This window comes from Epinephelus lanceolatus, chromosome 2 (genome assembly GCF_041903045.1).
Source record: "Epinephelus lanceolatus isolate andai-2023 chromosome 2, ASM4190304v1, whole genome shotgun sequence".
Lineage (NCBI taxonomy): Eukaryota > Metazoa > Chordata > Actinopteri > Perciformes > Serranidae > Epinephelus > Epinephelus lanceolatus.
Genome location: NC_135735.1, coordinates 48,090,328 through 48,209,141, shown reverse-complemented (window position 1 = coordinate 48,209,141; position 118,814 = coordinate 48,090,328). Strand labels below are relative to the sequence as shown.

Here is a 118,814-nt window from a genome sequence, read left to right as displayed (position 1 = left end):
TCTAATGTAAATGTATTTTATTGAATGTAATTCAGTACTGAAAGTAAAAGTACAAGTCAAGGCTGATAATAAAAAAGTTAGCAGTCAGAATTCTGAGGTTTATGAAGTTTAATTCTTTGTTACAGGTATACCACCTTAAAAATGGACTGTACATTACACTGCAAGAAAAACAACTTCTTTTTCACAACTGAAAGGATTTAAAGAAACCCTTGACCATCCAGAGCTGACACCAGGCCCTCTGTCTGGAGGGGTCAAAGGGTACAGATTACTCAAGCCCAAAGCCAAGGGGGAGCCCATGAAAAGATCTATAGTTGACCTTTAAATGGGATCAAGTACAAAAATGTACTTACTGACTCATATCACTGACAATACAAGTTATATTAAAGATAAATGTATTTTATCATTAAAACACATTTCAGTGTGCCATCTGATACTCACAGCCCCCATAGGTATTGTGAAATGTGTGGTCCCTCTGACAACAGGGATCAGATGCCCAATGTGGAGAACTCATAAGCACTGCTAATGTAAACACATAAGGCAGACTTATTAATCAACTCACAATGCCTCACCAAATATCAGGGCCTCCTAAAAGAAAAGTCAGGGTACAGAGGGACAATGGTCAAATGTCCAGCAAAAAAAATATGAAGAAGCACCAGTATGGAGTTCTATGTACATAATTATGTTTGAATGTCATGTTAGGAGAATATATACAAAGATGTGATTCTGGAGAGAATCTAACAGGTCTAGACAATGCTGAACTGAGCCAGGTCACTGAGCTCCATGTCATCAAAAGCACTGCAGAGTCTACAGGAATGAAAAAGATTCATTTAATAAGGTAAGTCACAGAAAATAAAAAAAAAATACCAACACAACTTCAGGATTTAGAGCCAGAATGAAGTAACCTCTACAGGGGACCTCTACAGCAGGGCCAAACCAAAAACCATAGCCAAAAAAAGATAAGAACCTCCTAAAGATTTTTGTTTTACTCTGCATTTTTATGTGTATCTTGGGCTCAAAATTCTTTAACTATCAAAATAAAATAAAAAACATAGAAAAAAAACATACCTCCAAGACCCTCCATGCCTGGTACATGATTGTTAAACCTGTGAAATAAATGGACATTCAGTGCATTAATGTGTTTGTGTTTAAAGTGCACTGCCATGTTTGTCATTTCTTTGTCTGTTTTCTCCAAAAACCTTTAGTAGAGTAACCAATAGTAATCAAACCAAAAGTAACCCCTATGGACATCTACCATAAGTTAATCACACACTTATAAAAAACAACTCAATATGATCTAAAAACTGCATGTCTCTAACACAGAAAACATGTCAATATGGATAAAATACAAAGACTCAACCATAACTGTGAGTTGTTGACTTGTCTAGGGAAGAGTGTAAAAGTTATCTGTCACTAAGTCTTGTATGTAATCCAGTCATTTATAATGACTGCCCTTAAGCCCCTTAGTGTTTGTGTATTTTAAGACAGCCTAAAGGATAAGTCTGCTGAGGTGAGAGCAGACATGTTTGTTGTCACAGTTATTAAATTATAAAATAAAATAGGCACCCAACTGTTAAAAAAAATACAGATAACACCAGATTGTTGCTGCAGGTTATACTGCATGCTGTAATAATATAATAGGTAACCATTAGTTAAAAATACCTTCAGTATAAATTATTCAAAGTAGACTTTAACAGGCAGTGTTACCAAATAAAATGTAGTTTTTCCATTTTTCTTTCTACAGCTTGAGTTGTACTGACTGACCCATGGATAATGTTGAAAGCAAAGGGGTTGGATTGCACATAAAAAGTTTATTTTTTTATTTAAATCATTATTGTAAATCAATTTACAATGTGAATTGACAAAACACATACAGTAGTATAAAAATGACATATGTAACATATAATGTATATCCTGGTAGAGATATTCCATTATCCTCCTGGTGCCAAACTTAAGCTATTTATGGATTTATTTTCTCACATTTCTCAGAGTGTTTAAAAATCTTCCATCATCCCTGAATGATTTGCTGTGTTCAGTAAAGAACAGCTAAATTGCCTTTGGAGACTACAGGGGGTTTATATCCTCTGCTGGTGCCAAAATTAGCCTTTTTCCAGATTTGTTTATCTATTGTACAGTAACAAGATTATTAACACTTTAAAATGTCTATTGTAGAAATGTGCACTACACATATCCTTTACTGGCCACAGCCATTTTTGAATAATAATAAAAAAAAAACGTGTTTTTCTATGGACACAGGATGTTGTTTTGAGATGATGGCTGTTTTGTCTTGTTCTGATCTTGTAATTGTAAGTAGAGGTATTTTTGTCTTTTTACATACCGTAGCCTGCTTTTTGTTCACGTGGGTGTTTGTCTCAACCTTAAGGGCTGAGACATCTCTGATGCTGTTAATTGGATCCTGTAAAGCCCAACTCAGTTCACACAGTTTAGTACATGTTCCTTGTTATGCAAAGGTCTCATAATCCCCCTGACTTTACAGTATGAGAGAGATTATTACCTTTAATCCTTTATTCTCTCACCATGCTGTCCCTGTCCAAGGCTAAGCCATACTGCCTTTACTAATTGATAAACATTGAGTGTCCTGTATTTATTAAAATAAATTTGATCATCAGTTTCAACAAGTGAGTAAAACTGCTGTGAAACCATTGTAGATTTACCTAAACCCTTTTTATGGAAGTTGTGAAATCACCAGATAAGCTTTAGGATATCACTTGTGTTTTTGAAGATTTTTATGGGAAACACTGCAAGAAAAAAAGCAGTTGGACACTTGAATCTCAGTATTTTAAATGTTTAAATAACAACATTTTCAAATGTCTGACCCTTTAATGTCCCTGTGATTATCTCTGACTTATTATAAGCCGACACTCAAAATACTCCTCAGCCCTCGTGGTTTCATTACCACCATGTTTCAACAGACAGTAGGTGGGCGGTGGTTAAACCAAGGCTATAAAGGCAGGCTGATGGCATGATGATGAGACAGAATAGACAGACTGTGAGAAGAAAGAAGACTCTCTCTTTGTCTCGCAGCTGCTTTTTTGCTTCTTCTCTGCAAAAAAAAACATTTTTTGGCATCCACTCCTTCAGCAAACCAAGTAAGTGCATTTTTCTTAGAGATGTAGTTCGGTAAGCTTAAATGTGCACTTGTAGTTTGTTTTCTCATTTAACAGCAGGCCAAGAATGAAAACACATAAGAAAGCATAAAAAGGTGTGCTTCTTTTAATTTATCTTTTTGTTTACTAGTGATACATTTGTAATATTTTTATGGCTCAAATTCAGTATTCAAATAACTTCTATACCTTTCTGCAGAGTTTTAACCTCTAATGGATGGTGATGGTGAAAGTAATGCTGCCATTGGTTTATAATATGAAATGTATCAATGTTTTAACCCTTGATATAACTTTAAAACATTGTTTTACTCCTTTTTATCACTCTAGTCTAGTACATGGTTTTATTTGTTTATCTGCTACTATGTGACCTCCTTAAATTTATAATGCTTTAAAAGTCTTCAAATTTGGCACAATATGATCTTTCTTAAATGTCATAAATATTAATTGAAATAAAGGTTTTTAGTCTTAGTACTGACCCACATCAACTCATATTCAGAGGCTCTGTGAAGAAGTCCTCTAAAGTTTGGTCTTCCTGTTTTGTCTATTTTGAGACATGTCCCCTTTTTGTGTCTCAATTTCTGAAAAGTATATATCATTAATTTATTTATTTAAATATCTGTTTTACTTTATTAACATTTATGTATACATACCTTATCTGTAACTATCTCATTCATACTTGGAATACCCCCTCTGTTACTATACTACTGTACAACACTTGTTCCCAACCTGAGGTCCCAATCCACACTTACCCAAACTTCAAAATATAATATTCACAGGAAGGAATATTCACTCCTGTTATTACTAGTTTTGCTTCACTAACTGCACTGTAATCTTTTACTTATTACTCCAGAAATCAAAAGTTGAAGATGAGTTCATCAATGACTGATTAATTTATTTATCAACAGCCATAAAATTAATCAATGAATTAACTAATTTAACAAGTTAATATGTTTCCTTATTATATTGTTCGTCTTCTTTTAAAGTTTGAATGGTATTTTTTGTCTGCTTTGTTAAACTTAACTTGTTGTCTAAATTGTGTTTTGATTTTGGTAACTATAGCTACAGATATTTGTCATTATTTATGACATTTTATTAATAGTGTATCTTCTGTGTGAAGATTCATGTCTTGATATTTAGCAGTTGTAATGCAGATCCACTTGAGGTGGCCAGGATTAGGGGTGTTCAGATTTGTCAAATATGATCTGTTAACAAACAGATTATAATCCTTGTCATAATCTGCCCTCATCCCAGAACATAATGAGATCTTGTTTGGGGGCAGATTTTGCTACTCAGGTGTTGCACGCTGATCCTCACCAACGTGTTGTGATTCTGACCTCTGGCTTTGGGACTGACAAAAATAGGATGAGCACTGTAAATATGGACGGCATTTATGACATGTAAGCACATAAGAAGAGCATTTAGTTCAAGACAGGTTATGAATAGAATCACATAGAGAGAAGTTGGAAAACATAAGGGGATAAAGTATGAGTCATAGGAGCGCATGGAAATATGTTTTGTGGGGGAGCAGCAGTTTTCCTCCAGCATTTATGATCAGTAAAGAAACATTTTTCCTTATTTATGATCAAGATCCAAGATGAACGCAGCAGCAGCTGAAGGCTCCAAGGCTGCTCCCCCCAAGTTCAAGCAGAAGGAGACCAGGCAGTTCAAGAGCAAGGCTCCCAAAGCTGGACAGAAGGGGTGAGAGTAATGATGTTCAGACATCATGCTTTTCATCCGACAACTCTGATATTTGCAAATTTTTTTTACTTTGGTTTCCATGTTTTGTTTTGCGTTTTTCAAATAGGTTTGACAACGACGTCCCAGGGATGGAGGGTCTTGGAGGTGAGGGTGAATTTCATGTTTAGTCTGGAACTATTCAATGTTTAGTCTGGACTCACCTTTTGTTTTTCTGTCCTGCAGACTCTGCAGTGGTCTGCCCCTGGGAGGCGTTTGGTGACATGGAGCTGAGCGACCTAGCTCAGTTTGGCATCGTCTAGACCTGTAAGATAGGAGCTCCTACCCTGGCCCTGGACAGATGTGATACCACCGTGTTTCCAAACTGTACAAGTGCTGAGGATGAGGAGCAGCTCTAAGCTGGAGGAGTGTTTTTACCAAATGGTGCAGGAATCACTGTGGGACACATCTCTGCAGTCCCAGGGTTATATGGAGTCTCTCCTAACCAGACCCAGAAGATAAATATTCTTCGATTATATATATATTTTTTTAGGTGCTGTTTAAATGTATCAATATTATTTTTGCTATAAACATAAATGTAAAAAATCATAAATGAGTAAGTCTATAACTTGCATTTCACCATAGCTATAACCAGATTACCTGTAATGCACACAGTCATAGTGTACAAGAAATGTATTCATAATTATGCTGGTTTGTATAAGTTATTTTCCTCAGCACATTTCATCTCTTGTGATTTTTTGATAGTCTAACAGAGAAGGTGTGTCGCTGTGCTTTTGGTTAATTGTGAATGAGCTGTTAGAACAGCTGATGTCTCAATTCACAGCCCCAGACAATGACAGCTGAAAATAATGACTGAGCATTTATGTGAGGAGTTAATGGCAAAAGGTATGAGAGATAAATCATAGGCCTAAGCATGAAAAAGTATAGTCTTCCTGACTGAACTTTCACTAGAGCTTCATATGGCATACCAGGCACTTTCCTGGTGGGCTCACACAACTGTGTTTTTGTTCATATTGTTGTCTGACCCACCCATGAAAAAGGTAAATCTAACCATTTGTTTATTTTGTTAATTGACACTGGACTGGTCCAATCACGTCTTTAAAGCAGCTGTCATTGTTCTTTGGACGACATGGGGAAGTTCAGATGACTGGTTAATTGTCCAAATATGTAGAAATCTTTGGTAATTCCAGTAATAACTGAAAGTCATAAAAAAATCTGATGTTATCACATTTTTATACTTTTTAGCTCATAGCCAAATTTTTCAGTCCCAATTTGGTCAACTATCATTCTGCAGAGGAAGTTCATTGGCTCACAGTTTTGAGATGACTGTAGGGAATGCAGTGTGACTGCTGTGCAGTCAGTGGTGCCATATGGGGGAGAAACATTAGGATAATTATGAGGGTCCGTGATTGACAGGAGCCCTTAAACTATTAGAATATTAAGATTGTTTTTCTCAATAGAAAATTATAAACCTATCATCATTAACAGAAGATTTTAATCAGAATGGGCTAACTAATACTTAGTTTTGTTTTGTTTTCTTCTTTTTGGCAAAAAAAAAAAAGTAAACATCAAGAGAGCCTCTGTTTTGCCCCCTTCCCTGCTGTATTTTTATTCAAATGGTTCGACCTGCCCTTAAACCTGGCACAAATGACACGCTAGCAGTCCAAAGGAAAAGTCTGGGTAGCAAAAAAAGAAAAAAAAGAAGAAACACAGGAGAAAAAAAAAGGGCAACAGTATGGGTGAGTCAATCAATCAATCAATCAATTTTATTTATAAAGCCCAATATCACAAATCACAATTTGCCTCACAGGGCTTTACAGCATACGACATCCCTCTGTCCTTAGGACCCTCGCAGCGGATAAGGAAAAACTCCCCAAAAAAACCCTTTAACGGGGAAAAAAAAAAAACGGTAGAAACCTCAGGAAGAGCAACTGAGGAGGGATCCCTCTTCCAGGACGGACAGACGTGCAATAGATGACGTACAGAACAGATCAGCATAATAAATTAACAGTAATCCGCATGACACAATGAGACAGAAAGAGAGACAGAGAGAGAGAGAGACAGAGAGAGAGAGAGAGAGATGCAGGTAATAACAGTAGCTTACAACAACATTATTGAAAGTAATAATATTATAGTTATAGTTCTGGCTACTGTGGTACAATATGTTGAAAGTATGTATTAATATCTGGCAGTATACTTGTGTGACAATAGTCATATGTGTATAATAACAGTAGAAGTATGACTAATGACTAATGATGGCAGCAGCAGCAGGAGGCATCTGGCAGGACCACGGCAGCAGCACAACCACACATGTCACGCTGTCCAGGCACCGCTGCGATATGAGTTAATCTGAGAGACAGTGGAGCACAAAGGCTCCGGAGAAGAAGCCGAGTTAGAGACATCCAGAATGGCCGAGTTAGCAAGATGCAGTAATAGAATACGAGAGAGAGAGAGAGAAGGAGAGAAGGTGCCCGGTGTATTATGGGGGAGGGTCCTCCGGCAGACTAGGCTTAAGTCAGCCTAACTAGGGGCTGGTACAGGGCAAGCCTGAGCCAGCCCTAACTATAAGCTTTATCAAAGAGGAAAGTCTTAAGTCTAGTCTTAAATGTGGAGACGGTGTCTGCCTCCCGGACAGTAGCAGGAAGATGATTCCACAGGAGAGGAGCCTGATAGCTGAAGGCTCTGGCTCCTGATCTACTTTTGGAGACTTTAGGGACCACGAGTAACCCTGTGTTCTCAGAGCGCAGTGTTCTGGTGGGATAATATGGCACTATGAGCTCTCTAAGATATGACGGAGCTTGACCATTTAGAGCTTTATAAGTTAACAGTAGGATTTTAAATTCAATTCTGGATTTTACAGGGAGCCAGTGCAGAGAAGCTAAAACAGGAGAAATATGATCTTGTTTCTTAGTTCCTGTTAGTACATGTGCTGCTGCATTCTGAATTAGCTGGAGAGTTTTTAAGGACTTACTAGAGCTTCCTGATAATAGAGAGTTACAGTAATCCAGCCTAGAGGTAACAAAAGCGTGGACCAATTTTTCTGCATCTTTTCGGGTCAGGATAGGCCTAATTTTCGCAATATTACGCAGATGAAAAAATGCAGTCCGTGAGGTTTGTTTTAAATGAGTGGATATGATGTTGCTATCAGTGGTGGAAGAAACAGAAATAGAGTAGTAGTAGAAAGTAGAAATACTACACTCTAAAAATACGCCATTATAAGAAAAAGTCCTGATTCAAATGTGACTTAAGTATAACCTCAGAATTATTATCAGCAAAATGAACTCAAAGTATCAGAAGTAAGAAGTCATCATTATGCAGAATGGCTCCTTTTAAAGTATGATAACCATAGAAATGTTACTTCTGTGATCATTATATGAGCTCCTGAGGTTATGATAGAATTTACGATTCTGTTTGCATGTAAGAGTATATATATTTAAATATTCTATTAGCATTTCAGGAACTGTCACAAATCCATTTAGGGACATGAGTTTTTCCAACAATGAACCAGCACAGACCCCCTCCCACTCCCCTCATCCAAGGCTGAAGAATGCCAATAAGAACAGCAACAGTCAGTTAATAAGAAAAATGACTGAGGTACATAAATGTAAAGCAAAGGGGAGAAAGAACACATTAACCAATGCGCAATCATCAGACTTGACAATTATCACAGGAAAACAATCTTTGTTATATCGAGATAACAAGATAATTAATTTATCACGAGAAAACAATCTTTGTTATATCGAGATAACGAAATAATAAGTCGTTATCACGAGATAACAGTGCACAAAAAAAAAAACATGGCTGTTCTCGTCTTCCGTAAGATATGAACCTGAACTCTACTAGAGACACTAAAAAACAGATTTAACCGCAGCTTTTTTATTGTACAGTTCGTGTATGTTATTTTCTTTATTTTATTTTTTTTTATCTTTGGTTCTGAGGAACATTTCACTTCATCCCTCCCTCCTGTATCACTTTGTTCTGTAGACCAACAAAGGAGCACTGTGTAAGATGTAGGAAGATTTAGTGACATCCAGTGGTGAGGATTGCAGATTGCAACCAGCTGAAGCTTCTCCAGGGTAGGATTCCTTCAGTGTTCACTGTTCAGGAGGTTTTTACCAGGGGCCTATTGCACAAAACTAGGATAAGGGATTAAGCCGGGATATCTTGGTAATCCTGACTCAACTTATCCGTGATCCGGTTGCACAAAAGTGGGATAGTGGAAAGCAGGATATGTTATGACATAAGTTGCCATGGAGATTTATTCTGTGGAGCTAGCCTGCTCCAGACCAGGCTAAGTTCCAGGATCTATTTAATCTCATCCCTTATCTCAGTCTGCAGTCACCACAAACGGAAACCAATAGTTATTCCACTGCCCACTGCACATTGTTATCACATTCAACCAGACCCACTGTCATTATTTAAACATTTGTGATCATTAATTGCAATCATTTTAGATAAATGATGATTTTGCGATCATTAGATAATTTAGTTTCCCATAGACTATATATAAAATACACATCCCATATAAATATAAATACACATCAAAGAGTAACATGATGTTCCTTTACTGAATAAGGATAAATCAAAGCAAGTAAACCATCAGCTCCTTTCAAAACTGAAGTCACACAGTGACTCTACAAGATAGAAAGCACAGAATCAAAGCATATTATACAACACAAGAATAAATACACATTCAAAGGTCTGTATATGATACACCCCGCATGTCTGCACACTGAAATAAATGCAGGACAAATCCATACACAACAAATGAACAGACAAATGAATGGATGCAGTCGCCTCCCTGCAAGCTTGTATACACACAGTATACAGGACAAACAACATAAGAGGCCAAATCAATTTAAATTGAATTTAAAAAAAACAAACAAAAAAAACACAAATTCCTCCGCCACTGCAGGTCATATTTAACTTAAATTTAAAGCATGCATGTTAACTAAAATAATTTAACACATACTGGTCCCTGACCAGCTGACCACTGTCGTCATCAGGGAAGATGGCAGGATTGTCCCAGTCCATGTGTGATGGGGGCCCTCTCCTTCCTCAGGCAGGCCACATTGTGGAGGACAGCACAGGCCACAGTGATGTCACATGCCCTCAAAGGGCTGACCCTTAAGTGGTTAAGATAGTGAAAGCGTGCCTTCAGGAAGGTCATTTCGATCCTGGCCCTTGTCCTGGCATGGGCATGATTATAGGCCTGCTGTGCTTCCTGAGGGTCTGTGTATGGTGTGAGGAGAAAAGGCCCCCAGCAACACACCAGAGAATTCACTTGTCAATACAAAATCTCATCATCACAACCTCATAAATAGAGTGACATTCTTGACACAGCCATGATGTAAAAAGTGGTTATTAACAGAGGTTGTGTAGCTCACCTTGTGATAGGCGCTGATAGATTCCAGAGGTCCTAAAGACTCGGGAATCATGGACCGAGCCGGGCCACTTTGCCACAACATTGCTGATCAGATAGTCAGCATTGCAGACCATCTGAAATTATAAGACGAAGACTATTAAACCAATCAATGCACACCACAAGCAATGCACAGCGTTCATTAATGGACAATATCAAAAAGTCATGTTCACCTGAACATTAATGCTGTGAAAGGATTTCCTATTCACAAAATCCCCCTCATGGGCACCTGAGGGGAATTTTATATATATATATATATATATATATATATATGATCAATCAGCATGCACACGCATGCACACACACAAACACACGCACACAAAATTGCATACATATAATGAAACAGTGGAGGAGCATGGAGCATGAGGAGCAAAGATAAGATAAGATAAGATAAGATAAGATGAACTTCATTTATCCCAAAGGGAAATTCAATTAAGTCAGTGAGTTCATCTATTTATCAAAGAGTTATACTGTCCGATGGAGTTACATTTACACAATTTCACTCACATCTGCAGTCAATTTCACTTACAATTTCAATTGATTCATAATCAGAGTACAACTACGTTTTCGGAGATGTTAGCTATTTGGATTGTAGGCTGATGGTTTCAGCGGAGCAGTGAGTGTGTATTTGTGCACTACTTACGCATTCAGGCGGTCTGCAATACTTTGCCACGCTTTCTCTCGTTGTTTCATAACTGTGGCGGTGTTGCCTTTCTTTATGATTTGATCCTTTACCTCTTCGTAAGCCTCCATGAGGATTTCTGCCTCCGACGGGGTACGCCGCTCTTGTTGCCATGGTGAATCGGTGAATCTGTGATCGATGGCGGGGTCTATTTGAGGAAGCCGCGTGCGCGCACTGATGCAGGATTGGTTTCACCTGGCTTGATGAATCCGTGTCTGCTCATCCTGGCTTGGTCTTTGTGCAACCAATTACGCCTGGACGCTCTTGTTTTGGATTCGTTGAACCCAGCTCAGTCATTTATCTTGGATGTCTGAATCCTACTTTTGTGCCCCTGGAGCTTAATTATCAGCAGAGGTCTCTTCCTCTCCAAAACAGACAGAAATAAACCGATAGAAACACTGAATAAAGCCGTTTCACGTTATCAGTCGGGGTTTCTCCGACACTGTGACATGCCAAACAGAAACTTAACAGCTGAACAAACCATTTTAGAGCATTTTTAAAAACAAAAGTCTCACATCAGGGCATAGACGTCATTTAGGTATGGCGATGTAGCCTATGTACGGCAGCTGCCATACCTTGGAATCGGGAGAAAAAAAGAGAGAGGTTCTGTAGTCATTACTTGAGGCGCACTGGCTGGTTGTTTTCATTGTATTGCACTTAAATATGTCAATAACATGCTCATCAGTGAATATGAGTGTTATTAAATCAAACTGTTCGCCACTTCGCTCCTCCGCGAGTTATGTGAGTTATGTATATTTCCAAATAGTCGCCCGGTGGCAAATAGCCGCCGGGCACCTAATAGCCGCCGGGGTTTGACCCCATTTTGCGTATTAAACACCGGTCCGATGAAACGCCCGGGCGATTATTTCCTCATTCATTGCCTCACGGCTGTCCCGGGACTGTTTGCGCTTTTATGCACGGGTCGGTGGTGAAGTGGTGCACACGACTCGTGCTACAGACGGACAGACAGACAGACAGCCACGTATCTAAAACAGGTAATACATCTGGCTACATCTTTCCCACATCAAATATCCGTGATCACCTACACCTGCGTGCGTAAAAGCGCACACAATTCCGTGTCCTCTCACCACAGATGCTGTGATTTGATGGCCCGGTACTCATTGTAGCCCACTCTTATAAGACCCAATAATAATAATAATAATAATAATAATAACAATAATAATAATAATAATAATAATAATAATAATAATAAGTTACTGCGGACCTATATGCCATGCTTTTTAACAAAATTACCAGAAGAGTTCGCTGAAAAACAGGTAATGTCAGCCTGAATTACTCACGTGCGTCCCCGGTGAAAATTGCTGACATGCATGGGGAATACAGCTTCTACAGGCTCGCCATAGTTTACTGTCAGGACTCAGGGACCAGAATTCGGGATGGCGGACTGTCGGGATGGCGATATTTCGGTGTGGCGGCCTGTAACTGTTGGTTAAATGGCCCGTTCGGTTGGTATTCGGGTAACTGGGGCTTTACTGGTATAATGCAATAGCACCACCCAGCGGTGAAACCCGTGTACATGTGTACACGAAAAAAATGACCCACCCTAAATGTTTAGAGATTTTTGTACACGAACTCACCCCTACATTATACGGTATTTTTGCACTAAAAAACATACTGGACAGGAACTGTAACCAAATAACGGCCTGGTGCAGGTCGGTGCAAAAAAAAAAAAAAAAAGCCTTGAGCAAATAGCCCCTGGTTCTTTTAAACGCCTGGGGTCAAAATCGATTTTGTGAAATAAACGCCCGGGCTGCTATTTGGAAAAATACGATATCTTTGTGTTGTAAAAGCATTTTGCTCTGCTGCTGTAGACAGCCTGTCTAAATGATGTCTTGAAGCCTGTCTGATTGTATGTGGGATTTTTTTCTTCATGTTGGCATGTTGAGCTTGTATTTTCGGTCTCTGGAGACACTCCAATAAATTCGCCTATACAGTATTGCACCAAATTGGCCTTTGTTTTACTGTGTTTCATACACCGGGCCCCTTGGTTATCTTCTAGAAATGAGCTTGTAGTTAATTTATTTTCTTTATTTTCTGTGAAGTTAAACACATGACTAATGATAATTAAACGTCCGCTCGCTGTCCGTGGTGCTGAAATATGCTCCGAAATAGGTCCGATGTTTTCACTGTTCTCACCAAGTCGCGCATTACATGCAGACGTGAGGTATTATGAATGTGAGAAACAGCTTCATGTCCTTTGAAACAGTTTTCAACAGCATAGTATGTACTTCTGACAGGTCAAAGACCAACGTGAAGTTTTATATAAGTTCATATTTTTGAAACTCCATCATCAGTAGCTCTGTGACGTCATGTCATATTGCCATACCTTAGCTTTTGCTGAAACGACGCCACTGCATCAGGGGTTCTCAAAGTTTTGATGACTGAATGCCATTTTAGGGAGCCAGCATATGATTAAGGACCACAGAGGAAAAGAGCACACACTATGACTTTTAAATGACAGACCACGTTTTTTAATGACAGTGATGACATTTTAATTACTTATTATACTAAAACATTTTTTAAGATACTATATAATGACTTTTCATGACATTTTTAAGGCATATTATACACTTTTTATAAGGCTATGATTCTATGACTTTTATCTCATTTTTATTACATACTATCAACATCAACTGTGATATAGCCTACATTCATATGACATTCTAGTTTTTAACAAATTAGCCTGACACATTTGAAAATAATGAAATCGAGAGACAGAGCAGTGTTTGACACTGATTCTACCCACTGCAGTCAAGCAATGGCTTCTGCTGGTGTGCAGCAACACCACTTGCACAAACCACATGCTGAACTTCAGTGCATCATAATACTACAACTGGTATTAATACCAATAATGGCAATTTGTTGAATTTATTCATGACAGCATCTCCATATTTGGACATTTTAGGCTTTTGTTTGATTTTAAATCAACAAAGTCATGGTTGCATTGCGGTACCTACGTTTTCTACTGCAGACGGTGCCACTCAGCCATGTTTCATGAAAACTGTTGGACCCATAATAAACCTCATCACCTCACCTCTTCCGTGCATTGTGTACAGATTTACAGTGCTGGCTCACAGTTTTTTTGTGTGGAATATGCATCATGTCAGCACAAAGCTCAAGTAAAGAAGGCCTTAAATCTGTATTTTGATAAAGGGTCCCTCTTATAAAGCAGCACCCAGCTTTTCGGGGCCCCTGAGCTCCTCAGTACCATCCCAGTGGAAAATAAAATCATCACATTGATTGTGCCGCTTAATCAGTCACTACTAATGAAGGAAGTGCTCATTGTGATAGATTCACAGATATTCAATCAATCAATCAATTTTATTTATAAAGCCCAATATCACAAATCACAATTTATCTCACAGGGCTTTACAGCATACAACATCCCTCCGTCCTTTGGACCCTCACAGCGGATAAGGAAAAACTCCCCCAAAAAACCCTTTAACGGGGAAAAAAAGTGGTAGAAACCTCAGGAAGAGCAACTGAGGAGGGATCCCTCTTCCAGGACGGACAGACGTGCAATAGATGTCGTACAGAACAGATCAGCATAATAAATTAACAGTAATCCGCATGACACAATGAGACAGAAAGAGAGACAGAGAGAGAGAGAGAGAGAGAGAGAGAGAGAGAGATGCAGGTAATGACAGTAGCTTACAACAACATTAATGAAAGTAATAATATTAGGCTATAGTTAATAATTCTGGCTATTGTGGTGCAATATGTTGAAAGTATATATTACTGTATGATAGTATACATATGTGACAATCAGACGTTGCGCTAGACTTTTTCGTCGCCGGTCATTTTCACCGACAGGGTTGTAAAAATCCGGTTATAATCTATTTTTACCGGTCATTTTAATTTTCGTTTTTAAATGATAATAGAGATATTCAAAGACATTTAGTTTTCATTTGTTCGTTTTTAATAAATCCAACAAGCAATTTATAAAGTGTGTATTAATAAGGACATGAACGAAAAGATGAACAGACATCCACACACCGCAGCGCTTCAGTTCGGCGTCTGGTCTATTTTTCACGCGAGCCGCGAGCGCTTCTGTCAAGCTGGATAGAGCGGATCGTACCAAACAGGAAGTCGGACACAGAAAAGACGAGAGAATCCGGCCAATTTTCAAAATAAAATAACAACAGCATGCACTGAGGAACGTGAGGAGAAAATACCATGTTTATAATTTAAAATAACACAACAGTGCATAACGAACACATTTTTCAATACCATAATCACTTCATTACAATTTTAATTTTGTGTCATCGAGCCTACAGACATAACTACATAAATAAAATGGTCAGAACAATATGCCCTATTCATTCAGTGTTAATCCAACACGCTCAATAGGCTACATGCACATGCAATGACAAATTGTCATTAACTTATTACGTTATAAAAAGCGATGAAAATATGTACTTACCCATGTTTAAAATGACCTGTTGATGTGAAAAAACGAGTACTGACGGGAACAGACGAGTGGAGTCGATGTTTAACCGGCGCGGAGAGCGCAGGAGAAATGCGCTGCCTGTGTGGACAGTCAAGCGCTGTGGATATCCTTTGGATAAAGGAGATACCCCACCGTAGGCTTATCCAATGTTAATAAAACGGTTACTCTTCCTGTCTCCTAAGTGGGCGTGGTTAGCTCTCCCTCCAATGGACAGTGGAGACAAAGGCTCTGGAGAAGAAGCCGAGTTAGTGACATGCAGTACGGCCGACATGAGAAAGAGAGAGAGCGAGAGAGAGAGAGAGAGAGAGAGAGAGAGAGAGAGAGAGAGAGAGAGAGAGAGAGAAGGTGCCCGGTGTATTAGGAGGTCCCCCGGTAGACTAGGCCTAAGTCAGCCTAACTAGGGGCTGGTACAAGGCAAGCCTGAGCCAGTCCTAACTATAAGCTTTATCAAAGAGGAAAATCTTAAGTCTAGTCTTAAATGTGGAGACAGTGTCTGCCTCCCGGACCGTAACAGGAAGATGATTCCACAGGAGAGGAGCCTGATAGCTGAATGCTCTGGCTCCTGATCTACTTTTGGAGACTTTAGGGACCACGAGTAACCCTGCGTTCTCAGAGCGCAGTGTTCTGGTGGGATAATATGACACTATGAGCTCTCTAAGATATGACGGAGCTTGACCATTTAGAGCTTTATAAGTTAACAGTAGGATTTTAAATTCAATTCTGGATTTTACAGGGAGCCAGTGCAGAGAAGCTAAAACAGGAGAAATATGATCTTGTTTCTTAGTTCCTGTTAGTACACGTGCCGCTGCATTCTGAATTAGCTGGAGAGTTTTTAAAGACATACTTAGGGCTACCTGATAATAGGGAGTTACAGTAATCCAGCCTAACGAACTAATCATTATGTAATGATGTCTTGATATTGGATCTCTAACTCTGTTCTCTCTGTAACTTATCAGTATCTATATAGCCCTCCATTAGGAATCATTAGGAAAGTAGCCTGCCATTAAAGGATTAACAAGTAGGCTTTCAGGTCATTTCTCATTTGTTCCCTCACTCGTTTCATTAATCATATACCACTGATTAGACACTCTATGACATTTGATGGGTAGTTGCTCAAGAACTGACCATTAACTATTTGTTCCTCATTAGTTTCTTCTACTCTTTTTCTGTGTACCTTATTGTAAAGTGTAACAGCTTAAATATTTATTTATTTTTTTCAGTACCCATACAGTCATGCAGACAGGGCGTCATTTCATTCCAGCATAGTGGGGACACATATTGAGCAAGGGTCTGGGGGTCCTCCTCCAGGAAATTTTGAACATTAAACACTTAATTGCTTATATTCTGGTGTAATTATTATTTTAATTTATGGTGGAAATGTCTTAATTTATGTAAAGGAAAACACAAAATTCAGGTGACAGGTGACAATTCAAAATAATTTAAAAAAGGAACATAATGCACAAGGCTCTCAGGCATTCTGTATTGCTATCAAATATCCATTCTCCTGTAACTTTTCTCTTAAATGTTATCTCTTCTGAGTCAACACACATTTGTTATTGTGTATAAATAAGGGGCCGTGTTGTGCAGTGAGGTTTAAATGGCTCTGGATGCACAGAGTACATGTAGATGCTGCTCTGACACACTCTGAGGTTGCCTCAAAGTTCTTAAATTAGATATGAAATCCACTGATGAGTGCTGATAAAAAAAGAGTCTTTTGGGGGGGAAGTTCATTTACATTAAATTCAGCCTCCTAAAACCATGTTGTTTTGCTACATGCCTTGTTGCAGGGCTCTTTAATTTAACTTGTGATCCAGTTAAATGATGCTTTATTTCCTGTCGATTGAATAAAATCAAATTCTCGTTTTTTGACTGTGGTGGCTTTTCCAACAAGGAAAGTTGAGGAGGGAGGGGCAGGGGCTCTTGTGGTCTTGAATTAAAACTCAAATATAAGACGCTTTTTGGTTGAGAATTGATACCATTATCCAAATTTCAAAACTAAAATATAGAATTATTTAAAGAAAAATAAAACTAAAACAACAGCAAAAAAAGTCGTGCAAACATGGTACTATTCTAGTCAAAGGCCAAAGAGGTAGGTACTTGAGCTCCACCTTGGGTCTATCTCTGCACATGTAGGGCTCTAGTTTCCCGGCGCAGCGCAGGGTGGCTCAGGGTGGTGAACCCCACACAGAGCTAGTTTCGAGCAGCGCAACCCGGGGCGCCCTCAGTTTGGTAGTTTGGCAGACTGAGGTGCGCTGAGATGGGTGTGGCGGCGCAGCAGGGGGAGGTGTCGACAGATCCAGCTTGGTGCAGTGACAGTTTCGTGCCAAAAGGCTTCGCTGAAGGTGCGCTAAAAGCTCGCCAACTGAAACCAGGTCTACTGTCAGCGCAGGGGGAGCGCAGCCGGTTTAAGCTGAAGTTTGGCTGACGGGCGGACAGTGCGCACACGTCACCAAAACCTCACAGGCAGGTTTCCAGAATATCAGGCACATTAACGATGCAATAAATAGCCACAAAACCACTATTCAATGCAACTATCTGCAATCAGCACATAAATGTATCTCTATATCGACTGTCCCGTCACATCTGATGTCAGATCAAAGGGGATTGATCCGTTTGACCGTTTGGCACGTTTGGCACGCGTAATGGAAACCCAACCTGATTTGATTAACAGCCTGCAAACTAATGAGTTCACATCCCTCTCAGCCAACCACAAACAGCCACAGCATCAGATAGGGAGTATATATTCAGCATCTGTCATCTTAGAAAAGTCAAAAGAAAAGAAACAGAGTGAGACTGCGAGAGACAAAGAGAGAGCGTGCGCACGCACGAGAGAAACACAACATTGATTTACAATTGTGGTGACCTCCTCCCAGGCTACCTTTGCATCATCAGCCCGTGGAGGTCTGCTCGCAGTTCCGTATATTCAGACACTGCGACCTCCCGGACCAAAACATCAGTTTCCTCCTGGGAGAAGTTTGGCTGTCTGACGCAGCTGCTCTCTTCTGCCATGGCGAATTGAGTAAACTCTCATTACGCCTTCGCGCGGCACATTTACGGGTGAGGAGAGGGGCTCGTTTGATTGGTGTGATGTGTGTAAAACCCACTCCACGCCTTCTCTCCTCCCTCTTTCCGACTTGCGCCGGTAGGAGGGATGGAGGTGGGATAGAGGAGTAACTGCGCCAGGGCGCACGGTGTGCCAAACTTCGGTCTGCGAAACTAGAGCCCGTAGGGTACACAGGGATCAGTAGAGACAAATTCACTCAATAAAATAAATAAATAAATAAATAAATAAATACATGTTTTATTATTAAAATTAATTTATATTAATTAAAGTACATTAATTTTTTTTAAAGATGCCAGATGGGACGCAGTAATAAAATGCCACGATGTAAAACTCAATGTAATCGAGAATCAAAGTACAATGACTCACATTTACTGTCTGCAGACATTTCTATTCATTATGTTGTATCTACAAATAAATTAAATTAAATTAAATTAAATTAAATAATATTTGCATAGTTCATTCTTGGTTTGACCTCTGGCCCAAGATGGTATGACCTGCAGTGACCAAAGGCCGAAACAGATATTTACGGTTATCAGTCATAAATACAACTGAAAAATTAATTAAATATTTAAAATAGAGTGTAAAACAAACATATAGCATTATATTTATTATCTAACCTCCAACAAGTTGCTAAAAGGGGAGAGAAGCTTTTGTTATATTTGTTCTGTTAATCACCAGCCGGTTGATAAAAATAACTGCCACACAAATGTGTGCGCGCACACACACACACACACACACACACACTTCGACCCTGGACCAATCCCTGCATGGACATACAAGAAAAGTCCCACCTCGTTACCATATAAGCATCAGTGAAATTGGAAATGTTGCTTGGGAAATGAATGAATGAATGAATAAATATATTATGCCAACAGAAAATAAAGTGCAAAATTAAGTACTGTGTTTCTACAAACCAGGGGTGTTTGTAAAATTTGAGGAATTTGAGGATGATTTTGATGAACAAGCTCTATTTTGATGCTTTTTTTATGCACTCACACTTTTTTTTAAATCATCGTATTTTCTGTCTTACAAACATAAAAACTTTATTTCAACTTTTTTAACTTTACACACCTTTTTAAACTTTTTTTTAGTAATTATGATGTTAAAATATTAGCAATCGTTATTTATTAGTATTGAGTGAAAAAGTGAGTGAAAAAATTTAATTGAATTTCCCCTCAGGATTTATTTTAGTATATTAAATTCAGGGCTATTTATTAAGGGTGGGGAGAAAAATCAATATGGCATAGTATGGTGATATTTTGTGTGGCAATATTGTTTCGAAGCATGGACAGCAAGTACTGGTGTTTTAAATTTTAGAAATTATTAATATTCTAAATACAAATACAACTTTTGGTCGCCTACTAGAATAATGAAATCAATTAGTTATTCCTTTCAGCAGATACATTTTTTTATTTTTTTTAAGATATTTTTTGGGGCATTTTGGCCTTTAATTGACAGGACAGACAAGTGTGAAAGGGGGGAGAGAGAGAGAGGGGATGACATGCCGCAAAGGGCCACAGACTGGAGTCAAACCCGGGCTGCTGCGGCAACAGCCTTGTACATGGGGCGCCTGCTCTACCACTAAGCCACCGACGCCCCTGCAGATACATTTTTTTACAATAAAAATGACTGAAGTGAGATGAGCAGACTGAAAACTTTACCTTATAAAATTAAAAAAGATGTTGACAAAGTCTGACATCATTAGCAGTTGAAAAAAAGTAATAATTTGCAGTGTATCCCAATCTATGTTATCGCAGTATTCAGCATATTGCAAAGAGTTTAAGGGGCTCTAGTGATTCACACCCCTACTATTTATAAAATGTTCGGGGCTGAAGCCTCAGACGTGTGGGCCACTACAGACTCACACACAGGCAGACAGCTGATATCAAAGCCAGCTGGTTTAACTGACTCTGCTGGTTCTATAATTAAGTAGATACCACTTAATTAATTACCTGTGTTTTTGGCGCATGGTAACAAGAGTATTGCCAGATTGATAGGCCTTCTTGGTCACCAACTTGCTGGCTAAAGATCATGTGATTAACAAGTTAATAGGATTGACCACCATCCCTCTGCCTGCTCAGAGAGCGGCTGGACGGCAGTGCAAAGCTCTTTAGTTTGACTGGAGTGTGAGCAGATGCCTTAGTGACCTGCAGAGTGTCACATCCAAACTTTCACTCCAATAAACTGTCACATCTACTATTGAGGCAATAAAGGAGGCCATGGGACAAGGAGAGAGCCACAGTGAGGAGATGGATTTGGCACAGATCCAGGACCTGTGCATCATTTTCATGAAGGAGTGTCCGAGTGGTGCCCTGCACTTACATGAGTTCAAGAGGATCTTCGGGGTACAGAGCAGCTCTGCAGAGGAGTCCCTCTACATTGAGACAATATTTCGCTCCTTTGACACAAACCGGGTAAAAGAGGCAGAAAATTCTCTATACAGAATTGGAATTTTAGTTCAATTGTGAATGCAACTCTGCATTGTTTGCTTACAGGATAACACACTTGATTTCCTCGAGTATGTAGCAGCACTTCACTTAATCTTACGGGGGAATATTGAAGATCGACTCAAGTGGTCCTTCAAGATGTACGACAAGGATGGAAACGGCAAGTTGGACAGGCAGGAGGTGAAACGGATCATAAGGGTAGGAAAGACCTTTTCACATTTTATTCCCATACTTTCTGTAAATTGCTTTTGCGATTTATGCAAATATTACGAGTTAAAGTTTTGTAGAACCTAAGGCTATTTTGAGCAAAGTGGGTGCACCCAGTAAGTCAGTGGGTAAAGCAGGTGTCCCATGTACAAAGGCAATGTCTTTGCCACAGTGGTCGCAGGCTTGATTACAACACATGGACCTTTGCTACACGCTATCCCCTCTCTAACCCCATTTCACACTTAATCTGTCCCATCAAATAAAGGCAATAAAGCCAAAAAATAAACTTTGAACAGTGTGATCAAATTGTTTCAAAGTGAAATCAAAGTGAATTGGGATATGCTCGGCTGATGTGTCAAACTGTCCGAATTTCCAAGTTTCATAACACAGATCCTCTTAAAGCAGATTATGGTACCAGCCCAGTGACAAGGCTTAGGGTCAGGGTCATGTACTGTAGGTTCACAGGGTATTAGATAAGGAATGGATGGTCTTTGTGAGGGCTATTCTTGAACTGAACATCTTTGGTGCACTTTACGGTAAGCCTCTAAATTCAGACACTTAAAATTAGCCCACAGCCCATGTGATTTGTTTTGTTCTACGGGAATAAATTAATATTTATAACAGTAATCCCAAGGCAAAATGTTTATATTGTTACTATATTATGCTAGATTTAGAATATTGATATTCTATATTTATAGAAACCTTCAGAGAAATGAACATTTGAATTTGTGTTTGCACAGTCTTATTTTTTTTCCCACTAGAGTCTGAGTCACATCATTTAACTTTAGAGTGTGTTTGTTCTAACAATTTTAACACCTTTCCATGAAAGCCTATATGTGCCTGCAGTCAATGAAAGTGCTGCACAGTTAGTAGTAACTACTTTAGTAAATAAAGTGACAATTAATGCACTTGACCACAGACACATTTCATGTATCTCACACAGATTCTCTACAAAATCAAGCTCCAGACGAGTGACGTCAATATGACGCCATCTGAAATCTGTGACAGAATCTTTGAGCTAGTTGACCAGAATAATGACGGTAAGTAAGATCACAGTGTACATTAGAAAGCATGAAAACTGAATATAACAATTGTCACATTTATACAGGGGCATGCAAAAGTTTGGGCACCCCAGTCAAAATTTCTCCAAAAGGCATGAAGTTAAAGATGAAACATGCTTTTCAACATTTTAAGCAAGATATGTGTATCATTTTTGTTTTGTACAAATTTAGAGTGAAAAAGGAAAGAAGCAACCTGCAAAAGTTTGGGCACTCCAAGATATTTGAGCTGGCAGAAATCTTTAACCAGGGTCTCAGACCATAATAAGCTTGTTGGGGCTCTGGCTTGTTCACAATCATCATAAGAAAGGGACAGGTGATGCAAATTTCAGAGCAAAGGAGGTGAAGTCGATGTCTGGAAGACCAAGAAAACTATTCAAGAGGGCTGCTGGTAGGATTGAAAGGTTAGAAAGGCAAAACAAAACCCTGGTCTGGCTGCAAAAGACCTACAGGAAGATTTAGCAGACTCTGGAGTGGTGGTGCACTGTTCTACTGTGTAGTGACACCTGTGCAAATATGACCTTCATGGAAGAGTCATCAGAAGAAAACCTTTCCTGTGTCCTCACCACAAAATTCAGCAACAGAAGTTTGCAAAGATACATCTTAACAAACCTGATGTTTTTTAGAAACAAGTCCTGTGGACTGATTAAGCTAAATAAAACTTTTTGGACTCAATGAGGTATGACTGGAGAAAAAAAGTGTGCAGCATTTCATGAAAAGAACACCTGTCCAACTGTTAAACACGGAGGTGGATCAATCATGCTTTGGACTTGTGTTGCAGCCAGTGGCATGGGGAACATTTCACAGGTAGAGGGAAGAATGGATTCAGTTAAATTCCAGCACATTTGGGAGGCAAACATCACACCATCTGTAAAAACACTGAAGATGAAGAGACGACAACTTCTACAACAGGACAATGATCCTAAACACACCTCAAAATCCACAATGGACTACCTCAAGAGGCACAAGCTGAAGGTTTTGCCATGGCTCTCACAGTCCCCCGACCTAAACATCATTAAAAATCTGTGGATAGACCTCAAAAGAGCAGTGCATGCAAGACGGCCCAAGAATCTCACAGATCTAGAAGCCTTTTGCAGGAAGAATGGGTGAAAATCCCCCAAACCAAAATTGAAAGACTCTTAGCTGGATACAAAAAGTATTAAGAAGCTGTGACACTTGCCACAGGGGATGCCACTAAGTACTGACCATACAGGGTGCCCAAACTTTTGCTTCAGGCCCTTTTCCCTTTTTGTTATTTTGAAACTGCAAAAGATTGAAATTAAAAAGTAATCTTGCATACAAATATTGAAGAAATGTGTGATCTTTAACATTTTGCCTTTTGAAAATCAGTTCATCTTCTTCTTACTTAACTACTCACAGGCTTGTATAAGATCAGCAAAAGTAACCAGCATTACTACTTTTTTTTGGACAAAACTTTTGCCATTTTAAATTTCATACCAGAAATGGTTAACAGTTACCAAGAGACGTTTATGTAGCTTTAGGTAAAATGCTCTCTCAGACACCATTTTGATCACATAAAATATGTTGATCATTTTACTGCTGATATTCTATGACTTTTTGTGAAATGTGAATTCATCCATGTGGATTGTGTTTTTTGTGTCGCACAGGTCAGATAACCTTGTCTGAGTTCATGAAGGGAGCTCAGAAGGACGAATGGGTCATGAACCTACTGAAGCTGGATATCAACGCCACTGGCTGGGTCATCCAGAACTGTGGGAAATTACCATGATTTCACTCTTAGTGGGTTCACTGCCAACAGTTTTTTGTTTCAGGCTGGCTGACACAGAGGTGCTGTCTGGAGTTTTGCCTGTGTCTCCATGTTGAGCTTTCTGTCACATGGAGCTGGAGCTCAGTGCGCTTTTTCACGACTGCAGTTCTACCCTGATTTTGACTGCTGATCCAAAGGTCTGAGTCCTTGTTGCATGGCTGTGGTTTGTTCTGGAAGTGAGCTTATGTCTCTCATCTACAGGCACCCAGTGCTTACAGAGAACATTCACAGTGAAATGCAGTACAGTTAATTACTTTGCATTTACATTCATCATTATTGCATGCGTTATTTTTAGTTTAGTTGATAGTATACTTATGTAATACTTACTATATACAAATATATTGATTTGATAGTATACGTTTTACACATGTACATAATTATGATGGTTCTACTAAAGCAGTATTTTTATTTATTTATTTTTTCAGTTACTTGGGGGCAGCGGAACAATCTAAAAACATATACTGACATATTTATTTGTTAGTTTATTTAAAGGGGCTCTATTATGCTTTTCATTATTTTCTGTCATATATAATGTTACAATGGCTGTGTTTGAAATCACTCACTACACACTATATAGTGACCTTGCCTTTTTGTAGTGCTGTCCTAATGTATAATGAGAATTATTATACCCTATTTAGTGAACTCAAAGTATCCTACAATGCATTGCGGAACGTATTAGAAAATCAGTGGTCACTAACCTAGCAATATATCCCATCATGCATTGAGCTGAAGGAACAGACGGACTATTTGAAACAGACACAAGAGACAGACAAGAAGAAAGAGAGTAGCTTGATTGCAACGTTTAACTTTTTATGTTATGTTGAAATTTGTTTTACCATTTTTTTAGCCATGTAATAAATTGTTAATCTAATGTGTAGTCAATCAATCAATCAATCAATCAATCAATTTTATTTATAAAGCCCAATATCACAAATCACAATTTGCCTCACAGGACTTTGCAGCATACGACATCCCTCTGTCCTTTGAACCCCATAGTCATCTGTCAATGAAGAGATTAAAATAAATCAGATGCACAGAGGAGGGCTAAGACTAGCTAACATTAGCGAGCTGGGCTGCTGCTAGCTGGGATTTGTGCCGTATGGGGTAATGCATACCGCTATACATTAAATCCACAAGTTATTACACGACTAACTGGTAAAACGAACTTTAACATATCAAATGTGAAATGAAAAATTACTTACATTAGTAGGACAGGTTGCAATCGCCTTGCTCTTTCTCCTCCTGTCATTAATAAGTTTAATGTGAGCAGAGCATCACAACACAAATAGCCACAAAGTACTTAGTAATGTTCTTCATTAATCTTGGGAAAATATGCTGAGTATAATGTATTTATCACAAATATGCATGTCAGTATTTGTTCTGACTTGTTCACAAGCCAACGTTGATCTGACATGCTTTGATTGTGCGACAGCAATGTTGTCATCAGTGGCGCCGACAGTATGACCCAAGTAGGGTCCAGAAGTGTTTTTTTCATGTTCCAAATGAGCTCACTACACAGTCCCCTACATTGAGTAAATGAGTGAATTATTTTGAACACATAATGTCAGATGTTCATATTGAATGTGGCCAAAGTTTCAGACAATAAGGTAAACATATGTAAAAGTAATTGGGTTTGAAAGGGTGACGTAGCGGAAGTGGGAAAACCGCAATGCATTGTGGGCTTAGCAGGCAATTGGAAAGTCTGTTTACGTTGCGCAACGCTACGGTTGTGTTTTGTTGTTGTTCTTTTAGCAAATTACCATTAACGTTTGCGATATAAATGGTGCAGACGTGCTGTGTAGTTAACTGCCACAATCATTCTCATGATCGCTACAGAAAAAGGATCGATGAGCTGAGTTTTTTCTCCTTTTCCACTTGGAAACAAAGCCAGGGACCTCGGATCTCTGAGCTAACCAAGATGTCCAGTTGTGTTTAAAAACTTTAACTGGTTATTTTTCCAACTTACCCTCATACAGGGCTTCACATGATATCCTACGAAAACACACAATGGCTCGTATGACATTCTATGAATTAACATTCCGCAAATGACTATGTACTTAACGCAAAGTTACAAAGGTTAGGTTTAGGCAAGTAAAGTTACCGTGGTAGGGTTTAGGAAAAGAAACTCAGTGAGGATACAATGACTCAAAGTTCATATGGTTATGAACATCAGTTTTCTGGGGAAAGTGCTGAGTTTTGTTATACATAAACCACCCCAACCAACCTGGATTTTTCCCAGTAGAAAGTGCAGCTATTCTCCATTACAGTCACTCCCCAGCTGCAATAAAGGTGCAAACACACTGAGATACAGATTGGCCTGCAGGAAGTGCACTGGGCTTTGAAACTAATTTTTGTAGTGGCCAAACAGTGATACTGCAATTTCCAAGGTCCATCACATGATGCCATTGGGCCCAAAAACACTTTCCCATAGACTTGTATTGGGAAAGAGACATCTGTAAATCAGACATTTGGAAAGTCTGAAAGAGCCACAAGACTAAATTACTTATTCAAGTTAGCGGAGCACTAAACCTGAAGTCAGATGCTTGGCCACTCTAGGTCGTGTTTGGGGTTGTGAGTCTGTAGTATGCCTGCTCTGTGAGCTCAATGATGCAGAAGCGGTGCTGATCTTCCAGGTAATTTCATACTGAGGAAATAGAGCGATTCTGGCTTCATGCGCCGCTGAGTTATGAATGGAGCCCTGCTGCCACTGCGGTATCTAGGTCTCTTAATACTAGACCAATCAGAGCAGACAGGGTTTTTTCAAGAGGGGGTCTTTAAGAGACAGACACAAAAATGGAGCATTTCAGACAAAGACTGAAAACATGCATGCTCAAGAGATGTTCTGACTAACGTTTGAAATATTTAATCAACCCATATATTTCTGCAATGTTGCCCTTTTCATATGGTGAAACTAAGAACCCTAAAAGAATATGGCAGAGGATCATGCAGTTTTTTTTTGTTGTTGTTGTTTTGTACAAGTCTGAAAAAAAAGTTGTGAAAATTCATGCTGTATCTGTTTCAGATGAGCTTTTATTTTGTTATTAAAAACAATTTTACACACATTTCATGCTTGATTTTCTTGAATTGATAATAGACTGAGTGTCTTGATGATTGACTCGTGATTTCACCACTTGGCCCAATCCCCATTCCTATCTTAACCCTCAATCTTAACCCTCAGTCTCAAAAATCCGCGCTCCCGCGAAGTGCTAGTGCTGTCCCGATTCTCAGTGTGTTGAGTTAAAGGGATAGTGCACCCAAAAATTAAAATTCAGCCATTATCTACTCACCCAGATGAGGGTGGCCCTGGTGAAGTTTTAGGGTCTTCACATCCCTTGCGGAGATCGGCGGGGGGAGCGGCTAGTGCACCTATTGGCTGACGGTGCCCCAGACTAACGTCCAAGAACACAAAATTGAAACCACAAAGTATCTCCAACATGCTCATCCTTAGTACAACATAAAAAGTTGTTTCGAAAAACATCATTTGAACTCTGTTTTTAGCCTCACTGTAGCCTGTAGCTCTGACTGCTTCTCTGTGCTCCGTGTTCACGTGTGCGCGCCTGCGCGAGACCAGCGAAAGCATGAGCTTTGCTTACCCGTGTTTACATCACGTGACACGTGCACCGCAGGGGGAGACAACAGTAACCACAGTAGCTAAAAGATAATTTGCACTAGGGTCTTTTAGCAAAGTACAGCCCAACATGTCTGAAGACTCTGAAATTGAGGAGGAACAGCATTTCTTTGTTGAGCCGTATTTGTTTGAGCCCGAGTATACGGACGCGGAACTCAGGCTACTGGACGAAGCAGCCGCTGCAGCTCATGAGCCTCAGCCAGCCGCAGAATACCGGAGTTGAGCACTGGAAACCTGGTGGTGTAGTTGTTTCAAATGCAAAGCAATGCCAACGGATGAGGAAAGTCTTTGCTGCTCAGACTGGGAATTGGCGATGCATGCACTTGAGAATCTGGACATCAGTACTGACGACACTGCTGCTCTTCAGAGACCGTGCTTCACTGATCACCCTGAGTTTCCAGCACTACTGACCCGTGGTGTTCTGGAGACATTTTTTTACTTCCCCAAGATCAACTGGAAGAAAAGGCAGAGGCCCACAGGACCAGATGGCAGGCTTTCAGACGAGTAAGTCATTCATTTCTACCGTAGTTCAGGCGGACAATGGCGTTGGTCTGGGATATGTGGTTACTGTTGTCTCTCCCTGCGGTGCACGTGTTACATAATGTAAACACGGGTGAGCAAAACTCGTGCTTTTGCTGGTGTTGTGCAAGCGTGCACACGTGAGTGCGGAGCACAGAGAAGCAGTCAGAGCTACAGGCTACAGTGAGGCTAAAAACAGAGTTCAAATTCATTGTATATTGTATATATTTCAGATTGTCTACTTTACTATTTTATTATTTATCTTACTTTATTGTCAACTTTAATATTTTATTTTATTTTATTTTAATGTCTACTTTAATATTTTATTTTATTTATTTCATTGTCTATTTTAGTATCTTATTTATATCTTCATCTTTATCTCTTGTTTCCATTCATGCTGTATTTCTATTTCTACTTTGCACGGAGCATTTGAACAAAAACAATTTCCCCCCGGGGATTAATAAAGTATTCTGAATCTGAATCTGAATCTGAATCAAATGACATTTTTCAAAACAACTTTTTATGTTGGGGCTGCAGCACACTTGGATCACTACGGATGAGCATGTTGGAGATATTTTATGGATTCAATTTTGTGTTCTTGGACGTTAGTCTGGGGCGCCGTCAGCCATTAGGTGTGCTAGCCGCTCCCTCCGCCGATCTCCGCAAGGGATGTGAGGAGTCTAAACTTCACCAGGGCCTCCCTCAGCATGAGGGTGAGTAGATAATGGCTGAATTTTCATTTTTGGGTGCACTATCCCTTTAAGGGTGAAGCTTAAGCACTGTATGTCCCTTACTTTTGAGATTTCCCAGCACCACACTAACACTTGGTTTTTAAGGGCTAGTGAGATTGAGGGTTGAGCTTGAAAGTTAAGATTGAGGGTTAAGATTGGTATCACCAAAGTCAGACATGTTTCAAATTCTCCACCCCGGGGCTTTAAGCGTAATCCTTAGAGGCTTAAATATGGTTAAGTCTTGGCTAAAGATCAGTTTGCTTGCAGGTCTTAAGGAGTGATTAAGAGTGATCACAGTGATAAGTTAAAAAAAATAGCAAATACTGAATATCTGTGCAGTTGCAGCAGATACTGGGCATCCAAAGGGTTGACCTGCTTCACTCAGTCACTCAGATGAACCAGACACACCTACAGGCCCTTTATATATCTTGTATTCTTCATAAGCGTGATACCAGTGGTTGCAAACAACTTGTTTCAAAATTGCACCTGCCAGGACCACACCACAACAGTGTATGAGTAAAGGTTTAATGATATAAGGAAAGTTGTCTGTGCACATTTTGCAGAGCAAGTGCTCAAGTAAAAAAAGGGCGTACCTTCCACTTTTTTTTTTTGTGTATGCAGAAAACAACATGCACAGTCCACCCTGCCCAACACTAGAGGGTTTCCTGAGCTTGAGGCTCACAAATGTTCAGTGTGTACAGAACATTTGTGTACAGGGTAATAAGCAGGGAAATGTCTGTCTAGCTTACATAAGAGGTGTCGAAATATCTATACTATATATACCTAGCAGCTGCTACACATTCACTCTTACTTTCTACATTTATCATTTATTCATAACAGGCAACAACAAAGAAAACAATGCCACATTGTACACAATTTAAATGCTTTCTGAAGTAAATAACCATCAAAATCAACACATCTTTACAAAAAACTGAAAAACACTGTTCTCCGAAAAATAAAATAATAAATCAATAGAGACGCAACGTGGGGGACGTAAACTTTATTTCAAGTTGAGTTTTGGTTTTAAAAGATGTGTGTAAGTGGGAAAGTAATTAGCCTAGTAATTTGGCGTCTGTTTCCGCTCGCAGCGGGCAGTTGGTGAACCTGAATCTGGAGGGAGATGGTGTGATTTTATGCCAGTCTAGTTTAGATTAAATTAAACTAGACTGGCTGTACTGAGATGTTTTAATAGTGGTTTAATTTCACAACAAACAATGCTGAGGCTTAGGACAAACACTATCGTTACCTGGCTGTCAATGACGGCAGATGAGGGAGGTGTGATGCTGCTCTGTGGGGCGCTTGATTTGTGTGTGGCTGCCAGAAGTGAAATTAAAGAGGGAGGGGCAGGGGCTCGACCCAAAGGCGGTTGTCGAGCATACAACACACTTTTAACTGGGAATTGATGCCATGGGCCAAATTTAAAGCCATCTATCCACAAGAGTAATAAACAAAGAAAACATGGACCATTCATGTAGCTTCTGGAGTCTGTCTCAAGTTAACTGTGTCCAGAATGACCTCAGGAGCCCAGTCTCACTCCAGAGTCGTCGAAATCCGGCGCTTGGCAGTGACTTGCGGTGTCAGACACCAACAAAAAAAGGCGTCCTTTAATGTCGGCATGATGTGCGGACAGTTTAGTTTAACAGCACCCTGTGTTCAATCTAGTTCAATCTCTGTCATCCTGGGTACTGTTACACTGTTAAATATTTGGTCAGTTGTGATCTTATTTGCATATATTTAAAAAGTCTTTATTTGCAACCCCACATACAGCTTTAAGCTCACCAAAAGTTCTTAATTTTCTGTCATGTGGATTTATCATAGCGTGATATCTTCAGATATCAATGAAATAGCCATCTTCAGTTGAGCTGACTTTGTTGCTGAACATCACAACATTACCATGATGCAGTTGCAGCCTCCTCTAGTTCCACTATGCTACTGTGCACAGGACTAACATGTAATATATAGTTCTGCCATTTGCGGAGCCTGGGCTGCCTACAGAGACCAGACTTTTTCACAGCATATTCAGAGGACATGTAGCTAGCGGATCGTGAGGAGATGTTTGCTGTATGTGACTTAGCCTGGTCTTTAGTTTACAGGGGCTCAAACACAACTTAACCACAACAAACAAATTTCTGCATGACTATACGTCTTAGTAAGCCTACTCCCTGTTTCATTCACCTATTCTTTTATTGTATACTTACTAACACAAACAGAGATAAAAAAAAAATGTAAATCAAAATAACAGATATCAATTTTAACGCTGTTCTCTTTTCTTTTCTTTTGAACAAAAAATTAATATAAATCTGAACACTATTAACAGTTCAATCTCATTTTTAAGTCTCTGACATGTCCTTTACTTCACCAAGTCTTTCATATAAGCTGGTGGTCTCCTGGTTCTTTGAGATCTTAAGAACTCCTTAGTTGGTGAATCACTGGGATCTCTGTTCTCCATGTCTCACAACAGGCAAAGGTTTTTCATCCACTTGTGTAGTTACCTGTGTTCTGTGGCCCAAAGCTGTTTACTGGTGAAGGAACCCCATATTCTTCCTCATGTGTCAAATTTGGTATCAGAACTGGCAGATCTATGCTGAACAGTTAATCCATGTGCTGCCATTTCCCAGCAAAACTCTGTACAAAGCTAGACCAGTGATCTCCTGTATCAGTCCTGGTATCCGTTTAGGTTCACATCCACAGTTTTTGGTATAGACAGGATTACCTGCTTTAAAGTTGCATTCTTTGGCACGTTGTTGTGGTAGGCCTTTTGGCTGGCTTGTTTTGCTGCCACCTTCTGTCTTAAGTCTGTGCATGAGATCAAGCATACAGCTCAACTTCCTACCCATCACCATCTCAGCAGGTGACAGTCAAAATGTTGACTGTGGAGTGATGTGATAGCTAAACAGAGCCCTGTTTAGCTTTGTCTCCAGTGTACAGTCAGGTCCATAATTATTTGGACAATGATACAGTTGTCGTCATTTTGGCTCTGTACACCACCACAATGGGTTTTAAATGAAACAATGAATACCTGCTTAAAGTGCAGACTCTCAGCTTTCATTTAAGGCTTTTTTCAAAAATGTAGTATGAACCGTGTAGGAATTACAGCCATTTCTTCACACAGTCCCCCAACTTTAAGGGCTCATAAGTATTTGGACAAACTAACATAATCATCAATTAAACAGTCAGTTTTAATACTTGGTTGCAAATCCTTTACAGTCAATGACTGCCTGAAGTGTTGGACCCATAGACATCATCAGATGCTGGGTTTCTTCCCTGGTGATGCTCTGCCAGCCCTTTACTGCAGCCGTCTGCACTTCCTGCTTCCTCTGTCTGTAAGGCATAAAGTCTTTGTCTCGGTTATTTGGCCATCCTCTCAGGACATACTCATGCACTCTGGAGAGAATGGGATCCTTAGTTGTCCATTTCTGAAGCTGATCTGATGCCATCAATGGATTTTGACCCTGGTCCAACATTAGTATATGTTCCTCTGTTGCTGGACAGCTGGATTTCTCTGGTAGTGGGAGATGGCTAAGAGTATCAGCGTTACCATTGGTTTTACCTGCTTTGTACATGATAACGTAGTTATGTGCTCTTAACAGTACAGCCCATGTCATAATCCTCTGAAATGTCCTCTTTGACATAGATTTATTAAAGTTATCAGTGGCTTATGATCTGTGCAAATCACAACTTCCCTTCCATATAAATACTTGTAAAATTACTTTTTTCCAAAAATCCCAGCTAATCCCTCTTTGTCTGAAAGTGTATGTGATGCAAACCCTATAAGTTCCTCTTATCTGACATGCAGTGAGCCAGTACTGCTCCAACTCTGGATGGAGAATCACAGGAAAGTATCAGATCAGCACACCCTCCATATGCTGTAAAATGGCTGGACTGGAACTCACACCAAAAGGTAACCTCATGTATGTAAACAGCCCTTTGTGTGTGTTCACTGTGGCGTCCTTTCAATCAATCAGTCAATTTTATTTATAAAGCCCAATATCACAAATCACAATTTGCCTCAGAGGGCTTTGCAGCATATGACATCCCTCTGTCCTTAGGGCCCTTGCAGCAGATTTCTTGATTCTTCATCTAGTACTATCTGCTAATATGCATAGCTTATGTCTAACTTTGTGTATTGTTCTCCTCCAGTTAAACAAGCTATCGTATCCTCCATTGGTGGAATGGGGTACTGTTCAATGGGTGGAACTTTATTTACTGTCAGTGTACTGTCAGCATCACTGGCTACATGTATTTTTGCTGTGAAGCCTTTCAGCATCCTTAGCTCATCCTTAAACACTAGACTCATTCGAGATAAGTCAGGCCCTGATGTCATACAAAAGCGGACAGCACTGCAGGTGCTCTGCACCAACTGCAAGACCCAGTGCATGATGGGAAACGCCTGGCTCTAACCTGATCTAACAGCTGATTGGTTTAGATGTTGACTCAACAAGATGACGTTTTGGATAAACTTTTCATTTTTGTTGAATTTCAGAGATTTAAATTTTATTTGTCTGATTTAAAGGTTTATTCTGTTAACAGAAAACATGTTGTGTGACTGATGGTGACGTCCAGTAGTCAGAGACTGAATACATTCATCATAAACTATACATAATGTATTGTATATTAACATTGGACTGTTTTAATTATTGCAGTATTTAGCACAAAGACTTGTCGTAAGTGGGATGTAAGGATTCTTAAAATAACATCTGTACAGATGTGAAGCCCTGACTGTATCTGACTGATCTTTAATGAAAGTTCTTGTCTTGGTTTTTTTTTTCCTCTGAAAATATGAACCTTATAGTCATACACAATTTATTTAGCCTATGTAGTTGAGGGGACAGGTCTGCTCTGCAGCAGCAAACTGATATGATGCTGATTTACATAAGAATTCATGTAAAATGGAGGTTAAACCATGAACTGAAATTACAGAACGCCTGTAAAGCATTTTAATAAATCAATCTATCACAATTAAAACAATTTAAGACTGAGACTGCACTGATATATGTCTGATAATACTTTAATAAATTGATATCATATGTGAATGTTTCTGTGACTTCCTGTACAGACTGAGGGCTGCTGGAAACTGTTGACTTCACCACAGCTTTTTGTCACGGCCTCCTGCTGCAGTTGCCTGATCTCGTCCACTTTCCAGGCGAAGCACAGTTCGTCTCGAACCAGCCTACTGTTTCACGTCTGGACGGTACTTCCTTCATGCTCTCACTGTCTTAATAGCACTGAGGCCCTCTACTGGTTTTGGACTGCAACAGCATACAAAAGCCACTTGCAACACATATCGTCCTAATACCCATGGATTCCCAATCATCATTTCTAAGTGGCCTGCCATTCAACATGAACCTATAGTTGTTCCATAATGGAGAGTTATTGATCTTGAAGTCGATCAGGTTCTGGAATATTTTCACAGTGGAACAAGAAAACTGAATGAAAGGATTGTCAATGTTCTTACACAGGGGGCCAAACCACAGCCCCTGTAATGAGACCTTTTCTTTTAACATATCTAAAGCTTCCTGTTTAATGCTTTCCCATTGTGTTTCTTGAATTAAGGCCACAGACTCATTTCAAAGAAGCTAGAGTTAAATGCAGTACTTGAACACAGAAGGTCCAGGCCCCCTTTTCCCTGTTATACAAGTTCTTATCGCTAATCCTTGGTGTCTTATTATTCCACGTTAATTATCTGAATATTCAGACACTGGGACAAATGTTATAAAGGACAGGAAAGAGGAGACTACATGGGATCGTTTCAGGTGCTGATGTTACCTGAGTCAATTACAAGGCTTGGGCAGTTCCTGGGGAAGGGAGAAATGAGTGAAATGTGCACATGATTGAGTAGGAGAAACGTTGAAAGGGGTTGAGAGGTTGAACAGGGAGTGCAGAGGGACAAATATAAGAACAGGAAGGAAGAAGTAGGTTTGACAGGCGTTAAGTAGCTGAAGCCTGACCCTGCTCTTGAACCTGAGCTAATCAGTTGACTTTAGTTGATGACCACTGTTCAGTGTATGTATGTATGTATGTATGTATGTATATATATATATATATATATATATACAGTACAGGCCAAAGGTTTGGACACACCTTCTCATTCAATGCGTTTTCTTTATTTTCATGACTATTTACATTGTAGATTCTCACTGAAGGCATCAAAACTATGAATGAACACATGTGGAGTTATGTACTTAACAAAAAAAGGTGAAATAACTGAAAACATGTTTTATATTCTAGTTTCTTCAAAATAGCCACCCTTTGCTCTGATTACTGCTTTGCACACTCTTGGCATTCTCTCCATGAGCTTCAAGAGGTAGTCACCTGAAATGGTTTCCACTTCACAGGTGTGCCTTATCAGGGTTAATTAGTGGAATTTCTTGCTTTATCAATGGGGTTGGGACCATCAGTTGTGTTGCGCAGAAGTCAGGTTAATACACAGCCAACAGCCCTATTGGACAACTGTTAAAATTCATATTATGGCAAGAACCAATCAGCTAACTAAAGAAAAACGAGTGGCCATCATTACTTTAAGAAATGAAGGTCAGTCAGTCCGGAAAATTGCAAAAACTTTAAATGTGTCCCCAAGTGGAGTCGCAAAAACCATCAAGCGCTACAACGAAACTGGCACACATGAGGACCAACCCAGGAAAGGAAGACCAAGAGTCACCTCTGCTTCTGAGGATAAGTTCATCCGAGTCACCAGCCTCAGAAATCGCAAGTTAACAGCAGCTCAGATCAGAGACCAGATGAATGCCACACAGAGTTCTAGCAGCAGACCCATCTCTAGAACAACTGTTAAGAGGAGACTGCGCCAATCAGGCCTTCATGGTCAAATAGCTGCTAGGAAACCACTGCTAAGGAGAGGCAACAAGCAGAAGAGATTTGTTTGGGCCAAGAAACACAAGGAATGGACATTAGACCAGTGGAAATCTGTGCTTTGGTCTGATGAGTCCAAATTTGAGATCTTTGGTTCCAACCGCCGTGTCTTTGTGAGACGCAGAAAAGGTGAACGGATGGATTCCACATGCCTGGTTCCCACTGTGAAGCATGGAGGAGGAGGTGTGATGGTGTGGGGGTGTTTTGCTGGTGACACTGTTGGGGATTTATTCAAAATTGAAGGCACACTGAACCAGCATGGCTACCACAGCATCCTGCAGCGACATGCCATCCCATCCGGTTTGCGTTTAGTTGGACGATCATTTATTTTTCAACAGGACAATGACCCCAAACACACCTCCAGGCTGTGTAAGGGCTACTTGACCAAGAAGGAGAGTGATGGAGTGCTGCGGCAGATGACCTGGCCTCCACAGTCACCAGACCTGAACCCAATCGAGATGGTTTGGGGTGAGCTGGACCACAGAGTGAAGGCAAAGGGGCCAACAAGTGCTAAACACCTCTGGGAACTCCTTCAAGACTGTTGGAAAACCATTTCAGGTGACTACCTCTTGAAGCTCATGGAGAGAATGCCAAGAGTGTGCAAAGCAGTAATCAGAGCAAAGGGTGGCTATTTTGAAGAAACTAGAATATAAAACATGTTTTCAGTTATTTCACCTTTTTTTGTTAAGTACATAACTCCACATGTGTTCATTCATAGTTTTGATGCCTTCAGTGAGAATCTACAATGTAAATAGTCATGAAAATAAAGAAAATGCATTGAATGAGAAGGTGTGTCCAAACTTTTGGCCTGTACTGTATATATATATATGTATATATACATATAAATATGTATACATATAAATAAATTTCAACTATTTCGCTTCATTCTGTAGATGTTTATCCAAAGAGTATAAGTGACTGTTCACTACATAATCAAAGAATAATTAAGTTGAACTGGAGCTATCAGCTCTAAATGTTACTTACCGGTATGTATTAGAAGAAAAAAATGTAGTTCGAATTTAAAAACTAAAAGCACTTGTGTAAAAAATGGGCCATTATATTGATGTAGATGCATCTACAGTAAAAGTAACATTTAACTGTTGTAGTTGGTCAAAGTGGTGCTAATTCTAATCCCTGCCATACAGTTTATACCAAATATATTTTAAGAATATTATATCTGTGAATCTAAAATCATAATCTAAAGTAACTTGTAATACCTAATGTAGCGACATAAAAAGTATGTCCCTCTGAGATGTACTGTGGTAGTAGTACTGTATAAAATAGCATGATATCAGAATGCTCAAGTGAAGTACAAGTAGCTCAAAATGATACACAGGTGTAATACTTGAGTAAATGTATACTTCTTGCCAGTGCAGATTGTAAATACGATTATGGAGCACCAGGGACTCAAACATAATATGTGTCAACACATTTTAGAGGGATTATGCATTTTGGCACTGTTAATAGTTAAAACTTTGAAAGGCTGTGATGACAGGCCAGTGAGCAGTCTGGCAACTGCTGCCACCAGAGGCATTATGTTTTCAGGTTGTCTGTCCATCCATACATACGTAGGTGCCATTCTCATAAACTCAATATCTCAAGAACGCCTTAAGGGATTTAATATGTTGAATGTCCACTTTGATCAAAGGTCAAAGGTCACTGTGACCGTGTCTGTCTCATTCTTGTCAACATGATATTTTAGGGACAACTTTAGGGTTGTTGGTTGTTTTTGTTTTTTTCAAATTTGGTACAAACATTCACTTAGACTCAAGGATGAACTGATTAGAATTTGATGGTCAAAAGGTAGAAAAAAACCCCAAAACAAAACAAAAACAAAAACAAAAAAACAGGGTCATTGTGACCTCACAAAATATGTTTTTGGTCATAACTCAAGAATTCAAATGCTAATTATGACAAAATTTTACACACATAGGATGTAATGATGAAGGGCTGACATTTTTTTTTATCTAAACAGTCAAAGGTCAACTTCACTGTGACATCATAATTTTCTGTAAAAACCCTTTCTGACTCATATCTGAGGAACAGAAGAGGAGACATTTGGTCAGACACTGAATTGGTGACGCCAGTCTTGGGTGTCCATCTTGAATCTGTGATGATTGTATAGATCTTCTGTGCTGCTAGGGGGAAGATGTATGTGAAGCATCCATGTTTTCACAGACACGGATATAAACTGTAAGAGAAACTTGACTGGTGCATGGTGGCATACAACCACAAGGTGATAATTCAAATTTATTTTATTTTTTTGGGAGCCGGCTTCTTTTTTCAGTCACAAATCAAACTTAAATCACTTTCTTCAGTTGTTTTAATGTTATCAGTGTTTTCTGTTACAACTTAGACAATTTGAGAAACACAAAATGCAGATTTAAAACCCAAAATCTTCAGTTATTATGATATCATTCAGATTTACTGTTATGTCCTCAAAACAGGTGCACAGTGGGGCTTTGGTGTGTTTTTGATAACAGCACCAGTACATGTATCAGTCAGGGCAGGCTGGGTGAACAGTGCTTAGACAGACCTCAATGGATAAACTGTTTTACAAAGACCACACTCAGGCTTTGACGTCATACATCTTTTAATCTCCCTGAGAGCTCCGCGGAGGCTTTTTGTCCTCAGAGGGCAATCCACTCTTTCCGTCTGCTGTCAAAGAGCCAAGGGGGCTGTTGTTTACAATCAAATTTGTTAGGGCTCAGTAGTGACTGAATCAGTTATTTTCCTCAGAGTAATATGGAGCAGCTTTATCAGATTTTAGGAAGTACAAATATTAAGGAAAAACATTCTCCAGAGGGATTTGGAGAAGATCACTGAGAGTCAATAGGATTTGTCCAGCAGGTTAACTTGAAATAGCCTACAGCAGGTCCTCTGCTGGGGGCACAGGCCAGGGATCCACGGCTGGTGCACAGTGATGAATGTGCTTGACAACTTCTATGTTTTTTTTTTTAAAAAAATTTTAGCAACTTTTTTGGCTTCTTTGTAATTAAAACCATGGGTCAAGCACAAAGTGGAGCAGATGATAAGGAAGTGACTCTTCAACACATCCAGGAACTTTACCGTAAATTTGCAAGTGAATGTCCAAGTGGAAATCTGCACTTGCATGAATTCAAGAGAATCTTTGGTATTGACAGCAACTCCACAGAAGAAGAATCTGCATATATGGAAAATTTGTTTAGATCTTTTGATACAAATAAGGTAATGTAACAATGTCTTGTGTGAGAGATATAGAATAGATTTGAATCTAGAAATAAGTGAACATTATTTTAGGGAATATATTGTTAGATAAAACAATGCTGATGACGAACTTCAGTATTTGTCAGTGTTTGCCTTAATATTGCATTAGTCTTTGCTGGAAGGCAGTATGACTGACTGACCTATCCATCATCCTGTTTGCCTCTTAGGATGGTAAAATAGACTTCCTGGAGTATGTGGCAGCACTGCATCTTGTTCTTCGTGGAAAACTGGTGGACAAATTGAAATGGTCTTTTAAAGTTTATGACAGAGATGGAAATGGCTGCCTGGACAGACAGGAAGTGAGACACATTGTCAGAGTAAGTATTCACTAATTTTATTTATGATTAAAAATTGTGTTTGCATCACTTACTTCAGAATATTTTGTCAGATCAAATTGGTCACAAATTTGTAGAATACTATATGCACCAACGGGACACTGTTTTTAGACAGATGAGATATTGTTAAAAAATTTAAAACTAGAATATGTAGCTACAAATACTCTCTAATGTGTGTGTACAATGTATATCACTCTGCTGTACTTGAAGAGCTTTGAATACAATCTTGCTCAATTCAAATGGCATGTCATCAGTCTCAGTCTAAAAATATTTTGCTGAGTCACCACAAAGTGCATCATAAGTGTATTGAGATAAGTGTTATAAACACTGTTGCAATGCAGCAATAGACTGTTATAATAAGAATTATTTTCAAAGCTACAACCAGGGTTTGAATAACAATTAGAGTTGGATTCTTTTGCTTTGATATTCAGAAATCTTCTGACTTTACAGAGATTCCTCTCACTTGTTATTCTATTCCAAAAGGTGAATATCAGAATTTTACAAAAGTAAGTTAGTACTCAAAGAGTAGTATAATCGGTAACCAGTAGCTTTCTAAGTTAATTGTCTTTCCACATGGAAATAGATAAAGTGTCAATCAAATCAGAGGGAGGACTGCTGTTCCCAACAACAAGTAAGTAACAATTGCCAAAGTCACAAGTTTAAAGGAAAAACACCATCCAAAATCAGTATACCAATATGTTATTTCCATGGCCAAGCAAAGTTTAATAAATGTATGTGAACATGAGCTACTCTCTTTCAAAGCCAGAAACCAGAGAAGTAAGTCTCAAACTATAAAGTATCAAATCTGGAGCTGCTCCATAGACAAGAGCACCTTTTACACTGCCTATTCAAGGTGGAAATATTATTCCACCTGGCAGTTCTGTAGAAAGGCTAATATTGCAGAATGGGGGGACAGAGTTGTCTCACCTCTGAGCCAGGGAGCAGAAGTAGTAAACAACCTCTGTATAAAAACAGGGTAGGCAGGGCAGTCAGCAGGATGTTTTGACGACATGTTATGCATGACCTGTTATGCATGCAACATACTGCAGAAGATTCACAAAGCAGCTTGAGCAGTTAGTGGCTAACTTACAAAAGAACATTAGCTGAAACTGTCCTCAAATTTGGAAAACAATGAGGTCTGGGAGCTCATTACCCTCGGAGTGGAGGGCGAGATCAGCAGCCATATAGCAGAGAAATGATTGCTGTTGCCATGTCATGCCATTGTTATTGTTCATAAAGTGCTGCTTATCACACACTGGAGCTGCATGATGCTGTGGCCTTTTGGTTCTGTGTAAAAGTGCAAAGGCTGCTCAAAGAAGGGACTTTGTTGCAGCTCTATAGCACAAGTTCTATGTAAAAGGTATAATGAATGCAAGACTGATTTTGTGGATCCACAGAATGTTTGTTTTCTTTTTTATACCCAAATAAGCTTTATTCTACTGTTGAGTTCTCAGGTCCAAAACAGAAATGTCCCCATACACTCAGGTGCTCTCAATATCATCTAGAACATCTTTCACCATTTAAATGGACTGTATGGTAAATGGACTGCACTTGTACAGCACGTTTCTAGTCTTCTTGACCACTCAAAGTGCTTTTATACTTCTCATATTCACCCATTCACACACACAATCACACACTGGTGGCTGAGGCTGCCATACAGGGTGCCACCTGCTACTCAGTAACCATTCACACGCTCTCACATACTAGGCCCGTTTCCACCGCAGGAACTTCGGGGTAATTTTACGGGGCTGGGGCCATTGGTGCGTGTCTCCACCGCAGGAACCACCCCCGAAGGACAGAGTTCCGGAATTTTTACGGGGGCTAAACAAGTCCCTGCCTCGGGGTAGGTACTCAGAACGGCCCCGAAAGACTCCTGGCTGGGGCTCCTACTCAAGGAGGGATGTGACGTCAACAGAAAGCAACAAAATAGCCAGCATTTTTAAAACTCAGCAGACGAGGGTTAGCTCGTTCATATAGCTTTCGCCGCCATGTAAAAAAAACTCACTAAATGGCCCGTGAAAAAAATATTCTTTTCAGCGGATATCTTAGTTACAACATGATTGAGCTAGCAAAGCAGTTTTGTGTTGATATGTGTGGTATTTATTCAGTTTTGGGAAATCACGATGTCTAGAAAGCATCAGCTGACAGGGACAGCTAACATCAGCAGCAAAGCTAACATCAGGATGTCATCTGTTAAAAGCCTCCCGTTGTCAGATACGACATGAAACTACTCCAGTTATCTCAATCATGTTGTAACTAAGACATCCGCTGGAAAAAATATTTTTTTCACAGGCCATTTAGTGAGTTATTACAGACACCGTTATTGGCTAACGGCGTCCCTACGTCGCCCCAGTCAAAATGGTCGCGCAATGATTACATCACATCCAGAGCCCGTAACTTTACAGGAACCTTCCTCGTACTCCACTCAGTGGAGACACGGCGGTTGAGAAGGCCGAACGAGAGGACGTTCCTGTAGTAGTTCCTGCCCCCCAAATAGTACCAGGAACTTCTTCAGTGGAAACGGGCCTACTGATGTGACAGCCATTTGGGGTTCAGTATCCTGCCCAAGGATACTGAACATGCGGACTGGAGGAGCAGGGGATCAAACCCCTGGTGGATCACCCACTCTATGAGCCACAGCCTCCCCATTTACTGTCTATGGAGCAGCTCCAGACTTTCTCCCCTATGACATCACAAATTCGAGTTTTAGTTCCCTAGCTTTTGGATTTGGAAAGTGTTTTTGTTTTGTTTTTTTGCTAATATTTACACACTGGCGCCACCATGTGTCTCGCATCAAGTGTGGCTCCTAGGACACACTGGACACGTCGCACTGCAGCTTGTTATCAGACGACCACACAAAGTTATTACTACTTTTACTTACAGATCTGTACCTCTTCCACCTCTGCATTAGCTTAAAATCAAGTGTGGAGAGCACTTAATTAAAGTTGATTTCTCATCTGAAGCGCCATGACTCGCCAAGCAATATCTTTTTTGTCATTGTCTTTATAATGGTGGCATTGTGGGTCATCAACCTCGAGATATTTCTCAAGATATTTCGAGATATTTCTCAACCTCAACAACGAGTCTCTCCTTATCCATTCTTTGTCAAACACGAGACACAGCAACGGTTACAGAGTTCTCATTATGCATTCATGATGCAGAGAGGAGTCAGGAGCTGGTATGTGCAAGCAAAGAATGAGCAGGGGGAAAATGCATTTAATCCTGGGAACGGTGAGGCTGGAAATAGGACAGTGGCATAAAGTGCTGCGGAGTGTGGAAGCATGTCTTGCTGCTCCAGGTGTGGGGTTGTACTGTAAATAATAGGAGCGTATTTTTGGACGTGCAGCATTGGCCACTGGTGTGTTTTGGCCTTTAGGCCAAAGGAATAACGTATATGAATTTTGAGTGGGCGTAGTTCCCCTTTAACATTCTCTTAGCAGTAGCTGTAGGCCTAACTAAATCTAACTAGTTCTTAACACCCTGAAAACTTGGTTTAAAACCCAAAGTAAACGTAATATAGATAAATTCAGATAAACAACAATCAAATCAAAGTTTCAGTTATAAAGAAAACATCCTTAGATATTATTTATTAACAGTTCAACATTTACATATCTCAGCTTATCTGCTTCATCCGTACTGTGTGGATGTGGTTTTATTGACTGTAGTCTGGCAACATAAGCAAACAACCCCTCAAACCACCACTATAAATATTACTAAATGCTGACTGGTGCATGGAGGTGTGCACCATCCCATTTTTCTAACTGAATCCCGCCCACTTCAAAACAATAAGAAGAGCATAGACAAAAATGCACATATGGAAAACTCTCATGGTATATAACCAAAATTATTTAAACTTTGGCAAAAATAAAATAGAATAAAATAAAATAAAAATCTGTATCCAAGTAAAGCACTACTGCTCACAGTAAGAAGCTAGTTGACAAAAACAAAAATAAACAAACAAAAAAAAGTTTTCCGGACCTTTAAAGGGATAGTTGTTTTTGTTTGTTTGTTTGTTTGTTTGAAATGGGGTTGTATGAGGTACTTGTCAATAGTCAGGCTAAGCAATCTACTGCTGTGGATGGGGGCAGCAACAAAATGTATTTTAGCCATCTAAAAAACGTCCCACCTAAAAAATTCTATATCAGTTTAAGTGTACACTATATTGAGAGTATTTTCAGTGCTTTTGTCACAGTCTGCTTCTCTCTCTCACCTGGGGCCTGTATCACGAAGCAGGATTAATGTCTTGGCGAGGTAACTTCAGGGTTAACCCTGGGTTTTCGGTCTCACGAAGCCGGTTCAAAAATGATTGGAGATATGACATGTGTATGGTGACAGAGAGGCAGCCTTGTCATCAGCACACCAGGAGGTTTCCTTGAGGCCTTGGCTAAGGAATACGCTACTGAGTTGGATTGAGGACTTTGTGAGCACTTCTAATTCTTAGCCTGCTCTTAAGCCAGTTAGGCTTGGGGTTGTTAGCCTGCAGCCCCCACATCCTGAGTGGACCCCAGCTGTCAGCCTGTTCTTAGAAACCTGCCTGTCCCTGGTGTCCCTGGGAGGTCCTCAGAGCCTCAACCAGATAACCAGACGTGGGAAGAAATCCCGAGCCTGTCCTGCCAGCAACCAGGCCAAGCCTCAGTCCTAGTTACCCAGCATCCAGCCAGTCCCTCAATCTGTTGTCCTGGCTGACGCCACTCCTGTTCCGGTGTCGGGGATCCTGGCAGATGTCACTACTGTTCTGGCGTCGGGGGTCCTGGCTGACGTCACTCCTGTTCCGGTGTCGGGGGTCCCGGCAGACGCAAATCCTGTTTCTGCTTTGGCAGGCTGGCTGACACCTGCTCCTTGAGCCCACTCGGCGGTCAGGCCGACACCTGCTCCTCGAGCCCACTCGGCGGTCCGGCCAACTCCTGCACCCAGAGGCCACTCAGCAGCCTTGCCAACTCCTGTACGGAGAGCCCAGTTGGCGGTGCAGCTGACTCCTGCACCGAGAGTTCCTGCCCCCAGAATCCAGTCAGCGACCCGCCCGACACTTGTGTAACACATATGGGCTAGGCGGCTGACTACGGCTACAATAGCGGCAACAGAAGTCTGTTCTTTAGAGGAGCCTGGATTGCGAATGAATGGATGAGACAGTAGTGCAGTTTGAGTGTCTGTATTCAGAGAATATTTAAAAAAAACAAACAATACACCATTCCAATATTCAAAAAGAAAAATGGATTACCCACAATAAATCAAATGTTCTGTTGTTCACAATAAAGTTCTCAAGGGAAAACGTTCAGTTCATATCCTTTTAATCCAAAAAGTTTTGTCCAGATCGGTAGGTGTGAGACTTTGTCCTACCGGTTCGCTGATCTAGCTCGCCATGTGAGTTGAGATGAATGGATCAAGGTCCATGAGAAGGAAATCCAAAGTTGGTCAAAAAAAAACCTGACCTTCGAACCGAGTGGTCAGAGCTGAGCTTCCATGCGCGGTCCGACAGGAAATCCGCGGAGTTTTCCAGATGGAGTATTGAACGGGTTGAGTTCAATAACGACTCAGTGGCTGACGGTTTCAAATGATCGATTCAAAGAGCTCCAGTCAAATGTTTGAGACGCTGACAGTAACATGCCCAGTCACAGTGGAGACGGAGGAGGAAGTGAACTCCGTGACCCGTGATTCAAAGGAAGTTTGGGGTCACGGGAAGTGGGCCCGCAAAATAAATAAATAAATAAAATGAATAACTAAATGCGGGTTACACTTGCACCCAGAGTCCAGTTGGCGACCCGTCCGACACTCGCACTCAGAGTCCAGTCGGCGACCTGTCCGACACTCGCACCCAGAGTCCAGTCGCGACCCGCCCGACACCCGCCGGTTCTGAGCTGCAGCGCTCTAAAGGCCCTGTTCCTGCTGAGCTGCAGCACTCTCAAGTTCCTGTTCCTGTGTCACTGCAGCATTACCAACTGCCTGTCTCTGAGCGCTGAATTTGGGTTCAGTCACACCTGTTACAGCTTTACCTTAATACCAGACAGTGATTTCCAACAGAAAAACAAAGCCATTATATTGCTTCTCAACAAAACCAGACTCCATTGACAAAGACAATGATTTAATACTGCTGAATGGAGCTGCTGGCGTACTGCTACCTCAATCAGTTTTTTTGTTTGTGTTATTGTGTAACTTTGGTGAACACCAAACTCGCACAATAACACAAACTAACTGACTGACCAGCACCTCCGTGATCAACAAGCTAAAACTACTGCTTTTGTCAATGGAGTCTGGTGGCTCTGAAGAGAGCATAGATGGGGAACTGAAACCGTTAACAGATTCCCCATTAGAGTGGGCTGTCTGACATTATGGGTAAGTAATATTCTCAATATGGCATACACTTAAACTGATACTTAAATTTTTTAGGGGACTTTTTTAGATGGCTAAAATACATTTTTCTGGAGGACCCCTATCCTAAGCAGTGCATTGCTTAGCTTTCTTGATAGACTCGAGCCTGCTTCTCCAAACTGCGGGCATACTGACTGACATCTACTGTATGTAATATACCAACTATGGATAAATACCCCATACAACCCCACTATCCCTTTAACACCATATAGATTGAATAAGACATTGGGCTCTAGTTTCCCAGCGCAGCGCAGGTGGTGCAGGGTGACGAACCCCGCGCAGAGCTAGTTTCAAGCAGCGCAACCTGAGGCGCGCTCAGTTTAGTAGTTTGGCAGACTGAGGTGCGCTGAGATGGGTGTGGCGGCGCAGCAGGGGGAGGTGTCGACAGATCCAGCTTGGCGCAGTGACAGTTTCATGCCAACAAGCTTCGCCGAAGGTGTGCTAAAAGCTCGCCAACTGAAACCAGGTCTACTGTCAGCGCAGGGGGAGCGCAGCCGGTGTAAGCCGAAGTTTGGCTGACCGGTGGACAGTGCGCACACGTCACCAAAACCTCACAGGCAGGTTTCCAGAATATCAGGCACATTAACGATGCAATAAATACCCAAAAACCACTATTCAATGCAACTATCTGCAATCAGCACATAAATGTATCTTTATATCGACTGTCCCGTCTTATCTGATGTCAGATCAAAGGGGACTGGCACCGTTTGGCACGTTTGGCACGCATAATGGAAACCCAACCTGATTTGATTAACACAGCTGGAAACTAATGAGTTCACATCCCTCTCAGCCAACCACAAACAGCCACAGCATCAGATAGGGAGTATATATTCAGCATCTATCATCTTAGAAAAGTCAAAAGAAAAGAAACAGAGTGAGACTGCGAGAAAGAAAGAGAGAGCGTGCGCGCACGAGAGAAACACAAAATTGATTTACAATTGTGGTGACCTCCTCCCAGGCTGCCTTTGCATCATCAGCCCATGGAGGTCTGCTCGCAGTTCCGTATATTCGGACATTGCGAGCTTGGACCTCCCGGACCAAAACATCAGTTTCCTCCTGGGAGAAGTTTGGCCGTCTGATGCTGCTGCTCTCTTCTGCCATGGCAAATTGAGTAAACTCTCATTACGCCTTCGCGCGGCGCATTTAAGGGTGAGGAGAGGGGCTCGTTTGATTGGTGTGATGTGAATGGGCTGTGTAAAACCCACTCCACGCCTTCTCTCCTCCCTCTTTCTGACTTGCACCGGTAGGAGGGACGGAGGTGCGATAGAGGAGTAGCTGCGCCAGGGCGCACGGTATGCCAAACTTGCAAAATCCGCCTGGCCACACCCAGATGGCGAAGCACAGGTGCGCTGCGCCTCCGCCACGCCCGGTCTACGAATGGTCTAGAGCCCATTAAGTTTAAAACTTGATTTTAAAAAATACACAATACAAATACAAACAAGTGGATTAACAAGGGATGTAATTCTGTTCAATGTCTAAAATGTATAAAGTGTGCAACAACGGCAGAAATGTTGGAATGATATTTGTTCTCTACAACATCTGAAGTGATTTTTTTTCTTTTTTCGATCTGCTCAGATCATCAACAAGATAAAGAGGCACAAGGATCCGAGCATCACAGGGAATATTGAAGATATTTGTGACAGAATATTTGATCTGGTGGACAAGAATAAAGACAGTAAGTTCCAAGTTGATTATAATACAATGTGCTCACATAAATATAATTTCAACACAAATCCTTCTTTCTGGTAATCTTTTTCTTCTACTCTTGTGCTGTTATAATTGTGCTTTGATAAACATAGATTCACTTTCAAATAAAGATTCTGATTGTGTCAATCTGTTTCTCTTGTGAATTGTCTAGGTCAGATTTCTTTGGAAGAATTTATTGAAGGGGCTGAAAAGGACCCATGGGTGATGGATCAGCTCAGACTGGACATTGGGCCTTGTGATTGGTTCATTGACCAGCAGGAGAAGAAACCCTGACTTTATAATGTACAGTGTGTGTTTTTATGATAAATGATTGGACACTAAGGGACATTAATAATCTGCCTGCAGTGTTGTTGCTGTTGTTTACACGCAGAAGCATAAAAAAAATGTTGATACATTGTCCATACCTGTTTGGGGATTTTTGGGGGCATCATCATGTTTGTTTGTAGGTTTGTTTGTTTTGTTCTGGGGGTCCAAGATTCAGGATAAGATCAGTGATTGTTTTTTGGATGTGGGACAACAACTTGGGGATGCAGCCAGGATCTTTCATCAAATCAATTTCTCTGTGGTCTCTGTTTTTGAAGAGAAGCCTCTCATCCCTCCATTTCCAAGTTATGATGGACTTCAGGTAACTTAAAAGGCAATAGGCCAGTGTTTCCTTTGTCTGTTCTGGGCTTCTGTAGAAACACGGTGGTGCAAAATGGTGGATGAAAGAGGACCCACTCCCTAGGAGGATATAAAGGGCTCAAGCTTAGCACAATAATGCTAAGTTTCAGGTGATTATACACTAATGAAAACAGAAGTATGAATATTATATTCCATTTCTCCGATTTATCCCCCTAAATCCTACACACTGCTCCTTTAAAGCTTAATAGATCACATACACTAGCAGGCTAATCCTCTTACGATGAAGACGAAGAGGATGAAGATGTTTTTTCAAAAAGGAAACACCCAATGGTCATTGTGCCATTTTTATACAGTTTCATGGCCATTGCAACACAAAAAAAAATGTCAACATTTTACAAAAACAACAGTGTGATGGTTTGTCCTATCTTCAGTGACTCTGGACCAAATGACACACAATCCTTTGATCAATATCATTTGGCCAAATCTTCAACATTTGAAAAGTATTGAAAATATTTTTGGGGTTTTGTTTCATATACTTTAAGTCAACATTTTTTTCAATGTGTATGTCTCCAAACATGAGTTCAAAATGTTCTGTTTTTGAATACTAAAGACCAATTGTTATTCAAAATCTCCTTAGGGTGGGCCATAAGGTGAGCCCAATGACAGTGATAGTTTAGCATGTTGATATGAAGTCAATACAGACAATTCAGTCCATGCATTTACAGTAATTTTGCTATTGTCTTTGCTGTAATTCTGTGTGTGCCTGGTTTAAAACGTATACTATGGTATGTCTTTTATCCAATCTATTGTTTTGACAGGTCATCTGAATGTGAAAGATAAGAATAAATGCAGTAATAGGGACCATAAATGAAGGAGAGGATGATTAACAGGAGTGTGTGAATTAGATCAGTGTGAATATGGAAAGTAAGTGAAATTAATTTGTTGTTGTTGACAATAACCTTTTATGTCTTCCATCAGTTGGTAGATTCAGGTTTTCTTTCTATTTTTTCCTTTTTGTCAGCTGTGGTTATATTGTAAATTTGGTCCTCAACACCCCTGTAGAGTTCAAAATAAACACAAGACCATACCAGTGAGTCTGTATGTTTTAGTATTTTTGACTTTATAAAGCCTGCTCTGGGACCTATTTTGTTGCCCAAAGAATGCTGTGGTGTTTTATTGGGCTTATCTCGACATTAGTTTGGCTCCAGTATTTCTCATAATACTAAATCATACACAAGCATGCTCTGTGAGTTAGTGTCAACACAGCTCTGTAGTCACCAAGCTTATGGAGACCTTTTGGGGGCTTTCCTGTATGGATTTAGTCTTAGCCTTTAAACCTCTTTACCTAACAGTTGCCTATGTGATAGCTTCACAGATATCTTCACAGCAGGTGCTCAAGTGGAAAAAAGAGGGAATCCCTTCCACATTTTTTTGGCATGCCCATTGAGGCCCAAGTTCCTTGTGCACAGTAATGAGCAAAGAAAATGTCTGTTTGTCAGTGCGTTCAATCAATTCAATCAATCAATTTTATTTATAAAGCCCAATATCACAAATCACAATTTGCCTCACAGGGCTTTACAGCATACAATATCCCTCTGTCCTTATGACCCTCGCAGCGGATAAGGAAAAACTCCCCCAAAAAAACCCCTTTAACGGGGAAAAAAAAACGGTAGAAACCTCAGGAAGAGCAACTGAGGAGGGATCCCTCTTCCAGGACGGACAGACGTGCAATAGATTTCGTACCGAACAGATCAGCGTAATAAATTAACAGTAATCCGCATGACACAATGAGACAGAGAGAGAGACAGAGACAGAGAGAGAGATGCAGGTAATGACAGTAGGTTACAACAACATTATTGAAAGTAATAATATTATAGTTATAGTTCTGGCTACTGTGGTACAATATGTTGAAAGTATGTATTAATATCTGGCAGTATACATGTGTGACAATAGTCATATGTGTATAATAACAGTAGAAGTATGACTAATGACTAATGATGGCAGTAGCAGCAGGAGGCATCTGGCAGGACCACGGCAGCAGCACAACCACACACGTCACGCTGTCCAGGCACCGCTGCGATATGAGTTAATCTGAGAGACAGTGGAGCACAAAGGCTCCGGAGAAGAAGCCGAGTTAGTGACATCCAGAATGGCCGAGTTAGCAAGATGCAGTAATAGAATACGAGAGAGAGAGAGAGAGAAGCAGAGAAGGTGCCCGGTGTATTATAGGGGGGTCCTCCGGCAGACTAGGCCTAAGTCAGCCTAACTAGGGGCTGGTACAGGGCAAGCCTGAGCCAGCCCTAACTATAAGCTTTATCAAAGAGGAAAGTCTTAAGTCTAGTCTTAAATGTGGAGACGGTGTCCGCCTCCCGGACCGTAACAGGAAGATGATTCCACAGGAGAGGAGCCTGATAGCTGAAGGCTCTAGCTCCTGATCTACTTTTGGAGACTTTAGGGACCACGAGTAACCCTGCGTTCTCAGAGCGCAGTGTTCTGGTGGGATAATATGGCACTATGAGCTCACTAAGATATGATGGAGCTTGACCATTTAGAGCTTTATAAGTTAACAGTAGGATTTTAAATTCAATTCTGGATTTTACAGGGAGCCAGTGCAGAGAAGCTAAAACAGGAGAAATATGATCTTGTTTCTTAGTTCCTGTTAGTACACGTGCTGCTGCATTCTGAATTAGCTGGAGAGTTTTTAAGGACTTACTAGAGCTACCTGATAATAGAGAGTTACAGTAATCCAGCCTAGAGGTAACAAAAGTGTGGACCAATTTTTCTGCATCTTTTCGGGTCAGGATAGGCCTAATTTTCGCAATATTACGCAGATGAAAAAATGCAGTCCGTGAGGTTTGTTTTAAATGAGAATTAAAAGACAAATCTTGATCAAATATTACTCCAAGGTTTCTTACGGTAGTGCTAGAGGCCAGAGCAATGCCATCTAGAGAAACTATGTCATCAGATAAAGAGTCTCTGAGTTGTTTGGGGCCAAGAACAATAACTTCAGTTTTGTCTGAATTTAACATCAGGAAATTGGTGCTCATCCAAGTTTTTATGTCTTTAAGGCAGTTATGGAGTTTAGTTAATTGATTACTTTCTTCTGGCTTCATCGATAAATACAACTGAGTATCATCCGCATAACAATGGAAATTTATAGAGTGATTTCTAATGATGTTACCTAAAGGAAGCATGTATAGAGTAAATAGGATTGGTCCGAGCACAGAACCTTGCGGAACTCCAAAACAAACTTTGGTACGTAAGGATGATTCATTATGAACGTCAACAAATTGAAAACGATCAGATAAATAAGATTTAAACCAGCTTAGTGCAGAACCTTTTAGGCCAATTAAGTGATCCAGTCTCTGCAGTAGAATTTGATGGTCAATTGTGTCAAACGCCGCACTAAGATCTAATAAAACAAGTACAGAGACAAGTCCTTTGTCTGAAGCAATCAGAAGGTCATTTGTAATTTTAACTAGTGCTGTCTCAGTGCTATGATGCACTCTAAATCCTGACTGAAATTCCTCAAATAAATTATTATCATGGAGAAAATCACACAGCTGGTCTGCGACTACTTTCTCAAGGATCTTTGACATAAAGGGAAGATTAGATATTGGTCTATAGTTGGCTAACACCTCTGGATCCAGGGTGGGCTTTTTTAGTAGAGGTTTAATTACAGCTACCTTAAAAGACTGTGGTACATAGCCTGTTAATAAGGATATATTGATCATATCTAATATATGAGTGTTAACTAAAGGAAAGACCTCCTTAAGTAGCCTAGTTGGGATGGGGTCTAAGAGACACGTTGATGATTTAGATGAAGAAATCACTGTTGTCAATTCTTGAAGAGAAATCGGGGAGAAGCAATCTAAATATATATTAGGTCTTACAGCTGTGTTTGAGGTTAGATAGGTACTATCTGAGGGCAGGAGGTCATGAATTTTGCCTCTAATAGTTAGAATTTTGTCATTAAAAAAGCTCATAAAATCATTACTGCTAAGGGCTAAAGGAATACAAGGCTCAATAGAGCTGTGACTCTCAGTCAGCCTGGCTACAGTGCTGAAAAGAAACCTGGGGTTGTTCTTGTTTTCTTCTATTAATGCTGAGTAATAGTTTGCTCTGGCATTGCGGAGGCCCCTCTTATAAGTTTTGAGACTGTCTGTCCAGATTAAACGAGATTCTTCCAGTTTGGTCAATCGCCAATTCCTTTCAAATTTTCGCGATATTTGTTTTAACTTACGGGTTTGAGAGTTATACCAAGGAGCGAACTTTCTTTGCTTTTTTAACTTCTTTTTAAGAGGAGCTACAGAGTCAAGTGCTGTTCGCAGCGTGCCTACGGCGCTATCGACAAAATGATCAAAGTCAGTACAGGAAATCTCTGTTACTGAGGAACTTGGTATTGAATTTAACGACGGAGTAATCTTTTCCTTGAATTTTGCGACAGCACTATCTGATAAACATCTAGTATAGTAACTGTTGCTGAGTGGCGTGTAATCGAGTAAAAAGAAATCAAAAGTAATCAGATAATGATCCGATAGCGAGGGATTCTGTGGAAAGACTTTTAGGTTATCAATTTCAATTCCATACGTCAGAACTAGATCGAGGGTATGGTTAAAACAATGAGTGGGTTCATGTACACCCTGACTGAAGCCAATGGAGTCTAATAATGAGATAAACGCGGTAGCCAGGGAGTCATTATCAACGTCGACATGAATGTTAAAATCGCCTACAATAATAACTTTATCTGATTTAAGAACTAAACTGGATAAAAACTCTGAGAATTCAGATACAAATTCAGAATACGGGCCAGGAGCACGGTACACTATAACAAATAAAAGTGGCTGCAAGGTTTTCCAGGTCGGATGTAAAAGACTAAGAACGAGGCTTTCAAATGAATTATAATCTAGTTTAGGTTTAGGGCTGATTAACAGACTAGAGTTAAAAATGGCTGCAACTCCCCCTCCTCGGCCGCTGCCTCGAGGAATGTGGGTATTATTATAACTGGGAGGAGTGGATTCATTGAGACTGACATATTCATCTTGACACAGCCAGGTTTCAGTGAGACTGAGTAAATCAATATGATTATCTGATATTAATTCGTTTACTAACACTGCTTTAGACGATAGAGACCTCCTCCTCTCCTCTCCTCTCCTTATTCTCCACTACCTTCTTTTGCCCTCTTCTTTTCTTCCTTTAAATAGTCAGGCGCTAATTCTTATAATTACCTTTTAAATAAGCTCTGAATATTCTAAAAGAATCCCAAAGAACAGAGGCATGCAGCTCAGCACTCCTCCTCTCCTTTTCTGCACTCTTAAGGCAGCACAGCCCCAAACTGCATGTCATTTTTGTTTAAATAAATTATCAGAGACACAACATGGGAGACATAAACTTTATTTCAAATTGAGTTTTAGCTGAAAAATATGTGTGGAAGTGGGAAAGAAATTAGGCATTTGTCTCTGCTCACCCAAATCTGACAGAGTTGGAGGTAGTGGGATTTTATACCTGGCTAGCTTATTGGCAGGTTAAGGCAAGTCAAGTCAAGTTTATTTATATAGCACATTTCATGCGACAAGCGCAGACTCAATGTGCTTAAAAACAGAAACAAAGGTACATTGTACATGACAAAACATAAACATTATGATAAGAGTGACTAACATTTATAAAAACACACAAGATGTAATCAAAGGTGTTGGTTATACAAGATAAGAGGATATCTTTCTTATCACGGTTAAAAACAGGAGATAATAACAATAATAATACTAATTCAGTAAACCTAACTAAAGGCTTGTGAGAATAGATATGATTTAAGTTTGCTTTTAAAAGAAGACACTGAAGTAGCAAACCGTAGTTCAATTGGCAGCGAATTCCAGAGAGTGGGACCATAATGACTGAAGGCACCAAAACCTGAATTGGAGTTGATTCTGGGTATTGTGAGGAGACCTTTGTTTGATGATCGAAGGGATCTCTCTGGTACGTACTCAGTGAGCATGTCAGAAATGTAGGAGGGAGCTAACCGATTAAAACATTTATAAACAATAAGAAGAACTTTAAAATCAATTCTTTGTTCTACTGGGAGCCAGTGTAGTGATGATAAAATCGGGGTAATATGGTCAGACCTTTTGATTTTTGTTAGTACCCTAGCAGCTGCATTCTGAATAAGCTGGAGTTTGTTTAATGTTTGTTTTGGCAGTCCAGCAAAGAGGGCATTGCAGTAGTCTAGTCTACTAGAAATAAAAGCATGCACCAGCTTCTCAGAATCAGATTGGGATAAAAAACATCTAACTTTAGCAATATTTCTCAGGTGATAAAATGCTGTCTTAGATATATTAGAGATGTGCTTGTGGAAGTTGAGGTTGGCATCAAGAACCACACCTAAGTTTTTTGACATGATCACATGGTTGAACAGATAAGGGAGTAAGCAGGGATTGAATTTCATGTTTCATGTTTCATTTTTTCACAGGGCCTTAGGACCAACAACAAGAATCTCTGTCTTGTCCCAATTAAGCTGTAAGAAATTTTTGCTCATCCAGGAACTGATATCTGAGATGCACTGGTTGAGATTGTTCAGAGGGTCATGTTCATTGGCAGAAACCGATATGTATAGCTGTGTATCATCAGCGTATGACTGATATGAGACTTCATATTGCTGAATAATGGACCCAAAAGGAAGCATGTATATATTAAATAAGAGAGGACCTAAAATCGATCCCTGAGGAACACCATATGGAATGCTTATCTTATCTGAATCAAAATTACCGATGGACACAGAGAAAGATCTTCCAGTGAGGTAGGAAGAAAGCCAGTATAGAGCTGTACCTTTAAGGCCTACACAGTGTTCAAGACGTTGAATAAGAATTTCATGATCCACAGTATCGAACGCTGCGCTTAGATCAAGAAGTACCAGAACAGAGACTTTATGATTGTCTGTGTTAATTTTGAGGTCATTCACTACTCTAATCAGAGCAGTTTCAGTATTGTGGTTTACTCTGAAACCAGACTGATAAGTGTCAAACAGATTGTTATTTGACAGATGCAGATATAACTGTTGGTAAACAACCTTTTCAAGTATTTTCCCAAGAAATGAAAGATTTGATATTGGTCTGTAGTTGTCAAAAACCAGTGGATCAAGATTATTTTTTTTAACAGTGGTTTCACAACAGCGTGCTTGAGACATGAGAGGAAAGTTCCAGAAAGTAGGAAGACATTAACAATGTCAAGAACATCCTCCACCATACAACTAAAAACATTTTTGAACATTTTAGTTGGCATCATGTCAAGAGCACATGTTGAAGAACTGAGCAGCCGCACTACATCATGCAGCTCACAGGATTAAATCAGGGCGAAGTTGGAGAGAGTATTAGCAATGTTACGCTGAGTCAAAGAGACATGATCATACACACCAGCAGAGGAAGCCACAATTTTATCTCTAATATTAGAAATTTTGGATGTAAAATATGTGGCAAACTCATTACATTTCTCAGTAGAGTGAAGATCAGTAGGAATTTGTCTAGGTGGATTAATCAGCCTATCAATAGTACTAAACAGCACTTGGGAATTATTTGAATTTTCAGCAATTATTTGAGAAAAATAATGCTGTCTAGATTTTTTTATTTCATTGTTATATTTACTGAGATGATCCTTATACCTTAAAAAATCTACTTGTAGTTTGGTCTTACGCCACTTGCGTTCAGATTTGTGGCAGGATTTTTTTAATACTTTGACTCTTTCCACATTCCTCCAGGGTGTTTTCATTTTAGCAGTAATTGATTTAATTCTCACAGGTGCAATATTGTCCATGATTTGTAAGACTGAGGTATTAAAATTATCAACTAAATTGTCACACAATGACAGAGAAGACAAATTTGAATTTAAAGAGGACTGGGACCTGCAGCACTTAGCAGAGTCATATCTAGAAATAAATATGTTAGGTGTTTCAGCACAGATGGCCCGTTTTTTAACCAATTTTGATTTTAAACCCGGCACAAATTTGGTCAGAGCAACATTGAAAAAAATACAAAAGTGATCAGAGATCCCAACATCCCATGCACATCCTGTAGTCACATCAAGACCTCTGGAAATAACTAAGTCAAGAGTGTGACCTTGATTGTGTGTAGGTCCAGAAATGTGTTGCGTGAGCTCAAAAGTTGATAGCAAATCAGTGAACTGCTTTGCAAAAGGATCGTTGGGATTATCAACATGTATATTAAAGTCACCACAAAGGAGGATTGAGTCAAATTCAACAGTAATTTTTGATAGAAACTCACCAAACTCAGAGAGGAAGCCATTTTTGAGTTTAGGAGGGCGGTACAGCGTGAGAACAAGGCAGCGACATGCAGATCTGGTTATAAGAGCCAGATATTCAAATGTAGAGTAGGAACCAAGTGAGGTAGTTTTACATGAGAGGATATCTGAAAAAATAGCAGCAACACCACCACCTTTTTTATTAGGCCTGATACAGTGTGAGAATGAAAAATTGGATGGTGATGCTTCAATCAGCTCCTTACTACCAGTATCATCGAGCCAGGTCTCAGTGAGGAGAATACAGTCAAGTTGTTGAGATTCGATAATGTCATTTACAATAAAAGTTTTACTAGAAAGGGATCTAATATTGAGGAGGGCTATCTTTAAGCAGTTTGTGGAGTGAGTGGAGTTGTCGGCTATGACAGATTCAGGCTGATGAGAGTTAGAGGAATTCAGCGACTGTATTTGAGAGTTAGAGTTAGAGCCAGAGCGCACTGTGGCAGGACTTACATTGATAGAATTTAGTGTAATTGTCTGAACTGAGTCTTGCCGTGGTGCACTTCAGGATAAACATGCTATAAGTTGGATGAAATTAGTGGTCAACTGCCTTGTTCCCTTTCTGTTTGGATGCACACCATCAGCTCTGTACAGGCTTGAATTCATCCAAAAGTAGTCAAAGTTAGAGATAAAGTCATATCCTGCAGCAGAACAAAAGTTAATGTGGAAGTTAGACTGTCTGTAGTGAAATGTTTTAAAAATTTCACAACAGTGACAAACAATGCTGAGGCTTAGGGCAAAACTCGTTACCTGGTTGTCCGTGAGGGCAGATGAGAGAGAAGTGATGCTGCTCTTCTGGTGCTCGATTTGTGTGCGGCTGCCACAAGGGAAGTTGTAGAGGGACGAGCAGGGGCTCGACTCAAATGCAGTTGTTGGGCATTGATGGGACAACTGGGAATTGATGCCATGGGCTAAATTTAAAAACTAAAATATAACATTATTAAAAGACATACTTTTAACGGAGAGCCTTTCCTGATTTTGCCTGAGTTTTAAGTTAATTTAAACCATCTTTTTCCCCCTCAGTTTTTAAGTAACGTTACCGCAAAGTGATTCGTACAAGGCTGTTTTAATGTTTAAACGAAAACGGAAATGGTAAGTGAACTTTATCTTGGTATTTGTTTCCTCTTTGATTGAAAACACAGGCCTCAGAAAGGACATATGATTAGCTGGTAAAGAACGTCACCTCTGCATATCTCTAACAGGTTCAGCTATATCCATGAGCGGTATGCACATTTTTTATTGTTGTTATCGCCCGTGTAATGGTATACAAATGTATAGCTGGGTTTCCTCAGGCATTTGTCACCATGAAAGAAATGCGCATGCGTTGATTCTTCCCAGTTGACTGTTGACAAACGTGACCAATGCAGATCTCTGTCCCATTTGCAGTTTCGTCATCAGATGGAATAAAATGTAATTTAACGGGATTTTGTCGACGTTGTGAGGCCGCAGTTTGATTCTACATGAAGTTGTGAATCCGGTAAGTAATGTTAATCGGGTGTGAGTTGCTAGACCATGCTATTTAATCAAGTGGCGAGTCAAGATGCAGTTCAATGCTAGCTGCGTTAGCATTTAGCAAGATAAAGTTAGCTAGCTGGATGGCTGTAATTGGTATTTGTTCAAATACCTGGCCGACCTTACGACGCCCATCCCAACCCGCAAGGCCTTCTTGTGGTACAAGTGACGCCTTTGTGGTTTAAATAAACAGTAGTAAGTTACGGTTCAGTCACTGATACAGCGTTTGGAGGTGCAAGCTAAGCAAATGTTAAACCCTCGGTTTCTCACGCATAACTTTTAGTGACGCGTGACTTTTAGCAATATTAGGCTATGTTTACAATGGGAATTTCCTCTCTCTCAGTCAGTAATACTCTTGTTGTGCTTTCTGCGCTTTAGGTTTCTTGAAAACTACGATTATATTCGGCGAAATGATGGACTCCCGGAGAGACGGAGTAGATTGTCTGTTTCCATAGCCTTAGCGTCTGTCTGCAGTGTCTATATCTTTCACTGTGCTCTTTCTTACACGTTAATCTGTCCATTTAAATGTATTCCTCAGAGTCTTAACACAATCACAATCAGGGAGCGGTTCTTCATCAGATTGTGCACCTGCGCTTTTTGCCTATTGCGCCTTACAAATAAGTGACTTTTCGTTAATTTTGTGTTTGTGTAAATGAATTACATAAAGCTTGATAATGAAATTCAAGAAAGATACCAGCTAGTCACAGTGGCATCGAGGACACTGTAACCGTCTATGTTACGCTTGAGAGAACCAGTTTGACCTGATTTTCCCTGTGTCACGTGGGTTGGACTGTTCAGCAAGCTGAATGAATTCGGCTGATCATGCACCCCTGTCAGTGTACTCAACCTCATACCAGGCCTCAAGTCGTGGCCAGTTTAGTCTCCTTGTTGTTGTGGCACTAGCTACAGCAGGCACAAGAAGCCACATCTGTCAGTCTAGTTTTAAACAAGGTTGCGCCTTTCTGCTACTGAAATGGAGTCTGCAACCAGTTGTAAGATGAGAAATGCTTGATTCTTTGTTAAGCCAACATCCCAGTGATCACTTGACTGAAGTGGCCTACCTATGGCTTGCTACTCAGGTTGCCCTGTGAACTGACCTGAAAGCCTGTGCTTCGTAATCTGTCATCTGCTATTCTAGGATGCTTGTAAATATTTTAAGAAAGGAATAGCGAGAGAGTATAGTCTTGTATTGGCTGCAACTCCGGAGGGCCTGCTCATTAATTAAAACACAGTATCAGTCCTGCTCTTTGGAGGTTCAGCCACCACCTACGTAATGTTGTGTTAACCATACAATTACACATGATCACGAGTTTGGTCTGGTTTGCCTTAAGTCTTCAAGATAATGAGATAATGTAAAAAGTGAAATAGCTTTTGAGGCTATCTTGCTCTGTAAATTTACTTTATTGTAACTTGAGTCAGGATGTCGGAGTCAAGAGACAGGGTCCCTCCCTGTCTCTCCAGTCAAATATGTAAATCCATGGAATAGGCAGAATAGAGGCATTATTACTTGATAGGAGGGGTAGAGTTGACTCTTCCTTAAGCCCTGCCCCTTTGTGATGGTCCAACAAGCTGTCAGAGCGAGCATGGAGCCCACACAGTAATGAACTGCATTCCCTCAAGAAAAATGATCAATTCTTTTGAAAAACAAATAAGCAGTTTCAGAGAGAAGCAGACAGAAGATCAACAATATGTATTTGAATGATAAATCCAGGATGTCAAACTCCCTCAGCAGCAAAAACAGGTTAAAAAGATATAGATACTTAAAAGCTAAAGCCCGACTATAGGCTACAGTTCACCGTGATAAAGTGAACCATCACATCACTGACAGTTGAGACAGAAGACAATGAATATAAAGGAAAACTTTGCCAGTATTCAACCATTTGTGTGTCACTGTGGTGTGTGCAGATCCAGGAGAAACCAAACACCGCTCATCTGCACACACTGTGATGACACACAGCTGGTTGAATATTGACAATGTTTCACCGCTTCCCTTCACTAGTTCCTGTAGAGCAGGGTAGTCCTTGATAAGGATAGACCGATACATCGGCCGGCCGATATATCGGGCCGATATTTGAGTTTTTTACTTGTATCGGCATCAGCCCATACGCGCGTGGGTTCGCAGATTTATTTTTCCCTGGCACTTTTTTTCATTTGAAAGTATGTGGTTAAGTTGAACAAAGCTGTTGAATCCTACTGTGTACAGTAGTTGTTGTTTTATTTATGCTTCAGCTTAAATATTTATTTAGCTTATAAAGACATTACTGGAAGATTTAAGAGCACTGACCTCTTTTTTATTTGAATGTATAATAATAAAAATAATATTCTACCTGTTCTACCTCAACTTTCCATCTTGTTTTAATATTTTTTACTGTTCAATAAATGTTTCTTATTTTAAACTTGAGACCTGTAATATTTGTTATCATTGTGACATTTTTTTAATGTAAATTGAGGGAGCAAAAGCAGTATCGGCCCCAAATATCAGCTCAAGAAAATCGGCAGTCCATAATCGGTCATCGGCTAAGGGTGATGGAAAAAAATCGGTATCGGCATCGGCCCTAAAAAATCCATATCGGTCTATCCCTAGTCCTTGATTCAGTATTATCATTAAGAAGCAAAAGCAGCATGTGTATACGTTCAGTTAGTTAGCTAGCTAGTTAGCTGAATGTATACACATGCTGCTTTTGCTTTGTAATAGCTAGCTAGCTAGCTAACCCTGCACTTTTCAGGGTTTGATTTTGGTTTTGGAATGGCGAAGAAACATATATCTCCTTTCAACCTCTCCAGGTAATAAGTATCATTATTACATGTGCCCCAGGCACAATGTTAAGCTAAAAAAAACATCCAGCCTGAAAATTGAGAAAATCTGAGAAGATTGAATGAGAGTCTACGGAGCACAGCCGTGTAACTGGCTGATTCTACGCTATGATTGGTCAGTCTGCATTCGAGGGGTGCGACTTAGTGAAGGGTCAAGGGTCCGTGAGACTTTATTGGTTTAAATTTCTGACTAGCCATGCCATCACCATGGAGGGGCATAAAGTGAAGACAAAGATAAAGTCAAGGTTCGAATAAAGTTGAAATACTGGTTTGTTTGATTGAAAACAATCATTTTCTAAATGCTAATAAACCACGGAACCCAGAACAGACGCAATGACCAGCAGTAAGATGGACACTTTTCTGGATTCTGAATGATTTATTTACTCTGTGTGTGAATGTGTCTGTCTTTCTGTCTGTCTGTTTTTCTTTTAGGTCTAAACTAAACCATGCTGAAATGGCTTTCCGGTGAAGAGGGAGAGCCTGGCCCTGGAGTAAGTACACATGTACTTATTTTTCATTACTTGAATGAATGGTCACATTGTAATCTGTGTCTACATTAAGAATGATCACATATTTTGTGTTTGGGTAACATGTCTCATGACTTGTTTCCATTGAACCATTTAAAAAAAAAAAGATGGATGCAATAATTCCAGACTTGAAAATGGATTGTGCTGAAACGGAGGTCACTAAAGAGAAACACAGGTTCATGTCTCAGGGTTCCCACGGCCATGATATTCCAGGAAAATCAGAAAAGCTGTTTTCCAGTCCTGCAAATGGTTTGGAATAAACAGAATGCCTTGGAAAAGTTTGGAATATACATTGTTTTGGCTCATGTTCAAATAAGTTCATAGAAATCCCAAAACATGTCTAACATTAGGCGAAGTAATTTCTTCGTATTACTAATTTAAAACAAGTGCTGCACTGCATGACCATTAAAACATCATTAGTGTCACATGATACACATTGACTAGACTGGCAACAAGTCATTGTAGCTAGTTGGTGGCAGAAATGTCTAATGAGAGAGTAAAGTAAGCAAGCACTAAAAGCCGTTTTCATGAATCATTTTATATTATCTTTATTACTAGATGTTTAATGGGCTCAAATAAAACCCAGCGAAAGCTTTGCAGTCTGTTTCATGTTCAGATAGACTGGAATTAGGTAGACTGCTGAGCTCAGGGCTTTAGCTCAGACAACCGGAGCTCACACTTCCTGTGAGGGGGTATCACTGCTCCAGTTTAAATCCCCCTGCATCCCCATCCTATTTACTGCACTGCCTGTATGGTTATCTTCATATATTAAGTCTTGCTGGGAATCAGTGATTGATAAAAATGCTCAAAAACATTAAATCCACTCAACTCACACTCATCCATATAGCTACTAATCTGAAGTGTTAAAAGAGCAACATGACTCATCTTTTGAGACATCCATTAGCCTTTACCTCAGTCATGTTTGTTTGTATTCCTTTTCACTAATAAGCCCTCTTGTTCCTCCTGACAGACACTGGATTGGTATTGTGACATTTACTGACTTTTGAGATGGATCATGTATTGGCCACACATGTCTGATCCACATTAAATAGACCCTTTCCGTCACTGTCTTTTTTAAAAAGTCTATACACAATATAGGTGTATGACCATCAGCTATTGGTGTGTATTTACAATCTCATGCTACTTTGCACATCATGGAATAAGCCCAATCTGTTTGGCACAGTGAGGTATACAGATTTGAAATTGAAAAAGAAAAAAGATAACAGTTGCAGAATAGTATTTATGTATCCAAAAATAAAAACTGAAATCACTGCATCCCTTTTGCTCCATTATTGGTCCTCTTTCAGCAATCACAAGCGTTACAATCTCTGTTTTATTTAGGTTCTGTTGTCTCCTGATGCTAGGTCCTAGTGCTCCTTAATCTCACACACAGTTAAATACACACACTCTAAAGCTGGCATACTCCAGGTGGCTCTCTAAAATGTTGTCGCAGACAAGTACAAGTATACTTATTCCAGCACAGGGTGTGTTCAGTTGTTGTCTAGCCAGCATGTGCATTTGGTGCAGCATTCAAAACCAAATGCAGTGCTTCTTTTGGGTCACCAGCCCACCATCTCTTTCATCTGTCCCCAGGGCCCAGGCTCTCCCCATGTTGCTGCTGCTGCTGGTGGTGGAGAGGCTGCTGCAGAAGAAATGGCAGACCGACTCACCCAAACTGAGCTGCTTGTCACTCAGCTGAAGGAGATGATTCGGGAGAAGGATGCAACACTTCGTGCCAAAGATGACCAACTGAAGGTGAGGAAAGTTTCTCTCCTACCTTCAAGAAGCTCGCCTCAAATAAACTGGGTTACTGAAAAGTAACACAAATATGAGGAGCACTGTTGGAGAACTCCGATAACTGATAATTACCTCCCTCTCATTACTGACACCGATACTGTAACTGATAATTCACCTTTTTGTATTTTTAAAATAATTTTACAAACTGCAGTGAGAAAAAATAGATGATTTAAGATTCCATGGCTCTGACCTAACCAAATTTAACGGATAGCACTATTGTTAACACAACAAAAACAATGAACAGTTCTGACTCTTCCATACTGGCCAACATTAGGCTGTGAAAAAGAGGGAGAGAAAGAGGGAGTATTGACAAATGGTCCTCAACGCCCCTGCCCCCATAGAACCCTACACCACAGATAGATATAATAAATACAGGGATGTGAAAGTAAAATGACTTTAAAGTCATTCTCAGTCTTAAATTCATAGCCAACTGTAAAACCAAAATAAAAAAACATACTAAATGAGCACAAAAGGTTTAAAGGTTAAAACTTTATGTCAAACTAGGCTACAGTGTTTCCCCTTTGTTACTGGGGTGTATGCTACATGTGTAGTAGCCTATACAACTGTTTGTGGAGAGAAAGAGAGGTATTATGAAGCCCAGTGTCACTGTGTGAATCCCTGGTTTATCAGTCTGCAGACCGAAGACTCTATTAACAGAGATAAACAGAGTGACAGCTGACTCATATGAACGGTCCAGCACTGATGCCCATGGGCAGGTCTGCCTCACATCTGGTGTGAGAAATGTCTGTATTGTCAAGCTACACTTCTATAAACATGTCCAGACACCATCTCATCGTTGCACAATAGACTAACTGACATCTACCAAGTAGAATGGCGATGCCCTAATGATTCACCTCACACATTAACACTCACCTCAAACAATAAAGTGGCTCTGTCTCACACACACGCAGTGACCGAGAGAGAAATAGAGATTGTCACTGTATAAGCAGAGGGCAGAGGCTGAGTGAGCACAGTCAGGCAGGGTTGACATGCTCCAGACTGGGTTGCTAGGAAACAATACAAATTAAGGGTTAACTGTAGCATCACACAGCTAACCCAATGGTCACTAATGGGTTTATTGACAGAATGGAGCCTTCTTGGTGTGAGTTTGGTGGGGCCGTTTGAACTCTTCCCCTAGCCTTAGAATGTTCTTTAAGGGTGGTTCTATTAGGTGTTCTATGTTCAGCATTGAATGTGAGCCGCTGCTTATGTGTTAACTTGGGCTAGCGTTCCAGAGACAGTCCATCAGTGCTGTATCTTACCTGTTTAACGGCAGCGGGAAGTTTGCTGATCAGGTTGGGAGTCTGGCGGTCGGGGATCAGACCTTTGGGACAATTGTGTTGTCTTCCTCTAAAACAGTGAATGACGTCTACACTGCAACGTTGACATGTTTGACTCTCTAGTCACCATGCTGGACTTGTTGCTCTTTTTCTTCTGTTTTTTTGGCAGCTCCAACTTTAAAGGTGAACCACCACATACTGTGTCGAGGTGTGTAGATGCTGCCCTTATTAAGTCAACAAAAGCAATCTGGATTTGTATTATTGGCGCTATTTATTAGTTATAATGTCATTATTGGAAAAATACATAATAGTAAAAATAAATGTCCCTTTATAGGCTGATAATTTTTCAGCCCAATGTATATTATGCATCCTCAGTTATAACACATAATAAATATCTGTTGGTTCAATGAAATCATTATTAGGACCAAATTTAAAATTCATCTTTAGAAAACCTATAATATAATAATAGTTGGATGGATTTTGGAGTGCCCTTATTTTGCAGTTGAAACCTGAACTGCAGCTACACCGAAGCCAAGCACAGTGTTTCATGGGGGTTATTATGAAGTTACTGTTTCTCAGTTTTGTTTTGTAGCCTGATAATTTCAGTCACTTTGTGTTTAAAATACCGATATGATAATTCCACGTGTTTTGGCTTGGATGGATATTTAATGTGATTTTCCTTGTACTTAATGCAATATTGAATGCTCTGGTGCCATCTGAGAGGGATTTGTATATGACAGAGCCAGGCACTGTTGGTCACATGAGTTTCTCTGCTCCTGTTAGTCACTGAGTGAGTTCACTCTGTAAAAAACAGGATCTAGTTAACTATTAAACTCCCAAGTCAAAGTCTACTACACAATACTAAAGACAAGAATGTGAGATTAGAGTTCAGCCACGATACAGTAAATGCCTGGCGTAGAAGCAACCTTACAGGAGAGTGTAAACAAAGACATTCATTCCATCACAGGCCATCATCACACTACCATTCATCTCACACTGTCCAGGTCAACATGTTTGGCAGCATCTTTTCAAATGTTCTTGTAAGAATTGCTTCTGCATAAAGCATGTAACTTATCATATGTCAAGCTTGAGATAAAGAGCATATTGTCCTTGACCCAGGTGGAGAAAGAGACATGTGAGTCCAAATTGTCAAAGCTGCGTCTGCAGAACAAAGCCAAGGTGACCTCCCTCACCGCACAGCTGGAGGAGCTGAAGAAACAACAGGGAGGTCAGGGCACGCCAACACACAGCAAAAAGGTAGAGGCATGCACACACATCCATGCTTGTATCAGTTTATGTGAATACCTACAATGAATGCATAAATTCCATAAACCTCAACGCTATGTCTGATATGTATCTGACTGAATTTTAATCCCAATTCATATTTACACAATAAGCAATTTCACCACTAGGGGGCACAAAGGATACAGTGCAGATTCATTGTAAAGCACATGCATCATCGACTTATGAAGTTGTTACTGCTAATATGTAAGCAAATAAATAAGAGCAATATGAGCATCCAGTTTGAGTCATGTTACTGGTCTTCTGGCAAATGTAGTCCAATGTGTTCCTGATTTTATGTTATTTATTCTATGTCTTCTTGTTTCCCTGTAGGGGCCATCAGAAGGAGGAGGGGATCAAGCCAGTCGAGGCAAGATTGTCTTACTAAAGAAGAAGGTTGAGGAACTAGAGCAGCAGCTTGCACAAAGACAAGAGGAACTGGAAAACAAGGCAGAGTAATTTTATGTACAGCAAAATGAGATAGATTGGCTCTCCTCGTAAACTCCTGTGTAAACAATGTTATTTTGCGTGAGTGGTATCACACAGAGGGTTTGCATTGTTATATTTAGAAGATTAATTATAAATATTTTGTTAGGGAGAGTCAAACTGTTTCCAGTGTTATTATCATACTATCCCTGATGTATCAGTGATTGTGTTCTCATGCTCTGCGCAGATCTGACACCTGTCTGTCTGCCCACCCACCTGTTTTCATTACCGCCTCTGAAGCTCAGTGCACTGCTGTTTCCTGGTAAAGATAGAGGGGCAGCACAGACCACCAGTAGACAATAACCTTATATTTTCATAAAATACACTCGCATTCACAAATATGTAGGTAACTACAACAGACATTCATGTTATCTTACATCATCACTTAAGTCAGTGACGATGGTGCTTTGCTGTCCATAGTCACGTCCCATGATAATTCTACATTGTGATAATGCAATTGCCCTATTGATCAATACTATATTGACTCATGTCAATGATGTTCCGATGAACTTACTGTCCAGGGGATGCGCCTTGTTGAAAAAATATTTTCACCCCAAGACCAACTTTTCTTAGAATAGAAGAAAATAAGCATATTTCTAAGAATGTTGAATATTAAATTTATACAGTAACATGTTTACATTTTTATGGATGATCCATAAAAACTCGGGATTACCACAAATTACCACAAATCACATTTATGTATCACATTTATGTATCATCTGATTGACCTTATACTGGGTAGATGATTTTGTTGCTCTCCAAACTCAGCTCAAAATGGGACATTTGTATAATATTTTGTACATAGACTATTTATTATAATAATACATATACTGTCTGTGGCTTTGCAAATAAAGTTTTCAGATTTGGGATTTTAATTCACTTTCAGATACATTTTCAACATACATCAATATAACTATAATTATAACCAAATAACATTAAACACCAGTTTAACTCTACAGTATGTCAAAAAACAAAGATTGGGGACCCACTCAAATGACCAGCTGTTGGTCCCCACTCCCCAGGACTCACAACATTGAAAATTATCAGCATCACAGCATTTTATTGATTTTCTGTTCAGTGTACATAGGCTATTTCTTTGCTGGGGTCTGTGTTGGCAGCACAAACTTAAAGCAAAAAGACATTCAAACTGTGTACTTCAATATGTGTTTATTTATCACGAGTCATACTATCGCAGTATTCAACATTATCGCATATTGCATGTTTTCAAGATAGAGTGCAGCCCTAGCTTTAAACAAGTTAAGCCCAAAGGAACCATTAGCAAAGACTCTTTATTTTCCTGACTTGTTCGTTAAGTCCAGTTGCTAATGACTTATTACATTGGACAGGCTAACAATAGTGTGTGTGTTTGGGGCCAAAATACATTTCTGATCTGCTGCTCTGCAATGAACGATACACACTTCTTGGATGGCTTGGTGCAGGTCTGCTTACCGTCCCCAAACTTAATATTTGAGAAGCAGCATTCAGTTTTTATGCACCACATATCTGAAACAAATTCCCAGAAAACTTGAGATCTGCTCCAGCTCTCAGTGCTTTTAATTCAGGGCTCAAAAAACGTCTATGCCTTTAATTAAACTCACTGTGGAACTATTTATTGATATCTTGCACTTCATAGAAACAGCAATTTTCATTTTTTCATTTTACTGTTTAATCTGCCCTTTTCTGTTGTGGCGGGGTTTGTAAGGTTTAATTGACTGAGGTAGACAACTCTGATTTTCCCAGGTATACATTTACAGTGAACAAACAGGCATTAGAGTCTGTTTACATGTGTCCATGCCAAAGATAGCATACAACCACGAGGTGGTAATTGTAGTTTTCTAATGAAAAGCTGATTACTTCTTTCTTCTAGAGGATGGAGGTCGAGTCACAGCGGCAGCGGGGTGAAGAAATGGATGCCATGCTGACAGAGAGGGACAGGAAACTGGCAGAAAAAGAGGCATATATTGTTCACCTGCAAACAGCACAAGCAGGAGATCAGCCCGTCACATCTGCACCACAACAAAAGGTCATACACCTCACAAGAATGTGGTGTGAACATCATCTTTTCAGAACTTTTTCACTGTAAACATTTTCACATCTTGAGATTAGGACAGAAGAAATAACTGAGGATAGAGTGTTCCCAGGCATTTATTCATTTAAGTTCCACCCAAAATGCAATAATGCATGTTAGTTGCATGTCCTGCACTCTATAGTATATTGTCAGTCTACTCATCAGTGCTAAGTCTACTCATCAGTGTTATACTGTGCCATACCTCCTCAGGAAGCAGAGGACAGTGGAGCAATGCAGGATCTGCAGCTGCTGGTGCAGAGCCTAAACAAGAAGGTGGGAGAAGCAGATGAGCGCAACAGTTTGCTGCAGGAGCAGACGGACAGCCTCAAAGAGCTGTTGGCCACAGAGAAGGAGCAGTACACTCAAAAGGAGAGCATGTACAAACAGAATGTAAGTTTCCAAAGCAATCAGTTGTTACTCTAGCTAATTTGTTTGGTTGCACAGGAATTTTGCTTCAAAATTCATGCAAGCAGTGACGTGTCTATGGTACAATTTGATACTGTTGTTGTCCGTAATTTTTATGAGAAGTGTTGGTATATCTGATGATGCACACTGTGTTTTTTTTTTTAGATCCAGACATTCAAAGACATTATTATTCAGAAAGATAACCAACTGATGGAGATCAACCAGATGCATGAACAGGAGCTCTTCAAGCTAGCAGCAAAGTCTGATGCCAGCGCAGACTTAGAGCAGGTAGTGACAACACTCATTTCTAAATGAATTAGTGAGGAAACACTTATTCTGTTAACTAACAGAAGTTCTCCTGTTTTCTCTTTGTAATATTGTTATTGTACAATTACTTATGTGCTACTCAAAGGATACTCAAGAGTGCCTTACCACAGTCAAGTTACTGATGTAGCAACATTTACTTTGCAACACATGGATCATAGAAAGTTTTCATTGTTGGTTGTGTAATGTAAACACATCTTTTTTGTCTCTTCCTTAGCTTTTGAAGGCTCTAAAGCAGAAGCTTCATGAGAAGGAGGAAGTGCTGCTGGGTAAAGCGCAGGTCATTGACGTTCTGCAGGGAGAGGTAGATGGCAGGGACCAACAGATAAAGGTAAGGAACAACATTTTTTCACTTTAAACATTCTTTTCTTCCTGGTGTGTATTTGGTGATGATGTGCTTGGTTTTGTAAATGCTTACGTAAGTATTCTGCCTTGATAAATTTAATGCAGTTCTTTAACTCTTAACTCATCTGTCCTCTTCATCATCTTTTCACCCCACAGGAGCTAACAGAGCGGCTGCGTCGGCTGCAAGTAGAACGAGAGAGCCTGGAATCCAAGATGGAGGCAGAGAAGCATGTGATGCGGGCACAACTTCGCGACCTGATGGAAAAGCAGCAAGCGGAGGTGCAGCGAATGGCTGAGCAGCATCAGGCACAGATGGCCCAAATGCAGCAGGATCTCCTGGGGCAGCTGGAGGAGCTGAGGAAGGCCTCGGTAGCAGAACCATCTCCCAGTCAGGAGGTCTCAGGAAGTGGAATTATACTTGCAGATTCAGCCTACATCCAACGGATAGCTGAGCTGGAAGGTTGGTTGTTTTTAATTAGGATTATTCAGTCTCACTGTTGCGGAAGAAATAAAGAGAAATTTTCATGGTGGTTTAAGATAGTCAGCAGCTAGTTGCATTTGACTATGCGTAAATCAGTGCCATGCAGAGACAGGTGCTCAAGTGAAAAAAAAGGGCATCCCTTCCACAAACATTTTTTGTACGCTTGCATAGCGCAGGAGGTTTCATAAGTGCTGGCACCAGAGGAGCTCTTTAGGCCTAAGTACATTCAATATATTTGTGCACAGTAATGAGCAGGGAAAATGTCTATCTGAGGTGTCTTAAGATCTGTACTATGTGCACCTAACAGCTGCAACAAATACACATTCGCTTTTTACATTTATCATTTATAACAGACAACAAAGAAAACAAAGCCACATTGTGCATGTTTTAGTGGTCTATACAATATATAGCCTTTCAAAATCAACAATTTTTTACACAAAATTTAAAAAAAAATGCTCTGGATAAATAAAATGATAGACCAACAAACCAATCTAGTAAGTAGGTGTATGGGCAGTTGCAACAATCAGGCTAAGTGTCTTCTGCTCTCCTCTCCTTCCCTTGTTCTCTACTGCTTTCCTTTGCTCTCCTCTTCTCAATTTGTTCTCTTCCTCCCATTTTCTTCTCCTTCTCTTTCTTTTTCAAATAGCCATGTACTAATTCTTACAATTTTCTTCTAAATGAGCTTTATATATTCTTAAAAAATCTCAGTGGCTCTAGCTCTGTGCTCCTCCTCTCCTTCTCTGCGCTCTTTTATGCAAGGCAGGTTCATGCAGCACCAAACCACATGTCAGATTTGTTTAAAGGAATTATCAGAGCCACGGTGCAGAAGATGTAGACAATATTTCAAATTGAGTTTTGGTTTATAAAGACGCGTCACAACGGGAAAACAATTCAGAGTCTGTCTCCACTCGTACCGGGCAGCTGTTAAACCCAAATCTGATAGAGACTGATTTTATTTGATATTCTCTCTCTCTTCATTTTTTGCAGCTCAAGCAAAGCAAAAAACAGACGAGGCCAGCAGATCAGAGGCCAAATTCCTGAAAATGAAAGCCTGGTCGAAATCTCGGATTAGACAATTGGAGGAGGAGCTGAAGAAAAGCCAGGTGAGATGACAACATTTTCAGATTTGATTTTCAAGGATTTAATGATTATGCTCCTTTCTATAGATGCCCTGTTAGATTTTTCTTTGTTGAAATGCACTCTTGTTATCCCTTGTCAGATAAAAAATATGTTAATATCCAAAAATATCAAGCATAACAAAATGCATGAGGAACTCCTCTGAGCAAGGCTGCGAGGCAAAAAATGAGAGCCATTTAAAAGATGTTTACTTTGTTACCTTTAGGCTGGAGTTGCCCTCCCAGACCTGACTGCCCTGCAGAGTCGTATCACAGCACTGGAGGAGGAGAGGGAGGAAAATCTATGGAAATTAGAGCAATTTGAGGAGCTCAAAGCAAAGAACGGTACCAAAATCAAACCAGAGTGGCTTCTGCTTTTTCCCAAGTGTAACATAAACATCAGCATATCACATTTCATTTGTAAATTTCACTTCTCTACTTTATGTCTTAACTTCCCCAGAATTATAGTTAATATGCATTATTAATAGCTGTGATCTCAAAATGAACATTGTGTGTTTAATGTTTGCAAGAAATGCTGGAGGCTAAGCTGGTGGTATATGAGGAGCAACAGAGGACACTACAGGCAGACCTAGAGCAGTTCACCAAGAGGGCTGCCTCTCAGGTCAGGGTTCCAGGCTTTTCCTAAATGTTGCGGCTTTATGAAACCTGCTCATTGGTGATCTCCTTTAACTCTCTGCTCCTTCTGATCACAGGCAAGTGAGTCCGGCAGTGCTGATGACACCCAGAGCCAGGTGCTAGAGTGGCAGGAGATGGTAGCTGATGCAGTGAGCGCCAGGGACCGCGCCAAGGAGGAGAAGGCTGCCATGGCCCTCCGCATCAGCCACATGGAGGAGGAAAGAGAGGGTAAGGCTGTTGCTTGACGAAGACACAAACTCAACAGGCTCTGTTGTTCATCACCATTAGGTAACCAGGAGTAACTATCAGAGTCACAATTCAATGAAAAGCCTGCGCCATTGTTTATATTGTATAGAAAATCACACATGGATGTTGGTGTTTTTTATGTTCACATATTTGCCTAATGCACACCTAATCTGCGTAGAGAATCTCACACTGCCAGGCTCATGCAATGAATGAAAAAATACACTTAAGTAACTAATATGTGATTGGAAATCTTCCTTCTGATTATTAGCTCTGTGCATAATGCAGCATGTGCCACAGACTTAAGCAAAATCATTTTTCTGGTTTGTACAAATTACAAGTATCTAAAATATTTCTTTAAGAAATACTTCATCCCCCAAGTGATCATTTGTTATTTAATAACTCACCCTGTGCACAGCTGTATCCAAATATTTATTACAAACTCACAGACAACTCGTGCAGCATAATCCAGGTCTCAATTTTCCAGATGTATGCTCAGTACTTACCAAACCCGCCTTTGTGCTTAAATGTAACATTTGAAACACTGTGGTACGTCAACGCATTTGCATTACTCCTCTGTGCATGAAACTGTTTATGCAGAAATCTATCACCCACCAGGTTGCTGGCAATCCCAGCTGATATTCCTGTTTTTCAGAGGCTCTAGAAGGCTTTTTAATAGCTGTGATCTCAAAATGAACATTGTGTGTTCAATGTTTGCAAGAAATGCTGGAGGCTAAGCTGGCGGTATATGAGGAACAACAGAGGACACTACAGGCAGACATAGAGCAGTTCACTAAGAGGGCTGCCTCTCAGGTCAGAAGTTTTAAAGCTAGAGTGAAAGGTTCCTTTACCTCTCACCTCAAGATATCTAAATGAAAATGGGTTCTATGGGTACCTCCTGTTTACAGACATGCCCATTTTATGCTAGTCCCATACTGTTTTGGGCACAAAAAAGCACCTCTTTGTATGCAGTATAAATGTGCTTTTTCACCTGTTATGCTTGAATATTTCTGCATACTGAGGTCGCTAAACAGTCTTGGAATTGCATAAATTGGATCTGACTGGGAAGCTGAGACTCTTGTAGATGCAATGGGCCCAATTTTATTCAGTTATGATGATGTTAGCCTCCATAATAGCCATTTCATTTTAGTGAGACCATTTCTTTAATGGACATCACTGTATAAAATTACCTGTAGTGACCTCTAGTAGGGGTGGGCCATATCATCTTGTTCACAAAAATGCTGGTATATTTTTTAACATCATATGAAAATTTCATATTGTGATATTTGAGATATTTGGACTTGTTGACATTTTGACATCATACTGTTTCCCCTGGCAACAACAAACATGGCTGAAAGCGAAGTAATTAGCAACTCCTCGGTCATGATTAGAGGAGACATGGCAGAGCATAAAGGTCCAGGTGGGAAAAAAAAGCCAAATCAATCATTTAGGATTTTGCTAAAAGAGAATAAGTCACCTGTTGATTTACATATATATAGATCACAGGGTACATTTTTTTTGTATTTAGGAACTGTTCAAATGTGTAATTAGTGGTAGATTTTATTATGTTGAACTTTCAGGATAATCACAGTCTCATGAAACTTCATGTAATGTGGGTTAGGGTTAGTGTGATAATGTCATCTATTGGAGGGTTTTTTGACCATTTTTATCAATTGGCATGTGGTAAAAAAAAAATACTTACCTTTAGCACCCAGATGGTCTCAACCCAAAAATTGCTGTAACAACTTATGAGACATAACTGAGCATGGGAATGGCCATCCTATACTTTGATTATAATGGTCTAAGCCCCCATACACTTCAAACCTCGAACCAAAGTTTGAATAGGCACCTAACCAAAACAAAATGTTTGTTACAGATTTATGACTAGAAAAACTTGACACATAGTGCTGAACTGCATCTCATATTAATCTTCAGGTTTCCAGCTTTTAGGTGATGTATACCACTTCCATGTGGCATATACTGCTGACCTGCTATCTCCCCAAAAGATCCCCTGCCCCCCCAAAAAGGACAAAAATGAGCCTATGTTGGTCTCAGAGGGTTAGATAGTACAGTTTTTGTGAAAATGCACGTGTTTGTGAAGTACTGAGCATATGACTGGATGAATGAGACTTGGATTATATTGCACACAGCACAGTTTTGCTGTTGTTGAATACAGATCCCTATGACTTCAATTCATTAAAAATGTTGGATGGGTAAAAAAATGTTTTCTTCCTGAATTCAACATAACACAGGGTGAGTAATTGATATATAAATGATCTTTTCGGGGGTTAAGTATCCTTTTAATATACTGTAATTTTACTTGTGGCCTTAATTTACTATAACCCAACTTTCCATTCTTTTCATTGTAATTGACATAATTAGCACCTAAGGTAGATTTATAGTTGAGCGTCGGCTCTACACAAAGCCTACGCTTTACCCTACATGGGTGGCCTAAACCTTTGTGAGCATTATACTTGTGCAATGCTGTGTATGTGTCCCTCTGCAGTTACATCTCCAAAATGTCAGTCAGTGGGGATTCTGTGAAGAATTGTTAAGTTTGATTCATTCAAAACACAGATTAAACATTGCTTAATGGGGACAATTTCACACAAGTACATAAACTGGCTTCACTTTAACTCACAGGAGCCACGTGTGTGTATATATGTATGTATGTGTATATATATATATATATATACAGTACAGGCCAAAAGTTTGGACACACCTTCTCATTCAATGCGTTTTCTTTATTTTCATGACTATTTACATTGTAGATTCTCACTGAAGGCATCAAAACTATGAATGAACACATGTGGAGTTATGTACTTAACAAAAAAAGGTGAAATAACTGAAAACATGTTTTATATTCTAGTTTCTTCAAAATAGCCACCCTTTGCTCTGATTACTGCTTTGCACACTCTTGGCATTCTCTCCATGAGCTTCAAGAGGTAGTCACCTGAAATGGTTTCCACTTCACAGGTGTGCCTTATCAGGGTTAATTAGTGGAATTTCTTGCTTTATCAATGGGGTTGGGACCATCAGTTGTGTTGTGCAGAAGTCAGGTTAATACACAGCCGACAGCCCTATTGGACAACTGTTAAAATTCATATTATGGCAAGAACCAATCAGCTAACTAAAGAAAAACGAGTGGCCATCATTACTTTAAGAAATGAAGGTCAGTCAGTCCGGAAAATTGCAAAAACTTTAAATGTGTCCCCAAGTGGAGTCGCAAAAACCATCAAGCGCTACAACGAAACTGGCACACATGAGGACCGACCCAGGAAAGGAAGACCAAGAGTCACCTCTGCTTCTGAGGATAAGTTCATCCGAGTCACCAGCCTCAGAAATCGCAAGTTAACAGCAGCTCAGATCAGAGACCAGATGAATGCCACACAGAGTTCTAGCAGCAGACCCATCTCTAGAACAACTGTTAAGAGGAGACTGCGCCAATCAGGCCTTCATGGTCAAATAGCTGCTAGGAAACCACTGCTAAGGAGAGGCAACAAGCAGAAGAGATTTGTTTGGGCCAAGAAACACAAGGAATGAACATTAGACCAGTGGAAATCTGTGCTTTGGTCTGATGAGTCCAAATTTGAGATCTTTGGTTCCAACCTCCGTGTCTTTGTGAGACGCAGAAAAGGTGAACGGATGGATTCCACATGCCTGGTTCCCACTGTGAAGCATGGAGGAGGAGGTGTGATGGTGTGGGGGTGTTTTGCTGGTGACACTGTTGGGGATTTATTCAAAATTGAAGGCACACTGAACCAGCATGGCTACCACAGCATCCTGCAGCGACATGCCATCCCATCCGGTTTGCGTTTAGTTGGACGATCATTTATTTTTCAACAGGACAATGACCCCAAACACACCTCCAGGCTGTGTAAGGGCTTTTTGACCAAGAAGGAGAGTGATGGAGTGCTGCGGCAGATGACCTGGCCTCCACAGTCACCGGACCTGAACCCAATCGAGGTGGTTTGGGGTGAGCTGGACCGCAGAGTGAAGGCAAAGGGGCCAACAAGTGCTAAACACCTCTGGGAACTCCTTCAAGACTGTTGGAAAACCATTTCAGGTGACTACCTCTTGAAGCTCATGGAGAGAATGCCAAGAGTGTGCAAAGCAGTAATCAGTGTATATATATATATATATATATATATATATATATATATACATATATATATACACATATACACACACACACACACACACATACATATATATGTGTGTGTGTGTGTGTGTGTATATATATATATACAGTACAGGCCAAAAGTTTGGACACACCTTCTCATTCAATGCGTTTTCTTTATTTTCATGACTATTTACATTGTAGATTCTCACTGAAGGCATCAAAACTATGAATGAACACATGTGAAGTTATGTACTTAACAAAAAAAGGTGAAATAACTGAAAACATGTTTTATATTCTAGTTTCTTCAAAATAGCCACCCTTTGCTCTGATTACTGCTTTGCACACTCTTGGCATTCTCTCCATGAGCTTCAAGAGGTAGTCACCTGAAATGGTTTTCCAACAGTCTTGAAGGAGTTCCCAGAGGTGTTTAGCACTTGTTGGCCCCTTTGCCTTCACTCTGCGGTCCAGCTCACCCCAAACCATCTCGATTGGGTTCAGGTCCGGTGACTGTGGAGGCCAGGTCATCTGCCGCAGCACTCCATCACTCTCCTTCTTGGTCAAATAGCCCTCACACAGCCTGGAGGTGTGTTTGGGGTCATTGTCCTGTTGAAAAATAAATGATCGTCCAACTAAACGCAAACCGGATGGGATGGCATGTCGCTGCAGGATGCTGTGGTAGCCATGCTGGTTCAGTGTGCCTTCAATTTTGAATAAATCCCCAACAGTGTCACCAGCAAAACACCCCCACACCATCACACCTCCTCCTCCATGCTTCACAGTGGGAACCAGGCATGTGGAATCCATCCATTCACCTTTTCTGCGTCTCACAAAGACACGGCGGTTGGAACCAAAGATCTCAAATTTGGACTCATCAGACCAAAGCACAGATTTCCACTGGTCTAATGTCCATTCCTTGTGTTTCTTGGCCCAAACAAATCTCTTCTGCTTGTTGCCTCTCCTTAGCAGTGGTTTCCTAGCAGCTATTTGACCATGAAGGCCTGATTGGCGCAGTCTCCTCTTAACAGTTGTTCTAGAGATGGGTCTGCTGCTAGAACTCTGTGTGGCATTCATCTGGTCTCTGATCTGAGCTGCTGTTAACTTGCGATTTCTGAGGCTGGTGACTCGGATGAACTTATCCTCAGAAGCAGAGGTGACTCTTGGTCTTCCTTTCCTGGGTCGGTCCTCATGTGTGCCAGTTTCGTTGTAGCGCTTGATGGTTTTTGCGACTCCACTTGGGGACACATTTAAAGTTTTTGCAATTTTCCGGACTGACTGACCTTCATTTCTTAAAGTAATGATGGCCACTCGTTTTTCTTTAGTTAGCTGATTGGTTCTTGCCATAATATGAATTTTAACAGTTGTCCAATAGGGCTGTCGGCTGTGTATTAACCTGACTTCTGCACAACACAACTGATGGTCCCAACCCCATTGATAAAGCAAGAAATTCCACTAATTAACCCTGATAAGGCACACCTGTGAAGTGGAAACCATTTCAGGTGACTACCTCTTGAAGCTCATGGAGAGAATGCCAAGAGTGTGCAAAGCAGTAATCAGAGCAAAGGGTGGTTATTTTGAAGAAACTAGAATATAAAACATGTTTTCAGTTATTTCACCTTTTTTTGTTAAGTACATAACTCCACGTGTTCATTCATAGTTTTGATGCCTTCAGTAAGAATCTACAATGTAAATAGTCATGAAAATAAAGAAAACGCATTGAATGAGAAGGTGTGTCCAAACTTTTGGCCTGTACTGTATGTTAATTAATTAATTAATTAATCCTGAAATCACAATACTGAGTGAAAAAAGTAACGGTATCTAAGCATGAAGCACACAGACATCATTATCAGTCATTCATCCTGCTCTCTGTTATCTGTTATTATTATTGCGGTCTTGATTAAATTTTCCCCGGGCCATTTCATACCAGGTCTCGGTACCTATCCCTGTCCAGACCACTCCGCTAATTGAATAGGACTGGTGTAGGCTATGGCGTAGGGTAGACGTCTAAGCAGAGCGTAGGCCATAGGTACAGCTACTTTGTTCTCTCATCCTTAAACTTACTAGTTTATTAATTTGATTACCCCTTTGATAATGTTTGAACGTTAACGTTTAAATCAGGAGAGGAGTAAAACTTAATCAGCATTGCATGCCTATGTGTCCTAGGAAAGGGATCCCTCCTGTGTTTCTCCCCGAGTTTTTCCTGATACAGGAACAAAAGGAAGAGGGTGTTGGTGCTGTAAAGATTATAAAGCCTTTTGAGGCAAATTGGTGATATTTGGCCATATAAATAAAATTGACATTACTTTGGAGGCTGTAATCTGCAATGCTGTTTAAGTGTACAGCATTATACTGTAGTGTTTCAAATATTTAGTATATCATAACAGATATAGATGCAGAGAACAAAATATTAGAAATATCTCTCAGCATAATTCAATAAAATTTAATTAACCTTATTGAGTGGAAATTTTGTAACTCCTATTACTTTGTCCTAATACCCTGCCCCCTGCCCCCACCACCACTACCAACAACATCTACACCACCACCATGTTGTGTAGCAGCGAGGGAGAGATTTAGATTTTGTGTTTTACTGTTTACCACATGTCCTCTGTTGTCTGACTGAACATATTTTTCCTTTTCATATCCCTCGCCTGTGCTCTCCGCTGTTAATGGGGAGCATTTGGTTTACCCTGTGCTGCCTCCCATCTCATGGACCTCTGCCCCCACTCCCCCCCTCCTGCCCCTGCTCCAGGGATGGGAGCAGCCACACAGAACAGTTTCCCATCAGTTTTGTGCATGCAGGCTCCCCTAAACCTCAAGTGCAGCTCTTACTCACTGTACTGCCTGCAGCTCCCCTGAATTTCACCTCTGTTATGGTGAGCTACAGGCAGTACAGTGTTGGGCTGCATTTGAAAATCTGCCATTTTGTTTCCCCCTTTGTTTCCCCCTTTCTTCCCCTCTCCTGTGTTCCTCTTTTTCGTTCCTTCACCTCTCTCTCTGTTTTTCTGTCCCACTGTTTATTATTTTCATCCTTTGATTTCAGGTGCGGCCACACTTAAATATTTTTGGAATAATCCATCAATAATAATATCTCAGTATCAAATATAATGAAACAACTTTGTTTTTGTTTTTTTTGTGTTGGGATAGTAGGATTTGCGCTAACTCTTGGAAGAGGGCAAATATCTATAATAACTTTGATATAGGCTGTCTTTGTTTGAAGGCTAATAGTGTAAAGGGCTAAGTGGCAGTTATCCTATTTATTACAAATGAATTGTGTCAGTCATTACTAATAAAGCTCACAAAGTCCAGGTGTTTTTCAAATGTTATATTTTCTTGTGATTCACTGACTTACTTTAAGATCAGGATATACAAGTGAAATTAAAGTTATGGTATTTAGAATATTTTATAAAAGCTTACGAGTAAGAAATGGACATGCCAAGTGCAAATATTTGACAACCTAAACAATAATCTTCTACACATCTTCTCATTCAAAGGAACGCACAAAATATAATTGTTATTCATTTGAGTGAAATAAAACCACAGTTGTGCTTAAAGTGAAAAGGCAAGCGGTCTCTTTTACATTAATTATGGCTGTTGATTTTAATCAGCTGTGTGTACCACTGACTGAATCACTAAAGTGAAGAAGATGAACCTAGTGTGAGTAACAAGACTCAAAGCCTCACAACTCAACTCAAAGCCCTCACAGTAATTAGCACTCTTTCTGAAAAACTGCTGCCGTTAATTTGTTGCCAGAGTTGTATCGAGCCGTGCGTCTCACTGCACCACCGTTTCTTCTAATGCTGAGAGGAAAACAGAAACCTTTCCTGTCCTTGCTCAGGCCTAGTTAGTAGTTAGTCTTTATGAACTTTGCAGTTAATCCAGTCACTCCTATTGGTGTAACATTTTGTGATTTAATACAGGTGGAGCTACAATGGCCAAATACAAATACATATTAAATACTTGCTTGCTGTATGCTGTTGTTGGTGCTGCCTTAAAGTGCTGCTAGAAATACTGTAATTACCCTTTTGTTGCTGATGTGGAAAGTGTTACAAGTTGCTCTAATGTGGGTTTAAGGTGGCAGTGGCATGCTGTTTCACTAAGTCAAATGATGAAGGTTATTAATTGCTATAAACAGTATCAAGAGACATCTTGACTACAACTTCATCAACATCACTGCCTGCTGATGAGCTCTCTCTTCTTTGTTTTGCTGCTGCAGCTCACTGTGGCCCTCATTTATAAAAATGAATGGCGTACGGTCATTTTCACGCAAAGCTCGGCATTTATAAATTGGGAAGTGTGCAAAAGCAACAATCAAATCTGACGTCAGGTCACAACTCGTGTACGCAAGTTTGAGTCAGCATGGACTTGTGGTGCAGTTGAGTAGATCTTGCTGAGTTGGAGAACTGTTATTAGACCATATTCTGACTGACATCTAAGTATTTGTAGCCCCATAATATTCACTTAATGTATAGCCATCACATGTTTGTGAGCTCTTTATCACAGCTAGCAGTTGCCTGGTTCTGTGGGACTGGCTCCAGTCTGATCGAAGGTTAAACACAACTGATGCCTGACTATTATTGATCTAAAACTTCTTCTTTCTTTTTCTTTTTTTTTCTGTTAATCAATGACAAACCAGATCAAAAATATAAATATATATAATTATATATATATATAAAAATATAATTAAAATGGAATGGACTTAGGTGGTGCATCTGTGTCTCCTCTGCCACCAGTTAGGCCTGAAATAGTCTCTGTATACAGACTCTACATTCAGTGAATGTAGAGTCTGTAGGCAAACCCCGGAGATCTTGCCTCCAGAAGAAGAGCAGAAGAGCCTTGGTTTCCGGTGCTAGGGTGTTTGTAGTCCGCGTGATGTTGATCAATCACGTTTGAACCGGCTGCAGTTGTTGCCAGGTTAAATGCTCCGTGCGGTGAACTAACGAGGTGGAACATAATTGGCGTCACTGCAAACTCTGAATCCACCGCAATGTTTCAGCATATTTACTTATATATAAACGGAAGTTGGAAACGGAAATTCGCCTCCTCCGCCTAAATCAAACCGGAATGCCAAAAAATCGGGGGTCTGCCCCCAGAGGCTGTATCGCCGTCTGCCAGAAGTCAGACGCCGAATACAGCCGATAGGTTCCGAGAATGGGCCCGAAATGGAAGCAGACCCAGTACACGAGGCCACATGCTCCTCAATTTTATGTGAAAAGACTATTATAACAATATCAATATTATATAATATATAGGCTAAAGTTATTAATATAGTATGCCATAGGTTGGTCCATTGCAACGCTGTTGACCACAGGAATGATTGCTTTCCATACTGTGTTTTACTGACTTCCTTTGATGGCACTTTTCAGGATACCAAATCAAACCAGTTGGTTAAATTGGACCTTGGACATTGGCTTTTCTATTTCCAGCTCAGAGAAGTTTCTCTTCTGGGCCATATAACACCTCTCTACATTGTTAACATTGGGGCAACGCCTCTAAACCCAAGAATATTTGGGGCAGGATATGTAAATAACGATTGTTTTCAGTGGCCGATCGTTCCTATGCTGTGATTGGCAAGATAGGAACGTTTCATGAATTGCATGTGAACCCTGTTGTTAAATTATTTCTGAGTTCGAATGTACACTTGTGTGTATGTTAGATTGATAAATGAGGACCAATACCTTTGCCAGCAATGGGCAGCAAGAAGTCTGTGATGCAGGGTGCAAGATACTATATTCGACCCAAAGCCCTAACTTAAGGGGAGTTAGTTCAGGGAGCAATGAAGGTGTTGGTTTTTGACTTTGCAGTTTGATTTAATTTACATAACTAATCATTTTGGGGGGAAATAAATCAATGAATGTTGAAAACTGAATGGCCTCAACTCTAGAAAAGCAAGTCAGTGCCATATGAACACAGTTTTCTGCTTTCATTTTATGAAAGCCCTAATAAGCTGCATGCTTTGTATGCCAGACATGTCTGCTTCATGGCATTCTCAGGCTTAGAAAGAAGAAACATACCAGAAAATAAGACAGATTTACTTCTAAGATATTAAAGCAGACGACTGATACTCTAATTTCTCCTGCTCTTACGTATCCTCCACATATAATCCCTACTGCTGTGGCCAGTGAAGTGCCAAGCACAAGGCAGTTTTTCTATTCTGCCTCATTCTTGTTTTATTCTACTTTCTTAGTGTAGATGATCTTACCCAGTCCTGCTGCATGTTCTGAATGATATTTACTACTACTATAAGCTTGTAGTATTTGCATAGTTCTTTTGAATAGAGCCCATCTCTGCTTAACACTGCTTAAACACTAAACCCACACTGACCACTGCTTAATCCACTGAACTTCTTTTCTTTTTCTGCCCCACCCTTTGCTTTGAGCTGCCCTCCTCCCCCTCTCCCCTCCCCTGCACATCAAATATCAGCCTGTTGTCACAAAACAGATGGGAACATGTTTTGTTCTGCCTAATCAATTTGGCATTACCCTGCTTGCATCCTATGCTGCAATATGAAAGTCTCAATTAAAACTAAAAGCACTGCAAGAATCCCCTCAGATCTGTACCTGCGCTGTGTTACTCTAAATAGTTGTCTGGTCTTTCTTTTGAAGAAACAGTGTTGAAACACAGGCTTTAAGTGTGACTCATGAAAATGGGACCTCTGCTTCCTCCCACAGCCACTTGTGCTCCCCGTCTCCCACATGTTTGATTGCTGTTTTCCTTTGCTATGCAAATTAGGTGTGCATGGCTCTCACCAGAATGTTGCTTTTGAAGTGTTTCCCGGGTCCACATGCCTTATGCAAATACAAAAGTGCATAGATACAGTTTGAGAAACTTTCTGTCTCCATCCTTGATTCTCTTAGTCTCTGTACTTCTCTTACAGTGCACTTCTAGTTTTTCTTTCACTGCTGGATGAAATTGTTTTCTATGTTACAAAGTTTATATGCAGTGTTAAAAGTGCCTCATCTCCCTCTTCATCAAAACCACTATCAACACAATCTATACCAGCACACTTATCTATTCTCTATCTCCTCCATCCTGTCTTGGAAAAACATCTTTCATTCTACCATCTTTCTGTCTTACCCATTTTATACCCACTGACCTCCATCCATATATACATCCTCAATCCAACCCAACATTCCCCCTCTTCCTGTGGCACAAAACTGATTGAGGATGACTGGTTCTTTCCTGGCTGCTCCGATCCAGCACTGGCCACTCGGCAGCAGGAGTTGGAGGAGGAGCTGGCTCAAGCTCAGGGGCTCGGTCACCACAGGGCCAAGAAGCTGGCAGCTCCAGCCCAGCGAAGCCTGCAGGTAGGTGGACAGACTGACAGTACTGTGATTGTGCCATGGTTATACCAGCATACTATCAGACATTTGTTAAATGCTTATACAGTACAGGCCAAAAGTTTGGACACACCTTCTCATTCAATGCGTTTTCTTTATTTTCATGACTATTTACATTGTAGATTCTCACTGAAGGCATCAAAACTATGAATGAACACATGTGGAGTTATGTACTTAACAAAAAAAGGTGAAATAACTGAAAACATGTTTTATATTCTAGTTTCTTCAAAATAGCCACCCTTTGCTCTGATTACTGCTTTGCACACTCTTGGCATTCTCTCCATGAGCTTCAAGAGGTAGTCACCTGAAATGGTTTCCACTTCACAGGTGTGCCTTATCAGGGTTAATTAGTGGAATTTCTTGCTTTATCAATGGGGTTGGGACCATCTGTTGTGTTGTGCAGAAGTCAGGTTAATACACAGCCGACAGCCCTATTGGACAACTGTTAAAATTCATATTATGGCAAGAACCAATCAGCTAACTAAAGAAAAACGAGTGGCCATCATTACTTTAAGAAATGAAGGTCAGTCAGTCCGGAAAATTGCAAAAACTTTAAATGTGTCCCCAAGTGGAGTCGCAAAAACCATCAAGCGCTACAACGAAACTGGCACACATGAGGACCGACCCAGGAAAGGAAGACCAAGAGTCACCTCTGCTTCTGAGGATAAGTTCATCCGAGTCACCAGCCTCAGAAATGGCAAGTTAACAGCAGCTCAGATCAGAGACCAGATGAATGCCACACAGAGTTCTAGCAGCAGACCCATCTCTAGAACAACTGTTAAGAGGAGACTGCGCCAATCAGGCCTTCATGGTCAAATAGCTGCTAGGAAACCACTGCTAAGGAGAGGCAACAAGCAGAAGAGATTTGTTTGGGCCAAGAAACACAAGGAATGGACATTAGACCAGTGGAAATCTGTGCTTTGGTCTGATGAGTCCAAATTTGAGATCTTTGGTTCCAACCTCCGTGTCTTTGTGAGACGCAGAAAAGGTGAACGGATGGATTCCACATGCCTGGTTCCCACTGTGAAGCATGGAGGAGGAGGTGTGATGGTGTGGGGGTGTTTTGCTGGTGACACTGTTGGGGATTTATTCAAAATTGAAGGCACACTGAACCAGCATGGCTACCACAGCATCCTGCAGCGACATGTCATCCCATCCGGTTTGCGTTTAGTTGGACGATCATTTATTTTTCAACAGGACAATGACCCCAAACACACCTCCAGGCTGTGTAAGGGCTATTTGACCAAGAAGGAGAGTGATGGAGTGCTGCGGCAGATGACCTGGCCTCCACAGTCACCGGACCTGAACCCAATCGAGATGGTTTGGGGTGAGCTGGACCGCAGAGTGAAGGCAAAGGGGCCAACAAGTGCTAAACACCTCTGGGAACTCCTTCAAGACTGTTGGAAAACCATTTCAGGTGACTACCTCTTGAAGCTCATGGAGAGAATGCCAAGAGTGTGCAAAGCAGTAATCAGAGCAAAGGGTGGCTATTTTGAAGAAACTAGAATATAAAACATGTTTTCAGTTATTTCACCTTTTTTTGTTAAGTACATAACTCCACATGTGTTCATTCATAGTTTTGATGCCTTCAGTGAGAATCTACAATGTAAATAGTCATGAAAATAAAGAAAACGCATTGAATGAGAAGGTGTGTCCAAACTTTTGGCCTGTACTGTATGTGTTGTGTTGTTTCCAATGACATTGTTCTAACCAAGGGAACAAAAACCAGCATCTTCAGCAAATATGCTAACTGCATGACTTTTCGTTATTTGCAAAAACATGGAAGTTTTATCAATTACTGCCCTGTCCTGCATGAAATAAACAAGTCAGAATCACCTAACAACCACAGGTCAAACAGAATTTAAACTTGGCCTGAACAAACTTTGAAGATACATGACTGCTTTCTGCTGAAGTAGGCTTTACAGTCAGCACTCACTGTGCTGTGTATTGTCATCAACAAGCTCCACGAGTAAAGGTCCAGGCATACCTTCTGTTATTTTAACTAGTTTAAATTGGTTGGGAGTAGTTATGAAGCCAGACCGCAAGTGCCCTGATGAACCTGCTTTTTCGGTTAAAATGATGTCTCCACAGTTACTTTTTAAGTTAATTTTTACTTTTAAATGATTGTGTTTAGGGCCAAACAATTTATTAGAATTGTATCGAAATCGCAATATGGCCCAGTGCAATATCCAAGATCCAGGAATCACAGTATTTGTTAAGTGCAAACTATGTGTCAAAATATCATTCTAAATTAAGATTTACAGTGCTGCTGAGATGTCTCAGACTGCAAATCATATTACACACACTTAAAAAAAACAGTCTTTGTTTGGTACAGATCCTAACTTGAATCCAACTGTCCACTTGGATTCAAGAATGAACTCATTAGATTTTTGTGGTTGTAGATCAAAGGTCAAGGTCACTGTGACTTTGCATCTGTGTTATTCTCGTGAATGTGATATTTTAAGAACCAGTCTAGGGAATTTCTTAATATTTTGCACATTCACTTGGACTCAGTGATGAAGTGATTAGAATTTTATGGTCGAAGGTCAAGATAGAGATGTGTGATATGACACCATAAGATCGTGAACAATTAAAATGTCTCCATGATCTGCCTTTACAGAGTTTTAGTATGGTACTACAGTACACATTCTGTCAGTTGCAATTCCATGGCCTCAGTGAAAGCATTCCCTCCATCGTCGTGAATCTTATCCCAATTGCAACATTAGTCAATATAATCACAATTTGATAGTTTTTCTTTAGGTGTTTTTTTTCTTTTTTCTTTTTTTTTTTTTTTTTTTTTTTTACCAAATCGTTCATTTGTAATTATGTCGGTTTTACCATTGAGGTGAAGTTGTTGATAAAGGTAGCAAACTGAATTGTAATCTGTGAGAAAAAAATCACAAATTAGCCATTTTGAGTAACAATAATTGCAATAAAACAAATTTGTTGATGGCTTAATAGCCCATATTGATCTTGGACTTACACTCTTATTTTCTGTTTTTGAGATTTAAGAAGGTCTGATGCATTAAACACGGAGCTGGATGTGGAGGTGGTTAAGCCTGTAATTGCAGAATAGATGTTTTATAACTTATCACTACCCTGCTTCAATTAAGTATATCCCACTTGCAGGAGGACTTTGAATTTGATGGGCAGACCTCATTCCAGAACCCACGGAGCGCCTCTGAGAGCACAACCCCGATGGAGGGAGAGAATATGGGAGGTTGGTGGCCAGAGTACAGTACTCCTGATACAGGTGTGAGACTCGCTAGACAGTTTACACTGGCATGCACACGTTCATCTGCACATTACTTTGGGAAATTCTCTTTGGGTTGCTATTTTGTTGTATTCACCATAACACTCAAAACATATTTTTATTGAGCACTGGATTGTGGCTGTTGTTTTTATTTCTCCTCGTTTTTCATCTAACCGGCAAATACTGTGAATGTAAGACCTGGGTTATTTTGGGTCATTGTGTATAACATACTATTGGGATTAACTTGGTTCAGCTTGCTTTCATTTCTACTAGTGGATTAATCTGATGACATTATAGCAAGCTAAATTTAAGATCATCTCACATTTATCAAAAAAAAAAAAAAAAATCCTCTGCGACAGTTGATAATACCCTGAGACTGAGACACTCATTCATTGGTTTGCATTTTCATCAGCTTACAGTATTTTCTTTGGACATGTGCATGCTGGTTGAGCTGGCTAGTGTTTGTTGGGTTTAGTCCACTGAATGCACTGAATTTTGTGAGATCATATTACTGTAGGTGGCAAGATACTCCCCATCTGTGGTAAGTTTTTTTTTTTTTCCCTTTTTCATTGTTTGCATGTTCTGCTTGTTTTTTCTTTATTTCCTCTTATCCCTTCTTGTTGTCTTTTAAGATGCTGCTTGTCATAAAGCCAAAAAAAACATCAGCAGTTATCTGTAAAAATAAATAGAGATAAAAAATAAAAAAAGGAAATTATAACTTGTGAGTTGTGTTATAAAAAAAAACAACTGACTGATGTACTTTTTGGTTGTTTTGGCAAAACATGGGACCCTGGAATTGCATTTCACAACTCGTCTGTTAATTAATGCATATGCCAATCAATATACTTTCAGATAGCTCATGCTTAAAAGACAAACTTTGACCCTGTGATCATACCTTCCCACTGATTGTCCTATCCTATAGATTTTTACTTCTTTTTTCCCCATCTGTACCTATACAGTAGGGCTGTCACACGTTTAAAAAGAAAAGTCCCAACACATGAAAACGACACATAATTTGTTAGAATTAATGCAAACCTGCATAGCTAAATCATAAATTATGTTGTAGAAGGGGCATAGTTCCGTTAATTTGTGGTACCTTCATTGCTTCACTTGAGCACCAAGCTTACAGACGGCTTTACATTTGTTGGTATGGTAACCTTAGGCAGTTGCATTTTTAAACTTAAGCAAACAGCCTTGCCCCTGCAGTTTTTATGCCTCCGCGCCAGCAATAGCCTTGGCCTAAGGCACTATGTTTTTGGGTTGCCCGTCCCCTTCTCGGGAATGCAATATCTCAGGAACCCCATAGTTCCTTTTCCACCAACATTTCCAGGAACTTTTATTACCAGGAATTTATTTACCTGGGTAAAAGAATTCCTGGTAATCTGTGTGGTTTGTGTTTCTACTGCACCTCAAAGTTCCGGAAAATGTATTCAAATTAGCGTGATGACGTAGATGATTTGGCATGTGCCCTATCTTCAGCTCCGTGAGCTTATTGGCTGGTAATATGGTAACATTAGCGCTTGTAGAGAGAGTTGGGGCTGTTTGTCTCAGCCAGCAGCTAAGTTTAAAAGTAGTTGACGATAAGTGTTGAACTAAGTTAGTCTACATACAGACAGCTATCATTTGAGCTTACAATTCGCTATCAGCTGAACTAGCGTGCTGTCCTTGTGTAAGACATAACATTCGTGTCGCTGGATGAGAGACTGTGGACGGAGCATATTGAATATGGCTGTCTACATGTTTAAATGTTCATGCTTGGTGAACACATGTATTGATAAATTATTGGCTTCTTACTCGCTAAGGGTTAATGTCACTTACAGTAAGCCGTCAACTCGAGTCATGTTGGAGTTGTCTTCACTTTGTTTCCACCGCGGCCGCTTGGCTGTTCACCAGTTACCGTGTCACGTCAGTGTATGTCTGTTTGTGTGTGGATGTGGAGTAGTTCAGCGCCGGTACAAAAGAACCGATACCATTGGCGCTTATCAATACTACGGCCTTTGATGATTTAGTACCAGGTTTCAGTACCCATCCATCATCAAAACACAAACAAAGTGAAGCTTGTAGAAATGAAATAAAGTTTGCAGCGACTGTCCATGCTAGAAAGTGTGGAATGCTGCAAGTGTGCATTCCACCAACCAGCTTTCTTCAGCAACCACACCCCCCAGAATTCCGGGTAATCTGAAAAGTCCTACCCCCCTACTAGGTACTTTTTCTAGGGAAAATTTGGGGTTGAGGGAAAGTTTTTTCCCCGGGTAATTTTGGTGGAACTGCGCAGAGGCTTTTCAAAATCCCGGGTAAATGAGAAAAGTTCCTGCGGTGGAAAAGGGTCTCTTGAGAGTATTCCTTCACATTTGGCAGAAAAGTCCACTTGGACTCAAGTATGAACTGATTAGATTTTGGTGGTCAAAGGTTAAGGTCATTGTGACCTTGTTTGTCGCATTCTTGTCAACGCAGTATCTCAATAACACCTTGAGGTAATTTCTTCAAATTTGGCACAAAGTTGAACTTGGACTCAAGGATGAATTGATTACTTTTGGTGGTCAAAGGCCAGGGTCACTCTGACCTTGCATCTGTCACATTTTGTGAATGTGATATGTCAAGCAGGCCTGGAGGGCCTTCTTCAAATTTGGCCCAAACATCTACTTTAGACTCAAGGATGAAATTAGAATTGTCACTGTGACCTCACAAAACATGGTTTTGGCCATAAATCAGAAATTAAATTCCACTTAAATGTCTAATAGGATATAATGATAAAGTGATGTTATTCTATATCCAAAAGGTCAATGGTCAACTTTACTGTGACATCATAATATTCTGCAAAAACACTTTTCTGGCCATTATTCAACATCATATTTTAGAAACAGAAGGGGAGACATTTGATCAAATACTGAATTGGTGATTATTAATCCTGGGTGCCCTCCTTGAAACTGTGCTAATTGTATAGATCTTCTGTGCTGCCAAGGGGGAGGATGTATGTGGAGCATCCATCTTTTCACAGACATAGATGTAAACTGTAACTGCAACTTGGGAGGTTTGCAAAGGCATACAGCCATGAGGCAATACTCGTAATTTGGTTTGTGTTAAAAATATACTATGCATGACATTCTTTACAAAAAGCACGTATACTCACACAGAAGTGTGTGGCTGTGTATTTATCTGCAGAGATTCTGTCCTTTGCTTGTATTTTCTTATTATTTTGTTTTGTTGGGAACATCCCTGGGCACAGCAGGCAGGTTAAGTCGGGACTTTATAAAAAGCTAATGACCAGGTGCCAGACCTTAAGCAGCAGGTATCTTGGATGTTGTTACAGAAGTCAAGGACACTGCACCAGAAAAAAAATATATATAGTGAAAGAGAGAGAATTAATACCTCAAGGGAAGGAGTTCAAGTATCTCAGGATCTTGTTTACAAATGAGGGTAGAATGGAGTGTGAGATGAATAGGTGGTTTGGCCCGGCATCTGCAGTGATGCAGGTGGCCGAGGTGAAAAGAGAGCTGAGCCAGAAGGCAAAGCTTTCTATTTACTGGTCCATCTACATCCCAAGCCTCATCTATGGTCATAAACTCTGATTAGTGACTGAAAGAATGAGATCGCCGATGCAAGTGGCTGAAATGAGTTTCCTCCGAGTTGTGCCTGGGCTCAGCCTTACAGATACGTAGAGGAGCACAGACAACCGGAGGGAGCTTAGAGTAGAGCTGCTGCTCCTTTGCATCAAAAGGGGCCAGTTGAGGTGGTTGGGCACCTGATCAGGATGCCTCTCGGACGCCTTCCATTAGAGATGCTCTGGGCCTGTCCAACTGGTAGGAGGCCCCGGGGCAGACCCACAACACATTGGAGGGATTACAGTACAGGCCAAAAGTTTGGACACACCTTCTCATTCAATGCGTTTTCTTTATTTTCATGACTATTTACATTGTAGATTCTCACTGAAGGCATCAAAACTATGAATGAACACATGTGAAGTTATGTACTTAACAAAAAAAGGTGAAATAACTGAAAACATGTTTTATATTCTAGTTTCTTCAAAATAGCCACCCTTTGCTCTGATTACTGCTTTGCACACTCTTGGCATTCTCTCGATGAGCTTCAAGAGGTAGTCACCTGAAATGGTTTTCCAACAGTCTTGAAGGAGTTCCCAGAGGTGTTTAGCACTTGTTGGCCCCTTTGCCTTCACTCTGCGGTCCAGCTCACCCCAAACCATCTCGATTGGGTTCAGGTCCGGTGACTGTGGAGGCCAGGTCATCTGCCGCAGCAATCCATCACTCTCCTTCTTGGTCAAATAGCCCTTACACAGCCTGAGGTGTGTTTGGGGTCATTGTCCTGTTGAAAAATAAATGATCGTCCAACTAAACGCAAACCGGATGGGATGGCATGTCGCTGCAGGATGCTGTGGTAGCCATGCTGGTTCAGTGTGCCTTCAATTTTGAATAAATCCCCAACAGTGTCACCAGCAAAACACCCCCACACCATCACACCTCCTCCTCCATGCTTCACAGTGGGAACCAGGCATGTGGAATCCATCCGTTCACCTTTTCTGCGTCTCACAAAGACACGGCGGTTGGAACCAAAGATCTCAAATTTGGACTCATCAGACCAAAGCACAGATTTCCACTGGTCTAATGTCCATTCCTTGTGTTTCTTGGCCCAAACAAATCTCTTCTGCTTGTTGCCTCTCCTTAGCAGTGGTTTCCTAGCAGCTATTTGACCATGAAGGCCTGATTTGCGCAGTCTCCTCTTAACAGTTGTTCTAGAGATGGGTCTGCTGCTAGAACTCTGTGTGGCATTCATCTGGTCTCTGATCTGAGCTGCTGTTAACTTGCGATTTCTGAGGCTGGTGACTCGGATGAACTTATCCTCAGAAGCAGAGGTGACTCTTGGTCTTCCTTTCCTGGGTCGGTCCTCATGTGTGCCAGTTTCGTTGTAGCGCTTGATGGTTTTTGCGACTCCACTTGGGGACACATTTAAAGTTTTTGCAATTTTCCGGACTGACTGACCTTCATTTCTTAAAGTAATGATGGCCACTCGTTTTTCTTTAGTTAGCTGATTGGTTCTTGCCATAATATGAATTTTAACAGTTGTCCAATAGGGCTGTCGGCTGTGTATTAACCTGACTTCTGCACAACACAACTGATGGTCCCAACCCCATTGATAAAGCAAGAAATTCCACTAATTAACCCTGATAAGGCACACCTGTGAAGTGGAAACCATTTCAGGTGACTACCTCTTGAAGCTCATGGAGAGAATGCCAAGAGTGTGCAAAGCAGTAATCAGAGCAAAGGGTGGCTATTTTGAAGAAACTAGAATATAAAACATGTTTTCAGTTATTTCACCTTTTTTTGTTAAGTACATAACTCCACATGTGTTCATTCATAGTTTTGATGGCTTCAGTGAGAATCATCAATGTAAATAGTCATGAAAATAAAGAAAACGCATTGAATGAGGAGGTGTGTCCAAACTTTTGGCCTGTACTGTACATATCTCATCTGGCCTGGGAATGCCTCGGGGTGAACTGGGAGGAGCTAGAAAGCGTTGCTGGGGATAAGGGTGTCTGGAGTACTTTGTCCAGCCTGCTGCCCCCGTGACCCGGCCCTTTTATAAGCAGATGAAAATGGATGGATATTGTAAGATGGAAACTGGGGTTGGTTTTCGATTTCAGTTTTGTAAGTGATATTGTTTACAAGGAGTAAGGCACAATACCTGCGTAGCATACCTTTTAAAAAGAAAACAACAATAGCCTAATTTTCTTATGAACGCCCTTTCTTGAGGTTGGCATGGCCTGTTAAGTTTATGTACTGTGAGTTTTGAATTCAGACAGACATTATTTATAATTTTTTTTCCATCCTTCACTGATAGTTCAGCTTTTGAATAAAATGTGACAGCCCTACAATACAGTAAACTTTCAAATAGTTATCCCCTTTGAGCCACTTGCAGGCTTTTAATCTGAAACATCTATTGTGGAAGTCTCATTGATGGTTACCTATCAGCAAATGAAAAAACAACAGAATTACTAAGTGAATGAAAACAGTATTTCTGTAAATAGAGAGACTCGGTGACACAACTCTGCTATTCTACTGCTGAATTTGTCTTGTTGAAGTCAAATCAACCTCCTTTCAATGGCCTTTATTTGTAACTATCTTTTATTTGGTCATGTCACATCCCTTATACCTGTCGTTTTTGCTGATGATTTCAGATGGATTGCGGTCTGTTGTAGAGGAGCTGGAGCTGGAGAGGAACCAACTGCAGGAGCAGATCCTGAGCCTAGAGGAACGCTGTCAGGATCTGGAGGATCGACTGCAGCTGCAGGCCCGCATAGAGGCATTGCAGGTAACCTAACTGTTCATAACCCCACCCAACATCCCATACTATGTCAATGCCCCAGGACTAAGTCAAACCAGTATTTGACCTGTTCATTATTGTCTTACCCTGTGAAATGTAACTTGTAGTCATTACTTACTTACTAATGAGTTACGGAGGAAACGATGAGTGAATTGCATGTTTCCGCCCCCGAATACTAGGATTTTGTAACAAACCCTTCTAACACAGGTGACGTTTGATGTAGATGAAGAAGAGCAGCCATTTTGGGTCTCTCAGGTGTGTTTGGCCTCTCATGTATGTGTGCGCTGGAGAGCCCCTCTGGCGGTGATGGCTAATGGTGTGGTGTGCTTGTTTAATCTCAAACACGTTCTGTTCTTAAACTGTTTTTAAGTAAGTGTACTGGCGCAGACTCACTGGGTATCGTAAAATCACACTTCTCAGACTCACTTTGCAACTATGGGTGTAAATCACTAGTTTGAGCACAATCCGATATTATATCGATTCTTTGGACAATGATACGATATTTGCCGATATCACAAAGTCTGCCAGGATACAATTTTGATAAAATATTGATTCAGGAGCCTGCAGTTGATGTGAGATTATATCGTGATCACAGAAGCTGCCACCCCTTTCTTTTTTGCTTTTGGCCATTAAAAATCAAAACAACACATAAATAGTTTAAATAATTGCAACTGCATAAGTGCACTAAAGTTTTCTTTAAATTGACTCCACTATCACACATAAAACAGCACATGGGATAAGTTAACCTTTCTGGAAGAAATCTTTTCTTTTTAACCCAAGCCATTATCTTTTTCCTAAAACTTGAAGCCAAACTTCTCCCAACAGCCATAAAACATGGATTAACAACAAGATCATTTAACGAAAGTAAATAATTAGGCTCAATAGTAACTGTTCAGGTTCAGAGACAAAGTTGTTTTTTGCTCATCACCCATCATTAGCTTAAGCACTTAGCCTAGCAGCTAGTGAAGATTTTCTCTACTCATACTAGGGCTGCAGCTATCGATTCTTTTAGTAATAGAGTATTCTATCAAATATTCTAGCGATTAATCAAGTAATCGGATAAGAAATACTGCGTGTTTTCATGAAATTACTTTAGCTCTATTTAAGGACAATAGTAATATATAAAAGAGAAAATTAGAAAGGTCTCTGAAAAGAGAGAAATGAGCGACAAATTTGTTTCCTTTTTTGTAAGTCAGAGCTGTCAACCAGTCACGCAAATGACCGATTTAATAGGCACTCACACTACGCAGCTATTTCTCATACTGTCAAAAATAATCAGTGTTAGGAAATAGCTCACTACAAGGTGCGACCTTACGAATTTAACAGCATTCTCACTAGTGTGGTGGTGACGTCACTACTTTCTGAGTCAAATAGCTTTTCAGTAGTGAAGTTAATTTATTGACCGAGTAGCGTGGTAGTGTACATAAAAGTTACAAGCTCTTTTCCCCAGGAAAAACTCTGGAATGCAGCAAACTCTTTTCCTGTGGAAGTCTGGATAAAAGTAAGGATAGTAAAACTGAGGATAAGTGATGTGACTGACGCCAGCGCCACGCCAAGGCATGAAACGACAGAGTTGCCCCTTGTCCCATATTGAAAAATAAAATGTACTGTCCCTTACTGATTCAGTACAGGATGCAATTTGTCCCCGTATTTCTGTGGAAAGAGTTTAATGAGACATATTGGAGAAATATTAACTCAAGAGGAGAATGTCACATAATGGCAGGTCTGTCACTCAATGTCATTGTTGCCATAATTATGGACACTCCACTCCACTCCGCTTACTGACCCACTGGCTGCTTGATCTGACCCACTGGCTGCTTGATAAAGTATTGAATTTGAAAGTTCCTTTATGCCTGGATATTAAACTTATGGAGCTTATGGATTCATAAAGCCTCACGTGCACTTATATCTCAGTCATTGTGGAGCTGGGTGCACATGCACAAGCTTTGTTTACTCTCACACAGTGAGACACAAATTGATGCAGAAACACCCTTCAATCAGTTTGCGCATCAATATCTGTGCCCACTCCACCACTCATTAGATCTGTCAGTTAAAAATACGGCAGAGAAGAAGTGCAGTTTTACAGACTGTCTCGCACCAACGTGGTTCTCCGACAGAACAGCTGTCATTACGTGCGACCATTATGCATAGCTGTGGCTATTAATAGTGCCCGTGCCACTAATTCATCACATGTAGCCCTACCTGCAAAACATCATGGCAATGATATTTCAACCTTCATTATAACACGTCAGACAGATTATTGACGATTAATTTATAGCTCTACAGCGGAAGTAACGTAAGCAGGTTGTCTAACAGACATAAACATTTATGAGAAACTCAGTGCGCTGTATAGTTGTACTGAATTTAATGAAGCAAATTTGCCTCAAGGCTTTTTAGTAATCGAATTATTCGAGTTACTCGAGGAATTGTTTCAGCCCTAACTCATACCTTAACAAATTCCATGTATTAGTTATACCTTTTCTTACTCACCGTTGGTTTAAGTCACTGTGTCTCCCGACAGAACAGCAGGGTAGAATTTCAGCCTGCATGCACGTTTTTCAGCTAACATTGTTGAAACAGAGCAGCTATTGTTGCTGCAGGAGGTTAGCAGAGTGTGATGCCTGTCCAGGCAGATATGTCGTGTTCTATCTCATAACAGCATTGTTTACATACAGCATGTGCTCTGTCTGTTGACCTGTATTTTCTCTAGAATCCAAAATATGTCCACACTGCTGATTTTTTTCCCAAGTAAATAGCGTTATCCTGATCATCTTTCTCTCAGCTGCTTGCCAGCTGCCTGCTGTTGTTCGACAATGACACAGACTTTAAAATAGTGCCGTATCCTTAAGACGATGATATTGATGGATGTTTTCACTTTGCATCCATGATATTGGATTGTTGATCATCGAATCGATATATCGATCCAGATCAATGGATCCATACACCCCTATTTGTAACTGTCAAAAGTGGTGAATATAGGACAGTTCTTTAATACCATGTTAATGGGGGAAATAATTTGATAATATCAAAGATTCTGATGGTGACTATAATAATAACAGTGACTGTTAATTACAAGTGTCCTTTGATGTTGTTCTCCAGCAAGTCTGCTGTCGTCCATATCCGTGTGCAGTGACTTTTTTATTCAGTGCTCTGTCTTTAATCTTTACACATTGATCTTTCTTTTTCCGCCACCACAGAATGAGTCAGACAAACTACAGAGCCAACTTGCCAGCGTCCGAAGTCAACAGAGCAGAGATGCAGAGAAGCATCAGCTGCTTGTTAGCAGTCTCAATGAACAGCTCAAAGGGTAAGCTATTCAATCACAGCAGAAATAGCTACCTCGTATCACACTGAAATATAGCAGGATGCAGAGTGAAAGATTGTTTATGAAAGCTGCCTGTTCATTTCTAATAACGAAATTATTTTCAACTTGTAGTATCCACCCTCAGTTCCTGGCTTCTAGAAGGCATTTGTTTAGCAATTAAATAAACATTGTTAAAAAGTTAATGGTAGCTTCCTTTAATAGTTTAGAGACTAAGTTTCAATGTCAGGGCGATTTCAAAGAAACATATTGAGTTTGTGCTCCTTCTCCTACAAAATTGATCCACTCTTCAGAAATAGTCTCTGGTATGGCTTCGTTACACCAAACAGCAGAAAATACAAAATGCAAAAATAAGTCAACAAAACCTTCCAGTAAGAACACCATCTGGCAAAAGTCAAGATCCCTTCTTGTCCTGTAACTGTCAAACACTAATTCAAATCACGTGCTCTTTTGCCTTAGGCTCAAACAAGTCCACAGAATGTATCCTGATTGGTCAGATTCATCAAGTGAAATCAAACCTTCTATGAATTTTGTAAAAAACAGTAATATCAATCAATAAATGAATAACGAAAACTACAAAATTAAATCAATCTTCACAATATGTGGAGGGAACGTTTATAAAAAATAACTTTTTTTTTCATATTTGCTGAAACTGTCACTATATTCACACAGCACTAAACGAGACAAATAAACTGTGAAAAAAACATATTCCTCTGCCTTCTTGATTGCCTTGTAGTGCTTCTGATGGCCTGACTGCATGTAAACGAAAACCGCAAATCAGAGCTGAGGAGTCTCTAACGCAGCTGTCAATCATGTTAATCACTGCCTGTGAACTGCTGTTAAACTGTCAAACTAGGTAGCGCTGATCAAATATGAATCAAGATTGTGTTACTGCATTGTCTATTTCTCACCTCCGATGTTTTCGTGTACTGTGCAGCTGTAAGATGAGAACATTTGTAATCTGGCTGCCATGTTGGATATAGTTAAAGCACCACCCACCAGCCAGACCAACTTTCTCGTTTTACAGCTAAACAATACACTAAAATATGGAGATGGGAAACTCCAGGGACCTCAAGATTCAATTCAATTACGATTCAGAGGGTCACGATTCCGTAATAAAACGATTATGGATGCATCACATCAAAATGTTTGATTTATTTTTCTCTCTTTTTTTAAAGATAGCATACTGTATTTTTGGTGATCCCTAATTAAATAAACAAATAATTTTGTCCAGGTCCCTTTCCCCTCCAACCTACCTTCATACCCTCACTTTTGAATCAGGGGGTGCCAGTCGGATTGTGTCCATCTACGGATGCTCACGCTTGTCCACTGTGGGATACACATATATATGGGATATACACACGCCTGAGTAGAGTCCAGTGTTTGCATAGCCTGCTGTAATATTTGCCCTGAAGCAGTATGAAGTTCATGTTCTATTCAGTAATATACTGTCCAAGTTACTGCATTGATGACTGAGTAAATTAATTTGAAAGCACCTTAAAGTCTCCTGTATGAATAAGAATAGCATGAGGGGGAAGCAGAGTGCTCTGCGGCAGCCGCTGTGCTGTTGTTTACATTATGCTAGCAGAGGAGCTGCGAGCAGCCTCTCACTCCGTTAGCGCCCGAAAAAGCCAAGACACTGGGCAGGCCAGGCACAGGGTATTTAAGGTAAAACAGACTAAGCAGAGAGTCATTTTCTTCACCACAGACGTGTTTTAATTTGGTTGGTCAGCCAGTATACAAGCTGATCGCTGCTCCTCTCGTTAATGTTAGTCTCTGGGTGATGGCATAAGTAGTCATTAAATTAGGCTTACAACCGCTGTCTTTTGTGAAGATGAATTAGTACAAGTTAACTCTAGCTTGTCCGTGTTGTAGACTGTCCAGGTGCTACACTGACTACACAGTTGAGTTCTGCTTCTTTTGTTCCATCAACATCATGATATGAACAAACATTTACATAAACATTTATTGACATTTGTGAATTGATGCTGAATCGTCCATGTCCGCATCGCGATGTATTGTAGAACTGTTTTTCCCCCCACCCCTACTAAAATATGTTTCTGAAAACATCTGAGGTGAGAAATGGGCAATGCAGTAACACAATCTTGATTTAGATTTGATGCCTTGATGCCAATGATGCCTGCAGTCCATAGAGCGGTTGACATGACTGACAGCTGCATTAGAGACTCCTCAGCTCTGATTGGTTGTTGCTGCCAGCACCACAGTAGATTCTTGCAAAAGCCATTAGAAGCAGTAGGAAGAGGAGAGATTTGATTTTTTAATCACAGACTATCTGTTTCATGTACTTCTGTTTCAACACACCCTTAAATTTACTTTTGAGTAGCTCCTATTTATCCTACTGGTAACAATCAGATTAGAGCATTATAAACCTACAGATCACTTCGGTATAAATGTAGAACAGTAGAGCTATTACCACTTGATCACATGTTCAACGCCATAGGTGAGGGGGAAAAGTTTCAATGACAAACATGCACCCTGAAATGAGAGCACATTCATTATTTAAAATAATAGAGAAGGTACACTACAAGGCACTTGAGAAGATATATCATTGTTTATTCTAGGCTGTATTTAACATTTCCTTAAGTTTTGTCTTTAACATTTAGTATTGTGGATAATTTAACTGTGACAAAACCTGTGCCAAAGACACAAACAGGACACGAACAATATCTCTGTAACTGACAAATCCTCATTGTGCCTGTGATTGGTATCGCCCGCCTGATATGTGTTTTTCTTTTCCTGGCATTGTTGCATACATCCTAGTATTTAATATAGATATATTTAATATTGGTATATTTCAAATGGTACATGTTTTAACTGAGATTGTTTTGACAGTTATGATTGTGTTTTTTAGGTTGAGTAACACACAAGAATGCCTGGAAAGCTCACTCATTGAAAAGGAGAATACATTGGCCAAGACGTCTGAGAAACTTGAGCTCATCAGCAGCCTCAGAGAATCCCTGAGTGAAAAAGAAATTCAGTACAAAGAGGTGTCTGATAAGCTCCTTCAGACTGAACACACTGTAAGACACACTTTTGTTTGTTTGTTTCTGTTTATCACACTTCCATATTTAACAATAGTTCATTTTGTTGTTGTTTCTTTTTTTGCAGCTTGAGAATGTTTCCAAGAAATTTAGCGGCTCAGAGAAACAGTGCTCTGAGTTGAAATCAGAAGTTTTTGACCTCACACAGAAGCTGAATGTGCTGAAGGACAAGGTGTGATTTTTATTAATCTGAACATCATTCTTTATTTAATTTTATTTTTTCTTAATCCATTGCACGGTAGTCCTATACAGCTTTGCACTGGTGATAAAACTTCTGCTGCCTCACTCGATGCTTCATCATTTTTCTCTCTTTATTTTCAGGCACAAAAGCAGGAAGTCACCATAGAAACTTTACAAACTGAGCTGGATCAGACAAACGAGGAGCTGGACAAATTAAATTCTGCCCACCTGGAAGAACGAGCCCAACTCATCCATGACCTTCAAAGCTGCGAGCGGGAAATTGATAGACTTAAAGATGTACTGTTGGAAAAGGAAGAGGAGATTTCAAACTTATCTGGTAACATGGCAGAGTATGCAGAGCAGGTCACAGTACTGAAGCACGAGATTAAACTCAAAGAAGAGAACCTGGTTCATGTAGAAAATGAACTGAGTAAGGCAGAGCGGGAGGCCAAGGTTATCAGAGACTCCCAGACTTCAGACCAGCAAGCCCTGGATAGGAAGATCACAGAGCTGGTCGAGAAACTCAAGGATACAGAGATGGAGTTGGTCAAAACCAAAGAGGAAAGAGAGTCTAAAGGGGCTGAGTTGGAACATCTGATAAAGCAGGCTGAAGAGGACAAGAAAACCATTCAGGACCTGCGGGGGGAGATTCAGAAACAGATTATGAGCCATCATAATCATCTTTCCGAATGTGAAACACATGTCACTTCACTAAAGGAACAGCTGATGTTATCCACCCAAAAGCTGCAGGAGTCAGAAGAACTTCTTTTACAGCTCAAGGACAAAAATACCAGCAATGAGCAGCTACAGCAACAGCTCAGTGATAAAGAACAGCTGTATGAAAAACAACTAAAATCATTCAAGGATGAACAGAACAAACTCTTGGCACAGGTGGAAAAATACAGTAATGAAAGGCAGACATTGTCCAAACAATTAGAAGAGCAAGTACGGAGTGAGGAGCACATCAAAAAGGAGATACAAGAGAAACTGGAAACCATAGCATCACTGGAAAACCAACTTAAGGCAACTGATAAACAGGCCAAAGATGAGAGGCAGAAATTCATCACTGAATTGCAAGTCAGGCATTCAGAAAATGAGAAATTAAGCAGTGAACTTCAAAGTAAATCTGAAAATATCTCCAAACTCAAGAATCTATTAAAAAGCATGAAGACAGAGAAAAAACAGCTGCAAGAAAAACACAAAGAGCTGACAGAGGAACTTGAGCTACAGAAGCAGAATGTTGATAAACTTAGTAAAAAGGTTACATCTGCTCTTGAACTCAACCACAGTCTTGAGAATCAAGTAGACTGCCTCACAAAAGAGAAAGAGAGACTTGAACTGGAAGCAACTAAAAGCGCAAGAAATATTGCAGAACTTACATTTGAAAAAGATTCCTTGCAAGCCAAAATATCCATATTGGAAAAGCAGCATTCACAAAACAACAACATCATTGAAGGGCTCCAAAGAGATAAAGAGAATTTGACTCTTCAAACTAATGAGTTAAATAAAGTTCTTGAGCAAAGCACTCATTCAAACTCAGAAATTTTACTGACAAAAACAAATGAATGTAGTAATCTCAGCCAGTTACTACGAGAGAGGGAGGAGAAGGTGACACAACTGCAGGAACAAGTGCAAAGCTTGACTTCTAAGGTAGACCAGTTCCAGCATGACATGGCAGAAAAAGAACAGACTGTCAGTGATCATCGAACACAGATAGAGGCCCAAACAATACAGCTAACGCAACTTCAGGAGACGCTGTCTCTGCTGCGAGAACAGGAATGCAGTCTCAAGTCTGGCTTACTGGAGAAGGATACAATGTTGAAAGAGAAGCAGGAAGAGTACCACAGTTTGCAGAACGAAGTGACACACCAGAAAAATATTGTATCCAAGCTACAAGCAGAAGCTGAATCACTTAGTAAAGAACACTCACAACTATGCCAGCAAATTGAGGAGAGAGAAGAAATATTGAAACATATGACCCAACAGTGTCAGAAACACAAAGAAGAATTGAATGATACAAACCAGACTGTTATGTCTCTCAGTGAGCAAATCCGTGTCATGGAAGAAAATGCCAGAAAGTTTGAGTCTGAAGCAGAGCTGAGGCAAACAGAGCTGGCTAGCTTAAACAGCCACATCAAGATAATGACTGAGGAACACCAGCAACTCCGTGCTGCTTGTGGATCCAGAGAAAAGGAGCTTGCTCAGCAAACGCAGGTTCTATCTGAACTTAATGGAAAGCTTAAAGCAACTCAAGAACAGAACTCAAGTTTTAGCATGAAGATTAGCAGTCTAACAGAAAACAATCAGAGACTGCAAGAGGAGTTAACACAGAACAGCCAATCAGTTTCTGAACTAACCACTGAGAGGAGTTTACTCCAAGAACACAATTCTGGCCTTGAAATTCAAATCTCAGAGGATCGGTTAACGATTGACAGTCTGTTGAAGGAAAAGGAGAAGCTCATTATCGCAGAAGATGAATTAAAAAAGATGCTCAAGGAAAGCAAGCAGTCACTTTCTGAAGGTTTGCTTGAGAAAACAAGTGAATGTACTAATCTGTTTAAAATGTTAAGGGAGAGAGAAGAACAAATTCAAAGTCTACAGGAGCAGGTTGACGGCTTCGAAAAGCAAGTTAGTCAACTCAATGCGTTGTTGAATGAGAAAGGACAAACAGTCTCACAGCAGAGTTCACAGTTGGAAGCTCAGCAGAACCAACTCCTGCAACTTCAGGATACTGTATCTATGCTTCAGGAACAAGGATCCGTCCTCAAGTCAGGGCTAATGGAGAAAGACACAATGGTTAAGCAGAGAGCAGAAGAGTGTAGCCTTTACCAAGAAGAAGTTGTGCAACAAAAAGCCCTCGTATCACAGATGCAGGGTGAGATAGAGTCACTCAGAAAAGAGTGCTTGGAGGCAAAACAGCAGATAGAACAAAAAGAACAGACATTGAAAGAAGTAACAAACGAGTTTCAAAACCACAAAGAGGAGCTGAATAAACGGAATGAGTCAGTGATCTCACTTAGTACTCAGCTTGGTGCCATGAGCAAAAACGCTGCAGAGACGGAGGTTGAAATTACCAACCTTAAGTCCGCTGTGCAAAAACTCACTGCAGAACATTGTCAGCTGTCACAGAAGGAGGACCAGAGGAAAGCAGAGATCACTGATTTTCAAGATAACATTCAAGCACTGAATGAGCAGAATACAAGAATAAAATCTGAACTTCAAAAAACTGTGACAGAGCTGACCAAAGCACAAGAAGAGGTCACACACCTTCAAACAGCAGTCTCTGATGGGGAAAACAAACTTAAAACTGCTGTCTCAGAGAATGAGAGGCTTACTTTGACTGTGCGAGGAAAAGATGAGTCTCTGAAACAGCAGGAGAATTTAATCCAGCAACTCAATGGCAGGATTACTGACCAGGAGATGCAGCTGAAACAGAAAGCAAATGACAATGATAGTTTAAGTGCAAAAATTTCAGAGCTTGAAGATTCTGTCTGTAAACTCAGAGTGCAAGTTAACAGTCTTTCTTCTGAGTCATCCATGCTGAAAAATGCTTTAGAGAAAAAGGAACAGTCAAGTCTTGAATTTCAAAGTCATTCTTCAGCTGCTGTTGAAAGTCTCAATTCAAATCTACAAGCCAAAGAGGCTGAGTGTGAGAGCTTAAAAGAACAGACTTCACACCTTGAAGAATCAGTCAGAAAGCTCAACAGCACCCTCCAAGTGCAGATATCTGAGGTGGAATGTTTGAAAAAGGCTTTGGAAGAAAAAGAGTTAACTCTTTCAGACCAATCAAAGTCTCTTCAGGAAATTCAGAGAAGAGCAGATGAGGCTTTGCTCTTCAAAACTCAGTTCATGGAGAGCACAGAGTTGGTGTCACAGCTACAGAGTCATATTCAGGTACTGTCTACTGAGTCTGGAAACCTCAAAAAGTCAGCAGAGGAAACAAAAGGTGCCCTGAACATCCTACAAGAGAAATATGCAGCTAACTTAGAGGAGCTACAAGATGTGAGACAGCAGTTGTCCAAAAGAACTGGTGAAGTGTCCAGCCTTCAGAAGTCACTGGAAGACATCAATAATGAACATCAGGTGGCAAAGACCATGATAGAAACACTGAGAAATGAATTGTCTGCATTCCATCACAAACTTGAGAAGACAGAGGACCTCAACTCCAGTCTTTCAAAGGAAAAGGACGAAGCTTTTGCTTCTCATCAAGCAAGTGTGTCACTGCTTACTGTTGAAATAGAAAGACTCAAATCACAGCATCTTCAAGTTGTGGCACAGATGGATGCACTGACAGAAAACCTTGAACAGAGAGAAATGGCTCTCCACGCAATTAACAGCCAGTACACATCCCAGGCCAAACACACAGCCCAGCTGGTTTCAGAAATGCAGAAACTAGAGCAGCAAAATAAGAGACTAATTGAGGAGGTTAGTTTGTCAAAGGAAGAGCACCAGAAGCTTCTTTCTGTGCTCAGTAATGAAAACACACATTTACAAGAGGAAGTTAGAAAACATCTTGCAGAGAGGGAAGAGCTGGAAAGGAAGCATCATCAAATATGGGCATCGCAGGGGGAGCTGCAGGTTCAAATGGAGCAGCAGTCCAGCAGCATGAATGAAATAATGGAGAAAATGATGTCGGAGAAGGAGGGCCTTCAAGCAAAGGTTAGTGCCAAAGATGAAGAGGTTTCTCTATTAAAAGAAAACATTCAAAAGATAGAGCAAATTCTGCAGGATTCTGAGAAAGAGTGGTTGTTAGTCCTGGATAGAGAAAAACAGGATAAGAATTTACTTGCAGAGCAACTGAGAAGTGTTGAAAATGAAATGAAGTCTAAAGATGTTAAGGTTAGTGCTTTGAAAGGAGACCTGGATAGTTTGCAGGAGAAACTAGTAGAGGCTTCCTCTGCAATTAGGCAGGGGTCTGATCAACTGAGCACGAAAGAGTTGGAGGCATCAGCATTAAGGATTCAACTTGAGAAGGTATTAGCATCTGTCCAGAAAAAGGATAATGACAACTATGATTTGCAACAGGCTCTAAAAGCTGCAGAACTTGAGTTACAAAAACTTCTAGGGAGAAAAAATGGCACTGACAAAGATTCCTTTGTCTCACCACCAACCCCATCTGAGAGATCAGCTACTGGAAAGAAAGGAAAGACCTCATTGCAGGACATGATAAAACAATTACAAGAAAGTCATCGGTTTGAGGTAGATGCTTTGAAAAATGAGTTGGATAAAACTATCACACAGTTACAAATAACACAGACTACACTTAATGAAAGCGAGAGGAGGAGTGAAGAGAGTGGTCAACAAATAGCTTTGTTGCAGGAGATGGTAGAGCATCTACAGACTCAGCTCAGTGCTGAGTTAGAGAAAGAGAAAGAAGCTACTGTCAAACACTCTTCTTTACACAGAGAGTCACAAGCAAAAGATGACCAAATCAGTTGTATGAGTATTCAGATAAGTCAGCAGAAGGAATTACTTGCTGGACTTAGTCAGCAGTTAAGGGATAAGGATGCATCCATTGCCCAAGTCATGGAATCTGCCTCAAATGAAAGAATGAAACTGGGTGAGGAAAAAGCATCACTAACAGCACAGTTAGAAAGCATGGCGGAAGAACACAAAACCTCCATGACGAGGCTTGAAGAAATTTCTCAGCAGTTAGAGGAATGTATTTCATGCTCTCAAAGTGAAATTGAGACCAAGAATTCAGAGAAACTTCAGCTGATTAAAGAAAATGATGATCTGAAGAATGAACTAGCCAAGGTGTCTAAAGAAAAAGATGCAATGAAGAAAAAGCTTCAAGCTGCTCTCATTGTAAGAAAGGATTTGTTGAAAAAAATTGAGCAGTATGAAAACCAAAAAGAAGAGAGTGCAAATAGTAAAAGTGAGGTTTCACTTTTACAGGATAAATTACAGGAAGTAACGAATCAAGCTCAGGCCACCGAAAAAATGTACGAAGAAACTGTTGCTCTTCTCGAAAAGAAAATTCTTGAGAAAGAAGGAGAGATACTTGATCGCAAAACAGAAAGTGAAAGACTTGTCAAACAATTACAGTCAGAAAAACACATTTTGCAAGTCTCAATCAATGAGAAAGAAGTGTGTTTGTCAGAAACTTTGCAAACACTGACAGAGAAAAGCTCTGTTATGGAGCAGCTGCAGTCCAGTGCTGCTGAGGGAGAAGAAGCATTTGAACGAGAAAGAACCCTCTGGGCGCAGAAATTAGAAGAGCTTCAAAATGAAATCAAGACATGTAAAGATGAATTAAAGGACAAATCTTCTTCCACAGCTACCGCAGTTGATTTTGAAAATGAGCTTGCACAGATGAAGCTTGAAAAGGCGACGCTACAGAAAAAGGCCCAGGCTGCTCTGCTGGCACGTAAAGAGACACTGAAGAAAGCTCAAGAAAGTGAAAAGAAATTAACTCAAGAACTTTCTGAGCTGAAAGTTGACTACAAGGCTCTCTTGGAACAACGCTGTCAGCAGACAAACGAGCTAAACGCCATCCAATTACGCTTTGACGAGAAAGTCAGGGAACTGGAGGACCTTCGTAAAAGCTGTGTGTCTGATCAAGATGAACTGGGCACTTTAAGACAGCTTGTGGAGGAGAGGGATACAACTCTACAAGATTTGAAGATGTCTCTGGCTGAGAAAGAAAGCCAGTGTCATTCTTTATTAAACTTGCAAACAGAGCTAGAAAATGTTAAATCCAAATTTGAGAGCATGTCTCTTGAGATGGCAAGTAAAGATGAGGCTCTGGTAGTCATGGAGCAAAGAGCAAAAGATTTGAAATCAACACTTCACGAGGTAAAGAATGACTTAAAGAAGAGCCATGCAGAAGTAAAAGAAAAAACAGAACAGGTTGAGAAATATCAGGAAACAATTAAAGTTGCTGAGCTAAAGATGCAACAAGAGAAGCAAGCTTTATTTAATAAAAACAGAGTTTTGGAGTCCCAGCTGAGCATCTCTGAGGAACACATGCATGCAAGTAAAGAAAAATATCAACATTTGATGGAAGAAAACAAGGCTCTTTTGGAAAAAAATGATAAGATGAAAGTGGAACTTGAGACAGCAGCTGTCTTAGCTTCACAGAAGTCCTTGGAAGTTTCAACTATCCAAAAGATTTTGGCAGAAACCCAGCAGAAGCTCAGTGATGACAAAGGTGTTTTGACTGAAGCGCTTGAAAAAGCACAATGGCATTGCACTGAAAAACAAAGGAATTTGGATTTGTTGAAGCAAGAAAAAGAAAATGCTTTCAGATTAATCGATAAACTCAGTGAAGAGGTAACTACTCTAAATAAGCAACTTAAAGAGAAAGTAAATGAGCAGCTACATCAACAAAACCCTGAAATGTGCATCAAACAGGAAGATGTTAACAAAGAATCCATCTGTCTTTCTTGTAAATGCGCTGAAAACTTTGAAAGGGAACTAAAAGAGAGAGATGATGCCTTGTTAGTTTCTCAGGCTCAAATTTCAGAAAAGGAAGACCTTATTGCTGTACTTGAACAGCAGTTACAGCAACAAATTAAAATACATGAAACTACCATTGAAAACATGAGAACAGAGGCTGATGAGCTTCAGAAATCTCAAGATGATGGCACCAAAATGAATAATCAGGACAACCAAAGAAAAATTGCTCTCCTAACCAGGAAACTTCAAGCAGCTTTAGTTTCTAGGAAAGAACTCTTAAAGGAAAATGCAACACTCAAAGACAAAGTAGAAAAGCTGTCAGCCAAACATGAAGCTAAAGAAGCTGAATACTTAACTCTGGAATCATCAGTGCTGAAGCTGAGGCAGCAAAATATGGACCTGGAGACTACCGTATCATCTCTGAACAAGGAGAAAGACAAACTCAGCAATGAAGTTGATGGCATCGCTAATGATAATTGCAACCTGTCAGCAGCCTGTGAAAGCTTAAAACTAACCATAGAAAACATCACCCAGCAGAAACAAGCTTTCTCCTGCCAGCTTGAATCTCTTAAAGACTCTCAAACAGAGGAGCTGTCCAAGTGGAAGTCAAAGCATGCTGAGCTGAAACAAGAGTATGAGTCCCTTTTACAAGCTTATGAAAATGTTAGCAGTGAAATGGATAAGATGAGACAGCTTTTAGAGGGGGCTAAAAGAGATAGGCAGGAAGCCCTCAGAAAAATCCACAAACATGAGACTGAGATGGAGATTCTGGAGAAACAAGCAAGGGAGATGGATGAAGAAAACAGAAGAATTAAAGAGAAGATGCACCAATTTTCCAAAGAGAAACAGCAAAGGATTGAGGAGCTGGAGGAAGAGAATCAGAAAATTAGGAAAGAGCTGACTGAGCTTGAGGAAAACCACAAAATGGCAATGTGTGAGCTTATTGATAAAGATCAAGAATTGGAGGCAGAGATTTCCAGACTTAAAGGGTCATCAGAGGACCTCCAGGAGAAGCTTGCTGAATTGGAGGTTGAAAATACCCAACTGACAGAAAAGCAAGAGGACATTAGCCGTTTGTTGGAAGAGAAGTACTCGGAATCGAATATTTATACAAATAACATGCAGCTTAAACTCGATGAAGCACTCCTTTTGAATAATTCACTAACTGCCCAGATTGAGGCCCAGAAAACAGAACTCTGTGTTCAGTTGGAAATCAACAATTTGTTACAAAAGGAGAAGCAAAATCTTTCTGAAAGAATTCAGAAGATGCAGAATGATCATGAATTGCAGTTGGGAAAGAAGGTGGATGACATTAAAGAGCTCAAAGACATAATTAATAGACACAGCCAGGAAACCATTAGTCTTAATGAGAAGGTGAAAATCTTGGAGGATGATAAGTCTCTTCTGCAGGAAGAGCTTGAAAATGTTCAAGAAATTTCATACAAAGTGAAAAATGAAAATGAATATTTGGAAACTGTGATCCTCAAAAACTCTGAAAGGATTGACGAACTGACTGAGTCTGTCTCTGATTTGCAAACCCAAAACAAGCAGCTGTCCTCTCAGCTGACAGCCAGTAAAGAGATGAGTTGTCAAGTTCGTCAAGAAAAAGAGGAGGAGCAGCTCAAATTAGTCAGAGAGTTTGAGGAGAAGCTCAAGACGGTCCAGAGAGGCAGTGAGGGCTCCAAGAATGTGAAGAAAGAACTTCAGGAACTACTGAAAGAAAAGCATCAGGAGATAAATCAGCTGCAGCAAAACTGCATAAAATACCAGGAACTGATTTTAGATTTAGAGGGCTCTTTGAAGACCTCACGGTCCGCCTGTGAACACTTAGAGAAAGAATTGAAGAAAAGCTCAGAGAAAATGTCTGTTTTAGAGGATAGAAGTAAACTAGTTGAAGCTGAGCTGGTAACACATAAGAATCTCCTTCAGCAGGCCACAGAAAAGATCTCTGTTGTTGAGTCTGAAAGAGACCGGCTGGCTCTGGAAATATCTCAGGAAAGTAAAAAGTCTGAGGATCAGGTCATGGAGAAACCACAATCGCCCCAAAATATAGATGAGAGGCAATTCAATTCTTACATGGAGAATCAGTTTATGTTACAGCAACAGGTAGATGATCTTAAGGCCCTTAAAGATAAAGAAAGTCAAAAAGTGAGTGAACTGAGGCAGCACCTGGACTCTCAAGATCTACAGATAAATACTCTAAGAAGAGCAGCTGAGACTAATGAGGCAAAGCTGTCTGCTTTATCTGCCACTTCTCAAGGTGCAGATGCTTCCAAACTTTGGAATGATTTGTACCAAAAGACATTACATGAGAAGGATAATCAGCTCCTCGAACAGGGTTTTATGATCAAACGTTTCCTGGAAGACATGAGAGTGAAAGATAAAGAGGTGAATGAACTACGAGTGACCAAGTCAAGACTGGAGAGGACTCTTAATGAATACTCTGTCGCTGCTGCTGCACAGCAGAGACAGCTGTTTGTCATGAGCGCTAGCAATGCTGAACTTAGTGAGACCATGGAGCTTATGACTGTGCAGGTAAAAGAACTCAGTGCTCACGCTGAAAGAATGGAACAAGATAAAATCGCACTGACCCGACAGCTTGCTGACAAAGAGGATGTGATTTCCCAAATGCAGCTAAATCTCCAGCAGATAGAGAAGATATATGCGGACTCAGATGCTCAGCTGCTCTTTTTACAGTCTCAAAATGACAAAGTTCAAGCCGACTTTGAGAAGCAGGAGGGAATTTCTCTGCAGCTGAAAACACTCCTCCAGGGCAAAGATGCTGAGATCTCATCTTTGCTGTCCTGTAGAGATGGGCAGATGTCAGGATATCTAGAACAACTCCAGGCTAATTACCGCACCCAGGTAGCAGTGTATGAGGACAGGTTGACATCATCACGCTACCAGAGAGAAAAGGCTGACAAAGAGTTAAGAGGCCTTGAAGCAAAGGTCAAAAGTCTGCAAATTACAGTTAACAGGTCTGCCCAGGAAAAGGAGCAGATGGCTGCTATGATGGAATCACTCAAGAACTCAATGGTGTCTTTACAGAGTGAACGGGAGCGACTGATGTCAGAATACAGAATACTTGAAGCAAAGAGTCAGTTAGGGATAAAGGGTAAAGAGGGCTCTCCTGATGGGGAAGGTGGTGCCACCAAAGGCCTTAAACATGAAATAAGGAAACTGTTGCATCAAATGGATGATCTCAATTCAGAGAACGCTATGCTCAGGGCACAGCTGGTTCGCTACAGAGAGGATTTGAATCAGGTTTTGTTCCTGAAGGACAACCAGTTGAAGGTGCTGCTGAAGAAGCAGCAGGATGTGATCAAAAACCTAGAAAACCAAAAGGCTGCAGCTGAAAAACAATACCGAGAGTCCCAGTTGGAACTTCAAAAGGAAGAAGAGGTGAGCAATACTTTAAAAGCAGAGATGTCTAAACTCAAAGCTCAGGTTTCAACCCTGGAGGCTGATGTAATAACTCTGAAAAAGGAAAGAGCCGTGACAAATGAAGGCCAAGTGATTACCGATTTGCAGGAAGCTGTGGCAGCCAAAGCAGCTGAATGTAATGACCTCCAGCAAAAACTTCTTTCTCAGAAAATCCTTACTGATGAGCTCAAGGAAAAAATGCACCTAGTGGAAAATGAAACAGACAAAAAGCTGGCTGAAGCTGAGGACAAATACAACAACGAGCTGGACGCCTTCGAGCGTGAGGTGGAGCTGATGAGAAACCAGCGGGAGACAGCCGATCAAAGGGTGGCAGAGCTGGCTAAAGACCTACTGGAAATAGAGCAACAGCTATCAAAGGCCAAAACACAAAGCAAAGACATGAGGGCTCAAAATGAATCCATGTGCAAAGCCATGGCTGCTCTGCAGAATGACCGAGACCAGCTCATTGAAGACTTCAAGATCCTGAGAAACAGATATGATGAAGAACTCAGAGAAACTCAAGCAGCCTTGAACAAGGTTGAGCGCAGTCTGCAGGATGCCATGTCTGACTTGGCGATGTTTGCTAAAGAGAGAGACATCCTTGTTCAAAAATTAAAAGCTTTAGAGAGCAAAGACTCTGACACAGAGCTGAGCAATTTGTTGGATCAGCTGTCAAAGGATTTGTCAGGGAAGGAAAGGGACCTGAAGCAGGTCGTCCTGGAGAATAATATGTACAGCAGACAGCTGTCTGCATTCTCCAGGTCCATGGCCAGCCTCCAAAATGATCGTGACAGGCTGATGGATGAGTTGGCTGGGGCCAAAAGAGTGGTTGAGTCTAGGCAAGGGTCAAGCCCAGAGACTGTCACCTCTGTGAGTGTGGAAAAGTCAAAAGAAAGTGGCGTCAGTGCTCTCCAGAATGAGAAAGAAGGGCTGGTAAGTCAAGTCTTCAGCTGTGATATGAGTTTGGCTGTTGCTTGCACTTCCTCTCCGCTGGATTTCATTTTGTGGAAAGCATGAAGTGTCTAGTTAGATTTTTTAATACATAACATCAGGGTTGGAAATTAGCGCCAGACAAATGCTGGTAAAATATGCAAGTGGCTGATTCACTCAAAAAAACAGTGGTAATCTATTGAGTGGCTGGTAGATTTTGGAATCCACCAGCCACAATGCCAGGTGGACAAAAAAGTTAATTTACAACCCTGATATGATATTATTGCTATGACTTGCATGGTATTTTTTGTTGGACATGTTGCACATGTTCTGGTGTTTGTGAAGTTCAGTTTGATAACATTGTTTTTTAAGATGAGTAGTGTTATCTTTGTGACTAATGACTTTGATGATTTTGCAGGAGGTGAGGCGGAATATGGATGAACTACAGCAAACCGTAAAGACGATGCAAACTTACAGAATACCACCTGAAAATGAAATTAGCAGCTACAAGGAAGAAACAACAGATCTGAGGTAAACACAGACTGAAGATAAGTAAAGATAAACTAAACATGTACTTTTAATTAAAAGAGTAACTTAAAATTGAGAGGAAAGTTGCAGAGTTGTGAACTGGCCGGTCTGAGCTCGACTCAAGCCAGCTGATGACGTCACCTGCAACTCGGCTGGTTTTAGAACGTAAAGCATGTCACCTGTTTCAACAGCCAATTGGCTTGTAGTAAAGTCTGCTGGTCAAGTCAAAATGACGGCAGACAACATGTTCGCTTGCTGCAATAGGTGCTCCATACCTGCTGAGCGCTCTGTTTCAAAATAAGCCTTAAAAGCTGGAAATCAGAACGGAAGAACAGAGAGTTGTTGCATAGAGATGATACATCATCTCATCAAGTTGCATTAGTGTGAACCAGCAGGTTGTTAGAACATGGCAGAATGGCGAATTGCAAGTAGTTGCACGTTTTAACTTGTCTCGTTGCAAATCATTGGTATGACCTGGGCTTAACAGTGGTAGACCACAGCTTGTACTTAAAGTGTAGCTTTTCCCAAAATTTCTTAGCTCAAACAAGAAATTGTGTCACATACCTCAACAAGTAAGAGGTTTGATTTTCTCCAAACCGTAGTGATCGCCTGCTGCTGTCATGTAGTCAGCTTACTGTGTCTATGTGTTGGCATGGAAGTAACTGTAGATTCTAGCAGTATGGTCAGGCCTGTGGTATCAGACCAAACTACTGTTAAATGAGAAATTTGATATGTTGTGCTGTGTTACTTGAGTGCGTAGAACTAAAGTGTTACGAACTAAAGGTTTTTCTGTGATCAAGGTCTAACACAGAGAGGACGGACACACTGCCAGTTGCGGTAAGTTATACAACTGAATTTTCTGCCTTCTTTTGAAAACTGTGATCTGTGTCGTAGTTTTTTTCCAGTATTTTACTTGTCATCTGTGCACATTTTAATCCTTTTAAAAACACTATTTTACACTAAACCAGTATAGAAATTTAAAGTGTCAACTGGCGTTTAAGGTGCACTCCATTCCTCCTCTACAGGTTATGGGTGGTTTAATTATATCGGCGGTCTCTGTCCAGGAATATATTATTATTATTATTATTATTATTATTATTATATTGAGATAAATATCATCACTGTTTTATTGCCCAACCCTGTACCAAATGTGAAGATAATCAAATAGCAGTCAGTTTTTCTTTTTCTTCTTTAAATCAAAATCCTCTTGTTCTGAGGTGTTTTATTTTTTCCTTCTACACAAAAGGAACCAGTTGTGTTGGCAGGTCAGAGTGGAATGGACAAGGTGGTGAGTAGGTTGGAGGCAGAGAGGATCCAGCTCCACAGAGATCTGCAGCGCTGTATGTATGAGATCCAACAACGAGACCACTACTTCCAGCAACTCAACCTGAAGGTATACTAGTATACTAGAGCAGCCTTTGTACATCACTGAAACAAAACACATTTAAATGTGCAGCTAAAATGTTGGCAGTGTAGATGGCTGCTTGATTAATCCAATAAACTTATAATGTTGGAGATCTGATTACAGCCAGATTTTACAGATTTCTAGCCATTGGTATTGCTTTCTACATAAGATTTTGAGGATATAAATGCTGCATCACCATGTATGTCCCCCCCAGCTCCAGCAGGCAGTAGAGGAGAAAGGTGCTGTTGCAGATCAGCTGAGGGCTGTTTCCCAATCCCTGAGGGACACCCAGAGTCGCTGCCACTGGCTGGAAAACCAAGTCCAAGGCCAGACTCAGGTAAAAAAAATCCTTAACATGCATGTCTGTGCTGACTCATGTAGAAGGTGTTTCTATGGTACTTTTTGTTCCACATTACTACCCTGACACACCAAATTGAAAGCTGGCTGTTGGTGAGCATGTCGCCCAAGTATTTTCAGTGTGTCCCACACCGCAGGTACTTGTTGACTGTTTTTCAGCCAATTCAGCATGTTGAATCGGTGGTAGTGAGTGAAATCACTCTGATTGGCAGTTCAGTTCACTGCACAAGAGGAGAAGCGGAAGTGAGGAAAGCAAACAACAATGAAGGTCAAGAGGTGTGAAATATAAACAAATGTGTTATATCAGGCCATTTTTTTAGCGATTGAGCCATTTAGCAGAAAGGGTTTTGTTTGTGTCATTGTTAGCATGTGCACGTTAAATATCATTTGTTCTGTCAACATCAGGTTGTGTTGTTAATGTACTAACTGGCTAACTACCTAGTGCCTTGAATCTGTCCTGTTGGTCTCCTGTTTTCCCTTTTGACCAATACAGACTACCACCGCCTGCTGGCGTGGAGAGTTATTTCCTTACATGCAGGCACTGAACGTACAAAGTAGCTGGTCGTTAACCGTAGTCTTTGCAGTGTGTTCAAGCAACTTTTTCGGCAAAGCCACTGGCGACGCAAGGCAACAGTCGACCTTAGTTGTTACTAGTTCTTTGATGTTGGTTTGTTGTGTCTGGCCCTTAAGATAATGATCTGTGTCATAAATCGATAGTGATTATTTAAATCAGATTAAAAAAACATTTTTATTACATTTCTGATACTTTTGCCTTCATTCACTGAAACTAGATTCCTCTGACATTTTCATTCTCACGTTGGCTACACAGCTTCCAGTGGTGAATTTGAAGTGTGTCAGTGTGCAGCTGCATCTGTATCTATTCTATATGACTTACTGTTTTTGATATGTTATTTATATCACTTCATAGGCTTTTGATACAGCTTTTGTTTGGTCTTTTTTGAAGTGATATAAACAGATATGTGTCCCCTGACAGTCAAAAGTCATTTCCATCATACTCATTTTAATTCTGGTGGGAGATATTTGCATCATCCTCATTTCCTCCTTTTGTTTCTTGTCTCTCTGTACTGTCATGTTATAAATAACACCAAACAATGCAATTAAATGATCTTGCAACAAAAAAGTTACATCTCTATATACCTGTAATGCTGTGCACCCACCACCAGGGGCTAGTATGTGCTGAGGTTGCACCTGGAGCCCCACAGGAGAGGAGCAACAATTCCATGACTGCTGAAACTGCTGAAGCCTGTCAGCTCAGAGAAAGGTGAAAAGATGACGCCTGTGCTTTTCTTTGTGTGGTTTTGTATTTTTTGCTGTAGTTTTGTGTGATATTATCTTACAGATATTAATGTGTGTAGTTGGTTGAGCTCATGAAAATATTTACATGTTTTTGTGTGTATTCAGGCTGCTTGAGTTGGAGCAGAGTCTGACAGATGAGAGAGCGAGAAGAGAGACAGCTGAGGAGGCTCTTCGTCTCGCTGAGGACAGAGCAAAGAGGTCACTTTTCTCTCTCTCTGTCACTGCTGTGTGCGCACGCACACACACACACACACACACACACACACACACACACACACACACATACATTACATATCGTATATTCAACAGTGCAGAACTTTTTCAAATGTTTTTGTTTTGCAGTGTTGGTTCCAGTGTATCTAGAGACAGTCAGAGGGACTTCAGTATCGACATGGAGACAGAAGAGGAGTGGGACGCTCTCAGTCTCAACCCAAACCAGCCTCTAGTAACACGAAAGGTGCGCAGTACACAACAAAGGATTTTATCATTAACTTAGCCCTTAATCATCTCGAGAGGAGTGTAAATTGGGGTTATGGTGTGTCACATTTGATGTCAAGGACAGGCAGGACAACAGGTAGAGAGCAGCATTGAGGGCTGTGCAAATGTTAAGGTGATTACTTCTTTTTATATTGCTCTTACCTATTCAGTGTCTCTTTCAAACTTGGTGCAGACTAATTTGGAACAATGCTGGAGCGCTGCAGGGACAGACACGGGTGGTATTTTGTGATGGTGCACCATTGCATCTCACCGGCTAAGGGGCTAAATTGGCGCGTTCACCCAGGTGTTGTATTTCCATCAATGCCGTTCAGAGCTGGAATCAATAAATATCCGTGACTACTCATTTCACCTGAGTGTGAATGTGAATTGTAACCTCTCCCATTACATTAAAAAGCCAGATGTTAGGAAGTGTTAGTGGTTTCTGGTGCAGTGAAAAAAGATGCTGTTGTATCCATATGAACATATAAAACGGTGGGCTAAACAATGACGTCATCTCCTCAAATCACACAACCCCATTGTTGCTTTGTGTAATTAGCATGCACCAGAAACAGAAAATACAACTTCCAGTTTCGTCCGTGTATGCAATAGGGCCCAAAAACTGCTTTGCAAGCCACTCAGCTTGCAAAAATCTGTAGTGCACCTGCTGTAGGGGTTCACAATGCGGAAGATCCATGTAGCTTTACACCTGTTAAATTTAACTTTTTTGACTTCATGTGTCACCAAGCAATGTTTACAGGCATGAACAGGACCCGCCTGCAACACTGTGTCCATGTAGTGCTGGGCAATATATCAATATCATAACAGTATCATAAGCGTGTCTTTTTCTGGTTTTAAAGGCTGCATTACAGTAAAGTGATGTCATTTTCTGAGCTGACCAGACTGTTCTAGTTGTTCTTTCATTTGCCTTTAGACATGATATCCACATTACTGAAGATTATTTATCAAAAATCTTATGTATAAATATTTTGTGAAGCACCAAACGTCGCAATAATGATAATGAGGTATTGATATACTTGATATACTCTGTATTGTCGAGCCCTATATCCATGGCCAGAAACAATAACAGCATCGGACTACCAGTTTATTTACAGTTTGTTTGTTTTTTAGCACTGCTAGGTCTTATGACTACATCTTAACTCTGTGTTGCTGCACCACTTTATGGACGATTGGAGGCATCTGCTGCGCATACTGTTATTTTGTCCACCTCAGCATCCACAGTTTAAAGTCCGCCAGAAGCAACAGTTTTTGATCAGATCCGGTCAAACCAGCAGATGGTGGGACAATATTCAACAGTGAGATTGTTGTCGTTAAGTTATGGAAGGAGATCTTTTGCATGTCCAGAGCATCACTCGTATCTTTGAGTGAGGTGCTCCGTCCTGTTATGGAATGAGAATCAATATTGATGAGATCTCCAGTGGGTAATTTGAAAAAGGGAATCCTAACCTATATCCTTTTGCATTATAGTGTGGATGGAGATGTTTTCTAAAATGAAGATCGTGTGGACAGGATGTTTTTTTTAAAATGGAGGGGGGAAATATCCATTTTCAAAAATATCTGCATATCTGTAGACAGCCTCAAGTAAACCACTTACATATCATTATATGAGTGAAGGGCTGTTTCCCTGATTGTTTTCTCTTTGTGCCTCCAGGTGAAAGGTGGCATGGTGGTGTGTCGACGGTGGCTCAGAGGGAGGAGCCTCTACTTTTCCAGGCTGCTGACGAGCCGCGCCCGCTCTAGATATTTCTTTCTGGCCTACTTGCTCACAATACACGTGCTTGTCCTCATGTGCCTCACTGGTGCCCTGTAGCCAGGTCACACTGGGAAATTACACAAATTGGCTCAAGGTGAAAACTGAAAGCTGAAGTCAAGTTTTTTTTTTGTTTGTTTGTTTTTTAGCTAACAGCATTTTAATATCCTCTCTTTATTGTAAAGCATTGTCAAACACTAAAAGTGGCACACTTAAGCAGTTGGAGAGGCTCTCCATACTCTTGTCAGATCACACCTGTGCTCTCTCATGTTGCCAGGATAATATGATGATGTTTAGGTTACCTGCTCAATACATGATAGTGCAGTTTGCAGTTAGATGGATCTGAACTGCAGCAAGGCAGTTGACTACATTTTAAAAGATTTCAGATTAAATTCTCCACAAAATATAATTTAATGTAATCTTCATTTATTTGTAGTTATTTTTTGTAAGACTGAACACAGTGAGTTTCTGTTAAACAACTATTTTTTTTTCTTTCTCTAAACCAAGCCTTAAAGTATGTGTGTGTGTGTTAGTGTGTTTGCGTGCGCGTGTGCGTGCGTGCGCACGTGCGCACGTGTTGGGGGTACCTACAGTTTGTTCTTTTTAAATCCTGATTAGAAATGAGTTTAAAAAAAATTAATCTTTAATACAAATCCTTAAACTGATGGAGTAGAAAAAGAATGACTTGAAGTTCAATGTAACCCTCTAATGTAAAAGCATAAGAAGGTGCAGAAAGCCATATACATTCTTAACACTATAGTGTAAACCTTGTTTTATAATCTTATCACCTCTCCACCTTGTTTCCCTTCCTGAGCTGGAAACAAACATGCAAACATCCCATCAGTGACCGCAGTGCATCCCAATCACAAATGTCTGCACCAGCTGCTGCTTTCTTTTGCCTGCCTGGTTTCATACCTTGCACATAATCGTGATGCTGAGTTAAAACTATGCACTGAAGCTCCAAATGTGTATATAATCATCTTATATAAGCTCAGAAGCACTACACCTCTCCCACCCTGTTCCCTTTAAACTGCAAAGCCAATGGTGTCTGTATCCTTACCTTGGCAGTTTGAATTAAGTGCTCTCATGCCTGTTAAAGATAGTGGGAGACAGTGGTTTCCATATATCTTTAAATTTACTTTGGTATCATGGTATACCAGTGAAAATGTACTGCAAAAACAAAGCAGATGATAAGAAAGTACATACTGTGTGTAGTAAAGGTTTATTGTATTTATGTTTGCATTTTCAGAGAGTATGCTGTACAGTATCTGTAATGGACTGTATGTATGTATATATGCATTTCTATCGTCCCTGCCTGATCTTTGATGACTGCATTTCTTCTTGATTGTTTAGTCTGAAAATGTGATTGATAAAAAAGAAGGTGTAAAAACACGATCTGCAATCCTGTCTCCAGATGTTTTCTGGCTTGTCATCAGATTTTGTAGAAATGCACAGTTACTGAGGAGTTTGTGGTACATTGTCCTGATGATCTGTACATAAAGCTGTGATTGATGGACAAAACAATGAACTGAATCTATTTATGAAAAAGGTTAACTACTGAAAAATGTTCAGATGGCATATTTTCTCTACTGCCTCTATTTTTAAGAGATAGCGATGCTGTTGGCCTTTTGGTGACTTTAGGCTTAACTTGGTGCAATACTGTGTCAGAGGTGAACTTTGTCAGATCACCCTAAACCATCTCGAAAGAAGTTTAATAAAGCCTATTGAACTTATCTTTTTGCCTGTATGATGTGTGTCTGTGGTACCGTCAGTACATCTCAATTTACAGATTGTTGCTTTTAGTTAACTTCACCTGAAGAAACTGAATGTGACAAATATGATGGACATCAAACCAAATGGGCTCTTAGACCACTGTGAGCATGTTCAGAGCTGTTTTTGGATCTTAAATACCAATCGGCGAAAACATTAAAAGCACTGGCAGGAGAAGCGAGTAACATTGATAACCTTGTTACAATACAGTGTTCTGCTGGAAAACTTTGGAT

General features: G+C 40.3%; 4 protein-coding genes across 9 annotated transcripts; all 4 read left to right on the top strand.

The window, feature by feature from the left end:
* The first annotated feature begins 2,983 nt into the window (after positions 1-2,983).
* Positions 2,984-5,535, top strand: LOC117251769 (retinal cone rhodopsin-sensitive cGMP 3',5'-cyclic phosphodiesterase subunit gamma-like). Its single transcript, XM_033618303.2, has 4 exons — positions 2,984-3,107; positions 4,710-4,820; positions 4,927-4,964; positions 5,043-5,535. Exons 2-4 carry the CDS (start codon positions 4,717-4,719, stop codon positions 5,117-5,119), a joined length of 219 nt encoding a protein of 72 aa, XP_033474194.1. The 5' UTR covers positions 2,984-3,107; positions 4,710-4,716; the 3' UTR covers positions 5,120-5,535.
* A 15,020-nt stretch (positions 5,536-20,555) lies between these two features.
* On the top strand, positions 20,556-27,019 carry LOC117269820 (guanylyl cyclase-activating protein 2-like). The gene is made up of 4 exons (XM_033647199.2): positions 20,556-20,870; positions 20,952-21,101; positions 22,054-22,150; positions 23,797-27,019. Exons 1-4 carry the CDS (start codon positions 20,676-20,678, stop codon positions 23,916-23,918), a joined length of 564 nt encoding a protein of 187 aa, XP_033503090.1. The 5' UTR covers positions 20,556-20,675; the 3' UTR covers positions 23,919-27,019.
* Positions 27,020-38,348: 11,329 nt separating this feature from the next.
* On the top strand, positions 38,349-49,074 carry LOC117251500 (guanylyl cyclase-activating protein 2-like). Its single transcript, XM_033617837.2, has 4 exons — positions 38,349-38,909; positions 39,116-39,265; positions 47,225-47,324; positions 47,508-49,074. Exons 1-4 carry the CDS (start codon positions 38,706-38,708, stop codon positions 47,627-47,629), a joined length of 576 nt encoding a protein of 191 aa, XP_033473728.1. The 5' UTR covers positions 38,349-38,705; the 3' UTR covers positions 47,630-49,074.
* Positions 49,075-57,447: 8,373 nt separating this feature from the next.
* LOC117254898 (uncharacterized) lies at positions 57,448-118,544 on the top strand. Of its 6 annotated transcripts, XM_078162177.1 has the most exons (31): positions 57,448-57,504; positions 57,668-57,758; positions 61,040-61,098; positions 62,728-62,889; positions 65,331-65,468; positions 65,826-65,942; positions 67,846-68,001; positions 68,257-68,436; positions 68,617-68,739; positions 68,993-69,106; positions 69,277-69,580; positions 70,589-70,704; positions 70,944-71,061; positions 71,247-71,338; positions 71,430-71,580; positions 82,913-83,019; positions 86,182-86,305; positions 92,496-92,629; positions 92,849-92,896; positions 95,839-95,948; positions 98,836-99,004; positions 99,093-99,197; positions 99,347-110,962; positions 111,378-111,490; positions 112,288-112,324; positions 112,734-112,880; positions 113,107-113,229; positions 114,434-114,531; positions 114,672-114,764; positions 114,909-115,023; positions 116,713-118,544. In XM_078162177.1, the coding sequence occupies exons 3-31, from the start codon at positions 61,054-61,056 to the stop codon at positions 116,869-116,871; spliced, it is 15,114 nt and encodes a 5,037-aa protein (XP_078018303.1). In that variant the 5' UTR covers positions 57,448-57,504; positions 57,668-57,758; positions 61,040-61,053; the 3' UTR covers positions 116,872-118,544. The 6 variants fall into 6 exon arrangements, with proteins under 6 accessions (XP_078018303.1, XP_078018306.1, XP_078018307.1 ...); XM_078162180.1 differs by lacking the exon at positions 57,448-57,504 and having other exon boundaries at positions 57,621-57,758; positions 82,913-83,013; positions 86,176-86,305; XM_078162181.1 differs by lacking the exon at positions 57,448-57,504 and having other exon boundaries at positions 57,621-57,758; positions 86,182-86,272.
* Positions 118,545-118,814: the final 270 nt, after the last annotated feature.

Coding starts and splice junctions, on each gene's coding strand:
- LOC117254898 (XM_078162177.1), top strand. CDS start 61,054: ATGCTGAAATGGCTTTCCGGTGAAGAGGGAGAGCCTGGCCCTGGA. Junction 70,705..70,943: donor AGGAGCTGAAGAAAAGCCAG/GTGAGATGACAA, acceptor TGTTACCTTTAG/GCTGGAGTTGCCCTCCCAGA. Junction 92,630..92,848: donor CCCGCATAGAGGCATTGCAG/GTAACCTAACTG, acceptor CTTCTAACACAG/GTGACGTTTGATGTAGATGA.
- LOC117251500 (XM_033617837.2), top strand. CDS start 38,706: ATGGGTCAAGCACAAAGTGGAGCAGATGATAAGGAAGTGACTCTTCAA. Junction 39,266..47,224: donor AAGTGAGACACATTGTCAGA/GTAAGTATTCAC, acceptor CGATCTGCTCAG/ATCATCAACAAGATAAAGAG. Junction 47,325..47,507: donor GGTGGACAAGAATAAAGACA/GTAAGTTCCAAG, acceptor TGAATTGTCTAG/GTCAGATTTCTTTGGAAGAA.
- LOC117269820 (XM_033647199.2), top strand. CDS start 20,676: ATGGGACAAGGAGAGAGCCACAGTGAGGAGATGGATTTGGCACAGATC. Junction 21,102..22,053: donor AGGTGAAACGGATCATAAGG/GTAGGAAAGACC, acceptor TATCTCACACAG/ATTCTCTACAAAATCAAGCT. Junction 22,151..23,796: donor AGTTGACCAGAATAATGACG/GTAAGTAAGATC, acceptor TGTGTCGCACAG/GTCAGATAACCTTGTCTGAG.
- LOC117251769 (XM_033618303.2), top strand. CDS start 4,717: ATGAACGCAGCAGCAGCTGAAGGCTCCAAGGCTGCTCCCCCCAAGTTC. Junction 4,821..4,926: donor CCCAAAGCTGGACAGAAGGG/GTGAGAGTAATG, acceptor TTTTTCAAATAG/GTTTGACAACGACGTCCCAG. Junction 4,965..5,042: donor AGGGATGGAGGGTCTTGGAG/GTGAGGGTGAAT, acceptor TCTGTCCTGCAG/ACTCTGCAGTGGTCTGCCCC.